Consider the following 131,962-nt stretch of genomic DNA (forward strand, 5'->3'; position numbering starts at 1 on the left):
AATTATTTTGATCAGTAGCTACAGTATTGCTTATCGGGAGGCTAAGATACCTTTAAATGACTATCACTTCCATACGTTTTGTTGTAGAAGTCTGCTACTCTCACAGCATCCTCATGTTCCAAGCTGAAAGTGGTTTTTATGATCCATAATAGACTATTCTTGTCAGCACTTCCTTGGAGATCTCAGCTACCTCATCTGGTATGTTGCTTAGCTTGTACAAGCTGATAGGATTGTGAAAGACATAATTAATTTCATATTCTAACACTATCACTACATTCTAATACAGACCAGACAACGCAGTACTTGTTAGCATACGGCACCGTCACCACTTACACACAAACTACCTTCTAGCATTCACAAGTTTCAACATAAAAGTGATTTCCCCCATGATCCACCCTTACATAACTTACTGGAACTGGAACTGAAGAAATGCAAGACTATATTGGGCTTTTTTTTCCCCTCCCCACCTGAGTTTTAGTTCTAGTCCAGAATGAATGCTAAAAGCAGGGTTGTAACTGTCTTAGCTATAAAAGTTTTTCCAAAATGGAAATGCGTTCCCCAGAAGACTTAATTTCTTAGCCTTTATCACCTGTAATGGACCAGACCTGGTGGAACATCTGAATAACATATTATGCATGCATTCACTTATGCTATGATCTCCACCTGGATGCTTAAAAAGCAGCATGTCTTCTTAGGAAAAAATGATAGTAGGATCATTCACCTGTTGAAAGGGCAATGCTGCTATTCTGCCCTCTATCAACTTGTATCTCATGAACTGAATCTACTTCAGGTTCCACTGAAAATGCACAGCAAGTCTCTTCAGTGAACTGCTATATATTTGGGTGGCCCCAGTTCAGACACATGTGCTCTCACACTGTTTTCCTTATAAGTTTATAAACCTAAAATGCTAACAGGTCTTTTTTCCTAGAACTCCTTGGAAAGCACTATAAGCTTATGGCAAGTGCATAGGTGCCCTGATGTCAAATGCATAGGTATGCTCACATCTTTGATGGACTTGAGCCTGCAAAGCTTTTATTTACCTTCATTAGGTATGCTGGTGGCTGGGTCCTAAATCAGGCCCTACTTATTGCACAATGACATCTGCCTGACTGATGTCATTGGAAGGATTTGGAGGTTTAACTGCCTACTTTTTGCTCATCTGGCATAGGCCTTTGGAAATGTCACACTTGTGCATCTGCTGGATTCATCAATTGCCCCTGGTTTTGGGGTGTTTGGGAGCATTTTTGGCTTCAGTCTGCCAGTGCAAACATTATTCACCTGCTCCAGAACCAACCAATCACAGACCTCAGCAAATGGAAATGAACAGAGGCAGTGAAGCCATCTGCACAAGAACACCTCGTATCTGACACTGTAACAGTTCAAAACCAGAGTATTTCAGCTTCCAGCCAATTTTTATTTTCTAATTTTATTTTACAGTAGTCAATTCTTCAGTGATAAGAATGGAAACACTGTGGAAAGCTGTAAGTTTTCAATGAAAAGCTAAGTTTAAATGAAACACCACATCTTCAGTGTTCAGCTTCAGCCCTGCTAACTTCTGGGATGAAGCTGAGCCAGCCTAAAAGCTTGCCATCATCCAAAGGGAATATTTACTCCCTTTCCTTCCCCTCTCTAGGTACTCAGCTGACTGTTAACCGGGCAATTAATCCAGCATAGGAAAAGTGAAATATTCCTTTAATAACTAATCTGCTCCAGATAAATTTGTTAGGTGTTGGTATCACAGTACTCAATGTATAGGCAGGGAATAATATTTAACACTTACAGTTCCCACCCTTCCATTGTTTCTTTGATCTTAAAAGTTAAGGCAGTTGGTATCACTGCCTTACATCTCTCTGAATTGACCAGATACAGAGCAGAAAAACAGGATGTACCTTACAGGACAGTGTCTGTTACACAGCCAGCTTCAGATCAATTCTGCAATTCAACAGTAGCATTAGCAGAATGAACACTTAAGTACAGACCGTACAGAAAGGCTTTTACTCCTTATTTCTTTTACTAAAGAAATTTGCACACATGGAAATCTGTACCAATTCCTAGAACACTGTGTACAAGTAAGGAATAACATGTGAACAATCACGGTAGTATTTTTTTTTTTAACACTTCTAAAACTCCAGGCTTAGATCTACAGTTTGTAAACCTTCTGACAGCTCTGATTTATAGCTCTATGCTTTGCCTTGACCACATGAACTAGATGTTTTTAACAGTACGGTATCCAGGCAGGAGGAGGGTGTGCAAGAAAGCTGTAAGACAACAGCGGTAAAATACAAAGATTCATTCCCCCACCTTGTGGGTAACTACTGAAACAACAATTTATAGTAGCATCTCATCATTTGCAACTTCAGAGACAGATTCATCTATCAAATTTCATACACAGATTTCTGCTATAACACAGGGAATCAAACTTAAAAAAAAAATCTTTGCAATTAACTCAGATTTCTGTATTATGCTCCATTTTATTTTTTAAATTCCACAAAAACTTAAGAGGATGTTCACTCTTTCCATACTTACCAGACCACCAATCGAGTGCTCAAGGCGGGTGCACTCTGTTAAAGTGTGAAGATTGTCTTAACAGCGTGCAGAAAAGTGCTAGCTAACCAGGGTTTATGTTTAAAAGAAAAGCTTCTCCAGCACTGTCCCTGGGACAAGACTACTGATACTGTTCTCATTTCAAAATAATTGTGCAATTGCTCCCCAATATGTTTGTCAGAATTACACTAAATTACAAAGAATTTACACTAAACTCCCATTTTCTCGTTATTTGATTATATACATGTGAAGCCAGGATGAGAGATGATGCTGGATTACTTAAGTTACTGACTTTGAGATACTTTCTGTGCTGCTTTTACTGATAATTAATCTGCAAAAACCCTATGGGATCAGCTGCAGAAGTCCTTTTACACTCCTTAAGAACATCTTAGTCCAAGCTCTTTAAAAGTCAATGGCAAATTTCTTTCCAACTGGGAAATGAAAATACAGCCAGAGGCGAAGACAACAATAAACAGCAAAATACAGTCCTCATACATCAACTAAGTCAAGGGCAGATTCAGGGCCAGACTCATCAGAGCAGAGACTAGTACCTGCACAGCTCAGTGATTTACCTATAAAGCTTTGACTATCTATGACGGAATTTATGTCTTACGTGACGGGGAAAGGTTTTAAACCCCTAGAAGTAACTGCACTGTACAGCATACAAACAGCTTCCCTATTTTTCAAGTTTTCATCTTGGACAAGCACTTTTGAGAATTATGCATCTTTGCTGTGCTTACCTTTGAGAAACAGCAGAGCCTGGAAACAATGTGGACATACACACAAGATGAACACTGGAATTTGGGTATTGTCAATACAAAGAACTGTTAGAATTGGACAAACTGATTGTTTTCACGTAGCGCAGTCTGTCTTCATAACTAGATAAGGTGTTTTTCCAGTTACTAGTATAAAAGGAATCTGTAGCAGGATTTCAATGTATCAAATTAGCTTTTTAGCAACTTTTAACTTCTGAAGAGTTTGCCATTTTACAGATTTCTCACCATCCTCCTTCCACTTGCCTTCACCCCCAAACCCACCAATCTTCTGGGGTTCCTCCTACCTCCCTCACCCCCCCGTGCCAATCTAATCTGAAGACTAGATCAGGAGAGACAATGCACATTCTCATTCTAAAATAAATAATATAAAATAATTTCAAAGTAAAAGTTTACTTGTTGACCTGTAGGAAAGGCACGGATACAATGAACTCAACCAAGTTTTAAATTCGTACCTTCCCTTTTAATAGGTCAACTCTTTCCTTTCTAGAGTTATTTCTCCTTTCATGCTTGAACTTTTCTCCTTCAGACAAGTCAGGCGACTAGATTTAGCTACACCATCTTAGCTGCTGATAAACACCTTGAAAACTCCAAACCAGGAGCAAAATACAGCAGAGAGATAATAATACTAAAGTCTGATGATCTGTGTGTTTGCATCACTGTTATTCAGTGATTATGCAAATGAGATCCATAATCCCAGGAAGGGAGTCACATCAGGATCAGTAAACTGAACAATATGCATATGCTTGGAACAAATTTTATTTTACAGCTAGATGTCTAATAACCCTTTTTTCCCTTCAATCTGCCCTTCATGTGCTCTGTAGCATTATACATTTAACTGGTAACTGCCCTCTCCCTCAAACGCATACCTCTGTCCAGGAACTTTTAATGAAGACACTAAAACTTTGATTTCTCCAGTGGAACCTGAAGTTGTTGACGCTCAAAATCCCTCCACTTGTTTCTTATATTAAGATTTCTCCTGAAGTGCTCAGTCCACTGATGTCTATTCCAAACTAAGTCTTCACACTCAGGCTTGACTAAATGTGACTTTATAAGCTGTTGAAAGAATTATGTTGTCAAACAGAGGCTAGCTGGTTTCAAAAGGTTTCACAAGTCAGTTTTCACATTTGAAATTAAATCCTTTTTAATGTATTTTTCAATACTCTGAGTGACCCAAGATCCCATTATATAAATACCAAAGACTAAGATTAGGATATACCAAGTGTAACGAGTATGTTACTCTACTACAACAGACGCATATTTACTGCAATGAAATAAAAATATTAGTACCTTAATTGTTAAGCTCTATTACTTAATTCGACGCAGCCTTCAACTTCATAATTAATTCCCTCTAACACGAACCTCTCACTACTAAAACATTATTACGGTAATAAACCAAACATTCTTTCAGATTCTGCACGTGGTGAGGAAATAGTTAAACATGATGGTGAAAGGTGTCAAGTTTTTTTGATGATTGACTTTGTTTCTTTTTAAAGTCCACTTCAATAGTTTTAAGTGGCTGCCTTACTGTAATTCTGTAGAGAATGACTGGTAGTAGTAACCTTAATGAATATAGGGTCCCTGTAAGAGGCAAAAGTGAACACAAAATTCCCATTGAAAGAGATCCTACAAGTCCCTCTGAGGAGTTAACAGCAAAATGGACCAAGATCATGTAATAAATTAAAGAGGCTGATGGTGTTTTCAAAATACAATGTTTCAGCATGTGAAGATTTACCAGTCTCCAGATTGGACAGAAATTCCATGAAAAATATCCAAGCCAGATACCCCATAAAGTAAGTCCACAGACAAGTGCAATCAATAGCACCACCCTTTGAGAACCACAAATAATATCAGTTATCTAGTCCATGTCTTTCTCTTCTATTTTTCTTTCTTAAGCACTATATGGTTATAAAAATATAAGCAAAAGCATACTAAAATATTTTTACATTGAACAGTTTGATTATACCATCATTTTCTGCTACTATCCTTTAAATTGGTTACTAGGTTAAGGAAGATCTACACCAAGGAAGGACACACTGTTCTCTACCTAGCAACCAACTGAGCTTGCTGTCAAGAAAGTGCATGGAAAAGGGCTGAGAAGGTTTCAGAAAGGGGGCCACAGCTCAAGCAGGACACTGAGAAAACAGCTGCAAGGACCAAACACCCATCCAGGCCTTGGAAAAGAAAACAAAAAGTAATTCTTAAAAGCTGGAGGAACATACGATGAGGCAGAAAGCAATGGCATAACTGAAGCCAGTTAAGGACGAGACCCAACCTAACTGCTTGAAGTTCTAATTAACAAGTATTCCATGTCTTAGATTCAGTAAAATCTGGCTTTTGAGACAGCAAAATCTTACAGGAGCTCATTGTAAGGAAAGGTCTAGGAAGATCTCAACAGTCTGGCCAACTTGTGCTCTGAATTAATATTACTAATACTGAAACCATGGAGCTTCATTGAAACATATAATATAAAAGGTATAGGAAATGACTTTATTGCCAGATAGTAAAAAGAAACAAAACTAAACAAATCCAAAACACAAAAAAAGCCCCAAACTTGAAAAAAATCTCTTTCACTTCATGTTGCAGCACCTAGCTGAAATTCATCACTACAGGTCATCTGAAAGCACGCTCTACACCAACACCTCATTCCTACAGATCATCTGAACAAGATCTAATTCTGCAGTTGTTCTTATGCTGGTTATATACTTAGGGACTAGACAAGAGACCCTCCTTGTCCCTGAACAGCCTGATCATTTCAAGAGAAGATGCACCTGGTTAAGGAAAGGAGCAGAAAGGGAAGAGGAAAAGAATGTTACCAAATTCAAGAGAGCAAAGCCCAGGAATAGCCAGCAGCATGGGCAGCTGGAGAGAAAACAGCAATAAAAAAGCCTGGATGAAAAACAAGAGGAAAGACAGAAGGATGCATGGTAAAATGGAATGGAACACTTGAGGAAAGCACAGGAAAAGCAGTGGAAACTTCTTGGTCTCGACATCCGTCTTCATTTAAGCAAGAATGGGAATTCCTTATCAAACCATCTCTCTTTTGTCCTCTTCAGTGCTTGATCCAAGTGGTAAAGAAAGTTGTTCATATCTCAGCTGGAATTTGTAGTGCCATCCATGAGTTCAAATTCAGCTAGCAACCCAAACTGCAAAGACATGCATTTCCAAACACAAAATCGTTCTATAGAATCCTACTGCTTCTTCAGACTATTTTAAATAGCAATCAACTTCGTTGCACCTAATCACATATAAAGTGAGAAAGTAAAGTAGCTACTGTTCACAGTTCAAGCTGGAAGTTTATAAATAACAATGAGGAAGTACAGAACCGAATCAAGCAGAAGACTGGAGCCAGAAACATGTCATCAGAACTAGCTCCAATTCTCCATCTCCAAATAGGCACATGGTACCATCTAAACACGCATTGAGAGTAGACTAACAGGAAATCTCATTTTAACTATGACTTCAGAGGCAAGACACATACAACTATCCCTAACATGCCAGAAACCAAGCTGAAGAAACATTCTTCTGCAGTACTCCAATACTCCAATAGCTTTTTTCACACAGTGCCAGTGACACGTGGCAAACCAACAACATATGAAGTATTTTAGAAGCAACAACATTTAAAATCAGAGCACAAATAACTGCATATAAAAATTTATTTTCTTTTTTAAAAAAACATGGGCTTGAAATACATACATCCCAGACAGCTAATTTAGTTCATGTTCGAGCAGAGCTTTCTAGAAAATAGGTAATATCACAGAGTTAAAGCTTGTACCACATTTGTTCCACCACAGCGAACCAGATTAATAGCCATTTGCATACAACAGCAATAAAAACATATTGCAGATGTTCTCTGAAGATTCTCTGTTCTGCAGCCAACTTTGAAACATCTTAAGCTTTCTAGTTTTGACGAGATCATAGGTACATGTTAAGGGTATATTTATAGAATTCACCAGCCCTTCAGTATAAAGTGAGTTTCAAAATCAAGGCCTGGTTCTCCTGATTGCTCCACTTACTGAATAGATCTATGCAAGAATATTGCCACTTTTAGTCTTTGAGTTTGTATCTATAGCTCTTCTCTAGTACGAAACCCAAAACCCCAGAACAGAAACCATTCTTTCCAAGTAAAATTAGAATGAGCAAGTTTTCATGAGTATTTTTAAAGACACTTCATCTCTTACTCGAGAGCCACAGAATGTCAGCAAGAGCTCTCAGTTCACTCATCACTGAGCTCAAATGTGTTTGCTCATAAAATCCTTGAGCTAGACAGTTACTGATGTATGTGCCTACTGTTAAGAATGGAACTTTTCTCAATGAAGTTCATGGCATTATTCCTACCATTAAGAACTAGGCACGTACTTTAAGTGTGCTTAAATATCTTGCTAAACTGAATACTAATAGTCTTCAGGAAGAGAAACTGCAGCAAAAGTATTATACCAGAAGTGACTTTGAGCTTAATGAGATGGCACTCTTCCAGCAGAGTAACTATGCACTGAAATATGGAAAGTTAATTACTTTGATTTAAGCTTTTGATACACAATTCTGTCTAAAACCAGTGTGCTGCTCCTCCTGAAGAAGTCTTTAAGCTACACTGATACAACCAAAACCATATAGATGCACGTGACAGGTGAATAATATTTTCCATTTTTAAAGTGCAGATGTTCATTTATAGTCTAAGTGACAACATTCTAAATTCCAAGCATTTCCTGACAACAAATAGCCTATTCTTTCCTACGTATTCATTCTTATGTTGCTCTAGTGCAATATTTTACAATAGTAAATGGACACGGAAGAAATTATAGTACCTAAATTATGTACATGTGTGTCTCAATTTTAAGAGAAAGCTGTCTAAAACAAAGGGGTTTTTAATTAGTTTCAATCAGTAACCTAAGTATTTTATTTTGCAAAATACTAGAACCATAACTACTACAACCTCTCTGTACACCATAGAGTGCAAATCAGATAGCCACTTTATTTTAGAACCCATGTACAAGAATGCCTGACATGAAAAAAGGCAGAAAAGAAAATTCAGAGTGTGATTTTTAAATTTAAAGTGTATTTTAGGATAACAAAATCCATATTTTAGAAAGAGGCATAGCTTCTTAAAATAAAGTGTTTATGGCTATTACCTTCAAAGGACGACCCCAAATATTTTATCTTTACTTTCTACACTATGTTTCCATGTTCCTTCTAATTAACTTTAGGGATAAAATTGCATACCAAAGGTCAAACCCGACAAATCCTGTCATTATCAAGATAGCATTTGTGGTTTCTTCAACCGCAATGATGCCTGCTTCACCAACTTCTGTTGCTTTCTTCTTGCCTGGGCTTCCTGAATGGCACAACAAATCCTCTGTAAAGCAACGTATTGACAGAAAGGAAATTAAACCACAGTTTTCTTCCATAGGATATGACTAAGAGAAGCTATTTCAACAAACTTTAAAACCTACATACTCACTGGCTAGTTTAAGTTAGATACACAGCTTCTGATTCACATGCATAATATTCAACCCAGAAAAAGCTTCAGTGATACTGTCAATACTTCAGGTATGTGAATTGTTTGCCTTTAATAAGTTTTAATATACAAAACTTAAGACACTGCAATTTCAACCTTAAATTATTATTGTATATAGTCTCTGGAATGCTTTAGACTATGTTATCTCATTTTTTTCCTTGGTAACTCGTTCTTCAACATGAAAGCACAGTGAACGGTCCTCAGGCAGAGCAGCCTATTCTATAACAGGTCTCTGAACATTACCATCTCTTTCACATGCTGAGTTGCAAGAACTGTTAACAATATCAAAAAGAAAGAAGATAAAAAAAATAAAGATACCCTTGCTGTAGTTTCATCCTGAAGCTGAACTGTCTTTACACATTCCTGACCTGTACCGTCCTTCCTCTGGAACATCTTTTGATCCTGTTGCAGAGGGGAACAAAAATGTACTTCAGGTGACTCACAAAACAGGAATGCAGAATATGATACTTAAATGGCTTGAATGTCAACTTCAGGTTACATTTCCATGTGGCCTCTGTCCAACCCAACATACGCTTTCAAGAAAACTTAGTAAATCCTGTCTCATAGTGCCATAGTTAGCAGTTAGAACCATAAAATAAGTTAAGAGCATGTTTGGACCTTGTCCTGGTTTTGGCTGGGATAGAGTTAATTTTCTTCCTAGCAGTTAGTGCAGAGCTGTGTTTTGGCTTTAGTCTGAGAACAACGCTGATAACACACCCATGTTATAGCTGTTCCTCAGTAGCACTTACTCTGATCAAAGACTTATCAGCCTCTCATGCTCTGCCACTGAGGAGGGGCACGTGAAGCTGGCAGCAGGCAGAGACAGGACACCTGACCCACACTAGCCAAAGAGGTATTCCATACCACAGCACATCATGCCCAGTATATAAACTGGGGGGAGTCACCCAGAAGGGACCAATCACTGCCCAGGGCTGGGTATGGGGTGGCAGGTGGTGAGCAGCTGTATTGTGCATCACCTGTGTTTTCTGAATTTGAATTTCTCTTTTCGTTGTTGATCCCTATTATTAGCAGTAGTATTGTTGGTATTATTTCTATTATCACTATATTTTACTTTATTTCAGTTATTAAACTGTTCTTATCTCAATATGTGGAGTTTATATTCTTACCATTCTCCTCCCCATCCCACCTGGGGGATCCATGACAGACCTCTAAATAATGTTAAATTAGAAATGTTTACATGTTTTTCTTACCAAAACAGTTATTTTTAAAACATTTGCTTCATAACAGGGACAGCGTGTAAAGTCTTCAAATAAGTAATCCCACTCTGTTGTTAAATGGCCCAAGATTTCCATTTCTTTTACATGTATCAGTCTCCTGTTCAGAAGAAAACAGTTAATACTCGATTTCTGCCTGGGATTAGAACTTGCCAGAAAAAATAAAACAAAATGAAGACATTTCTTTGAGAAGGTATTTTCTATCTGGACTCAAAGTACCCACTCAGTCACAGCAGAACTATATTTCTTTAATATATGTTCTGAGATAATAACTTTGTCCTTAAGACTCACAGATGATCTATGGTATCGCATAGTATGTGCAGCCAACTTCATCAAAATGCACCCAGCCCTCCAAATCCAAACATTTTGCTAAAATTGAATACTACACATTCATCAGTTAATTCAAACCAGTACCTCAAAGTCAGCCTCTACCAGATGAAAGCAGTCAAACAGCTACAAGCTAGCTCCACAGTGACACAACTACTACTAGACTGACAGAAGATCAGTTGCCACTGCATACAGTTGCTAGCTCTCTGCCTTTCAATTACTCCAAAGCTCCAAGGTCAGTCTGCACACTAAGACAAAAACAGGTGGCAGTTTTGATGAGTTTATTATCAGTTTTCAGACCTGTACAAAAACTTAAGTCTCCATTTACAGTATCCTTTAATTAATAAGATTGTAAACATACATTATAAAAATGTTGGTTTGACTGTAAAAACTGCCTACAAGCTAATGTGAAAAGTCAGAAACAATGATATCCATGGTATGATAAAGGGTCACTGACAGAGTAAACCATCTTCCTGAATTAGTACCTAGTACTGACAACATTACCATATTACATTTTCCATACAGGAAACAAAATAAACTTTAAAAAAGAAAAAAATGAGAAGAAAATGGATAAGGAAAGTAAATATGCGGAGAATAGCAATCGGTTTAAACCTAGCAGATGTCTAATCCCCAAGCTGAAACGCAGACAAGCCCTTAGAAAAAGCCTTCAAGACTTAATACCTATTGGTAACAATAAGGCTTGCTCTTCTGCCTCTTGGAAGTGCACAGTGGTATTGATAGCTCTCTTTTTCCAGCTTTCTGATGTGCAATTTCTGAAACAGAAATAGAAATTAATTTTTGGCCTGTAAAAAGGAAACTCTAAGCAGGGGTTTCAATTCAAAAACCTTTTTAAAAAGTTACCTCATTGAACTGCTTCTTTGAATGCAGTCTCAAAGTGTTCTCACTCGTGACGCTGAGTCACTGAAAGGTCTGATCAGTCCCACTCAAAAGGTGGAACATTGACACTGCAGGATCAGACCTTTTTTCAGCTTTAATCTCCTTTCTGTGCTAATAATTGTTTAGTAACCTTCACTCTGTTACACCCCATGCTGCAGACTTGCCTCAAGAGTGAAAATCCTGCAACAGTACCTTTAAAAGGTGGCAGCACATGACCCAGATCCTTAGAAATAATCTATCAAGTTACCAATACTCGATTTACCTCCAGATCAGGCTTCTGAAGCACTGCATGGACAAGTCTACTCAACATCCAAAATAAGAAGGTATATGAAAGTACAGAACAAATTACCCAGCATGTTTCTGCTGGACAATGATAACTCAAGTGACAAACTATGAATACAGACTGCTGGAAAGAAGATCTGCACACCAGGACTTTGCCTCATTCAGCCAGTGAAAGCATCTGGATTCCATGTATGCTCAAGCAGTTTTGAACAAACACAGGGCTCCAGCACAGGAGTCACAAAAGCCGAGTCAGGGTCACTAATGTAAGTTATATTCTTTGACCACCATGAGCAAAATATAACTTACCATCTATTTCTAAAATAAAGAGCTTTCAGCTTTCATCACAGAGCAATCAACTGAGATGCTGAACTTTAACCTATGGTTCATGCATCTCAAACATATACTCCACCATCTACCAATAAATTTCCCAAGTTGTTTCTGATAAACGAGTGAGAACCAATTGAGGAGGAAGGGCTGAAAATTCAGTATCTTTTTAGTTATTCCTTGTAAAGATGCATTTCCTTCTGTATTTCAGAGCTAGATCAATAAAACTGGCAAGATGAAAACAGAAGCACAACTTGACTCCACATTTATCTATGATCAACCTACCATATAGAGTGTAAGAACTATACACAGTTTAAGTAACCAAAATTATGAGATCTTTTATCAACTCAGCTTGCAACAGAATTAAAAGATGCTCCAACATCTATTTATGTTTGCATTTTATTTTCACATATTTAAAAGTTCAACAACTGTCTCAAAGCATCACCATACATTGCAACCAACCCCAAAAATCCTTTAAGCTCAAAAGTGGATTCATATTCACGAGTTTTAATCAACAGCATAGTGTTTTCCTGGGTTTATTCCCTAGTGATGCAGTGACTGAAAAACATTTTAATTCAGCATTTTACAGCAACCAAAAATAGAGGGTCCACATCTTCTATAAAAAAATATCGCTTTGACCATCTTAAAAATTCCTGAAACTGCTAAATGTACGTGAAAGGGAAAAAACCCCAAACACCAGAAAGACTGCTTATGTTAAATTCTCTTTAAACATCAGAAGAAAGATGGCAGCATATGACTAAAATCAAAGTGTTAACTTATGCTTTATACCTGAACATTAGCTGGTTTAAAATCAAGCACAAATTAAAGAAATACAAAACCCACCAACATGTAAGACTGGAATTCAAAGGCGGCAATCCATATTCTGAATCCTTTTGTTGGCTATGCAGTAACGAGATCACCTCATATTAAAACAGATTTATTCATAAGCATGATCCTCTATTTAAACTCAAAGCTTGGTTAGAAAGCCTGTTTCTCATAACTCAGTAACAATCCTGATCGTATTTTTAGACTTTATATGCAATATGTTGCTGGAGTAAGAGTTCCCACAGAGCCCTGTGCCTAAGAGATGCAATATTTCTCAGCGCTATTCTCAGCACACCTCACAGACATCAGCACAATAACACTATGTAAAAAGGGGATTGCTCTTGATGCAAATTACTCCATGATCTGCACCCTCTTAAAATTCAAGCATCTTTATCAGAAGCTTTTACTTTTATATGAATACTAGAGCACTTGAGAGAAGTTCAGCTCACTCTTATTTTACGTGGAAGTGAAAGAACCAGTGCTAATTTACACAGCAGAAAGCTACTCAACCAGAAACAGAATCTGCAGTTTCTAGCATAGTATTCTCTTCTGCCACATCACACTGTCTCACCACCAGGTCTCAATTATTCATGAAGTGTTCTGCATTCTTTATAAAGCTCCATGCTTTAACTGGGAAATGAAGCAAAGCAATGCCACAGACATTGAATAATGTATGAACTGCATCATGTCAGACTCTAAGTGCTGGGCTTAGGAGACAGTCTCCTCACCAGAGCAGGCATCAATACCTGCGTATTAAAAGGCAAAGACTAACAAAGCCAAAGGCATTCATTACAGTTCTAGCAAATCTCATCACTCCTCATACAAAGATTAAGACTCATGAGAACTTATTCCCTGCAAAACTGTTCTCCTCAAGGTGCCCTGTATGTTCTTTATTTCACCAGCTATATTTACTATGCATTTATGTATCATAAAATACATTCTGTACTACAAAGCCTAACTGCATGAGCTAGAGACAGGGCCTGAAAGACCTGACTTTCCAGATGTTGAATTGACTGAACAGACCCCTATGTATAAGCCCATATATATTAGATCCAGCACTTCTGGGAAAATGCGCTGCATAAACAAGCTTACGCAAGTGCATTGACCTACTCCATCTGGCTACTGTCCTCATCCTGCACACAAAACACCTGAGTGGAAATAAGCAACTTGGGTTTGAAAACCTGTGCATATGCTCCTCCTAAGATGAGCTGCAATGTCTGTCAATGTCTGTATTGCACATCCAAGCAAGTATTTAAGTGAAACTTTCTTTTGTTCAACCACCTGATAGTATTGAGCCATCCATTCCTTAAGGGAACCTTACAAGGTTTCACCCTTGTAAGCATATATTTTCAAGGGACATATGCATTGAAGTCGGTTAAGAAAGAGATGAGATGGTGGAGATTCTGGTTAAGCTACTCCTAACACTGGGCCAAAACTGGATCCAAAAAATCAACACCACTAGTACCTGTAAGTTGAGTTATTTGAGAATAACTTTGTAAATCTATATAAAACTGAATTCTGATTTGTCTTCCTTGTTAACTATCCTATTTCCTGTAAAGACACTGTCCCTCTCTGACTTGTAATTTATTTCAGAAAACAAAACCTTCCCAACACTAACCTCTTGCATAATAATCAAAATTAGTTGGTTTAAAAAAAAAAAACAACAAACACCACCAAACAAACCTGTATTCAGTTAACTGACTTTTGAAAAGATGAAACCGTATGTAGTGAAATATAAAGAGGATTCATTATTGGTTAGCATACAATTCCAATCTACACCATTCAGATCTAAGAAAAATACAAGTATTAAACATGCAGGAATGACATAATATCTATTTCTCAGTGTTACTTGTGATAACTGTTCCTTTTTGACAGATGCAAAAAATACAGTGCACAGAACAGAAGTATCTCATTACATGAAGAATTTCGGTCAGCTCAGTATGTCACAATGACTTCATTTCATCTAGTCAACTGAAATCAAAATTCACTAAATGATTTATTTTCTTAAGCAATTTTAAATTATATAAGCCAAGTATTCACATTAGGCTTTAGCAGAGAGATGTCTCTGCTCAACTACTTTTCTGTGTATCAGAGGCAACCAATTTGCTGAGAACAGCTTGTGAATTTATAAGATGGGGCATTAGAAATCATATTTATGCCAGCACTTAATTTAGAAACAGATATTTATATATCTGTTATATATATATATGTAAATTCATGTTAACAGCTGAAAATTTACATTTCAGTATGTTGAACAAGAAGGCCTCAGAAGACTCGGTGAATGAAACCAGAGTCAACTGAGCTGGCTGTGTCTTTTAATTGACAAAATTTCATAACAAAGTAGTAACAGCAGCTTGAAGTCTTGAAGTGATAGTGGATCATCACATGTATAAATGGCAGGCCTATGGCATAATTCAGAAAATACAAATCCAAGTTTTCTTAGCATTTAGATGGAAACAGTATTTCTATATCATGAAATTATAAGCATTTTCACAGAATATAATGTCATTCAATTTCACTATTTAAAGTTTTACCCAAGTATCAAAATGTTGCTTTCTCCCTTCTTCCACAGCCCTAGCTCTAGGAGAACACTTATAAATGAAGGAACAGCATCTGCCCTACCATGGTTTGGTTTTTTCCCCAAGTACCTTTTGCTGCTGCCATTCATAAGGAGCTACAAGTCCTTAGAAAAACAAATATCTAGTTTTAACTGAAGATGGTTAGTTCAAGTTTATTTGTTTTTCTTAGGCAGGAGAACATGAAACTGTTTTATTCAATTGCTACACAAAAAAGATAGGAATGAAGTAGCAAGGACATGTGAAATGCAATCATGCCCTTAATCTAAATACTTAAGGCAGAGAAAAGACTGTGACAAAAATAAGGAAGAAATATGGAAAAGGTTTACTCCATTATTCCAGTTCTTGCTGCGTATGCCAGGGGAGAAAGAGAAAGAAGAGTAACATTAGAAACAGAATAGGAGACAAGGACTAAAAGAACATCTAGAAAGAAGTAGCAAATATGCACGTTTTGGTCTTAAATTGTTGGTGCAGACAGTTCTTTCACTTTTTAGCAACAAAACAAGCATTGTAAGATAAGTTTTGAGAACATGATAGCTGAAATATAAATTAACTGGATTACCATTAAGACTTGGAAAGAACTATTATTCATCCTCTATATTTTAGCCAGATCCAGATGTAAACACAAGTGCAACATCCACACAATGCATGTAGCTATGACACGTTGCTACTAAGAACAACATAAGGCAACACAAAAGGTGGTAGTTTGAGAATTCATGTAGTTTTTTCAACTGCTGCTACCACCAAAAAAAAACAACCGAAAGCCAAATCCAAAACCAACCAAACCAAATTTCAGTAGTTGTATTTAAGCTCTTCCTGTCTCATTTAAAAGTTTAGTTTATAAATCAATCTGAGATTTGTTATAAAGCAAAACATTAGAACTGAGTACCGAAGTGGTTTTGTTGCCACATACTCAAATCATAATCTTAGTAATTCTTAATAGCACTACGTCCTTCCAGAGAGTGAGATATGCTATTACAGAACATAATGGGCAGAAGATCATTTAACAGCAAAACTGTAGGTTTTGTTGTAGGGGCAAATTTTCACTACAGGTAATGACTGCCACAGGTTCCTGGCAGCTTTATTTTTTTCCTAACATAATCCTTATGGAACCCTATGGTTAGAGAATTTTAACTGTATTTACAATGCAAGTCATACCTCAAATAAATCATAACCCTCAGCTTCCACCCTATCGTATGGTCGGATGATGCCATCTTCACGAATGAAACGTGGAGGACGGAGGTTGGATACTTCTTCAGTTGATTCTGCCACCCTGCAACAGACAATAATTCTGAGTTTCAACAATACATCTTTAAAAATCCCCCTTTCACTTGCCACATAACCCTCTTGAACTTCCTAGGTACTCTACAAGGTGTAGATAGTAAAAACACACTGCTAGTAATAAATCCAAAGTAACATTGGTCAACTAGATAGCTACAGAATAATTTGTAGAAGTCTACTCCCAACCACAGATAATTTACTAAGGGTTCTCATGTTTATTAACACATGCGTAAGTTCCCTTTAAAACACAAGAAGCCCATGATGTGCGCTGCTAACCAAATTTCAAACTGGCAAACAATTGCAGTGGTTGATTTTGTTGGAGCAAGTGTAAGTGCCATCTAGCTATCTGCATTCAGCACTACACAAACCTAACCTCAAAAGTGAAGTTTACACAAGATCTTTTGGTTACTTTCTGATCAGGGGAGGGAATGACAAGAGAAAATTGAGTAGTTATTGATTACCTCCACTCCAGCGCTGCAAGATGTATTTTGAAGCAGCAATTTCCAGATCATCATAAAATACATTCATTAGAGGCTACTTCACATCTCTCAACCCCATCTATCCTAGTGCATATTGTACTTACTACAAACAGTTGTGTGTTACTACTGGACCACTTTACCACCTGGTACCCAGTATATGGAGATTAAGTACTTCAGAAGTTCCTCCTGACATTTTACCTTTGAATTCCCTGGAAAGTACTGCTTGCCATATCTACAATGCCTCCTGTTGGGCGGGCTACTACCCCTACAAGCCCCTTTCCAATGCCTTTAAAGAATCCAGCTGCACCTTCTTTTTTAGCTCCTTTAAAAAAAAAGAAAAAAAAGAACATAAATAGTTTTGAAAACATAAAACACGGAATAAAACCATTACTGCTACAGGCTGCACTAGAACTGGTCTGTATGGGAAACAACCCACAGCAATTCATCATGTACAATCCACTCACAAAAAAGCCCTTCTCCATGGGAAGTCACACATAGCTTCCCTGTCTGTTCAAACACATGGCTATTCACTTAACACCTTACCAGCCTCTGAAACCAGCATAACTAAGATGTTAACTCTTTCCCAAACTTCCACTCTGGACTGAAGGCCAAAATACTAATTTTTATAGGTGGATAGGTGGAAAATAACAACAAAATAATCTAAAGACTCTTAAGAATGCACAGGTACAATGGAAGTCAACTATTTCTATCTCAAAATTACATCTTTCTGCTAATACGCAACTATGGAAAAGCCAAGACAACGTTTAGAAAGCATGTGTTCATCCACCAGTGAGAGAAGGACTACACCTCAAAGTATCTGCCAAAAAAGTATAAAATACAATACAGTTACAAATAACTTCTAACATTTAAATCACTTTGACATGAGTTTTAATAAGAAGTATTTAATCTTGTATTTCTTCATCATCTGTCATACTGATAAAGTGACTGTGTTCACAAAAACATACTGATCTCAGACATAAAATCAAATATGCTTTTATAGATTGCTCCAACCTTTGGAGTCTCCAAAAACCTTCTCACTTGTTGCTTTTTAATCTATTATTTTTAGTGGCTTTTTCTGTCTTCAAACAGTAAATTGGGTACTACAGCAGGCCTAACAAAATATATCATGAAGATACATTCACCTTTCCTTAATTCATATGAAGGCTGAAAAGGTGGTAAGCCAATAACAGCTAGGAATAGATTCGAGTAAATCATCACATAGGGTCACATTTGAATTAGAAATATAAAGATGATCTTGCTATGCCTTATCCACACTTGGTTTAATATTTCTTAAAATTACAAAGTAAATTATAATGTATTGGGAAACCATTCAAGCAGCGCTGTGCAGCCTTAGTGCTTACCTTCTACAGGCTTCGTGATTATGCCAGTCACACCTCCAACAACACCCTAAAATGAAGGAGATAATTATGCTCCTACATAGAAACAGGAATGTTGTAAATCCAACTAGGCAACCAGTTGTCTCTCATCCTTCATTTTAGAACTTTATGATGAAGTTCAACATCAGAAACACTGTTTGGCCGGGGTTTTGGGTTTTGTTCTTTTTCACTTTAACATTTTAAGAAAATTATAAACAAGGGACAGAAAAGAGGGAGAAAACCTAAAATGGGTGAATCAATATTTATGCTAGCAAGAAAGACCAACAGGTGTTTTGTACAGCAAATCAGTCTTGCAATAATTAAGAAAGTCACTGTTTCACTTTCAGAATTAACAGGAAACTGCAAGAATTCGGTCACGAATGAGTGATACCACATATTCAAGATAAATTAACATCAAATAACTTCTTTAAGTGAAGTTATTTAAAGGTCAAGTATTTTAATGACACTAAGGCAGAAGACTAAAACTCCACTTCGGTAACTTCCAAATTTGCAGCAAACAGTATCAGAAACAACTCCACAATGTCTATTACTTATAATTATTTAGAAATAAGTTGACTGCTTTGATTTTAAATGGAAAGTAATAGAACTTATTAGAAGACTCAAATGGCATTCAGGTAATACAGATCTCTCAGTAATGGTTTACATGATTAGATACTAAGTAGCTCTTCCCTGTGAGGGTGCTGAGACACTGGCACAGGGCGCCCAGAGAAGCTGTGGCTGCCCCGTCCTTGGCAGTGTTCAAGGCCAGGTTGGACAGGGTTTGGAGCACTGCGCTAGTGGAAGGTGTCCATGGGTTGGAACTGGATGAGCTTTAAGGTCCCTTCCAACCCAAACCATTCTATGATTCGTGATCCTACTTAACACTTTAACTAGGAACAGATGTGACCTTACAGCAACCTGAACAGGTTCCTGATTTTAGATTTAAAAAAAAAAAAAATACAGGAGTTGAACAGCTTCTATTTCAGAAAAATCTCTCCAACCAAACACAGTACTTACCTTTATACACATTCCACTTGCTTTATGTTTACTTCAAGTCAAGAAAACCTAGCAGTTTTTATAAGACCTCAGCATAGAGAAAGCCATTCCCAGTATGCAGCACATGCCCAGAGCTCCTAATTCCAATTGATTTTAATAACAGAACTGACTGCAAAGTAAAGTAAGTGCCCAGTTACTTAAATTAGATAAAACATTCATTGAACATGGAAAACTACTTGTTTATTTATATGTCACTGGAAAAATTAGTAATACTTCCTACACTTTTCCTTTCTGAGATCCTACCTTCAATTCCCTCAGGTTTGCTAAAAACACAACCTTAAACACTGAAGCTGACAGACTATTCTCAGTCTCCTATAAATCAATTGCCTGTTTGCCTCCTGTATTTAGTTCATGAACTAATACAGAAAACTTTTTTGCTTGTAATTTTCAAGCATTAGTTAAGGGTCGGCACATCAACTCCAAATTCCTACCCGTAACAAGCCTTTTCCTCCTTTTGCCAGGCTGTCACCAAAGTCTTTCGGCTGCCGACCCATTTCCTCTCTTCGTTTCTGCTGAAACTCTTTATCCATAGTAATAGCAGCCAAACCTTTTCCAACAGAACCCGTGATCCTAGACACCACTCCTGCTGCACCACCTGATGGAACAAGTCAGAAAGCAAAAGTCACTGTTTTTCGCAATTTAACAGCAAGCAACACACAAGAAACCACAGAGATCAGTGATTTCCTTCCATACTCAGTTTAGATATTCCAAATTATGCTGTGTAACTACCACATGCTGTCCCTGTAAAAACTCCAGAATCTAGCCTGAAATCCATAAATGCAGCAAAAGGTAACTCTTTAAATGACTTCAGTACATGTTATACAGCATACTGGATGGAATAATACTTCCCATCATTACCACAAACACATAGCTAAATAAAAATCTAAGGCAACTGCAACAGTAGCTGCTCTTAAGAACAGTTCTTGGGCTTCTCCAGATATTTTAGGACCATTAGAATCATTTTCCTTATTCATCCACAGCATATTACAAATGCCTCCCAGTTTGCTTGCTTAGTCTGCAAGACAGACATTTAGACAGTCTCAAGTAAGATAGGTATGAATGATATATCATGACTACTGGCAACAGTAACTGACATACACTCATCAAAAAATATCACATAGATATGTTAAAAATATAGCTTTGCTTCAAAATAAGAAAAACAAAAGCAATCCATGAGTTAACCTATGAGATACATACCCACTGTGTGCCCAAGAAGACTTCTAACACCAATTACAAAGCCTTCAGCAAATTCTTCAGGTCCTTGAACTGCACCCTAAAAATAAAGTTTATTAGTAATAACAGAAAACTATACATTTATGAGTCTGTTTCAAGAAATACTAGCAATTCCTTTACATTGATAAAAATAAGGCCATTTGAATAAGTTATTCAAGTTAGCATACAGAATTATTGTTTTCTTAGCTGTTGAAGGGGCAGAGTACAGTGGCAACAAAACCACAACCCTACCAGTATATTCAATCAGCCTACTATTCATCCACAGTTGAAGAATCAGGAAGTTATACCTGGAATGGCTCATAGAAGAAAGCTTCAACTCCCTCAGACAAGCCTCTGATTAAGCCGAATGGATTTCCAAGAACATCTAACCCAAGTACAAGAACGTACATCTGTTTCAGGAACTAAAGAAAGAAAAAAAGAAGGGAAAAACAAAAGCAGTGTTATTATTTATTGTTACACACAGTTCCATGCTAGAGCCCACGGTAAATTTTTTACTTTACTATCCAAGTAAGGTGTTAGAGTACTCAACTAAGTATTCCTACTAGAATGAAGACAGGCTTGGGCAAAAGATGCAATATATGTGTGGATAACTACTAGAATACTTTGGTGAACAGAGATACACATAAAAAGAACAGAAGCAATCACTTAGAATTCTTAACACACATTGTCAGGACACTTCTGTATTTACATTTTCATAATGTGCCACCAGATTCCTACTTCAGCACCACGAAATACAAAATTAGTAGCTTTTAGAGGTATTCACCTTTTCTTACTTATTTTCTGCATTCTGTAAGACACGTAAAATCTTACACAAAAGCTTGATAAAATAAGCTTACTTGTTCACTATAATGTCTAACAACCCTCTTCATCAGCTGGTCTCTCTTGTAGAACTGATATTTAATTTCAAAGAAAGCAAGTCTGAAAGACAAGTAATCACGTTAGTTATAGATACCCTTCCTCCTTCTAAATAGTTCTCTTTTCCTTCAGATAATCCTGAAGCCCTCTTCTCTTAAAAATGAGCCCAAGCCCTACCTTCCCTCCACTCCTCCTTTTTCCCAATGGCTGCATACATTTAAACTAGAGTCAGTTTAGCATTGACCCAATTATTAAATGCATAGTAGCTTTTCTAAAACCAAACTTCCTTAGCTTACTTGAAAATAAGATCATCCACATCTGTTAGAGTAGCTCCAATACTTTTCAACAGCAAATTCAGAGAATGGATGGCTATCATCTCTTCCCCTTTATCTGAATCTTCTCCACCAGAAGACAGAGAGAGACTCAAATGCAGCTGTCATGACAGAATTAGTAAAACAAGACAAGTGAAGACAAAACGATAAACGCCAGAGAGGCTGTGTGGTGCATATGCAGTGGTGCAACAGTGATAAGGTGGTTTTAGTTGCTCTGAGGAAACGTACAGTTTCAAACACGTTTGAACTGACAGTGGTATAACTTCCGTAACATATGTACTTATTACTATTGCCATAGAGAAGAGTCAGATTGCCCTAGCTTTTCTCATGTTTGCATCTGTAAACTTTGTGTAAACACTTAGAGAAATGACATGTTAAATAGGTGGAGCCTAATTTCCAATACAAGTTAAATTTTGAGTTCTGATTTCTTTAACTAGCTTGTGTGTATTTTTGCAAATAGTCATGCTTTTGGGGAAATACATGAACTTTAACACTGCAAAATGAGATTGCTTAGTGTGGATAAGACACTCACTTTTCTTAGGGGTGGAGAGGGCATTATCCAGTAGTTTAAAATATTAAGATAAGTCACTGAAGTAAGGTGAAAAAAAACAGGAGAAAAAGAAGCCCAAGCCCCTTGCTGTACTTAACAGTCAGTAAGTACATCTACACATTTCACATAAAAATACAAGAGAAACTTAAAATTATAACCATTTCTTCAACAACTTCAACCAGACTAGCTAGAGGTAATATTAAAATGCCACAATAGTGTCTTGTTCTTATAGCATTTTCCCTGGTTTCACATTCCTAAGTTTATAAGCACAATCATATAGGAAAAAAAACAGTAATAGGGAAATCTAAGGGTATCCTAACAGATACCAAGTGAAATAACTAAAAAGTTGAAAAAAGTGCTGGAATTTCATCATCTGTATTGAGGTCTATGCCTGTCTTGTATATCTTCAATGAAAAGAAAAGTAAGTGATTTTTTTTTTCTTTCAAATTCTTATTCAAGCTGATAGGGGAGCATCATGTTGATTCAGAACAATGAATAGTTACTGATGATCAACCTTTCTTGCTCCAAAAAATTGAACTGGTTCAAGACAGACATGAAGACAAGCCCAGGAGAGTATATTTTATTACAATTTATCACATATCACCTTCAGGTCAGCATTTTATCTAGCTTTCCTCATTATTATACCCATTGACTCTTCCCACTTGGTGGTGGTTAAAGGTGCATTGGCATTCATAGGCAACTAAAAGTTTTCCAGCAAAGTATTAAGTTCAAGAGAATGTAAATGTAGCCAGCCTGAAGACCTTGATTATTCAAAGTCTGCTCTGAGGATGTATTTAAGAAATTGAGAGATCATTGCTATAAAGTATTTTATTAATCAAAAGTACCTCTATTACATACCTTTACTGGAGAAATGTGGAAATGCTCAAAGAAGCTGAGCATTGACAGGTCTGTTAGGGAAGACTCCATTAGTTCAGTGTTAAGAGCATCCACATCTTGCTGAATTAACTTAGACTTTTATTAAAAAAGGAAGAAAAACAGAAGTTTATCTCATCAAAATACATGTAATATAATTAATAAAATTCTATGTAAATTTATATGAAATATACAAATGTAAGTAAACAGCAAAAATAATAATCATAGTCAAATCTAATAAAAAACTTACCTAACTAGTTAAATAGCCAACATCTCCAAAACTAGAAATAGACTAACTACTTCTGTATACTTGATTATAACTGCACTAATACATTTCTTTAATCCAGGGGAAAAACAAACCAACCAACAACCCCACAAAACAAAGCCCCACAGGAACCACACACAACAATTTCTGCATGACTTTCCATTTTATGCTTTATGACTTGATATTCCTTAAATTGCTCAATCACGCCAGGTCTCTCTTCTAAATTAATTTAGAAATATTAGTGAAGTAACTCACTTCCTGAGGGTCTTTGCATTTTTGTATTTCTTACAAAATCAGAGTTTTTATATTGTACATCCAAAGATATAACTTCAACAAAAAAGAAACTTGTATGAATAACTCTCCTACACACACTAGAAACAAATGTGATCTTTCTGAATACTATCCACCTATATAAGAACTAATTTAGAGTCACAAAAATCTGTTCCTTCTGCTCTCTCAAGACAAAAGATACTGTACACTGACATTTAAAAGTACATTCTATAAACCCTAAGGTTGTTTCATGTCACCTGTAACACATTGTAGCCACAGCTAAAACAACTGTGTCAATCAATGAAACATTAAAACACCCAGAAAACAGTCACACACACCCAAGTAGAACAGTTACTCAAACTTGCCACTTGGTAATGTTCACAGCCAATTTAACAGAAATAATCAAAGCTTCACTGACAATTACCTCACCACGTCCCTTTAAGTTCCTGTTGTCAAATACAACGTTCACTCATTTAAACCGAATTTTCAGAAAATTACAATACTGCTACTATAAAGGCCCTGTTCTGCAAGAATGAGTTTCTCTCATACGTTACCCGTTGTTTCTCAGCTTCTGGGTCTGTAGATGGGGTGAGAAATTCACTCAGCGCTCCTAAAAATCCTTGATCGATTTTAAGTGCCATTTCCTGGATGAGAACCATGAAGTACCTAAAATGGGAAAAAACAAAACAGTATATAAACATAGAAGTTTAATTTAAATATCACGTTTACCCTATGTAACTCAAGTTTTGTTATGCAGTGTTGCATATTAAGACATACAATCTACAATATCAACTATTTACAGTTAGACGAGCTTACCAGCCTCACAAAGCTGTATATTACTGTAGATTATTCATAGCCTAACACTATCAAAATAATCCAAAAAATACTAACCATCACCATATACTTATGTTCATACATTATGATTTCATATGCTCCATGAATAATATTATCTAAACAACATATTACTTCTTATCCTACTGCCTCTCCCCAAAAATCGTATTATAGAACCTTTCTTTTATTAAAATTCACCATCCTCAAATCTCCTATCCCTAACAGCTGGATACAGATACTTGCATTAGAAACAATCAGCGTAATGTTTTTAATTCATTTTTGGTACAAAAACTCCAGATGCAACTATATTAACTAAAGAATTGTTGTGGTTTAAACCCAGTCAGGTAATTCGTTCACTCACCCCCCCCTTCTTTCCCTCCCCCTACTCCTGGAGGGACGGAGAGGGGAATCGAAAAGAATGCAACTCCCACGGGTTGAGATAAGAACAGTTTAGTAACTAAGGTATAACACAAATCACTACTGTTACCACCGATGATAATAATGATAAAGGAAATAACAAGGGAAGAGAATACAACACCTCAGCACCAGCTGACTGATAACTCGCCCCCCAGGCCCGACCAAGCTCCGACCGATACCTCCTCCAACCCTGCAGTCTCCCAGCCCTTCTGGCTAACTCCCAGTTACATCCTGGGCATGACGTGCTGTGGTATGGAATACCTCTTTGGCTAGCTTGGGTCAGGTGTCCTGTCTCTGCTTCCTCCTGGCTTCCCCTCCTCCCTGGCAGAGCATGAGGCTCACAAAGTCCTTGGCCAAACCAAAACATCCTTGTTATCAGCTCTTTTCCCGAGCTGAAAGTCAAAACACTGCACTACACTAGCTACCAAGAAGGAGAAAAAATGACTGCTACTGCTGAACCCAGGACATTATCCACCCCTTATTCCATACCATTCACGTCATGCTCAGATCCCACATTTTCAATATACCATCACTCTTATCTTAGTGCATGGACCAGTCCCTATAAAGCTGCTGAGTGCATCTGGTCCATGATGTCAGGCTCCATCTCTTGTACCAGTCAGAGCAGGAGAGACTGTGTGCAGTGTTCACACTCATGAATAATCTGGGCAATAGTGTCCATTGCTAAGTCCACCCCTCGATCATGAGTCCATCTCTATGTTGCATCTCTGCTCTGATGGCCTGAAGTGCCATGGGCCCACCAGGCTCAAAATAATTCACTGTCCCCTTCAGCAGTTTCTGCAGCTTGTTGCTGGGGACTCCACACAGCTGCCTTCCATCTCCGATGCTTCCAAAGCACTGGAGGGGCCCAGTGGACTAGATATTTGCCCATACTGTCCCACACACCCTGCCACTCATGACTGTCCAGCCTTGGGGAAAATCTCTTGGTCTCCCTGCATTGTTGTCTAACCCCAGACAAGACCCAAACCTGACTCTGCTTAACTTTTGAGATCAGACAAAATGGTTGCGGGTAGAACACAGCCTGTGTGTGTGCCAACATGCTGATCCCCATCACAATCAGCAGGCAGGTCCCAAGGATACCCAAAAGCCATTCAGAGCCTTCAGAACTCTCACACGATGCTGCTGTACTTGTCACTGGGGCTGGTGTAGCTGCTGTGCTTGCCGGCTCTCCCACCACCAGCTTCTCTTTTCCTGAGCCCAGCTCTTCCTCCTCTGCCTTGCTGGGAAATGCTGCGTGGTCTCCTGCATCCTCCTGGGGCTCGGCGGGTGGCTGCCGGGGAATGCTCTCGGCCGTCGCGGAGCTGGGCTCCTCCGCGGGGCTCGGCTCCTCCGCGGGGCTCGGCTCGGCCGCGGGGCTCGGCTCCTCTGCCGCCTTATCCCGCTGCTCGGCAGCCGCTTCCTTCTGCTCCTCGACCTCCCCGACCTCTTCCACCGGCAGCCGTCCCCTCGCGGCCTCCGGCCCCGCTCCCGCCGCCGCTCGGTCCCCGGGGCCGCTCTCCCGGGCCGGTTCGGCTGCCGCCGGCTCCCGGGGCCGCTCCCCCTCAGTTTCCCGCAGCCTCACGAAGACGGAGGCGAGGGCGAGGGCCAGGACGGTGAAGAGCAGCCGGACGGCCAGGTACAAGTCCACGGCCACGTCCGTCCCGCCCTGCTGCTGGAGCCCGCCCGTATTACAAGCCATTGCCATAAAGCACAGTGAGACAAGAACCTTAGCCCAGGCCCCACACTTGATAAACACTATCACAGCAAATACCGGCTCTACGTAAGTTACAACGGTCTGAAGCTGTGAGATCAAGAAGAACAACTCTGATACCCAATAAATCAGCATTGTGACGAATGACTATTAATCCAGTCAAATCTGTCGTTATCTCAACCCTTCGGGCCCCACGTTGGGCGCCAAAAAGAACTGTTGTGGTTTAAACCCAGTCAGGTAATTCGTTCACTCACCCCCCCCTTCTTTCCCTCCCCCTGCTCCCGGAGGGACGGAGAGGGGAATCGAAAAGAATGCAACTCCCACGGGTTGAGATAAGAACAGTTTAGTAACTAAGGTATAACACAAATCACTACTGCTACCACCAATGATAATAATGATAAAGGAAATAACAAGGGAAGAGAATATAACACCTCAGCACCAGCTGACCGATAACTCGCCCCCCAAGCCCGACCAAGCTCCGACCGATACCTCCTCCAACCCTGCAGTCTCCCAGCCCTTCTGGCTAACTCCCAGTTACATCCTGGGCATGACGTGCTGTGGTATGGAATACCTCTTTGGTCAGTTTGGGTCAGGTGTTCTGTCTCTGCTTCCTCCTGGCTTCCCCTCCCCCCTGGCAGAGCATGAGGCTCACAAAGTCCTTGGCCAAACCAAAACATCCTTGTTATCAGCTCTGTTCCCGAGCTGAAAGTCAAAACACTGCACTACACTAGCTACCAAGAAGGAGAAAAAATGACTGCTACTGCTGAACCCAGGACAAGAACATACATTTCACAATAGAACACGCTGTACTAATGTAATGGGCTTCATTAGAGACTGTATGAGCTGTCTGTTGTTAGAGCACCTGTCCTGGGTTCAGCAGTAGCAGTCATGTTTTGTTTTTTTTTTTCCTTTGTGCTAGCTGGTGCAGTGCTGTGTTTTGACTTCCAGCCTGGGAACAGTGTTGGTGAAGCCGATGTTTTCAGTTGTTTCTAAGTGATGTTTACCCTGACCAAGGACTTTGTGAGGCTCATGCTCTGCCAGGGAGGAGGGGAAGCCGGGAGGAAGCAGAGATTGGGCGCCTGACTCAGGCTAGCCAGGGAGGTATTCCATACCACAGCACATCATGCCCGGGGTGGAGGGTGACTGGGAGTTACCCGGAAGGACAGGGGCTTCCGGGTGGGACTCGCTTTCTTGGCCGGTGGTATCGTATTCTCTTCTCTTGTTATTTTCCCTTATCATTGTTGTAGTTGATAGTAGCGGTGGTGATTTGTGTACATTGGTTGCTGGACTGTTCTTGTCTCAACCCGTGGGAGTTGCACTCTTTCGATCCTCCTCCCCGTTCCTCCGGGAGTGGGGGAGAACCCCGGGGGGGGGGGGGACACGGACCTCGATTGTTGTCAGCTCGGCACCACTCACTGGGAGTGAGTGAACAAGTTACCTGACTGGGTTTAAACCACGACAGCACCCAATAAACCCAGCACTGTATGGCAAACAGGCAGACACGCATCTTGTAGCACAAGAGGGAAATCGCCCTGATTACTATGTAATTTGCATAACAGCTCCCTTCATGTGGTCGGTCCTGACTTTCTACAAGTAAGTTTCTTCTAGAATGATGTTTTTATTCACTGGAGCTGTTTAAAAATTCAATCCAGAGACAAGAATTGTTTGGCTATGAGAATGAGAACTTTAGAACAAGGTTCACTTCAAAAATGCATTGTCTCTCAAACTGTACTACAACACACTATTCAACTCACTTGAACTGTAGCACTTTGCTGTATTCATTGAATCTAGTGATGACACTGATGTCAATGAAGGGTTTTGGTTCTAAAGAGGAAAAAAAATGACTTAATTATATACAAAAATTATATTGCCATGTTACTACTTTCAACGCTGAATAAATCTCATTCTCTTACCTGAATCCAAAGCAATCGACTTTGGAGGGGCTACAGGGTGAAATACAACAGGAAACATCGATCCTGGTAATTGGTTATCAACCTAAAAAATTATTCCATAATTACAGTAATATTTTAATGACATCATAATCAAAGACCATTTCCATCTTAGAAGGCTTGAGGCTATATAGATTGTATTGAAGAGCCACCTCATTCTTATTTAGTGGGAAAGAAACAAGAGGAAGAGGATTACTCTCATTATTTTGGAATGTTACCTATTCAATTATAAAAGGTCAGATGGTTCAAAGTGCTGCAGAAGGGATGCTTTTGTAAGTTCACACTCACAAAGATTCATTTAGAGGGTCTGCAGCTGATGGCATACATGGGCTAGAAGAGTGAAAATTACCTTAAGGCAAAAATTAAAGTACAAAAGATAGAAGGAAAGAGGAAGCCCTTCCCCACCAGCAAATCAGAAAAAGGCTCAATGACTGCCCTCCCTTAGGAGACTCTGAAATGCAGCAAATGGAGCTGACAATGAGAATAATGATGATTTCTCATCATCATTTTCTTCTGGTACCAAAAACTTCTCACTAGTACCTCCTCAAGCACTTTACTGGTTAATTTAACAACACCATTAGTCCTGACTGGAGTATGCTAATCACTGCAAGTGTTGCACATTAAGTCACGGGTAATATTACATGCAGATATATTATTACATGCTACTTTTGAGTATTTAAATCTCTATTTTCCATCAGACAGGTAGTTTTTTTTTTTCCTGAACCTCTATATACACTCTCTAGAATAACAGTACACGACTATGTACAAGATAGAGCTTTTTGTTTGGTTTAAAACGCTAAACACTCTCTTTTGAAATAAACTTTCATCATAGCACCCTGCTTTATATCTACCCAGTTTTGTGTATTTGTCTTTCCCATAGCACTCACAAAATCCTGGGATGGCAGTTCTGCAGTACTTCATAAATTTCTAGCTCCTCTGCTACTCTGATGCAGTGAGGAGAGCACCATATAGGTACAATTTAGAGATACTTCTTTATAGAAACCAAAAGCCTTAAAAGTGTCTGTTTAGTTTAGAGAACATGATAGAAGATGCGGTACCTGCAGCCAATACAATTGCGCCCGTAAGCTTCTTTGGTGAGGCGACTGCTTGAATTCAACCTTAATTCCTGGCAAGAAGTTGCGTCGGATGCTGCATCTGACTGGGAGACGCATTTCCATTGGAACCTTGCTAAAATTCACCTAAAATATAAGAAGGGAGAGCTTACGCAGCTTAATAAAAGACATAAAAATATGTCATGCTACTAATGAGCAGACTAGCAAATAAAAGCTGTGTTTTTCCTTATTTCATGATCACACAGCTACGGAATTACTCAATCCAATTATCTTCATGGAAAGGAACAAAAACCACAAGTTACTCCAATAAGCACATTACACTACAACTTCACATGCCCCTAGCAGGAACCTCTGTGTCATCTTAGTGACTATTTCTTTATGAGCTACACATTACACTGGCGTAATAATTAGATATTTACATGCAGCTGAGTACTTTCCCAACTGATGCTTTTACCCTGATCCTGAGAAGCAAAAGGAAAAGCCTCTCATTTATTCCGAGTCAAATGTAATGACTTATATATACAAAGTTTTGATATGACATAGTTCAAATGCACTACTGCAATATACAAAACTTCAGTATTCATATAACTGGGGCACCCATGTTTTTCAAATGAAAGGATGATATTGAAAACAAGGCTGATTATGGTACTGTGAAATGCCTGTATTTTACTTAGCCATTTGACCATGTTACATTTATGCATGGAATACAGGCAGGTATAATTAATATCTGAAAAATTTCAGCTAAGTGAATTAATTTCCAGAGTCTTTGAGCACTATAGGCCCCTTCATATACCAAGTCATGAGAACTGCAGCTTACTAAGAAGCTAAAGCCAAGATTCTGCAAGAATTTAAGTTACATCCCTGAGAACACAGGTTCATTACTAATGTGCACACATCAAGAAATCTTTTCTACCACACAAAAGCAAAACTCCTTGAGATTCTTTCTTCACAATACAATTCTTCTAAACAACTCAATACTGCCTCTGCACTGCCTCCATGCCAAAATATTCTCCTGTGTACAATGTGAAACTATTCCAAAAAAGAGCTTGCTCTTTTTCACGTTTCTTTTAAAGCAGCATCTATCCTTACTTAGCAGCACAGAAGTCTGTTTTAACAGTTACACATATTCTGCAATCATTCTAACTCTGAAACCTCAGAACATACCTCAACATTGCCGTCTAGTTTATGCCAACCTGGAGCTTGGGAAGCAGTCTTACAAAGATACTTCTGATAGGCTTGTTCCAACAGATTTATTTGCTTTTGATTAAATGGTTTCCACTTTTGCTTCTGTTTCTGTTCCCAAACGACACCAGAACTGCAAGACAAATAATGTTAATAGTTTAAAAGTAGTGAAACCTTTCCTATGCAAAACTATTGTTCACCATTTTTTTAATAGACTCTAAGAAAGAAGGCAGTTAAATCCTGTATATTCAAACTGCACAACAGGAATAAACGCAGAACTTTATTTTACATAGAAAGGATCCATTTATATTAATTTAATTTGAAAGATATCGCCTTCAACTCAAATGTACTGCTAACATTACAATATGCTGTCAAATTTTGATTACTCAAAGGAATAGTTAGGCCCCCATGTGCAGTACCTAGTAATTCCTATATAGGAGATTTCTTTTTTATTTTCATTGTTAACAAGAGAAAGTCCAAGACTATGGATTGACAAGTTTATTTCTTGATCAGGTTGCTCCAGCTCCTCTGCTTGTCGTGCTTTAGAAACTAATGCAACATCATCTGTGAAAAGTAGCACTCGTTGACGTCCATCCAGGAAGGACACCCAGTGTACTTGAGTATTTGCATTGTAAGGGAATTGGCCACATTCATCCTGTATTGGGAGGGGAAAAAAAAAAAAAAAAAAAGAAGTAGGTATATAAGTATATCACAGGAGTAAATTCATGAAGTATTGAACTCCAAGAAGTTCAGCTGTGAGAAACCAAACCCATTCCCAGTCTAACTAAAATACAAACTTGCTTTCCTGTCCCTACTTTTAACCACCAATATTCTCAGTTTTCTTAACTCTGTGCCTAGTCAACAGAAAAAGCAAGCCACCTCTGAATTCAGAGTTTGGTAAAAGGGGCCAGAGGGCAGCTATTTAGAGACAGACACACAGGACTTTATTTAGCCTACTGGCCAGTTAAGTGAGAAAAAGAAAAATATCTTTCTCCATCAATGCTTGCTTCTCCATTCTTTAACCAAATACTTGTGCCCAGTCTTACCCTAGATTTACTTCTGCTCCTAGGTATAGTTTCCCTCTTTCCCCCACTCATTTTCTTTCTAGATCACTGTTCTTTTACCCCCACTTCATTAACTTTTCATTTTAATATTGCACAAGTCAGAAACGCCAAAATAGCTCTTAGTGAGCAACTCCATGCAAGCATTCCCCATAAGAACAGAGAGTCACAAACAGCAGGGTTTTTCTCCGTCTTCAGGGAAATTCTTTAGCCAAATGTAGCACTGCTAGGCAACTGGTGAATTACTCATCCTCTTTACTACTTAGATACATCCACAGCTCATACACTTTATCCTTCTTCTTTCATATACAAGAACACCATGGAGAAAATGCAGTTTGCAGTTTGTCCTGTCCTCCAATTACATTAATCTAAACATCTAAAATCTAGCTAATTGAGAATAGGTTCAGAAGTCTCTCACAGGACAAGTGAGACTCAAAGTTACTCAAGAAGCTTTCTCCCAGCTAATTTTAACCTTGTTGTAGTCCTAGATTGGTTCAGCATTTACTTCTCCCCTTCTGAAAATTACCTTAAGCAGGTCATGTTCACCAAAATTTTGGGAGTAACCCCAAATCAGTTTTCTTGTTTTAGTCGGATCTGTCCATGCAAACAGGCATACTTGCTTTGGTTTCAATTCCATTTCCTCTTGTAATCCACTGCAAGTTCAAAGAAAATGAGTAAAATGACAGCATTCCTTGGTTAAGACCACTGATTGAAGTGGTGCAAGGAGATCACAGCACTCTACCCCTCCCCAGCCTTATGGGGTGAGGCATGAAGAGCCGAGGGCATCCACTCCAAGCAAGTGAACTATGATCTCTACTCCCCCTTTATTCTCTGCAAAACTATGAGACTTCTTAAAAGTAGATAAAACTATTCTCTAAAATAATACAATAAAGAAAAGGGCTTTCTCTATTTTTCGAGGTACCATAATGGTAGAGAACTACTTGCTTCACAAAGGATGCCCCCCCGGTTAGACAACCAAAGGTGAATTGTTTCTTTCACATACCTCTGTTTGTATCTGAGAGAGTCCCATGAAGTATGGTTAACAATAAGAGCTGGAGCAGCTCCCTCATGGTAATCTGAGAAGCTTATGAGAGTAGAATGCTCAGAAACATTCACATCTACCAGCAAGCCCCCATTCTGGAGAGAAAGTTAGAAAGAAAGTTCAGTATTTGTTCTAGACATAAACTGAAGATGGAACAGACTAAACTTATTTTTAAATCAGTCTTACAGTGCCCTTTTACAAATCAAACAAGGAAATGTACTCTACATTATCCAGTAACAGTAAGCTCAAATACATTGGGCACTGTCTTAAGACAGACATCGGGAACATCCACATAATACTTACTGATTTAGCCTCATTGAAAAGTTATATTCAGATTGTATCATTTTTACTTATTTTATTTGCCTAAATTCAGTACCAAGTAGAGGCAAATACCCCTTTCAGTTTCTGTTACAAAACTTGACATTCTATTTAAAACCTGCAGTTTCCTGCATGCTCCTTAAAAATCTGAAGGACTACTCTAGACAAACATGTTAAAGTCTTTAAAGGTACGATAGACATAACAATAACTGATCACTGAGCAGAAAAGTTCTGTTGATTAAAACCCTCAACAAATCATTCTTGAGTATCTTCTAATGGCTTTCAAGATTCTGCTTTCTTCCAATATATTTGCAAGATATTTCCAAGATACATATAGCACAATTTTTCTCATTTGCTTATACAAAGGAGGCACCTCATGCTTTTGCTTTTGAATACTCTCTTCAGATGTCTCTATCAAATGCTTGTATAAGCAAGATAAATTGACATTTTTGTTGGTAAGATCTGGAGAAGAGATGGAAGGGGACACACCTACTTTTGAACAAGATGATTTTACAGATTGTCCAGCTCACATCAGAGGGATTTGAGAAATTATGTTTAGCACTCTACACAGTAGTAGTAAAACCTCACTACATACAGGACTAGAAAGGATTCTACTGCAAAGCTGAGCTATTTGCTATTACAGTCACAGAATGGTTTGGGTTGGAAGGGACCTTTAAAAAGCTCATCTAGCTCCATGAGATCAGGCTGCTCATGGCCCCATCCAGCCTGGCCTTGAACACTAAACACTTGAACACTATCGTAAAACAGTGAAGAACACCCCCCCTCTCCCCCCTGTTCTAATGAAGTGCAGCAAGCAACAGAACAGCAAATCACTGATGACATCTTGTTCCAAAAACATTTTTCTTAATTGTTTCAGCAAATGTGGAGAGCTCAACTATCCTCACAGTCACCTGTATTTCAGCTAGTTATGATAAACACCATCTCCAAACACTTGTCTGATCATTCTACATTTATATACATGCTTCTTAATGTTAGGCTAGGGTAAGTTTTGAAATTATTAAAATTGAATCATAAACTATTTTAGCCATGAACTGTGTCTCCATGTATTAACTTATCAAGAAATCAAAAAATACATTCTATTTTAGGATCTTTACACCAACTGAAGGCATCTAAGAAATGCCCTAAGCAAAAGAACACATTAGAGGTGGAGTATTCCATTTTTAGTTCAATAGCAATAGAGCTGTTCGGCTTCCTATAAGCTTGTCAAAACAAAATGAGTACTTCCCACAGCTATGAAAACATTAACAACATTGATTCCAACATTTTTTATGCAACAGAACTGAAGTGCACTGCACCAACAGCTTAAGGAACAAGGCTGCAATCTTGATCACCCTGGTGAGTCAAGCTTTCCTAAGTTCAATATCACAGAGCTAAAATGAAGTATTAAAACCAGACCCCAGAAAGCCAGTCTCACCAATTCTTCCAGCCTCAGCAGAGTACCATTATCCTGGGCTTTAAACAAGAATGGTCTGGATGTGCTTTCATAGCCAACTACTCGTACACAAAGTTCACCAGATGAGTTTTCAGGCCAAAATGGAAGACACTGTAAAATAAGAAACATGCACAACTTCATAGTTCATATATGTTCAATATAATAAGCCAGCAGTAAACCAAAGTCTTGTGGGACTAAACCTATTTCAAATGCATTAGTTCTTACCCCAGTACCTACTGATTAACAGCTAATCTACCTTTAGTAAATTATCTAAAATGAAAGACTTGATGAATTTACTAACAAATGCAACCTGTGCTATTTAATTTATTCTGAGATGTGATGTATCCATATCCTGCCATCAGAAGTGATAGAGCTTCTGTAAAAGAGCTGCTTTTTCCTTAAGTGACAGCTAGAGACCAGTCATTTGTCTACAATAACTTCCAAAGGAAAAAAAACCAGAAACATTACCTCTGAAGCTGAGATATAATTCCATTTATTAGTTGGAAAAGAGCCATTAGGACCAATTTCTCCAACTTCTAGTTCCAGTGAAGATTTGTTTGCTATTGTGTAGAAGGGAGTGAAGGTAACTATCCTGGTAAGGTTAAAAGTACTCATCTTGATGCTAACCCCCACCTGTTGAACAAGGACAAACTGAGCAATCAACAAGCTTAAGAGAAAAGCCAGGATGAAAAACAAGAAAAGCCAACATTTCCTGTAAGTACCGACTAACATACAACACTTCTGTTCTGAACGCCTGCAACAGAAGAGCCAAACAACATGCAGTAAAATGAGCAAACCATGCAACACAGTTAACGCAGTGTCAGAGCTTTAGCTGTAGCATTTTCTAGCGGTAGCATTTTTAGGGAGAATCCAACAGGAATGCCTCTACAGTAAATCAAGACATCCTCAAATGATCATATCATGAGAGATCAGTTATAGAGTATACAGAAACACAACACCCCACATATCTGCATAATATTATAAAGTAGATCCTTTATTGTGCTTAACTGTGGAAATGCGGTCTTAAACAAGGCTGCTGAGTGAAGACCTAAACACTTGCAAATAACCTGGAATTTTGGATATGAACTCTCACATCCACTACCTGAGTTCTCCTATGTCTAATACTATACATTTAGGGTATAAACCACATGCTTAGGAATTACACTGGAACATCTGTTGGAGAAACTACTTGTCACATCATGCAGACCTGACTGGCTGGGGCATAAAACTTATTACCGTAGATGTTAAATACCATCATGATTTAAAAGCACTGCAAGTAGTGAAACAGAGGCCTTAAGGAAAAAAAGAAGACAAGCCAAAAGAACCCCACGAGAGCCCCACAAAACAGAAAAGTATCTTACCAGATAGTCCATGTTATTAGCTGGACACCTGACACATCCATAGCTTCCTACGGTATCAAGGGAAAAGCTACTGGACCACGTGCTAGTTGAAATACATAACTGGATCTACACACAAAAAAGAACAACATGGAAAGTACTTCAATAAATTAATTTTAATTGACAAAGAAGAAGAAAGCAGCAGCCAAATAAAAGTCTACAGATTTAGATACTACCTTAAAACCCCCTTAAACCAAATGTGTGTTTCCCCCCTCAGAGCAGGATTTTATACCACCACCACCACAACCAACACCTAAAATAAGCAAACCTTATTTTTACTGAAAATATTTTTCTTTTTAAAGGAGAACAAAACAATATCTCTGTAGTCTGCTGGATGCTTCACGTGAGTGTCCTCAGCTCGATACTGGAGAACACGGGAAGTCTTGTTGATTATCCAGTAAGGACTGAACACAGACAAGATCACACGGCTTCCAATTCTCCTTGTGTGTATGTAAATATCTACAGTCATCACTGTTGCAGAATGGGATGTGAAACACACAGAAAAAAATTCAGGCATCCCACTGCGGATTTTTAGATGCCCATTCCAGTCTTGTCCTTGATATTTCATCAACACAAGCTCCATTATTTCTCCATCAATTCTGGAATGAAAAACATCTGCAGCACTCCCTTCCATCAATTCACGAGCTTCTGCTGTCCCCTGTAGCCAAATTAAAAGAGGCAGATGAAGTTTTTAATCTATGAAATTCAGGTATTCAAAAAACAGCATTTTATTCTTTTCTTGCAGGATGCATGTTTTGGATACCTTAGTAACACATGTCCCAGTTTCCAGTCACTTTCATTAAGCCTGATCCTAAGAAAAATTAGAGATCAATTGCACTTTTTCTGCAGGACAGTAAAGACTGCTTAATTCTGGATTTCAGGAAGGCAAACTAGTTCCACTCCCTTGTCTCTGTTCTTCCCATTCTCCTCCATGATTTCCAGTGGATTTTGGCAATGAGTTCTTATTTATATACTTACAATACTGGCTACAACACTGAATTGGACAGTTCTGCAGATGTACAGCCAAGACTTTTCACATTAAGTAACACCCAAGGCAGAAAGCTGGCAGCTGTGCCATATTGTTTGATAGCCCAGCTTTCATCAGGCAGTAGCATCTAACAACAACAGCTTTCCTAATTTTTACTGAGAAACAATGTATTTTACTGTTTTGAATGGTAAGGGACGTGAAGACAATAAGCACATACTCATCTATGGGTACAGTGACTTCACAGAGATTTTACTCTATTTCTGGCTCCTCAGTCAAGGCACTGGCACTCTGTTATCCATTCTGTGACTCTGAGTGCTCCAGTACACAGTGAAGGTACGAAAACTGGAAACAGTGCCATTGGGATTTTGAAGAGAAGTGAAAGAAAGATATAAATAAATGCCACAGCCAGCTACAGGAGTAGGACACCACAGGAAAAAACAGGATGATAGTTCTAAATCCTCACACCTTTTCTGTTTGCTAAAATCACTCAGCTGTCTTAAAAAAAATACTAGATACTGGAAATACTGGAAGAGAAGGAAAAATAGTCTGTGTAGCACACCACAAAGAAATGTTCCCATTTGTGCAAGGGAGACCTTACAATAGTCTTTAGTAAAGAACCAGTACCAGAACAGAGAAAAGTTGTGTTTTGTAAAGAGAAGAAAAGCATAAGGTTTTTCTTATGCCTCAACCTGTGAAACCAAAGATATCTTGCAAACCACAAACACGATCTCAGGAAAACGTAAAGGAGAAAGACCAATCCAGTACAGAAGTCACATTTAAGAAGCAAAACAGTACTGGCCAGGTACACACAAACTGAAAAGAACTAATCCCCAAAACTCCCAGAATCAATCCACCAGCTGACTCATTTACAATAGAAAATACAAAACCCAACGTTCAGTATCTTCCACACTACATTCACCTCCACTTGTAAGTAGATATAGCCTTACTTAAAATCAAATAAAGGATTTACAAATAAAACCATGAAATAACTTACCTCAAGTAAATATCTCAAGGAGTAAGGTAATAGATTCCTCACAGTCAGTGTAGGGTGAAGGTGGATAATGTAGGCAGGATCCCACTCCTCTCCGTAAGTTGAAATGAAGTTTAGTTCATCAGGTACAGCAGTTGAGCTGATGATTAGAGGCAAGAAGTTTGTCTCAGTGGCTGGGCACTGTAACAAGCACTTTACTTCATTGCTCCTATGCAGCTCTTCCCTCCAGGCAATGTAAGTCGTGGACTCTTTAAACTGACCCTCTAACATTCCTGCTGGTCGAATGTATAAATGACACCTATGGAAAGAATCAAAGAATGAGTAATAGTACACAATAGCTTTGCATTGACAACTAACTTCATTCATTTTAAGACCCTTTCAGAAAGGCTTTTGCAGCACACTCATTGCCTAGTAAAGGTAGCATTTTGGTTTTTTTTAGCCTAGGCCAGAAGAGTTCCAAGTGCAAATGTAAGCTTCCATACGCTGTATTTGTGCAGTCTCACAAAGCTTAGCCCTCCAGAACAGAAAAAATATACCTGTATGAATGTAAAGGAACATGAAATTCCTCTTCTGGCTTGGATATGCCAATTGGCTCCAGTGACTTGGAGTCTCTAGCCAATTTATAGATCATAAATGGGATGGAGAAATGGTTCTTAATCTAGGATCAAAAAGCATAATTCTCATTACATTTCTATGGTGCAAATTTCTAAAGGCAAAAGTATGAGTAACAACAAGGAAGAAAAAACATCGGTAGATTTAAACAAACTCCGTTGGAAACAGACTTCTGTGCATCTCAGTAAGAAATACAATTCTGAAGAATGATATGCAAGTACATGAGAAAACTGCTACTTTAAAGTTAAATGAACTGAACTTAATTGTAATTGAAGACATGCTTAAAATGTCAAGTCACATAAGTACCACATATTCCAACCTCAATGTTGAGGATATTGCAAAGCCAAAAGTTTAAAGTAAAAACCAAATTTTTCATTTATCAGGAAGACACACAACAAACAGAATATAGATAAAAAATCTTGTAATAAACAGAATCAATCTCTTCTTAATAATTTGCCTTTAGGTAACTTTTTGTTCTCAAAAAAGAAAACGCATTAAGGAGGAAAAGCAAAGTTGCTCTGAGAGAGAAGCATTGATTTCAGCTTTTTGGTTTCTTTGGTTGTTTTTTTTTACCTGAAGAGGAGATCGTACAGTAATAACCTTATTTCCTTCCGTAGCATCTATCTGTACAATGATTGAGTCTGAATGATTAACAAGGTTTCTGACGTTGTACAGTCGTCGACCTGGTTTGGCTATGGGAATGTTTACCCCTTCTTTATATCCGTGAAGTCCTAATCCATAAAAATATACAAAAGTCTTGTGAATTAGGCAAAACACATCACATCACCATTTTCCAGTTGAACAAACTTCATCTTCTCTAAACTCGGCAACAACCCAGATCAAAGCACTTTCTGGCAAAAGTATCTTGAAATGGGATTTGAGCACTACTTCTGCACATCTGCAGTACTTCTGAATTCTGATCACATGGAATTTAAGCATATTGACTCCCCCATCCTCCCATTCTTAACATGTCAAAACACATGGTGTTCCCTAGCATAATACCTAAAGTCAAGGAGAAGACGGAGCTTTCTTGTCGGTGCAATGCAGACAACTTTCCTTGTTGGGGCACTTCAAAACCAGAGTATTCCAGTTCCATGTTCTGACCAATTTCGATATCATTCATAGTTTCTTTTTCAGCTGAACCAATTATCCGTATACTTGAGCTAGGAAGCACTTTGAGAGCAACACCGAGGGCATTTTTCACTACAAAAGGTGCTGTGTCTTTAAAGGAATAGTCAAACGTGGATGCCGTCCCTTCTGAAAATGCCTGTAATTAACAACATATATAAGGTGTCGTACACAAATAGCCGCATCAACGTATATATAAAGGCTTTTAACGACCATTCCCAGGAACCACCATTTTAAAGAAAAAAAAAATAACACATATATTAATACCTATGCTTTGTATAGCAGTATTTCAGGGAAGTAAACTTTACTATCATGGGAGTAAACTATTACTACTATCAGGGAAGTAAACTTTAATATCATTACTATTCTGTGATTAGCAACACATGTTGATGCTACGATGAGCATTCACACTCCTCATACGGAATTTGCTTTAAGTTGTTGAGTACTAAGAGAAAAATCAGATCTGGAACACATAAGTCCCAAGTACCTTCAACACATACATACTTCATATTCAACCACAACTTATGCTTACAAACATCTGTTTGATTACACAGAAGCCATGGAAACTGACTGCCAATAGAGACTTACAGTGTAAGCAAGTACCAACTTAGAGAACCGTTACTCATTTAGAATGAAGAACTGAATAGCGATTACTCACATTCAGTAAAAATATCCTGCTTTAGTAACCAAAACTTTTCCCCTCCCCCTAAAAAAAGGGGGAAGAAGAGGAGCATAGGACATTCATAAGCACACACATATTACAAGAAAAAATAGGAAAAAAGTGTATTTAACACACTAAACATTCTATTTCTATGATTTGAAGGCAAATACCGAAATGAATACTTTTCTTAGTATTCTATTAAGGACAAAAGATGGAAGGGAAGTAAACTTCTAACACAGAAACGTCTTTCAAAAGCTAGCATCACCTTTTTGTTAACCATAAAGGACTAATTAGAGTGAAAAAAAGCTTCCTACAGAACCACGTAATTTGACACCTTCTGCCTGCTGGGACTACCTTGGCTAAATTACTGAACACAGCAAGACAACATTTGGATATTGTTATATTCATTGTATCCTTCGAAGCTATGTTAACTGCAGTTTGTGGCTCAGGAAGAACAATGAAGTCATCTCCAGGCATCAAACTCCTCTCTTGGACAGGGTTAGTCTTCATCTACAACAAAAATTGCATTAGGCAATTATGAACACATACGTTACTTTTCCTCTGTTAAAACAAAACAAAAAAAAAAAAAAATGGACCTACACTTGACAATTTCACCAAACAAAAGAAAAGCTACTTTCCCATGAGCATCCCGACCACCTTACACAAACAAATCGTACACCACTTGCTTTCCTCTCTGTACATGTGGTAACACACTACATTTTGCCCATGCATTAACTTCCTTCAGAAAAACCTTAAGATGTCTAAAGACTGATATTTTATAATGTAAAACAGCCTGGCTCTCAAAGCAACAGCAATCAAGAGGTTCATGTTGCGTCACAAAGTTTTTTAAGAAGAGCTGTCTGTTACAGCTTCTTCACAAAGTTTCAAGTCCGTTTACATACTTCCAGCTTTAAACTCCATTGCTTCTTTCCCCCTTCAATTTGTTCAATCAGCGGCTCCCACACTGCATAGGTTTCATTGTAATAATGTATCTAAAGAAAGAAACAAAATTAAATAAGACAAACAAAAATAAAGAATGGAGTTCTTTCCACTAACAGTATAAAAAAATATAGTGCTGAGAAAACAATCCATGCTCATTTCACATTTTGGAGGTCTAGTATTAACTTTTAATAGCTTCAAAAATTAATACACAAATATGTAATGTATGATACATATTGCATAAGTGACATCATTTTTGAAGAACTGACAACCTGGCTTGCTTAAAGCAACCAGACAGCATGGTAACACCTCCAATTAATATAATCAAGTCTCTAACCTTTCCTACACTGTTTGAGAGAATGACTTTGCGATCAGAAATCTCAGCACTGCAAGTAGTTTATTGTACTATGAAACAACCATTAGTCTGAGAAACCTTTAGCCAGAACCTGGTCCACTGGAATAATTCATCTCACTCATAGCCTATACCTGCTTCTGGAAGCAGTGACTTCCCCAGTTGTATGTGATTAGGCATACACTTTTCCACAGTTTGTTATGACAGGCACATCTAGCAGCGAAAGAAGGCTACTGGTATATCCAGTATAAAATGGAGTATGAGGCACATTCCATAAACTGACAAAATACAAGATCTAGTTACTCTATCACACAGAGCAGCTGCAAATCTGGATGTATGAAATTTTAACATGCTGCCTCTGTAAAAGACTTATATCATCTTTAAATTACCATATCTTAGGGAAAAGAGTTTCAACAGCTGGCAAAACAAGTAAGGTGTGATTACAATTGAAGCTGCGATTTTGAGAATAGAGTGTAAATTCTATCTTACCGATACACACAATGCTACAGAAACAAAAGAGTGGTCAATAAGAGATAAATGGGAATAGTCAACTAAGCCAAGTTCATTGTTCTTACAGCAAGAAGTGAACATGCAAATACAATAGATAAAAAGGGAAGACTAGGCTATCCCACAGTAGCAACTGCCATTAAAATCTGCCACTGATTGCAAAGATTCTCTAAAACGGCATTATGCATAGTCACTCTTGCCTGACTACTAAGAAACTCCAAAGAGCATTCCAATTTAAACTTGCTACCAATTTAGCACATAGAAAGTGCACTGAACAGTTAGTTGAATGCTATGAAACATGCAGAAGTGTTTTAAACTGCTAACAAGTTGATTCTACATACCTCCAGTGACATATCGGCAGTGACTGCCATCATTGAGGACCAGTTTTTAATGACACCTGAAAACACAGATTCGACTAACAATAAAGGGACAGTACGATGACCCAGACCACATTCCAAGGTAATCTGAACAGATTTCACTACAATGTCAAATTTCTCCTGTTTCAAAATATGTTCACGGTCTGTAAAAGTTTCTGTTGCTTCCGTGGCTATATCAACACCAAGAAACCAAGCATTGCACTCGTCTATAGGCTTCACTTGCCACAGGTTCTCAGGAACTTCAGTCACTCCTCTAGAATCCTCCTCTGTTGGTTTGGGCTTTATGGCAGCCATAATGGTCATTACAGTGTTCAGAATTATTGGTGAGATCTTGAACAAAGAAAAAAAAAATCCCTTACAGCTTAAAACATTTTAAAACTGATACAAAAGATACCATCAATGGACACTGCAAATATCTCTCAGGTTCTTTATACAGGTAAGATAGGCAGCATTAAAGGCCCTTATAAAAGATGCAACTTAATCATGCAAATCATGTTAACAGCCTTAACAGTATATGTGCTTTTGTGCATACTTCTGCTTACAAGTCTCTCTGAAGAGAAAAGCAGTGGTGGAGGCAGCAGTGGGAAAGGACTGTTTCATAAATTTGAAAGAAACTGGTAGCAGGAAGCCCAGTATCTGAAGATTTTAGATTAGTCCTTTTTTTGACAAGAACTTGTCAAAACAAGGAATATGTAATGATTGTTTTCTAACCCAGAGCAGCATTAAAAAGGATAAATGGCTATTTCTGGCATTCAACTCATAGGGAAAATGGAAATTTTAAATAGCAATATATAAAAAGTTAAAAAAAAACAAACCAACAACCAAGCTACAGCTTGAGAAACACCCATTCCTCCAAAGACAGCTTCAATCATCTTACCTTTACAGTAAGTTCTTCTATTGTTACTACCACAGTTTGCATCCCTGAGGCATGCATCATATTTTCCATGACCAAAGAACATGGTCGTAACACCTGAGTGAAAAATTAATTTGATTATTAATATAACTCCTGGAATCTAAGCTTTCCTAATGTTCTTGTACTTTTTATTCCCATAATAGAACAAAGGGATGCTGCTTCCATAAGATATCCCATTTCAGAAAAACAACATTATTTCTTACCGTAGTAACACTATTGTCTTGTTTTGGTTTGAGAAAAGCACAGGCCAACACTTTGAAGCCCTTCACTTGAGCAGTCATCCTTTGTGCAAGCTTTCCAGATGTCAGAGAAAAATCACATTGGAAGGAAACTTTTAAGGCAGGGGCATCAGCATTGGTCAAATTAGCAACAAATACAATTTCTGGATCTAGGATCACAGCTTTTACTGTCATATTTGGCCGTGTAGACATTTCTGTGAAGTAAAAAAATCCATTGAATATAAGATGTTTGAAAGCATTATCATGCACATAATACCTGAACCATGAACAAAAAATTGCTACATAATTTAGAGGTACAGATTTAACAAATAGTGTCTCAATTTTTACAGGAATACATTGCTGAAACGGAATAGGACACGGTGTTCAGAAATGAGCAGCAAACTGGTCACAAGTTTTGTTTTGAAGAAGCTCCTTAAAAAAACAGTATTAGCTCTATACACTGTAGTCAACCTAAGCACTGGCACTACAAATCCAAGTTAGAAATAGTTATCTTGTGGCTCAATTCCTAAAGTAACTAACTTCTTCAGAGTGAAGATTTACTAATTGAAACCAAATCAGCAATATACAATTTCTTGTCTGAACACTCAGTCTCCAAACAGAAGGGGAGAATCTTAACATATTTATCTAAGTTAAAAGCAAGACACTCTAACCTAGTGATGGATTCAAGTCACTTTGGTTCTCAGTGTCCTGGGTTCAGCAGTAGCAGTCATTTTTTCTCCTTCTTAGTAGCTGATTCAGTGCTGTGTTTTTCACTTTAGCCTGGGAACAGCACTGATAACACCGATGTTTTTAGTTACTGCTCAAATGTTTACTCTGACCAAGGACCTTCTCAGTCTCATGCTCTGCCAGGGAGGAGGGGAAGCCGGGAGGAAGCAGAGACAGGGCACCTGACCCAAACTAGCCAAAGAGATATTCCATACCACAGCACGTCATGCCCAGGATGTAACTGAGAGTTACCCAGAAGGGCTAGTTCACTGCTCGGTCGGGCTGGGTATCAACAGGTGGTATTGTATTCTCTCCCCTTGTTATTTCCCTTATCATCATTATTATTGGTGGCAGCAGTAGGGGGTTTGTGTTATACCTTAATTACTGGACTGTTCTTATCTCAACCCGTGGGAGTTACATTCTTTTGATTCTCCTCCCCGTCCCTCCGGGAGCAGAGATGGGGGGAGAAAGGGTGGGGAGTGAGTGAATGGGCTGTGTGGGTTACTGACTGCACTTAAACCACAACAGTTCTTTTTGGCACCCAGCATGGGGCACGAAGGGTTGAGATAAGGACAGGAAGCTGCAGAGGCATCACTGTTTGTAATTAGAGAAAGACGAAGTGCAGGACCACTACTCACACCAGGTTTTTTTACCCCATCCATCTTTTCCACCACCACATTATGGTAGTGTGTGACCTTCCTGCACACTAGGACCCACTGTAAGGGTTACTCACATCTAACACTTGTTGGCAATATCAGTTTATCACATCTATTCAATGGAACAGGTGCCAATTTGAAGCTTGGTGCACTAAAGGAAAAGCAAAGGCAGTAACACAGTTGGCTAGTTCCAAGAGTAAGTTGCTCTTTTTAAATCCTTAACTACTCTGTGCATGGCACTTTTTATCCTAAAGATGCTTCCTTTGCAATACTACATTGCAAAGGAATGAAATAAATCCTATCTAGCGTGAGTAATTTTTATATATTTAGCTCGGCTGAAGAGCACAACTCTACTAAACAGTCTTACAACTACTACTGCTTAAAACAATGGTATAAGTGGCCAATTTTCACATTGTGAAGAATAAAATTCTTAAGTCTGACAGCAAGATTGCATCTTAAATACTTAAGGATGATTTATTTTCAAGGATGGAGTTTGTAAAGGAAGGCAGTTGCAGTGGGAGGTGAAAGTAAGTTTTACAGACCTGTTTCTGGCTTGGATTTCCCAGGAGCAACATGCTTTAATTGCAACTGTGCAGATCTTTCAGTTGAGGATGCTGGCATTGAGTTAATGAAAAAATCTGCTACTGTCAACAAAAACTCCATACTGGCACATATGTACAGCTTGTCAAGGACAGCAACGACTTCAGTTCCATTTTTATCCTGCTTGTAGTTTATATCTACCATAGATGTGTCACTTATGTCATCTTTCTTGTCTATCATTCTAGAAAACAAGTTTAATAAGAAATATTTCAAACACCAGAACACAGATCTAGAAAAACAAGGATGTGTAAGTAGTACAACTTTTTTTCTCCCCATGCCATTTGTAAATAAGAAGTACAATAAGCAATCTATGTTTCCTCCAGAAATAAGATGGTATACAGTTCCACAGTAATTTCAATTTAAAATCTGTGTGCTACAACTTTTAACCTACATATGTGGCATGTACCAATCAGACTGAAGTTTCAGTGCATAGATATCTCTAGCTGAGGCTGGTTGCTCTCTACTCAGCTGTTCTACACAGTTTACTGCAGTATTTCCACCCAGGGGGTCAGAACTAGATCATCTTTAAGGTCCCTATCCAACCAAACCCATCCTGTGATTCAATCCTCCCAGACATTTCTTTATTCTGGATAATCTGATTTCAATGTATAAAAGAAGAAACTTCCTCAATGTTATTAAAATGACAACATTCATATATTCATTTTATCCCCAATGTTTTTCTTCATTGCTACATTCACTGCTTTAGTGCACAGTATGACATTCAACAACTGACAGCCCTATTCCACTAAACAGTCTAAACTGAAGTTTCATCCATCCCATGTGAAGCAAATGACAGAACAAGGAAAGTCTTCCTAACAAACCGCATGAAGCATTTTCATTTTGTGTGCACTCAAACTTACCTTGCAGTCACATTCTGAATTCCTTCTCTGAGATCATCCAGGGTACATGCCTTGAGTTTAACATTAATATCCATTGACCCATCTGAAAACATCTTTCCTGATGATGCCATGAGATGCAGTCGAAGTTCACCAAGGCGTAATTTGTCACTATGCAGTGAAAGCAGAGACTTCTACATAATGAGAAACAGTAGGACTAGTTATTAAAGTACAAAGTAAAAACTATGCTTCCCTTGCTACTAGCCACATGAATTTAAGGATCTGATTAAATTTGTTGGTGTCTTCAGCCCTCCATTCTTATAAATTAAAGTACCTCAGTAAGAAACCAGAAAATACAAGTTGGCCTGTAGTACCAAGACTCAAAAAGCAAGCACCTTCCCACCAGGACAAAGGATATGAAGTCATAAAAATAAGACAACATTGCATATCTTTCTCTACTCTTTTCAGCACAGGAAAGATTCTCACTACTGCTCACAGTCAGAGATATGCAGAAGAGAAGCCTGGGCCATGTATACCTTGGATCTTTTTTTTTTTTTGATAGGTGGAATGACCAAATCAAATGCTGACTGGTTTTTCTAGGTTGGTTTAGGTTGGTTTCTTGCCTTTATTCAGTGGGATTTTTAGAAATGCACTTACATCCTTCAAATTAAGGACATCTTCTTCCCATAAAACCTCAAAATTCCAGGATAAACTGCATAAGCTCCATAAAGCAGGCATTCCAAAGCCAACACAACCAACAAAACTCTGGTTTACTATCCTGAGTTCCATCCACGGAAGAAGCCAAACTTCCCCACCCCACTTATATGATAGAAGCTTTGTCACAAACCTGATTCGTATCACTGTTGTAGAGAGTTACTGAAAGTGACTCAAAATTAAAGTCAAATGTAAGTGTTGTGTAACATTCCACAGAAGACTGAACTGCAGAAACACTTTTTTCTCCAGATGCAAGAAGAGGACCTGTCAGTGAAAAGAAAAGAGTTTTACATTTCATTAGAACAGCAAGTCTGAGGTGGTTTTTTGGTGGTTTTCCTTGTTTGTGAATTTTTCTTCATTTGGGCTTTGTTGTTGTTGTTGTTTTGTTTCTTTTTCAATTAAGATCAGAAAGTCACAAAAGGAGGAAAAGCCCCAAATCTGTGAGACTACTCAGAACATGCCACACTTTCATTTACTCAACATCACTTTGTTCTATTCAATGCATGTAAAGTTACTCAACACAGAGTGGCTTAAGAACCTTGAAAGAAAACTGTCATTAATTTACTGCAGTTCTTGATTTACTTTAATGAACAAGGAGTTTGCACTGCTCTTCCAGTTTTTTCTCATACTATAGTAAAACAATTGTTGGTTGAACAGTAGTTTTTTTACAATGAGAATGTTAAGTTTTGGACACAGATTTTTACAAAGTGTTAACAGTATTTCATCAAGAGATATACAGTGCTTACATTAACACACTATTTGAATACTAATAACATCCTCAATTGTTATAACTGTGCATAAACGTAATTGGTTTGGCTTTCTTTTTCAAACCACATGCAACTTACAAGAGTCATTGCTATACTGAAGAATTATCATATTAAAAAAGATGAATCACAAAAAGCACACTACAAAAGGTACGAACATACCTTCATAGAAATCTGATTCATTTGGAACTTTCCCTTTCTTAAGTATCTGTGTATCTTCGATGTTTTCTTGCACAGTATTTGGCTGGGAGGAAGCTCCTCCAAGGTTTTCAAGTAAAATTTTCATGACAACAGTTAGATCTTCTTCACTAAGCGCAATCTGTAAAGTGATTAACCCACAATTTCATTTTTAGTGACATTATTTCTTTCCAACACAGTACACAAATGTTGAGAAGAAGCAACATGCTGCTTCCACCATACACAAGCTGTCTAGTCAAAACGATCCTGGCCAAAAAACCCTAAATGATTTGCCCATTTTTCCTAAAATACCATTTGTTACTTGTTATGAACAGGAGTTACAACAAGCACTAACACTCCACATGAGAAACACTTACCAGTCTTGCAAAAGCTTTTTGCCTGCTAAAAAGACGAGTAATTGAGGATCATAAGCACTTCTTAACAATTAAGCAATCCAGAAACATTGCCAGATAACATTAATGTCAAGATTTACATTGTATATGCTAAAGAAACTGTCATTCAGTAGGCTTTTAAAGAGTTAATGGATCTGAATCCAATTATAACGAGTGTGAAAAAAAATAAGCAGTATCAAGTCACAAGACGCAGTCACTAAACCCATATTACAGTGTTCAAATATTTTTTCTACATTTTCACAGTGCCACATTTGGCCACAACACAAATACAGCAATGAATTAGGACTCATGAACAAGTAAAAGCCCCCCCCAGTCCACTTTTACCCACTTATTTCATATGGTTAATGTAGAGAAAAAGTAAAACCCTCCCTCTGCAAACATATCAACCCTAATTTTTACCTGTTGTATATCAAAGTTCCACACCTACCCTTCACATTTCTAATAAATCTAAACACTCAAATAACTTGAACATTACAGATTAAACAATTTAAAATTTGAAATCTGGATTTTAAATGCTGACTCAACAGATAGCCACAAGGAATTTACTGACTGTTGAGTCAAAGGATAGCTCCAACAGACCCTCAGAAAAATTACAATAGGTTTTACTCCGTTTGTATGAAATACTTGCTGCTACACCAAAACTATTCATCATACAGTATCAAAACTCTAACAGAGCTAGAAATTAGACAGTCAAGCTGGAAGTCTTTTAACACTGTAATAATTACAAATTGCAACTAGTTCACAAGCTCCTTCACTAGGCTAAATACTATTCTGAGAAAACATGTAACTTTTGATGCACCTCTGCTTTGCCACGGCATTACCTGCATTGGCTTCAAGTCTCCTTTAATACCAATTGTTGGTGCTTCATGATACCAAGTTGCTGCTAAATTTCTCTGGACCAGTAAAGTCAAACTCACAGGACGCAGAATTTCAGAATCTGGTTGAGACTCTGTGGATATGATGCACCTACAAAAGACAGTGGAAGCAGCAGAGGAAACGTTTAGTAGCTACAGAATCCCAAATATACTGATCTAGGAGGATTATGGGTATACTTAATTTCATAATAATAATGTGCACTTACATGCACTTACGTGCAGGTATGCACTTAAGATGAACTCAATTATTGCCCTATTATTCCTTTCTTCCCATGAAACTTCAGACACTGCGGACATATGCCCCTGTCTAAAAGCACTCCTAAACTTAGCTGTGGGGTGAGCAAGATAGGTGTTTGGGTTTAATATGTTTTTATCACCCATCATCTTTAAATAATAGAACAATTCTGCACATCAAACATGAGCCTGTTTTCCATATGAACACTTTTCTACTCAGAAGAAAAGCCTGTGTATACCTTGATAATTTCAAATGAGTTAGCTGCACGTCCATGTTGTCAATGACTGGAGGAAGCGAAGATTCATCTGAAGACACCAGCTTGAATTCATTCTGAACTCTGATTAAGCCAAGATCAGCTACCAAAGCATTAGATGAAGTTGAGGATTCGGGAACAACTATAACTGGCGCTTTCAGGTTGACATCCATTAAGAGGCGGAAGCTCTTTTTAGCAAAGTCTTTCATGCTGGAAGCAGCCATTTCTGCCGCCTGGACAGTGACTGCCGTCAGGGCTTCTTGTGCCGTTTGGAAATTGTTTAGGAAGTCCTGTTGGAAGGTAGTGAAAAAAGTAAGAGTTCTATGAGAGCAAATAAGCCCTGCAAAAAAGGCAAGACCCAGGGAAAACATAAACTTAAGAGAAGCAATATAGCTCTGGCAGAAATATGAACTTCCCATTCAACCAGATGAGTTTCAAACCAGAAAAAAGTTAAAATCATGCACAAGCTAAGACACTGCTTGCTTATTTAGGTTTTAAGATATTATTAAAGCTATCAACTTTAGTTCTGTATTTGTTCTGTCATCCTTTTCCTTATTTGTCATTCTTGCATAAAGCAGTGCAACTTAAGTGACACCTCTTCAGCAAAATAATTCTTATAAGCTTGTATAGAGCTCAGGTTACAAAGAGTTGACTGCATTTTATTTTCTTAATAAACTTCTAATGTCAAGAAAAGAACTGAAACTAATGACTTACCAAGAGAGACATAAAGAATTTATGTAGGTAAATTACTTGGATGCAGCCCACTTTCAGAGACATTTTACCATCCACCCTTGACATATCACTGTAGGCTTCCCCAGCAGTAGCATCTGGATAAAGTGATATGTGAAATCTAAACACTTCATCTCCCATTATGGAGACAGCCTAGAAGATTAAGTGTGTGTAGTTAATACTAGCAGACAGTAATCTGTGATAGAATTACTACTTAGGTTATCAAACAAGAAATATTCCTACATAAAGATTAATTGCAACTTATCAGCAATACTTGGACATACATAGGTTAGGCACAAAAGGTTTGTCTCTTTGCACTTAGTTATCTGTAGCCCATTTTATATTTAACCCATGCTACACAATTAAACACATGAATGCAAACATGATTAGAAAGAAGAATGGAAACATGTTTTGCTACCCTGAGATAAAGGAAATTACCAGTGAAACTTTGCTTAACATTTTGTACATTACATTGCACTTAATATTATACAACACCACAAACCAACTACAGAGCTGTCATTAAACAAAGAACCAGCTAATTTTGTTTAAAGTCCGCACATCACATCACCTTTTTATGGACTGTTTTTGGATCAACGTTTGTAATTATAATGTCCTCAAGTCTGGAAAACACCTTAATCTTCTTAGGTTTCATTACTACAGATGCATCCATTCCTGATTTGAGACAAAAGGAAGAAGATAATAATTTGTTGAAGTGCATTTTTAAAGTCACCAGCTTTTTAAAATAGAAGCATTATTTATTACTGACTATGAAGAACAAGAACAGCTTAGAAATCAGCATTCTACCATGTAACAACCAACGCTAACCTTACTACACATGATAAATTTGCCAGCATAAATTGACTCTAAGAGTGGAGTAAAAATTCCCAACAGTATCTAGTATCTAGCTAGTGAAAAATGGAAGCTTGTTTTATTTATTACATAGTGCCTTCATTTCTTTTGAGTTTACTCCACTTAGAAATTGTCGTCTTTTTGCATGTCAAATATTTTCTTCCCTTGTAGGATTTTTGTTTATTAAAATATTTAATTGCAATCATATCATACAATGAAAACACATTCAAACATATACTAAACACATCTATGATGCACTCATGCTAACCTTTCAGAAGTGAAAGGATGGAGGGGAACAATATAACTTTTGCTACAGCCAAATAAACTGATACCCTTACCTTGTATTCTAATGTCTGCAAGGCTACAGGTCTGATCACACACTGTAATACTGAATGCATTTAGCTTTGCAGTGAGTTTTAGTTCACAGATATCATGGGCTGCATTACCAGACACTGGACAGGAAACACAAGAGTCATGTAAGAACTTCAGAAGAATGTCAGATTATTTGTTTTGTACATACATCAACTATTCCAAAAGCAACCTGGAGTTATTCCTTAAAAATTACTCTAATTTTTAGTTAAGACATGAAACAATTCTTCTATTAACACAGTTTTCTTCTGGCACAACAACAGTCAACAACTAACCCAGGCAAAGAGCAATCAAGATGATGTTTTTTGCTCCTTTTTTATATCTAGTTTTCATGCAACAGTATGCAGAATACAGTGGGCATTTCATTATTACAAACACTACTGCACATGAGGAATGCTCCCTGAATTTCCCAAACAATGCTACAAACACAAGAATCAATCACACAGAACCTGAGAAAACATTCTGAAGTAGATTCCATGCAAAAACCTCACACTATTTCAAGGTTACAGTACCAATCGTTAAAAGAAGCACAACAGCCTTGAGTTCAGAACTTCTCTTTTCTTCCTCTAGGCTTAAGAATGTTTATTTTCAGCTATAGAAGCACCCTTTTGAGCCTTTTTCAATTGGAAAGCAACATGGTTGTGACACTGAGGCTTTGGAAAGGCTCTAGTACTGGTCATTGTAATATCATTTATTCAACTTCTTTAATAAAGTCACACCGCTACCTAGGGAAGTTATATTGAGTAAGGAGAATCTGTAAAATTAAGCAGTGGAAAAAAATATCTGGTGCCTTTTTTTTTTTTTTTTTTTACAAGATTATTTTCTCACCGAAATGTACTGCAACCACCCAAACCAGTATTCTGAAACCAAAGGTGAGATGCTGTTAAGCAACAAAAGCATGGCCTTTCTAATGCCACATTACCTGGTTTAACTGTACTTCCTTTTTCTTGTTCTTTTATTTGAGGCTTGTGGTATGATACTTTATCAGTACTGGGAAGACCACCTGATGGAATACTGAACGTGAGAAAACTCATGATGGAAAGCAAAGCCTCTGTGTGGAGTACTATATCCAAACATGAAAAGATGACCTAAAATGAGGGCAAGACAGAGTGACACTGTTATTTAGTAGCAGTCTATTGCATAAAAACTCAGCTTTATTGTCACAGAATTAAGCTTCTATTTCCTCTAAGTTAACACGACACAAGCTCCAGAACAGATGAGGGAGCTATGGAACAGGAGCTTAATACAACTATAGAGGAACTGTGTCAATCTGAAAATGGATGCTTTGTGTGGTTATGCTTTTTCGGTAAGCTTAGTTCTGCTGCATTTCATTGTGGACTATTGAGCACTTTGGTTGACACCTCCAGAACCAACCACAGGTAGGGATATTTTAGTATGTATGACAGAATAAAACAAGACGACTCAAACTCTGCAATCAGAATAGAAATTATGTGAGTAGCAACTACTCCATCCAGTACTACTTCATGAAACCAAATATCCGCTACCTGACTTCTGGCTCAAAGCAATTCTTGGTAAATGCTGGTTTTACTGGTTACATTAAGGATGTCATTCTCTCAACTCTGAAGTTGCTCAGGCACTTCAAACTCCACATACAGCTGTTAAGAAGCGAACTTCATCCACCACTACTACTTTAAAGGAAACGGTTTAAAAGCAAAAGGACCTGAAAATGCTTGTTTGACCTGTCACTGCACATCTAAATTTCACTGTTACAAACTTTTAAACTCTGAACACAAAGCCTTCGTTCCACACAGTACCAAGTGTATCACCCTAGAAATAAAATTTATCCTACAGGTCTCAGTTAGAAATATGTGCTTATAAATTATAACTAGCTAAAAATGTAAATCTTCTAGTTTAAAAAATTAATACAACTAAATACTTCTGTAAAATAATAATAATAATCCTTTTTCCCTCCTGGATTCCTCTTTGAAGTAGTTAAATATAAAGCAGTAAGCTCTCATAATGACAGAGTTAGGAGATTGGGTTTTGGGTTGAGTTTTTGTTTGTTTCCTGGGGCTTTTTTTTCCCTTAAATGAGAAAACAAGTGAGTAACTAACTATTTCACACAACTGTTGCTATTTGAGAAGCTTAAAGCAAATTACACACATCCAGTACTCACATTGATGTTTTGCTTGGTGCTTCCGTAAGCAGTAACAAAATCTGGTCCATCAGCATCTGCCTAAGGGAAGAAATAAGAGAGCCCAAGCACACAGTCAGTCTCTATTGAATTAACTGAATTTATTAACTGAATTAATTGAATTTGCCACACACACACAGGTATAAGGATTATTCCCACTGCAAAGAAAACAAAGGAAAGTGATGCATAAACAAGTTCTCTAAATATAGCACATGATCAGTGCAACCAGAACAGGGTACTAGCAAATGCTCAGTGACATTTTATAACATACATGTTGTAAAAGTTCAACTGGCCAGTTACAAGATTTTCTCTTACCTAGGATGTTTTTAAACTGGATCAATTGATACTTAGTACTCTGTCAGAACGAATTCACTTGTTTATGCTATTATAGATAGGAAAACTAATAGCCCACTGGTTCTACAACCTATCAGCTTCCCAAGTTTTTGTGCAGTTTTTGGAGGTTGCTTGCTACCTGTAGAGAGCCACCTATCACTTACATAGGCAAAGACTCTCTCAATCTGCTAAATTTCACAAAGGCTCTAATCTGTGTTGTTCACAGAGAACGCATACAAACATTTGGCTTCACCAGTGATTTCAGTAATTGTGTTGACTTATGAAGCAAGCACTATATGGAAGCAGTGGAGTGTGGACGTTAAACAACAGGCATTTGGAAGAAGACATACATAAGCTTGAGATATAAATCCTACAGGTTTTAAAACCAGCAAAAAAAAAACCAACAAACCCAAACACAGCCCAAGTATGGAAGCCTTATTTTAATTCCCATATAATCTTAGTTAAAAGGTATTGAAACCTTAATGTATTCCATCTTCAGAAGATGTTCATCTGTCTCACTTGAAGAATTAATAATGCAAAGGGGATTTCCTTTTGAGTCTGAAAATTAAGAAATAAAACCATAAATTATTTCCACTGATGAGCTTTATTTCACCTATGGAATACCGCCATGCTAATTCTCAGTAATATATTATTGTTGCTTAAACAGTTAAGGTAAGCATCTCTTTTCATTGAGAAGTTGCAGATTAAGCATTACCTTGTGAAATGCTGTACTGATTTGATTTTATTTTTAATTAAGATAGAAAAACTAACTTTCTTGGTCCTGGAAGAATATTCAAAACTGGAAAGTTATTTGCATTCCTTTAATTAGTTTTTCATTCCTGTATTTACATTTTTCTATTTCTAGAAATAGACATTATATATTATAAACTTTATATATTTTTATACGCTATACTTTTCTACTTTGAATACTGGCTATTTCTGTCATTACTTCAATATTACTTTGAATTGCTACCTGACCCATCAAGGAAGCAGGCTGGATCTCCAGTGTTGTCAGAACTGGCCATAAAGCGCAGCTTCAGAAGTTCATCAAAACCCTCCGAACAGATGGAATACTTCTCGGGAATGACCCTTCCTACTCAAAGCAGGCAACTAACTCAGATTAACTCAAGCTAACTCTAGCAACAGGAGTAAAACAGATTAACTCAATCTAAATGACACATGACATTTCATTAAGTTAAATCAGAACATAGCTTTTCGCCCTTTCCTTCTCCCCGAGTTATTATTTATGACTGTGCTACCCTCTTACTACACAAGCTGCCTGCACACACTGTACTGTAGACTGCGTTTCAGCTTTCGAGATGACTTACCATTGATTTCAATACATCTCATCATAATTTTTTTCAGATATGCTGCTGCTGTCAACTCATGATTTCTAATTTTGGTTTCAGTTCCAAGCTGCAGCACAGTCAGAATATGTAACGGATGTCTCTCTTTCTGAACCTGCTTCATCAAGGTTATTGCAACCTGGAATACGGAAAGGGAAACAAGTCTGCTATCTCAGTAAAGCTGTCCAGATATTATGGCATGCAGTTGTAACTAGGCTTCAAAAGCAGTATTAATCTAGACTAAATCTGGCTAGAATTTACTTTTGTTGTGGCAGTACATCTTTATCTTATCAAGCTATGCTTCAGTGCTACAGTGCTACACAGAAAGTTTGATTATGGAAATAAGGATTACTACAAATCATACTGGTCTGGAGGGAAGGACAGCATAAAACAGCAACATGAATCTATCTCTGAATATCTGTTACTATGAAAATAACAATTAAAGCCACAAATGTTGCAACATTACAATTCCTAATTTATAGGAGGTTTTAAGCATTACATGATCAGAACTTTGGAAATGAGAAAAAACTTGTGTTTCTAAATGTAGCTGAAAATTAAAGTAGAAGTAGCTATAGTTATTTAGGAATTATGTTCATTTCAATGCATTTATTTCATAAGGCAATCATCTTCCATTGCTGCAAACTAAGAATTGCCTCGCCTAACAGTTTACCACATGAGGAATTTAAAGAATTCAGGTTTGTCGATACTTCGTCTGCATCACCAAGTGGCATACACTTTGTATATTAACAAATTAGCATTTTAACAGTAATAACCCAACATACAGAGTACACAGACAAAGTGGACGCTGGTAAAAAATTCCATGCGAAGCCTGTGTAAAACCATATTAAAGAAGACAAAATTGTTCATAAGATAAAATGATTAAATGAGACAACACAAAGCACCACAGGTTAGCCTGTAATAATGCCTCAGTCCTACCATTAAAATAAAATTCTTCACAGCCAAAACAGCTATTCTGAAAGCTAGAAGCTCCCACATGTACTAGTGATACCCACTGGATAACTACCTGCTCTTTGTTGACTGGTACCTCACCAGCCAATTGCAAGTGTAATTCTGCAAAATCAGAAAAACCCAAAACCTGGGATGCTAGCAACTTGCTACCTGTTTACACTCCAGCTATGGAACAAGTTTTTCTAATGCCCTTAAAACTAAGGCTTTTTACATGATCTCCTACCACGCACATAGAATACATTTCCCTGCTGGCCCTGCCTGCCTGGATGATTCCTTAGGCACAGGTATCTTTGTTAACTGATTGATTGCATTAGCCAATACTTCATCTACAACCTAACCTTCAGACTTAGTATCCCTAAGGGAAAAACACTAGTTCTAGCTTATTTCAGCTGGTTTGTTAATAAGAGAATCATATACAGCTTAATAAAGGATTAAGGCTAGGAGAGTGCAGAACATCTAAAATAAGTCTGGTTTTCCCCATTAGATGTATTGCCTATGTTAAATATTCCATAAATACAATCTCACATAATACAGACAAAGAAGACAGATCAAGAAACAGCTGAAGAATCTGGGTTCTGGGTTTTTATTCTCTTCTGGTTGCTGTGTATCATCTTAAAGCAGCTAAAATGGACTTGGGTAGCCCACTGCTTATGAGAAATAGACTTAATTCACTTACTGGAATCGTAACAGTACAGTTTACAGATGGATACATACCTCTTTGATTTCAAAATTAAGTAGCATATTGACTACATCTTCATTTAATGTTCTTTTTGTCTTTTCAGGCAGCATTTCTTCTAGAACACTCTTATCCTGTGTCAAAACAGATTTCTCCACTTCTTTGGTTTTACCTGTAACATTCACTGAATCGGTTAACTTTTGAAATTGCCACCACTTGCTTAGCTCAAGAAACACATCCGATTCTTTTATTCGTTTAGATGGCTTATGCTCACTTAAATAAGCTAGCAACATTTCCACAAGCACAGCCTTTAACTTCAGAGCAAGCAAATGAAACAGAAACATGTTCTGCAACAAGAAAGTTCCGACATCTCAATACCTTGCTAGTTCTGAGACAATTTAGCTAACGTAATTACCAACTTTTATCTTGTAATGCTTTCACTTTTTTCAAGTATTAAACACTGTCCTTGCAAAATTATGACACATTTATCCGTCACACATGATGCTCTCAGATCTAAGCTTGCTTTCCAGATAATAAACACTTCCCCTTATTCCTGAAAGCTAACATACTTAACATTCATGACAACAAAATCCCATTTCTGACCTTCCTTTTGCAGTACTGATTTTGCAGGAGTTAGTTTTTCTTCTGCTTCACCAAGGTTTTCGGTCAACACTTTGAGAAAGACATTCAAATCCTCTTGACTCAATACAACCTACAAAATTGCGGATTACAGTTCGCAAGACAAACATACTGTTCTTTAATATATCACTAACTAGCAAAGCAGAGCAATGTTTCCTGGCAAGCAGAGTGCTTATTTACAGATCTATTGTCAGCTGCTTCCTCCCTTAAATAACACAATGAAATTCATTTAACCCTTTATTGTTGAAGGATTAGGACATTAAAGAGGTTCTGAAGTTACATCAATATATATCACAGCCTTTATTTAGTGTTTCTGTGCTTTTAGTATTTTTGTATAAATGACATGTTACTTCATGTTAATTAAATTCCAGTTTCACTCAAAATGTATCTGGTATTTTCTTTCATAGTATATAAATTGCCAGGAAAAAAAAACTATCTGGAGGTCATTCAAGGGAGACAGGAAGTAACGACGCTGGAGTCACTAAGGCAAATATTTGCATTAATTTCAACTCCTCTCAAGAAGATTCCATTTAAAACGAAAAAAAATGAAAAAGAGATTTGCTCAGAGAACTGGACACAAAAACATTTGATTTAAGTTGGTCCTGCCTCCTGGCAGGGGATAACACAGACTCCTTGACACCCCTTTCAGTTTTCTTATTAGAGTTTTTCCTTTTCTTTCTCTCAGTTCCACAAATGCACACAGAAGTCTGAGTAGTTTATATAACACTTTCAAACCTCCACATTCACACAGGTAGGTTAAACCTTATCAACATCCCTAAAATGCAACTTAAACCTTATTAACATCCCTAAAATGCAACTTTTGCATCTTTGTGTCCAGAAATAACATAAAGCTTAGTCTTGTGTTAAGAATTATCATGAGCTTCTCACCACCTTTTTTTCACAAGACTTACATTCATTGTATCCAGATACCCCGTGACCTCCAATACTGGTAATTCATGAAACCAAGCTGCAGATAGATTTCGTTTCACAGACAGGCTTAAATTAATAGGGTGAAGTATCTCAATGTCTGGATGCAATAAACCTGTCTCCATAGTAGTCCTTAAAACAAAGTGGGGGGAACAAAAACAAAACACATGGTGGACAAATTAGAAGTTGAGTCATATGCTACATTTTCAAAGCAACATCTTAAAATCTCAAATGCAGTATCTCTATAGGCTTCCACGGCTTACTAAGCAGAACAGTATCTTATTCTACTACTGATATATTTGCCTGAAGATAATAGGTTAGCATTTAAATTTGCCAATTTTTTGATACTGCCACCAACCATGGTTTCTAAGCAAGCAGATTAATATCCTACAGAGTATTAATATTACCAGTTAGCTACTGTGTTACTTAGTAAAGTGCACTTTACCTAGACAGCTTCAGCTGTGTCAGCTGCACATCCATTTTGTCAATGACTGGAGGGAGTGAACTGCCTGCTGGAGACACCAAGCTAAACTGATTCTGAACTTTAATCAAGCCAAGATCTACTACTATAGCATTGGGGGAAACTGAGGACTGAGGAATTACTATAACTGGTGCTTTCAAGTGAATGTCCATTGCAAGTCGAAAACTCCTTTGAGCCAAGTCTTTTACACTTGTAGCAGCCTTCTCTGCAGCTTGGACTGTAGCAGCACTCAGTGCCTCCTTAGCTGTCTGAAAGTTGTTCAAGAAGGTCTAGAATAAGCAGTTGAAAAGAAAGGAAAAATATCTGTAAGTGTTTTTTTAACCTAGATTACTTCATTTTACATGATCAACATAACCAATATCAACATCCAATTACACTGCCTAGTGTGTTAAATTCCATCCCGGGTAAAGACAACCTAGTGCCTTCTGTCATGACCTCCAACAGAGGGTCAAAAACATACTAACCAATACAATCACTAATTTTAAACCCATCCCTACATATTACTTTTAGATCCCCTCTTTGCCCCCAGTGAATACTAATTCCTTTCAAAGCCAGTACTGAATGACAGAAAGCTCACTAGTGCTGTAAAAAGCTAACATTAGGATATTAGAGGAAGGTACAAACCAAATGTTTACAGTGATTAGTTTGTAGTCCTCACGGCATCTAACCTTGCAGACAGTTTTGTCCCTAATGTTAGTTCAGATATGTCTGCAATCAACTCAGACTTTTGCCAAGGCAGAAAGGGTAGCAAACACAAAACCTCCAAATTACTTTAGTAGCACCAAGCTTTTCTCTGTTTCCAAAGCAGAATGTGGCAAGTGGCCTACCTGCACTGTGTTAGTTTTTGAATTTCAAACCAGTTAGAGCTTCAAGTTTTTTCACAGTACACACAAAAATCAGGCCCATCCTTTTCTTTCAGAAACTTCAGTTATCACTTGCACTGAGACAAACAAGGAAGACTAATGTCTTGGGTCTGCACCAGCTACTAAGGAGAAAAATGACTGCTACTGCTGAACCCAGGACAACTAATTTGAGCAAGAACATACAAAGGAAGAAAAAAAACTTACCAAAAGAGACATGAGAAATTTGTGAAGGAACACTATCTGAATACAGCCCACTTTCAAAGATACGGTACCATCCACTTTTGACATGTCAGTGTAAGCTTCTCCCTCTGTGGCATATGGATCTAATGTCAGATTGAAACTGAAAACTTCATCTCCTACTATCGACACAGCCTAGAAAGAGATAAACAGTACCTAGTAGCCATCAGCAGCTTCTAAAATGGGACTCAAGAGCTAAACATATCATCAGCCTAACAGATGCATACTAGCTTCATTTTTTTTTAATCTTTTGGGGCACCCATTCTTGTAATATGAAAACCTATGCTTTACCATCTATCTGATTTGAAAAGAGGTATTCATAACAAATCAATGTTTCAGAAAGAGTGGAATAAGAATATGCATTACATTTCACTTTTATACACACAAAACTAACCAAGAATCAAGTAAAACTTAATATCTTGTAGTTGAGTACTTTTTTATGAAGAGTCCTTGAATCAACATCTGTGACAATTATGTCCTTTAGTCGGGCAAAGAATACAGTGTGACTTGACTGAAGGAGAAGAGACGAATCAAGACCTGTAAAGCATCAAGAGAGAAACGGTAGTATCCCATAACAGAAGTAATCCTCATTTTCAGACTGGGGACACACACCACACCAGTAGTGGAAGTGAAAAAACTTACAAAAATTAGACATTGCAATAAACTAATAAACTTTTTTTAATAGTTTGCTAAATTCAACAATTTTTTTTTTAAAACCCACAACAAATACCTAAACACACTTGATTCTTTTGTCAGTTATCAAATTAATTAAGCCAGTTACCACATGCCTTGCTGAAGGGACTGTAAATAAAAGAGCTCTATCTGATCCAAGGCACTTTAGTTTCTCTGTATTCAGGTCAGAATAATTAGAGGTAATTCTCCAACTATCAAAATAAAGTATTCTAAGTTAAATTCTGGAAATAAAGACTTTCTGCATTTTATCACTCAGACACAGAAGACAAGTATATTGTCTAGAGTTCAAACCCAAGTGCATCCACTATGGTGTCATTAAGCTTTGAAAATGCAGCCACACCATAGCTGGCAACAAAACAAAATAGAAATATTTCAAGTACAGATACTGGCTCAGTATCAATCATGTCTGGACAGAAATGAGCTGCTATTCACAGAAAAAAATTCAAACAATAGTTCATCTCTTAATAACCAAGCTACTGAGTTAATTACAGAGATTAGTTTGTTTAATAAGAAAAGATGTTACTGTAATGTATTTGAATACAACCCTTCTCCATACAAAATCTGGTGTGAATACATCAAATGAATTAGAGATGGGCACAAGCAGAAAACTTTTAATGAACTGGATTATATATTCTTGTATATCACACATTCTTTAATATTTATATCCCGTTGAGGGGTAAAATAAAAGAAACAAAACCAGAACAAGAAACCCAAACAAGCCCTAGGAGTACAGAACCAAAGTAAGCAGTTTTAACGGGTTTCTTACTCTAAATAATTCAGGCATAGTAGAAAAATACCCAAAGCTCAATACAACATGAAAAGTCACTCATAATCCAACTCCTTCAAAACATGAAGGAGATTACCTGAAGGATAATTTATCATGCTTTTCTAGCTGGAGGCCAAACCATTATGACACACATTTTGAAAACAATACCATAAGCCATGTTTGTACAACAACTAAATGTTAAATATACAGTTATATACTGAAAATTTATACCTTAAATATTTTCAGTCTAATTATTATCAGTTGCTTTGAAACTGAACTACCAAATCAGTTATTACTAACTAAGAATTCAATACCTTGTATCTTGATTTCTGCAATGTTCTTTTTTTCATCACAAATATTTAAACAGAATGCATCTAGCTTGGCAAAAAGCTTGAAATCGAAGACATCTTTATCCTTGGAAGGTCTAGCCACTGGAAATGAGAGAGGGGGGATTTTCAGTGTACATAGAATGAATATTTTCACTTAAAATTTAAATACCTAAGGGTATGTGAGGGATGTCTTGGTTTAGGGTTGGGGGGGGGTCATCCAGATGACTTAATTTTGTGTCCTATAGTTTCTTTCATCACCATTACCATGACTAACTCTGTAAGATCCCATCTTAGAACAACAACTCTCCCTCTGAAGGCAACTCTATTCATAAAAGTACAATATGTCAGCACTTGCTTGTAATTCTATGTCTGGTATGACTCCCATTCTAGCTCTCTACTGAAAAAATTCTACTCTTTTTAAATTCAGGGTAATTGCTGGGTTAAGAGGAATTAAATAGCACAGTATAATTATTTTAAACATTAGATTAATAACTCATCTATATCTACCCAGCAGCCAGCTATACTCCAGCCTAGTAAGCCACATTAACATGAGCTTTGATCTTCAACCTACACTACAAAGCTAATCAGGTTTCTCTAGATTTGATCATTTTGACAGCATACAACAGATATATATCCTTTCAGAACCACCATTTTGACAAACATAACTACCTTTCTTCAATATTGTGTCATCTTCTTGCTTTTTGTCTTTAGTTGGTGTGTCTCCAGTGCTTCCACTGCCTGATGGACTAACAGCTGTTAGAAAACTGACAGCAGACATAAGGGCTTCTGTATGCAGTAGAAGGTTCAATGATGAAAAAGCTACCTGTTGAAAACATGAGACAAAAAAATATAACGTAAAAGAGTTCAAGTTAGTCAATAGAGTGCTGATTATGTGGAACTCACAATACAAACAGATCCAACAGTATAGGGAAAGACTTCTGGACCCGTTAATTTTCTTATACTCAGCACTTGAACTTCATCTCATATGCATGAGAAGATGCATTCCTACATTAGTTTGAATTTTAACTACATGAACTAGCTAAACAGCTCTTATAGTTAAGAAACCAACTAACATACTGCTTTAATATTAAGTTGTATAAAAACGCTCAAGGATTTTTTAACTCTTTAAATATCCCTGCTGCAAAGCCGGGGGAACACGAAAGCCAAAAAAAACCATTCTTGATCCCTCCTTTGCAAGCAAGCAAACAGAAAGAAAACAGGCAGTAAAATCTGAAGGCACTCACTCGAATCATCTGTTCAGTGTTGTCAAAAGTAGTCTGAAAGTGTGGCCCATTTCTGTCAGCCTGTGAAAATAATAATTTGCATGAAGGTTAGCATTAATTCCAACCAGTCACTGTGCTCTTCAGAAGATTCAAAACAAACCACTAGCTCTGAATTGTAGGTTTAACACTTGATAATACATGCGAGTGCTTTACAAATAAATGTAAGAAGCTGTAAGTATACCTTGATATATTCAACCTTCAGGAGGTCTAAGCCAGCTTTATCTGAGGAGCTAATTAGATGAATGGGTGCTTTTTTACCTGTAACATACCACACAAAATACACAAGAATTAGGGTAATTCCTGCTCTTTCAGAGAACCAAAGAATTTGTGCCTTAAATATTGGGATTAATTTTCAATATAATTTCTTAAAATGCACTGCACCAACACATAAGAACACCTGTTTCTCTTTGTTAAGTCCAAAATGGCAAGTCTGTACCCCTTCTCCATCTAAAGACTGAGCAATTTGGATGAAGTGCTATTTATTTAAAATTAAGCTACTTATTTATCTAATAAGTATCATGGCAGGATTCCAGAGCTCATCATGAGCTGTGTATCAATGGGACAAGCGCTGCCAATGGACAGTACTGTCACTGGAAAACTAGAACCACATTTAGATTTCAGTGAGCACAAGAGACAGAAGAGCCAGTTTCAGACTGATACACACACACACACACACACACACACACGTACACTTCTCTCCCATTGCTTAGTACCTCCAATTTCATAGTAATCCAAGCTTATTTTCTTTAAATATGATACAGCTGCTAAATTATAGGTTCTGACAGTAGCTTCTGTCCCAAGGTGCATTACATCAAATACAAGTACTGTTTCCTCAGTTTTCTTCTGCCTAGTGAGTTCTACTAAAACCTGATGAGCAAGAAACACAGAGTTAATACCATCTTTTCACATGTAGTTCAACAATAAAAAAAGGAAAAAAATATTGCCTTGCCTGCTTTACTGGAAGCTCTTATTTTTATTGCAGAGTTAAAGGGTAAAAATAGGAAAAAGTGATTGATGGTGAAAGACAGAAACAACGTAGAAATATCTGGGGATTTGCTCTTTGCAAGTGGTCTGCCTGGGTATCTACTTTGTTCTTCCAGTGCAAATTTCCCAGCACCCACCCCCAAATTATGACTCGGTACTATTGTTTTCCACCAAGAATTCTCCAGTAAAGGGGTTTGGGGCTTTTTTTTATACATACACCCAGATGAACTAGATATATGTTTATTTATATACGTGCCGTATATAAAAAATAAGTCGTATGCATACCACATACAAATAACCCACAGAAGTACATCTGTACAAACATGTGGGGTTTTTTCCTGTTGTGGCTACGTTTTTGCATTCACTACATCTGAAGAACACTGGCAACAGAATGCTGGGTTGGGGATTTTTTTAAGTATTCTTATGGAGAAGGTAAAAATAGAATTCAAGACACATACCTCTTTAATTTCAAACTTCAGCTGAAGATCTATCAGTTCCTCTTTAGCAGTCTCCTCATTTTTTATCTCTTCTCCTTTACTTAGTGACTTGTCAGTTGGTTCAGAACTTTCCTCAAAATCAAAATATTCTTCTTCAGAGTCTATAGAAAAGAAGTGATTTCATCCTTAGTAAACTTTATGTCCATAAACAGGGGTAAATATCCCACCTCTCTTTCCCATTCTAAGGGGATTTTAAACTGTATGAGCGTCGTAAACCTAACACAGGTAGATCTATACCACTTTCTTACCCACTGGATGAAAAGTGAAGAAAATTAAAGGCCTATTAAGAAAAGGAAGGAGTATAGCTGTATCATTAGACATGCAAGAACACAGATACGGAAAACCAATTATAAAGCCAGAGGAAACAGGTTTCCCCAGACTCCACTATAGGAAAGTTCTTCCCTCGAACAGGCACAGAAGTAAATGCTCAGATCCATAGCGTCAACACATTTTCAGAAAAAAAGAAAGACTTGCTATTGCAAAACACTCAGGACAGGACACATAATATTTGTAACAGACTATTTTTGCCACATCTTAGCTGCTTAATGCAAGTGCACACATCCCTTTAGACATGTTATTCACCTTTTTTATGTGCCCAACCCAAACTATGTGCCCTGGAGTGGCAGCAGCAGATTAGTATTTGATTAAGTTCATCTTTGGATTTAAATCAATTTTGAAAAAACAGGTTTCTCAATACGCTCCGCTAAAAAGATGCCTCATGATAACTGAATAATTAAATTGGTTTGCTAATGACATCCTAATACAGTTATTAATAGCTCACATTTGCAGAGGTTGCTTATGCATAATACTAATTAATCCCCAAAAGGGGTTGGTTCTTTTGCTTTTTAAAAAGCAACTTCATCATTCTGAGGTAGCATCAGCATCTTAATCGAATCTTCTTACGCACTTGAAATGAGAGATGATGAATCATGCTCATCTCTCCTGTCCTTATAATATGCTCCAAGATCAATAGCTGCCTGAGAATGTTAGCTACTCCATAAGTTATGGCCTTCTACAAAGACATAGCGGTAGCTTCTTACCTGACACCATTTCTGCTAACAACTGGGGTGTATGAAGTAAGCCTTTACCAACAGAAATTGTGGGAATAGCCGGTACCTAGAGAGAGAGGAAAAAAGAAGAAGAAAAAAAAATCACTATTTTACACTCTGAATAACTTGGTATGCGCAGTCATATTTTTTGCTGCTGATGTATCTTTAATCTTGCCTCCTCATATTACATAGAAAGGTCAGTTTTGCCAATATTTTCATTGAAACCAGCATGACAATGACAAAGGCTAAGCTACACTTGTCTGAATAAGCCCAGCACCTACAGATTGTAAGTCATAATGAAGACACTTCGCCTAATTCAGCTGGGCAACAGATCTCTTACTTCAAGTGAAGAAGACCACAGCCATTAGCAGGAATTCACATTTACAATGACCACTTTAGTGATGTCATTTTTGTATTTCAGTTTTCTTAATTACAGCCAGCTTACTTTTGTGCTTGGAATTGACACAGATGATTTCTGAGGCAATGGAATGCTATCAATCAGATCAAAAACTGCCTTGATTTTCTGGTCAGAGAGTCTGACATGCACCAAAGGAAGTCCTCCTGATACTTTAAACCTATAGAAACAAAATAAAAACAAAAAAAAAACAAACAACTGATTCAACACCAAGACAAATATGAATTCTTGATGCAAATCTTAACAATATCTATACTCATCATATAGAATCCTAGAATGGTTTGGGTTGGAAGGTACCTTAAAGTCCATCCAGTTCCAACCCCCTGCCATGGGCAGAAACATCTTCCACTAGACCAGGTTGCTCAGAGCCCCATCCAACCCATCCTTGAACACTACCAGGGATGCGGCAGCTACAGCTTCTCTGGGCACCCTGTGCCAGGGGCTCACCACTCTGACCGGGAAGAAATTCTTCCATAGATCTCATCTAAATCTCTCTTCTGTCAGGTTAAAGCCATTCCCCCTTGCCCTGTCCCTACAAGCCTTTGTAAAAAGCCCCTCTCCAGTACACAGTAATTAAAAAGAAAACCTTTCAACATTAACATATTACCTTGCCATCCTGGTATCTCTTTCCACCATTGATTTTGCCAACTGTACATGGATATCCATAGGCTGTAATATGTGCAAAGTTGATGGATGTTGAAAACGAGCCTTCTTCCAGTCTTCACCTGCAAATGTTCAGTAAATTTAGACAAATAAAACAGTGCTTTGTAATTGCTGTAATTAAGGTGTAATTAATGTAATCAAATGGCATCACTAAGAAAGGATAAAGAACCCACTCACCAACTAGAGAAACCTAGAACAATTGGGGTAAAGTATTATAACACCTTCTGAATCCCACTTTCAGTAGTTCTCAATGCTAGATTGCCTTCGAACCCTTAAGGCCAATTCTACACTAAAAGACGTATTTTAACATAGAACCCTAAAAAAAAGTTGATATACATATATCTAAATACAAATCAGTAACCTAGCATTTTGTTGAGTGCACAAATTGAAGTCCAAATGAAGTGTTAAGGACAATTTTAGCTGTATTGTGCTTAGGACTGAAAATATAGCAGCCCAATCCATTTATGCTGCTTGCTGGTGTCAAAGTAAAGAAGTGATATTCAAGTCCAAGCAAAATGCAAGCTGCTGTCTGAAGATAAATCAATGATCTTTCACAGCTGAACGCCAGGCATGTGTATTACAATCTATCTTTTAGTTAAGTACTAGCTCTGGTTTGCCCTTTTCTTTAAAAAACATACTTATTACAAGCAGCTTGGCTTACCCCACCTCTTCACTAAACAGCAACGTTATTTGTTACCTGTTCTTCCAAAAAGAAGTTGCACATTTTTGATTTCCACATCAAACTTGTCATAAGCTTTGTCCATAATCTCCTCTAAAGATGAAAAGGTAGAAGCTTGGCTACTGCCTTGATTTATGCTGTTTAGCTAAACACACAAAAGACAAGGTAATGTTAAGTCTAAAAATATGCTATTAATTCTAGTGAAGATGAAAAGGGTGATTCATAGGAGTTCATGACAGATACTTGGAGAAGCAATATCTTGGTTCATCTCACACTTCACTTATCAAGAATAAGATTCTTTTTTGTTACTTTATCAATCAACTTAATTCAAGTTACGCAAAAGTACTTTTTTCTGTTCACAAGCTTACTGCTGGAGTACAACTAAAAGAAATATTTAATCAGTCACCTAAAATCAAGCTAAATTATTGACATTTTTCAACTTTCAAACTCCAAGGGAAAAAATCTGTTCTCTTTTCTTTATATAAGGCTTGCATTTTACAATAAAGAAAACAAATGCTCATGTGTTTAGCTGAATAATTAGAAGATATTCAATGATAAGCTATTACAATCATGATTATGAAATGAAAATGTTTCCTGAGGAGATTTACTAGTACAAGTATGTCAAAGACAAGCATTTGATCAATACTCTGAACACTGATCGAATTGCTGACCCAAATTTATTTGGTAAGAAATATATAGTAAGTTAAAACCACATTCACACAGTTTATCATCTTTGCCTTCTGAGAACAAGATAGCTTCAGGTGACAGCTATGTTAAGAGAAAATACTATATACTTCCTGTAAACTTTGAAGAGATGTCATTCAGATACCTGAAATGTACCAAAGTCCAAAATCAGCAAATCTGATTTTTCATAGTAGAAACCCGTCTGTGGAACCACAAGGTAGGAAGGTTTCAGATTAATCTTCAATTCAAGGACTTTCCGCATTTCAATAATATGAACTAATCCTTAAATAAAAAGGAAAGCACATTAAAATTGAAATGCTCTTCTCAAGTGAAGCATTTGTGTCAGTCAACATATAAAGGGATGCTATCTATCTGAAAGATAACACATCTTGAGAAGACTTATTCCTGTAAGTCTACTGATTTCTCACTAAACTCAAGAACATCCACTAACACTCTAATTGAAACATTTTAAGACATTCAAGCATTCACCTCAGGTGAGGTTTGTTATTATCTTACCTGTAGCAGTTCTCTCCTTTATTTCTTCCAGTTTCATTAATGTGGCTGATGTTAATCTTTCAAGATCCATTCCCTTACTTGTCTGAAAGAATTCTACCATTGCATTTATTGTTTTCTTTCAACAAAAAGAGGGAAAAAAATAAAGAGAAGAATTATCAATATACACAGATGTCACATGGTCAACGTTCAAAACCAGATTGTAACAGAGTAAGAATAACAGCAGAGAAATGAAAATGATTAAAAGAGGTAAGAGTCTTGGTTACTACTCACTGCATCATATTTTATTTCCACAGCTTGTGATTCAATAGTAAGCCTCTGGTCAGCAGTACTATCTTCAGGGTTAACATCAAACTCTATCTTAAGCAAAGAAGACTTGCTATCCCCTATGGAAGCCACAAGAGATGGTACAATGTTTTCTTGTCTCAGGCCTGTAACATACCAGTTTTCCAGCTTTGCTTCAACCCTACAGAAGATGAATAGTTAAATATACTTTATGAGAATACAGAACAGTTCCATCTAGGAAAGACGAGCAAGATGAGAAAACCTTTGATAAAGCCAAACATGAGCAGCTTCACAGGACTAATCACACAGTTCAGAAATTGGATAAATAAACAGAAGGCAAGAATATTTCAAGAGTCAGCAGCTGAGCTTTTTATGCAAAAAGCCAGAAGATGAAGGAACTGTAAATAAAAGCAGGAAAACTGCACAAGCTCATTTTCCAGACACTGAAAAATCTTGATCATTGACTGAATAATCCAGTAATTTGTGTTCAATATTTCTGGTGTGCCTGCTCTCAGAAAACAGGAAGACTCCTACATGCTGGTTTATCTCCTACTCACAACACAAAGACATAGCTTTTCACTTCAGCAGGAAGTAAGCAACGCATTCAGTAGCTTGGCTGGAGTTCATTAGCCAGACCATTTCACACTGCATAGGTATCAGTTCCCAAAAGTAATATGCAGCACTTCAACATCAGGATTCAAGAAACAGCTTATTATTGTTTATGAAGTCTAACAAGTAGTATTCCTTTCTTCATTCCATTCTATGTTACTCACCAAATTATGTGACTGTAACTTTTCAGAGTGCAATTGCTAAATACCCATAAATTTAAAAAATCAATACAGAACAAAAAGCACTACCCAAGAAAAGATTTTAGAAGTCAGGAGTGGAGGAAGGAGATGTTTCTGCAAGAAAGAAGATTTCAATCCAATTACTTAATGGCTTGTGCTCCTGGGCGCTGTGATATTTTGGTACTCAGATCAATTATCTGGACTTTCAGAGTTTCTGCCACATTCTTGTCTTCTTTAATTGTAAGAGAAGTGCTTAGCAGCTTCAGTGTCACAACATGGGCAACATACTAGTGAGGACAGAGAAAACTGACATTAGACATCCTGATATGAACAACTTGCTGAACTTCTAATTTCAACAAATCTAACAAAATGTAGTATTTAAAGCTATTCCAGTTGACAATGCTAAGAAACGGATCTTTATGTAGGAAACGAAGTATAGAGTCTTTACTTTCTTTCAAACCTTACCAATCATTTCTTTAACATAAAACAGAGTATTTCAACAAATGCAGATCAGATCTAGTCTGTATCTCTTCAGGATTCAGGGAAATTTCTTTTCTAAACCACCAAAGCAAGCACAGCTAAACTACACTCAGTGAAGAGTTTGCAAGATCAACAAAGTCATCATAATCCCATCAAATAACTACACTTGAGAAGACACTGCATATACGTCTTTGCTGTTCTTGCTCCTGAATATCGTATCTTGACCTCTTCAAGAAAGGATTTTGGCTTCCTGACACATGTAGCATTTTGTAACTGCCAATTAGTACCTTCCTATCTGCCTTTGAAGCCTGTATCTTTCTTCAGGGTACTCAGAGAGATGAAGGCACTTTTACACTTAATTTACCCAAATTAAAAACTGAAGTTTTTCCTACACAGGAATGCAAGGCAAGTGTGAAATAGAATTTAAAAAGAAAGGCATCAGTACTGAGCACTGTTCAGGGTGCCTCTCTTCTTTGCTAGCAAGAGATGCTGCTGCTGCTCTGCTCTTTTCTAAGTGACAGGAATATATGATAGCACATAGGCCTCCTTGTTGCCACACAAACAATTCTGAACTTCCCTGTTTAAGGCACACGTAAGCCCTCAACAATTAAATTTCACAAAAATATGTAAGACTGGAAAGTTGGAGGGTTGGGCTGGGGGTAGGGAGGCCTGTGGGGAGAAAACACCCTCCTTGAAGGAAATGGTCTTAATGTATAAAGTGCTTCTGTAAGTGGTGACCAACTTGAAGCAGAACCACCAGTTGTGTTAAGATTTAAGATGTGTAATAGTGCCCACAGAAAATAAGTCTACTGAGAGAAACCTTACCATTTCACATTTTCTTAGTCGTCCTACAAGCCCTCTTAAGAACACTATACTTGTAAAGCTTTATCTTTTATCCCTTTGCTTAACAAGCCAAAAAACTATTTGTCTCAAATATGCTTTTTTCATTCTATGCTTTCCTTTGTGTAGTAGAAAAAAGTACTATTGAAATCTCCTCATACTTCTCATTAGGAAAAAAATTTAGAGAGAAGCATAACATGATCCTTCTAAAAAAAGCAACCCTTAAAATACAAACATTGGGTCAAATACAAGCTAATCACATGCTGGTGTTCACCTTCATATGAGCAGTGACTATTCAATTATCAAAATCAAAATACAGACTAATTTAGTTTTCACCACAACATGTAGCAAGAAAAAGATATAATGAAAAAGATAATATGGAACCTTTATTTTATTTACAGATATCTTTTCTGATTTTCTTCCAAGTTGCAAATAGATATCTCATTCAGTTTGTTACTTCTAAAGCACTCTAGATCAGGGTTGTGCACCAGGCAGAACACAGAACACCACAAAGAAAATGTTTGCTATTCTTTGTGTTTTCTGAATAACTGTTTTTTATCTTCTTTGTGCATTCACCAGATGTGACTTGCACTGACACACATTCTACTGCTTATCTTAAGGCTAACATGCAGTAGAAGGTGTTTATGTTTTCATTTTTTTAGTTTGGAAGCATATGAAGCATGGGGTTAGTTTTTTAGTTTGGGGGGGGGGGGTGGGGAGGGGTGTTAAACCATTCCTATAAGAAGTTGCTTACCTGCTTTGGTAAGGAAAGGTGATAGGAGCTGTCACTATATCCAATGGCAGTGAAAAGCTTTGCTTTCTCTTCTGGTGTCATTAGTTCATCAATAGCTAAAACAAAGAAAAAAAAAACAAAAATTTGCCCTTTAATGCATAATGGTATGGATTTTTCTTTCCATTTGTTTTCTACTGCTGACACATTTCTTTGATTCTTCACATTGCACTAAGATCCATATTGTGAAAGAATTTACACAGAAGTCTTTGTATATGGCATTACATACATAGCACAGACATCAACATAATTTAGATTACAAAAGGTACCCATAACTGCTAGTGATGAAAATAGCTTTGAGGAGTACTATTAGAACAGATCTCTTGTCCAGACAGCAAATCAGCAGAATACAGTATTCCAGCCATTGCCTGTGACACTACAGCCATACTCTTCTCCTTACCGAGGTTCTGAAAAGCGAATGGCTGTTTCAGAAGTATGTCTTATTTGCCAGCTCAATATTCATTAACAGTAAGTAAAACTATAAAATGGATCATTATTGCATTGCCATACTCTCTCCTTCTGCACAGTAGGAACCAAGACATACTATAACTTTCTTCGTTTTATATATATATATGTATACATAAAAACTTCATATCTCTATAGAATGCATTATAGTCTACACCTACTTTCAGGAACAGGTGATTCTTCATCTTCCTTTTTCCTAGATTCTTTTTTACTCCAGAAACCACTAAACCATCCTCCACCTTTTTTTTCTGCTTCAGTGGTTTTCTTCTTCAGCAGTTTTTGTCCTGATCTTATTGTCTACAAACCAGATATTAGGTTAGATAATTAAGTACTCTCTATTTTGTTTTGCTTTAAATAATGCATGTATTCACACACATTGAACAGCCATTTAACTGATGGACAGCACCATCACCCTGTAAGAGATGAAGATCAGGGATGGAGGCATGTGCATGCATACATGTGTGGAAACAAACGTGTTACTTTAACTTTGGATGGCCTTTTTTCCTACAAATTTCACTAGCACTTAGACTACAAAAAAAGGCAGTAACCACATGAAAAGACAGCATTTAAGAAGCAATTAAGTAAAATCTTGTAGTAACAAACCTGAAGACTGATCCTGTACCACTGCATGTGTTTAGAACTTCTAATTAGTAGGCAGGCATTTGCTTTGCATTTTAAAAATCAAGGTATGACCAAAAACATCATAAAAATAAAAATCATTATTATTTTTTCATTTCACATACCTTCCAGATGTGTAGACAAATACAGAGGCTACACTGGTGTGAACGGTAATTATATGATGCGACTACAGAGGTTAATTTTCATGTTAGGAAAATAGCTAGCAGTAGCATGCTTCTCACAAGCTGGCTATTCTGAGCTTGCCTTCAGTATGCTACATGGTTTTAACCTCAACTGCAGATAGAACACTTTTCGTGATGTTATAACATGCAACCCCCTGTTAAGTACCACAAATTATTTCCAGAATAGAATGCAGCTAGAGATTTGATCTGCCCTTTAAGAGTTCTGACAGAGTTGTCTTTTAATTAGATTGGCTGCCCCCTGGAAAGGGTATCTAAAGGTGTAGGTAGGATGGGAACAGCTCTAAACGCTTGATCTTGAACAGCTGTAGAACCAGTACTGAAATAACAGAAGTTAAAGAAAGAAGATAATCCTTAAATCATCACTCTTCGACAATTACCTGACACTACAAAGTACGTAGCAGTAACACTGTGCACACGCACTGGTAGGTTTTTAGAACTGGTTTTCAGTTTGACAAATTATTTCTACTCCTGAAAGGACAGGAAACTTGCCTTCCCCCCTCTCCATCTTATCATACTCATCAGCACAAATTTTTTCATGACAAAACCATCCTATTTGAAGTGTTATAGTATTATTAACCAAAAATTATTTCTTACCTCAACTTGTGCTTGTTGTCTTCCTAAGATTATATTGAAAACATCAAGCTTCCTTTCTAAGTCCTGTAAAAATGATGAAATCATTTGCCTCAAACACATTTAAGAAAGGCTCACCATTACAAATTCTCTAGTAGCTCCTTTGTATTTACACTCGTTTCTTTCTAGACCTGCTCCTTTCTTTCAAGAGTATAGTCCCCTCCCAGCAGTTCACTAGAAGATGAAACCTGATGTTAGGCAGTCTAATCTACCTTTTTTTAAAACAGTTTAACCGTGCACTTCATTAAATGTGTTTGTATTCATTAATCCACAAAGAGCATTTAAATGATATTTTATCAGTGTTTTCATTCTTTCCACAATAAGCTACACTCAGCTTCAGATTAAAATGGTAATTGCTCAGAATTCTTGCTGTTGTAAAACCACCAACCTTGATTACTGTCGTGCATATTTAAATAATTATTTTATAGAGGGACCACAACATATTTCTTCAAATGGCCTGGTTTCAGCAGTAACAGTTAGTTTTCTCCTAGTAGCTGCTGAAGTGACACCAATGGGAAAAAAACCACATACCTGAATTTGCCTCTGTGTTTCTTCTGACAGTTTACTCTGTGTCAGCTTGTTCTTGTACATATTTTTGTAACTCTTCAGAAGCTGCCTATGCTGTTTTATGTTACTCCATGACCACATTCTAGTATGTCTTCTGATGTGAACTTCAAGAACACTGTTGCCTGCGTATTTCCACCTACAACAATTCCACACTTGTAAGTAACTTACCATTTCACTGTGCATTACAACTTGAAACACGGCAGACAGCTTTTTAATATGCCAACACTTTATCACTTGTCATTTGAGGAAGACAAATGGTTTAATGATTTCAGCATCACTTTTGAACAGCGGACTGAGTGCCTATACTGAACTCATGAAGCACTATAAATCTGCATTCTCTTTTGACTTCTGCATGTTTACAAATTTGGCTGTAACAACATTAAGAACACTCAGGGACTTCAATAACCAGCATCAGTTAAGACTTAGGGGAAAAAAAATCCATGACAATGTCTATCAGCCCCAAACTTTAAAAATTACAGTTGACATACATATTCCAAGTCAGATTTTCATCACTTGGTTCTTTAACATGTTTTCTTCCACAAGTCTTTTGTGGAAGAGAACATTTTTGGCTAAGCAAAGCTCTGTGAAAGTTATAATGCTACACAGAATCTCATCTTAAAACTACATTTAACCACAAAGGAGAATGAAGAGACTGCAGAGGACTCCATCATCTCTCAAAGAATGCATGAACATACACAGCTTACCATTCTCTGGCATTTTTATGTAGACATACATTCGGTCTAAATCTTCTGTAGGGTGCATTGCGAACCATGTAATCTATGGACTCCAGAAGGTCTATCATGCTGAGATACTGAGCATAGAAAAACAAGTTTCTTAGCAGAGGTTCGGATTTTGTTGTATGCAGTGCTTAAAGCACATGTATATCATGGTCTTCAGTAGCCCCCAAGCTACACAGAAATTCAAGCCTATGCATTTTCATTGGTATGCAAAGGTGGACCAGTTATACTCATTGCTCTCAAAGGACACCACTGCCAGAACTTCTGGCTTCCCTGAATAACAAAACCAGTTTGTATTTCTGTTAGGCTGCCGAGTGCAAATTCTCAGGCTTTCTCAAACCAATCCTATTCTCTTTATTTGTCAATACACAGTTTCCCCAGTTTCAGAATTGCCTTTGCGTTAGGTAAATTTACTGGTACTGTTCTGAACTCAGATTCCACTCCAACATCAATAAAGGCTAAAAAGCTATCTCGCAAATTAACTGTAAATTATTACTAAATAAATGAAATCACTAACACTGTTGGGGAGCTATCTAAATAAGTACCTTCATACTTTAGCAGCCTTTATCAGCAAAGCCAATATACTCCATTCATTCCACCCTTGCTTGTATCTTGACATCTCTGCAGTTACAATGGTGTAGTTCTACAAGCTAAGGGCTAGTCAGAGGATTGATCCTGTTCTCTATGTGAAAGAAATGGTATTGGAAGAGCTGAATACGGACCAGGTGGTCCCCAGAGGGTCTACATACAACAGGGTCAGAGCAACACGATCTAGCACCATAAAGTGACTGTTACACAAAGGGAAAAGGAACCTACACTTTTCCCCATAGTTGTTGCTAAATAGTTTAGACACTCTACCTCCACATAAGCAGAAAATTCTCAAAGAAGGTGGCTTTCCAACAAAAAAAAAGTCCTATACTTTATCACAGACTCTGATACAAAGATACAAAGTAAGCTGGATACAAAGACAACTTACCTGTGGCTTTGTGAATTCAATGACAATTCTCTGTACTTCTACATTACAATCAAGCTTTGGAGTTTTCAGTTCTACTTCTGCATAGGGGTTGATATACAGTCTAGCAGAGGCTGATATTGGTCTAAAAACTTGAAGATAAAAAAAATGAGATTCATTTTCTGCTTACAATAAAGCAGGGAAGCAATCTTCAAGTACTTATTTCCACTGATGTATCAACCACTTTGTACTGATAATGTGCATGCCCAAGACCCACAGAATCAGGATGCAACTTTTACTAGAACTTAAGATAGCTCAGCAGCAGTCAGAAGGCAGACAAGCTCTAATGCATCCTGTTATGCTTAGGCTTTTGTAAAATAAAGTTAGTTTGGGCATGCTGCATGATCAGGTCAGGCTGTTAGTACACTATGTGTTAGTACAACATGCTCAGAACAGTTTATACTCATATTCACAGCTTACTTACTATACTGGTAGTCTTGAGGCTGGTTACCACTACATGGAATTCCTCTTTTCAGCTGATCCTGTAAAAGAATGTGAAACTGTCTAGCAATTGCTAAAAAAGCATTACTCATTTACAGTTCTCTAAGCTTCGAGCAGACCAGCTTAATTTCACATGTATTTTGCAAGGGCCTATTGCCTGTAAATGTGAAAACTTTTATAGAACAAGCACTTAAGAGTCAAGGGTTTAAATATACCTGATTAAAAAGAACTCTAACTTTCTTCTATTAAGCAGACAGTCCATATTCAACTTCTAAATTTTGCAGTAACAACAAATATGTGTTCATTTAGGCAAGTAGCTCACATGTACATACTAGAGCAAACGTTTGTTTTTCAGCTCCTTGAAGGTACCAGAACTATCTAATCACATTCTGCCCTTCCTCATTTAAACACATAAGGAGGCCACTTGAGCCTTCTGGTAGCTGCAGGTACAAGAGAAAACATTGACAAAAAGTAGTTAGGAAAATATCAGAACAGCCTAAGAGACCTGACAAATGTCACGCTAAACCTGAGTCTTAATTCAGAATAAGGGCTCTCTGAAATTATAACTCTTCAGAGTTTATTGGGAATGCTGCATTCATGCCCAAACATTTTATCTAGTTTCAGAATTGCAATGGCACAATCACTTAGAACAGGATGCCTGCTTTTAAGAAAACATAGAATCATAAAATAGTTAGGGTTGGAAAGGAGATTAAGATCATCCAGTTCCAACCTGCCTGCCATGGGCAGGGACACCTCACACTAAACCATGCCATTCAAGGCTTTGTCCAACCTGGCCTTAGCCATATTATCTATTACATAAAGGCAGATGAAGTGCTTGTTCCCATTACATTTTATAAAGACTATCAATATTAAGAGTTGCTTTTACAAGAAAAATATTTTCTAAGTTCAAATTTCTTTGATCTAATCCTTTCCCCACTTCCTTATTTAAAATCTGGCTTGTCTTTTATAGAAAGGTACACTTTCTCATTCAAAACACCTGTTTTTCAACCTATTTCCCGTCTGCTGGTCTATATTAATGAAACCTAAATTCCAATGAGATTAATATAAAACAGCTACTCTCAAAACCAGCCATATACTCATGTTATTTAAATATGAAGACTGTTGCATGAAAGTAACAGATGCTACAGATTCCACAGTTTATTCTTACTATAACATAGTCCGGTTAGCTACTACAATAAATCCGATTTCCTGATAATGCTGCTTAAAATTACCATATGTATTCAGGTATTTATAAGACGTAACTAAATGAGACATGTTGTCATCTGTTCAGTTCCTGTATTGGTTTTAAAGTTCTGAAGCAGCAAAGACTTAACAAGTGGCAAAGAAGATGTACGCAAGTAATCTTATGCTTATGACAAACTCCATTCTTTCCCTGTGCTTCTTCAAATCTTCTCAGATGTTTTCTGAGCTTACTCCTGCTCTCCCTCTCTTCCTCTTTTAGGCACAAGGGCACAAAGATGACTAATCACAACTGAAAAAAATTTATTTAACTGTCATGAAACAGTCAAAAGATGTAAAAAACCCCCAAACCAAACAATGGAGATGGTGCCAGTATGCAAAGTGATACTAGTATACAGCACCAAAATTGCTAAGCATTTCAAGAACTAGAAAATCTGTAAGTGGTGAGACGCTTCAAGTCAATAAATGGTCTGAATACTGCTCGCTACACTGGAAATGCTCTGCCTCAGCACTCAAAGAAAAGTTTACATGCAGGACAAGCCACAGGCTTTGGAAACAGGCAATTGCATTTTACAGTCCTGGAGGGCAAAATCCCCAATTCTTTCAGGAAGAACTTGTTAAAAACCTGCTCGATGATGGAAAAGGAAGTGGTACTTCCTGACACATAAAACAAGTTCAACAAAACTCCACCAGCATTCTTCACTTGCAGCTTATTCAATAGTAAATTGAAGTGTCTATGAGAAGTGCTGAGATCTAACATGTCAGACAACTCCAGGGAAGCCCACAAAGCCATCTGTACACAAGCACATCAAGGACTGATTCACAAAGGATCTTTCTGAAGTGCTGGAAAGACATTTGAAGGACTAAGATTTTTACTGCTGTCAGTTCAAAATGCGTATTGGTTTGTGTTTACACTTCAGACTGAAAAGCAATAGAGAAAACATCCACAGACAGGTAACTCTGAAGGCTCCTGTAGCTGAAGTAGCTTGGCTACTACTAAAAACATGTAAGCATTTCTGCTAAAATAAAAAGACAGAAGTGGAAGTCCTCTGAAGATTTAAAGAACAAACCAAGAGACTGTAGACAGGAAGAAGAAACAACATATTCATAGTTATCTTCTACATACAGTGAATAAAAAGCCCCAATTTTGAGACAGTAAATAGTGCCCTAAAAGGGGAACCAGAACAAAAATAAAAGGACTTTAGTTTCAAGTTCCACTTAACAGATAAGATTCTGGCTGATTTTAAACACTTCACAGTTTTGATTCAACCCTCCCTAGTACCAAGCTCACCAGGTTACATGTATATTTTTTAAGCAGGGAATAAAACAAAAATGAAAGATATCTGTAAAAATGAGCACAACAGAATAAAGGAAACAAGCAGTGTTGTACAAGAATACACAGAACACCTATATAACCTTTACAAACATAAAGGGTCAAAAATGTAGCATTTTGGCAGAGAGCACTTATTCACACCAAAAATAGAATGCAGATAATATATTCAGACAAACTAACAGCAGTAATCAGATGTCTGCTATCCCAAGCAAATGATTTGTTCTCTAATTCATTCTAAGGTTTTCTTTCAGAACCTAAGATACTCGGTAGTGCTCTACCCAAAAGCTCACTAGAGTGACCACATTTCCCATTACCTAAAAATGTCTTCTCTAACCAAATGAATCAAGTAGCCATCTGAAATAAAGTTTTTAACAGTAATGGTGCTCTTGTAACTCACAAGTCCTCAGCTGTTGTACAGAATGTGTGCTCTCAGCCACAATTTATGTCTATATAATTGTCCTATTCATACTGCCCAAGTTCACAGTTTCTTTTCTGGGAAAGTAAGACTTCACAAATGATACACCAATGAAACGAAAGCATGAATGAAAGAACATGAACAAAAAACCATGAAGAAACATGAAAATATGAACAGAACTTTTGTTTTAAAGTAGACATAGCCCCTAGAAAGCCCCCACCCACAAACCTGATTTTATTCTTTCCCTGTAATTCCCATTTTAAGATATTCACCTCTCATTCTGTCTTATTTACCCCTCACTGCCCTTATGCTGCCTCATCTTCATCGTAAGTATGGTGCAGTTGTGATACTACAACAACTACAGAATATAGTACTGTTTAGTGCATTTTCTTCTACATTACCAGTATTTCTTCACGGGAGCCATGATAATAAATTCTGCTGTGTATGTTCCAGTAAGCACTGAGGCTGTCCAGGCACAAAAGCTGTGCAGGAAAGAAAACATGCAACAGATTCCACACTCAGTATTCAACCCATTCTAAGAAATCAGGTTTCCATTTGTGAAAACAGAAATCAAATGAAAGCGGACTAGACAACAAATCCACCATTAGCAGTGAGATGTATTTAATCTTATAACACTATTTTTAAAGTGAAAATTGAATTGCTAAAAATCAAGTTCTTAATGCACATAAGTTCATGTGCATCTCTTAAATACAACTTGGGATTACAGAGGCAAGGGTCCACAAAACCAACATTAGCCTAGTAAAGAAAAGCAAAAAACCAAGACTATTAAACCTTTCTTATGTCATTCCAATAATTTCTTAGGTCTTTGTATACTCCTTTGGATTTGGGGGGGCAGCGAGAAGAGAGAGACTGCTCAGAAACAAGAATCCCAATTACATCAGGCATACAAACTAGAGGAGAAAATGGCAACTTGCCAACCTATTTGAAATCACAGTTACCATGCAAACTTGCTGTATAAGACATTTAATGAGGGGATCAATGTTTGCATTTAAGAGAAATTATTTAAAACATGGACTTCAAAGTTATGCCTTACAAAAAGCCAGTTATTTGTGCTCTACTTCTGTTTGAACACACAGCAAAATTAGGAAAAACAGGAAAAATCAAAAAGCAAACTACTTTTCCAACTGTTATGTAGAACCCCAGATTACTGCTCTCCAAGACCAGCTGCACTTGTGTAGGAAAAGAAAAGAATATCAAACAACATTACCTTGTATATTATTTTTGCAGCTTCATTCAGAATAGAAGGTGTCCAGTTCTCATTTGTTGTCTAAAAGTTCAAAGTGATAAAAGTCATGCTTTGCATCTTATTTAATGTATGTGTGGTTTTATTCTCTGCTTTCAGGCACAGAATGCATTACTTTGGTTTCCCTAGACTGTACACACTTAAGTGAAAAATCCAATATAAAATCTGACCATTTACTTTGATTTTCAACTCTTTATCCTACCCATAGCATCCCTATCATCTAAGGAAAAGATGGGTTAGCTGAAATTTTATTCCCCCATTTCTCAAGAGACGTGGCAAAATACCTTATTATTTATCATCATGATGTAATTTTTGCTCCAACATATTTATTAGGCCTGGATATACCCTGCCCTATGAAATAAACATACTGAATTTTACAGAGAATTTTACGGATAATAAGAACAAATCACTAGTCTCAGGAAGGTGATGTTCTCCAATCATCATCTCTTCTGCTAGCACAAACTTCCAAGTACTAATGGCATCTTTTACAAATACTAATGGCATCTTTTCTTCCAGATGTATGCATACTTTCTTTATATCATCATCTTGATATGTTACTTTTTTTTTCCTGCTACTCCAAAGTAAATCCAAACCAGCAGACCATGCATGCACACACACATTACCAGTAAACTAAGCTCGCTCAATGTCATTCCCAAGGAAATTGGACACTGTGGATCCGTGATCTACAAAAATAGAAAAATAACAGCTATGTATTTCTTCTGCTGCAAACAGAGATATATCACTTGATTCAAGTTGACTGAAATCCTGACCTGTTCTGAGAATCTTCCTTTGCTTAATTATTCTAGATGAAGCATTCTTGGAATATCTAAGTTGGGCCAAAACTAATATGGCTGCAGTTTCAAGAGTTAGGACTTCAACTGAAGCTGACAATTTCCTTTTGGCTTATAAAATCTTCATTAGGAAAGAATTAAGAACTATAGAGTACCACATCTCAGTCAGCTATATCATTTTGACTTCCACCCTTATAAACCTAGTGTCTCTGGAAATAGTCTCAAAATAGGTTTGAGAAATATTCTTTATCTAATGCTTTTCTTTCACATTGAATTATCTCATCACAAACTGCTGCAGCATTTTCCTAAAGGAAGCTCGAAGGAGGCTAGAATAATACCAGTTTGGTTCACATAACCATTCATATTTATGAGCTAAGTGGTTCCAACAATTCACTTCCTTTCTAACCTGTAAACCCATCAGTATCTGTCTTCCAAACCTTACCCAGGACACTGAAAAATTCTGCACATCATCTGCACACAGTAACATAAGAAGAACAGCCATTATCTACAGATAACGAGCAAGGCAATACTGGACAAGGCAAAAAAAGAGAATATATATTTCAAAGATCCAAAATATTTGATTGTCAGTCATATCTGAAGTACTTTATCTGAAGAGGTGCAGAAGAAACCACAGCAACTTTCTCATGATGGCAGAAAACAGTTTCTCTCTATGGACTAAACAATCATGACTGCACTAGAGCCCAATATAAAATGAAAAGAGTGTGTTCCAGATACTTACATCATCTTCGTATTTCACATGAATGCCTGTGATTTTGACTTGCACGTTTTTGATAACTTGAGTTGCAAGCTTTTCTAAGAAAGTATCTTTCTTCTCCACCTTCGGCTTGTCTAAAACAGTAAGTTTTAAACAGTCAGATTTCAATGCAGTTGTTGCATCCGGAGTTTAACCACACCAACCAGCTACACTCATGTACATTTAAAGTTTATTTTAAGGTGAATTCTTGACTTTAAGGTATTTTTATTTAGATTACATATTTTCATTTTTTTCCTTTCCTGTACATCCATATCCTGAAGACATGATGGTAGCTCTGAGTACACAACACAACCATAAGAAAATTTATCTCTAAGTTTCAGTCAAAGCAGTTTAGCTTACAGCAAGTTCTAGTTTAATATACTTCTCCCCACTCCTTCCAAGGTAAAATGTTCTCTCAAGAGTCCCTCAGCAATTAACTGTGAGTTTCAACAAGCAAATCAGTAAAATAGCGTGCTTTAGCACAACATACTCTTGAATAACCAGGGGAAGGTAATACTTGCACAAAAGACCAGTCCATTACAGGCTTTTAAACAACATTCTCTAAGAAAGTTAAAAAGCTGGAATAACAGAAGTGAAAAGAAATACTCCATTTCTTATACTCTGAAATATTCCATTTCTTCCATGCACTTATACTGTAACCATCTAAGCTAGGTCCATATCAGACTTTGTTATTCCATGTAGTGATACTTGAACTTATGCTGAACAAGAGAAGGTAGCAGAAGTTAAATATTCAGGGAAGTTCAGCATTCCACCCACAACAAACGTGCACATGCCAAGACAGTGACGATATTTACAATCCCTCATTACTTAATGACATAACTCTAAAAATATTATCTAAGGCTGAGCATCTTGACATTTTACTAAAATATGTCTAGATGAGCTGTTTGTTCTCTATCTTCACAGCTCCCTTGTCTTGTTCAATATTCACCTTCCAAAGTGGCTATCCCAGAGAATGCCACTAATCAGCCTGGCAAGCTTGTACATCTTTGTTGGAAATGCTACACACAGCTTAAGTTGAAGAAACATCTTGCTACAAATATTGGGATTGTTTTTTTCCCTAAGCTCTAAGGGAGGTTCAGGAGATTCCTTTAAGAATGAAAAGACTTGACTACTGAACACTGATAGAATACTATTTTAGTCAAGAGAGTATTTGATATCTGGCCGTGGCAGGGGGGTTGGAACTAGATGATCTTAAGGTCCTTTCCAAACCTAATGATTCTATGATTCTATATCTAGTAAAAAAAGTAGTCAGAAGCTCAAAAGAAACCAAAACATTACACCACTTTTACATGCAGCTCACATTTCCTCCTGTTTATCTTTATTTCACAACTCCCACTCTCTAGCAAAAGAAGCAAACACAATAATGGGGGGGGGGAGAAGGTAGAAGTGCGTATCGAAGCTTTGTAACTTTCAACTGCAAGCAGGAAACCCATCAATATTTTTCCAGCCAAGTGCAGCTACCAACACCAGAAGTCTGATACCTTAGAAAGTTTATGTAAGGACCCCACAAAGCTCTTACCCCAATTATAAGCCTACGCTGCAGCTTCTTCAAGACCAAATACTTAACGATACAACCACATGGGATAAAGCAACCCAGTATTAGTATGTGACTAGGAATGAAGACCTGCACAGTTTGGTACTTATAGACAATGATGATCCTCTTGGGAAAAAAAACATTAATTTCATTGTGCTTGAAGTATCAGTCACCACACTATGTTAGCTATTTAGAAGAGAAGCTAAAAGGTGCTGAAAAAACTCTACTGCTGTACCATCAGATGGTACATCAGTACTGCTGTACCATCAGATGGTACATCAGTACTGCTGTACCATCAGATGGTACATCAGTACTGCTGTACATCAGATTTACTTTACATAGGTGTTACTGGAACGTTTACATAGGTGTTACTGGAATAGTTACATAGGTGTTACTGGAATAGTTACATAGGTGTTACCAGAATATTACAAAGAATTAAACAAAGAGATCTTTCCACACGCAGTTTTTCCAGCAGTCACAGCAAAGTGCCACTAATCAGCCTACCAAATGCATACACTTCTGTTGGAAATGCTAGAGATAGCTCAAGTTGGAGAAACAAGCACAGCTAGCTAAGCAGAGAGAAACAAGGATCCAGAGAACAGATAAACAGCAGAAGAGCTCTCTCCAATTTACATCCTCTTTCAAACAGGAGGAAAACAAAAGGTATCACTGGATGTACATCCAAGCCTAAGAAAAACTAATCCAAACAGAAAGAGAAAAGAAAAAAGTCTTTAAAAAAGTTAAACACCATAATTTTTACCCACCTTTTGAGTGATCACGACCTTTAAAGGGTCTCTTAAAATGCTTTTTATACTTTTTACGCTTACGTCCTTTTTCAGTGCAAGCAATTTTTTGGGAAAAGGATAAAACTCAAGTTAGTAAAGCAGAAGTGTAAGAAAGCATAAGAAAAGATGGAAGAAAGTTTAGCTTGTTTTAAAGCAGAATGCCTTAGTGAGGTCTCATTAAAAGCTTTAAAAGACTTTCAGATCTGTTAAGGAAGTAATCAGCTACTTCTCATAGCACAGAGCTTAATTTTTCCTAATTTTTCCTAATTCATATATACCTACCTTTCAGGCAAGCAATTGGAGCCTTGCTTCCTCCTCCCGCCCCCCCCTCGTTGTTTTTTTTTCCAAGTCACCACAGTTCAAAGCCCAGGTAAACTAAGTGACCAGTAAAAACTAGACTAAGGATACACATTTCTACTGGATCAATCATCCTGTCTATTATAAGGTCAAGCCATTTAAACGTAATGTCTGAAGAGTTCAATGAATTACAGATAATCACCAGGCTTCTCAGCAAATACATACCCAGACTTCTTCAGGAGTGCATTGCTTAACACAATTCCAGATCACATATGGTCAAAAGAGAGATAAAAACAGAGCCATGACTGCTTATTAGAAAGCCTGGGGAAGAAGCCTTTCAGTAATTTGTTTGGTTTTTATTTAAGGCCCTCAGGCAGGTAATTGTCATAACTGAACAGTTAATAATATAAAAAAAGAAAAAAACATGGAAGTTTACATCCAAAAGAGGCCGCTACCATACAAGGGCACAACCTCCAAGTTAAAATATTTGAGATGTACATGGAAACCCAACAAGCACTCTTCAATATGACTCTCATGTAAATCACCAGTATGGTATCAAAGCAATGGGAAAGAACAACAGAGTAACTGCAGAAAAGGCATACAAAAATTATGGCTCTTTAAAAGCTTTATATGAAACCAAATATATTATTTACACACAAATTACAACCAGTCACAACCATTTCATGGATTATTGTTCATATATTTGCACATTTCTAACTTTGGTGAGTTGCATTGTTTCTTTTCCCTCTCTGGCCATGTACGGGTAAAAGAACTGGGCAATAGGGCTGCTGGTGCTTAAGAGGTTGCGGCATGATAAGGGTGTATCCCACTAAAACAAGAAGGAAGCAAGTGCAGTAGTCTATGTCTGGGCAACAGCTTTATCTTTATGTAATTTGCATGCCTGTTCAAACAAAGAACAAAGTGCCTGCCAAGACCTCAACCTGTCTTGCAAGTAAGGTGATCACCCTATAAAGAGAAACTATGCCAAAGAGAAGCAACATTTTCTTCTGCATAGTTCCTTTTAACACTACACGTAATCCTCTATAAATGATATTTGTGAAAGACGGCATCCTGCCCTTACTGTTGATTTTGTATTTCTAAGACCTTCATTCCCATGTATGAGAAAACCAAGGCACCACAATTTTCCTCTTGACTACCCTAAGCCATTACTATAGAGAAACTAACTGCATGGGTTTATGTGTGTTCTAAACCTGCACTCAGATAAAAGCCTACTAAGTAATATGGGCTAAGAATAAATTTCTGAAAACTTGTCTCAAGACAGAAGTATAGCAGACACAACATAGTAACAGTTCCTCTAAATTTCAATGGAAAATCTTTACTTGTCTAACTTCAGAGCAGTCCAAATAAACAGAACCAGGGGAAAAAAGCATGCTAAATGCCCTCAATTTGCTACGGTTCATTTTGCCTGTCCGTGGCTTTAAGTCAGACTGAACTTCCAATGTCTCAAGCCCAGACACCCTGACAGTAATTACCCTCTATTCTCAAAACACCTAAAGATAGTGTTCTAAAACTACAGTAGAATGTTATTAGCATTTTATAACATTCTTGACCTCAATGTGGCTAATGGAAATCTTTCTAAATGGCACCGAAGTCTTTTTCAACAGCCATTCAATTAAGACAGGACTTGTCATTGCAAGTTTCCTCTTGAATCCACTGTCATTAAAATCTTATTACTAGAACCACCAATATGTGGATGATGACCAAATAAGTATCATTTCCTCGTTTCAATGTCTGGGTATTTTGGGAGGGGTTGTTTTTATGTGCAAAATATAACTAACCATGCATACCCACCAGGCTTGGTGTCCTTGTAAATCAGACTCTCCAACCCATACAAGGAATCTTGTGAATGAGTGCCTTGGTCCACATGGCAGCAAATAACCAAAAAAATCATTTTGTTTAAAAGAAGGAAAGCAGTTCCCAATTTAATATTAAGTTTTTAAAACTGCTATGACACGTTAGTATTTCCAGTACAGTACCTGACAGCCAGTCACTTCAGAATATCAAGTCTCACACATTATCTACATAGACAAATTATGCAATTTTCATTTTACTCATAACCAGCCAAAGAAAACTGCTGCAAGCTTTGGTCTCCATATATGACTTTTCATACTGACAGATTTTAATAACTTAGAAAACAAAAAATGTTTTGCCAGCTCAGGTCAGCAGAGCTTGTTATCCTTTCCCCATCACACTACACTAAACACACAGTGACATGACTATTTTACTCAATATTTGAACAGCATGTCTAAAGAAAATATCCCCAGGACTGTTTATGCAAGGAAACTCAAATAAATGCAGGTGCTGATACAAGGTTCTAAACACACTAAGGTAAGCTGAGTACTAACCAGAAAAGCAAATATTGCTGAGAATTCATGGACACTGGCAACTTTCTATTCAATGTATTTCCTAGGTTTTCACCAACTATTGTGTTCTTAAAAGTGTACAGGAAGAGCTGAATTTCTTAGTTTATGGTGCAGCAGAGCAACTTGGGTCCTAAGACTTCTGCAAAAGCAAGGGATTTGCTCATACAACTATACAAGCACCCCTCAGTACAATATTCTAGTACACCAGAAACACAAATATCTATCACTGAGATACCAAAGAATATCTCAAGTTGGGAAGGACCCATAAGGATCTTGCTTGCAGCGTGATTGAGAGGATAACTAGAGTTCAGAAGAACTCAATGTGAATGTTCCTCTAGCTTTCCCTTCACAAGGCTGAAAGTTTAAAACTGCAAAACATGACTGAATCTGATTCTAGTTCTTTATACAAGGAGTTGCGCTCCTGAGGTATCATTTTACATGATTCCCCACCCCCCCCAAAAAAAAAAAAAATTTTAAATCCTCACAAATGCTGAATGCATTAAGTTTCTTTCAAAAACTATGACAGTCACAGGCACACAGACTCACTCTTAACTTTATGAAATTCCAGAACTGGAATTCCTCAAGCAGTACTCATTAGGCTAAACTTTTCTCATTATATTATCTCTTCATCCCATTGCTACTACTGCAAAGAATAATGGCTGAAGCATTGGTACTTTACAGTATCCATGTCCTACATAACCAAGGTTAAACTTCTATGAACATTCCTTTGCCCCAGTATAAAGTATGGCTGCAAAATTCATCGACTTAAGTTGTCTTAGCTCTCATACAGTTTCTGGCACATTAAAGACAAGAAATAAAGCAAGGATTCTCTAAACAGATTGCCACATTGCTATTTGAAGTAAACTGCAAATGTAAATCAACTAGCAAAGCAGAAACAAGGCAGCAAATAAATGAAGAGATTACAATCAAACTATCTTTTTCAAGTGTTCCGTGCTTCATTTCATCTTCAGTAACTTTTCCAAGGCAAGTAATTTGCAGCATTACATGAATCGTAAAGATGCATCTTAAGAACCATTATACCACCCAACAAACAGGTCTCACTTCAGACAAAAACTTCAGTAATAACGTTTTCCTCTATCATAGGCAGTTACCTGTCATTGGTTTAGAGCTTGGCTTCTGTTCAAAGAAGCCAGTCGTATACTGTAATTGCCATAGATATTTGTTACAACAAAGAATAACCCCACCACAAATCAGGTTAACTGGAGTGAAATTATCAATTATTTTATCTTATAATTGAAAGTTGAAATTTTTTTAATGACCTAGGTCAAAATTTTCTTATGTTAAATTGTGTTCTTGTGTCATGAATTATTTCCTGCTCAAGACAGTCTCATTTCTCAAACCAGTCAAAATGCAGTGTATCATAAAAGGACAGCAGAAACTGATATGAAAGTAGTATTCTTGCAAACTTTACCACTATCCTTAGATAAACATCTATTACCAAATCTCTAAAGCAATATAACAACATCAGCCTCATGTAATGCAATTTCCATCTTTGGTCCTGTTTCCCTATAGCTTTAAGAAAAAAAGGAAAAGAAAAAAACAAAGACATACCATACTATCAAATTCCCATTTCCAATGGAAGCTGACTGGATAAATGAGTGGTAAAAGTAAATAAATAACATTTCTTTCAAGCCTTACAGGAAAAAGGTTTTTCAAAGCACTGCAGTAAGATTAGCCAGACGCTTGAAAAAACAAAATTCATTATGTCAGTCACAAAAAAGAACAAAAAGAATAGCACATTAAGTCCTCAAATTCCAGTGGATATTTGTATTAGTAACTCAGTACCTTTCTCTGCTGCTTTCAGCAAGGCTTCCTCAATCCTTGCCAGTTCCTTTTGTTTATTATCCTGTAAGTATTTTTCTTCCTTCTCTGCATCATATTTAATGCCTGTAAGCCAAGTTGTGACAGCTTTAATCCTAAATTTCAAGTTACATAAATGTATAATCAAGAAATGCATGCCACATATTCAACATGATGTTGCAAAAAACCTTGATAAAGGCTATTCTAGGTTTAATTGCTGAAAGCTGCATCCAGCCTCTAAAATAGTTAATTTTTACACAGCAAAATACAGAATGATCACACCAACAGTCCAATATTAATTCATAACAGAATCTTTCCTTGGAAATTCAGGGCCTCCAGTGTGATCTGTGCAATATCCCGCAGGTTTGTAAGTTCTACTACATGTATATTTAACACCCTAGAAACTTGCAAGTTTTCTTAACACAACAGAGGTTCTGATTTCAGAGAAAACTAATCTAGCTCTTTGATCCTCTTCCCTCTCCCTAAAAACAGTTCTAATGGAATTACTACTTTCAACTGCTCTCAGTTAGAAGCAGAAGAACAGTACCATGCAACAGCTAAAAGACCCAAGCCATGCCAGAAAAGTGGATTCAGAATAAGCACACTTCAGAGGAAACCTGGCTGTTGTCTTAAACTTGGAATGGATACAACCAAGGATTTACATAAAAGCAACAGGGGCTGTTTTCTCCCACCCCTCTTCCACTAACTTTTGCATAGAAAAAGCATTTGTATATAAATTTCCCTGAGGGAACAGAACATATAAATGGCATCTTACATGAACTACTTGCTATTATGTATATGCATCTACAGGGTACCCTTTGATATTTTTCTTTTCCATTAAATTGTGCTGTTGAAGAATTGACGTACTTGCTCCAGGAACTATTAGAAGATACAAGCCTTCCAGAGTTGCAACAACCGCCTCACCATAGAGATTTTTCCAAGGAATCTTCAGAGTAAGTTTATCTAAACAAAGCAGATACAGTTAATCAAAACCAAAATCTACACTGTTGTCCATGCAACACCTCGGACATCAAAGAGCATTAGCCCTGTATCTTGACGTCCTAAACAGGAGGCAAGCAGAAACCATATGGGCCTAAACATTTTATAAAGTCCTTGAAGTGATAAAAAGCATGCAGAGAAAATACAAACAGCTATAAGCAAGAAAATACAGTTTGAGTCAGAAGACTTCAGCTCAAAACTTGAGATCATGACTAGAGTTCAGTTCACTGGGATGAATGCGATTTTCCCACGGAAGTAGAAATACAACACACATCTCCAACAAATATTTCATGTGAAAAAGCAATGCAGGGAATTTTTTTTTTTTAAAAAGCATACATCTGAGAGTCCCTAAACCCTTGACATGTTTGCCAGTCTCAGAAATCTTACTTAAATTCTTCGTATTTCTTATCTGTCCTTTAAAGAGCCATGTGCATTCTGCCCATGCTGAACAGCTCTCTTGATCAACCATGTACCTGGAAAAAACCTCTCAGACAGGTTTTTCATAGCAGCTGGTAAAGTTACACAAACAGGGTTTGCCAGATAACATTTTATGATTTATCCAGGGCAGTTACATTGGACTTCAGCATGTTTCAACAGCACATAAGAGATCATTTAAGAAAGCTTAATGAAAGAAGCAGGACTCAGGTCAGAGGCAGGACTGACCTTTAGGCCTATACTAACGTTTCCATTTCAACAATTCCATTGAAGCAAAAACTTACCTATCTGACCAACTTTTATTCTAAAAGGTATATCCAGTTCACTCTGTACAGAAAAAAGAGAAAAAAAAAAAGAAAAAAAAAGAAGAAACATTGAAGAGATCCATGTATTTTAAAGATAAGCTGGTTTATACAGCAAAATTACTATCTTCTGTTACGACGATTTACCCAGAACTGAAGATGCAAAACAGAAACAGTTCTACAAACAACAGACTTAACTATTCAGCAATACTCACATGAACTCAGGAATTCATAAATGCAGTTAAGGCTTGTAGAAAGCCTCAAAACAAAGAATTTACACATTTCTGGCAATTCTCTCCAAGTATGATAATATTTTCATTCCAAAGGTTACTAAAGAGTAAAATTTTATCCATATACAAGAATTTGCATTTTATATTTTTTATTAATTTGCCACATAGGTCTTTTGTTTTTAATAACAGCATTTAGTATTTACAAACATATAAAAAGTCTTGCTAACAGTACTGAGAAAGCCTCTGCAAAATGCCTACCAAACATCAAGATACGCTCACAAATGAGAAACATGTTATTATTACCATCAATTACCATCAATTTAAATCTCACAAAGTATCTCTACTTTCAGCAAAAGCAAGCATGTAACCATAGGAATATCAAGAACATAAAAGGAGAGGCAAAGTAAAGAGGGAGCACGAGAAAATAAGTGGAAATATTACGAAGTGAATACATTAAGCTTCCAGAAATGTCTACCACGTCAGTATTCTTTTCAAACAAGTTAACCACAGTTCAAAGACCTGAGGATAAATCTTAACCTCAAAGATTATAAAAAGCAAACCCATTTTCCCAAAAGAGATGGATGCTAACCACTTCTCTCTTCCCTTGTACTAGAAAACAACCTTGACCACTTTTCCAACAACTTAAAATAATTTAAAAGGGCTGCTCCAAACAAGAAATTAACATTTCTGCCAGATTTGCAAAGTTTTTAAGTAGCATTCTGAGCTGCACTTAGGAGCCTCTCATCAACCTTTTTAATTAAAAGTGATTAAATGTGTGACACTTCCACAGATTATTCTTTTTTGGTACCTTGAAGAAAGAACTGAAAAGCAAGAGCTATGGAATATTTTAACCATGTTCTGCTTGTAACTGCATAGTCCTAGAAACTTTTCATAAAGCTTCAGATTTCTCATGGTCACAACTATTCTTCAATACTTCCCAAATATTCCTTCCTGCAGGCTGCTACATGTTAAAAATCTGGTCAATAAACTTAACCGGAAGCTTTCTGCTCAGTTTGATTGTTTTTGGTTGCTTTTTTTTTTTAATATATCAGAAGTGAGAGAGCAAATAGACTCACTTAAAATAGTTTGATCTCCAAACTTTCTTTTTAGTGGTAAGAACAGACATTAAGAAGAAGCTGAAACAAACTGTGACAGCAAAGAAAGATCTCTGCTTTTAATAAAGTCAGAAGGAGAAGACTGCTCCACCAACTAAATCTACTTCATTTAATACTGTATTAATGGCCCATAAATTAAAACCATGGGAGCACAGTGGGCTGATGTTAACACAACAAAAAGATGATTTACTGAAAATAGTTCAAGACTATAACTAAGAAGAAACATGCAATATTAGCTTTGAAGACTTTAAAAGCTGGATACTGGATACAAACTGACAAATACAGAAGCTCAGATTTTAAGCTTTTTGAAGCTTATAAGCTCAGAAATAGGTAAAAATTTCTAAGGAGCCTAGATCAGTCTGTCATCAGCCATTTTTCATTATAATTGAAAAAAAAAAAAAGAAGGATAAAGCTGAAGAAATCCATTGGAAAGAATTCATTACTATCATAAGTTTTTAACAAAGTAAAAAAGGAACATTAATAGCAACTACCCCATTATACTTCTGCACTTTTATAAGTGAAGTCACACAAAACAGAACAAAAGCCTCGAAAGAGAGAAGTACATTATTTCACAGAATGACACTTCAGCAATGTCAGCAAACTCTTTTTCTAACATGTTTTGCGGAAAATAATAGTTATATGGTTACTTTTTCAAGATTAATAAGAATTCATTTGTAAAACAATTTTGCACAATTTTACTTCAGAAATCTTACACTAATCTTGTTCAGTTGACTTTGCATGAGCTGAAGGCTAAATTCTGAGAAAGGTCTGACAAACCTCCATTTTAATTAAATGCTCTTTTATTATGACCAAGGAAAAAAAAGCCACTTTCAGCGAGCATAACACTAAAACTAACAGTTTGCTCATCTCCCTTTTCCTTAGGAATTCCTTCTGTCACATTTGTAAAGTCCAGTATCTACATACAAAAATCAAAAGTTAGTAATTTTCTAGTGGAAAACCTCAAAAGGAAAACAAAACCAGTCCAGACAGCAGCAGACAGGCAAACTAGGACAGAAAAAGTTGCACCATATCATATTCCTTTAATCTCTTCTTTTTCAGGAAGGTATAGGTACTTCTGTAAAAATGGTGTTCAACATCAACCTTCCATTAATTACTTTTGCATAGAAATCTAATAAATTGCAATTGGAAAGCAGTCAGAAACATCCCTTAGTTTTAGTTCTTGAATTTGCCTCAGCTCGCTCTCAGCTCTGGTCAGTCACACAAAAGACTCTGCATTTTTGTAAGTCAGAACTCCTAGAAGCATAATCAACTATTATAAGAAAGAAAGACAAAGCAGATAACACGTTCTTCCTTCCTTTTTTTTAACTACCAGATTATGAAGATACTTGTGTCAAAACTTTTCAAATACAACAACGTTATCTGGAATTGATGAAAAGGGCAGGTAAAATATGAAACTTCAGAACAATGAAGAGAAAACAATAGTTAGGCCATACAAAGATCCAACAGGTTTTCAGTTCACAGAAGAGTAATACTTCTCTTTATTGAAATCTGAAGCACACTAAAATCTGCAGTGAGATTCTCTTAGTTGCACAGGTGTTTATCAGCTCAATTAAAGAACATTAAAATCAGTCAAGTTCTTTCTTCAGGCAAGAACATGAGTACTAATGCAATTTATTTCTTGTTTTTCCTTCACTCCATCACTCCGATTTTGAATGGAGCATTTGAATAACCATATTTACTTTCACAGAGTACACATCTTACTGCCTGCCAGTTTTAATATGCATCAATTTACACAGAACATCATAAAAATAAAGTTTCAATCCCATCAACTGATGTAGAAGGATTTATTCTCCCTTCATTCCCACACCAATAACTGAGAAAGGAACCACTGTGTTTCAGAAGACTGCAATTCTCAGAAGATCAACCAATTTGCACAAGTTGTACCTTGAAAAATCTATTTATTCAAGCAAAGCTGGGGAAAAAGAAAAAAAAAAAGTGCATATATAGGCCTATGCCAGCCCATTAGATCTAGTAAATCGTTCAGAAACATAAAAACATCTATTGCATGGACATAAAAGTGCAGAAAAAAGATCTCCCCAGGAGCCTTCTCCAGGCTGAACCAGCCCAGCTCTTCCAGCCTGACTCCAGAGCAGAGTTGCTCCAGCCCTTGCAGCATCTTAGTGGCCTCCTCTGGACTCCCTCCAACAGCTCTCTTGTGGTGTTGCCCCAGAGCTAGATGCAGGGCTGCAGGGGAGTCCTCATGAGAGCCAAGGAGGAGAACCCCTCTTCAACCTGCTGGTCATGTTCCTTTTGATGCATGCTTTTAAATATCTTACCATTTCAAGCCTCAAATAGTAGAACAGGTTCTATCTGCATGCATGGATAACATGGAAAAACTTCAAAATCCTATTGCTAAGTTCTCTTCTAGAGGAGTACACATCGTTTTAACCACAGCTTCTTTTCTTTTGTTGTTCAAGTAATGAGCAAAATTAGAAGCAGTTAAGTAAGGACTTACTTCCAATGACCAGTAAAGAATTCATACTGCGTAACATGAGACTACAGTAATATTTTACCCTATAGACCCATAAAAGCAATTTTTAAATTATTAGAATACTTACTAGTGCATTCTCCTTTATCTGTAAATTGTCAAGTGCCACATTACCTGTTCAGGAGAAAAAGTACAGAACAAGTGACTACAACTATTACGTAAATCAGAACAAGAAACACAACTACAACCCTTGCAAGTACACGTTATTAAAATCTGAAAAACTTTGTCCAGATACAGAATAGCACAGTAAATGTCTAATTTGTTAGTTATTAAACACTGATTATTCAGACAAAATTTCATGGATGAAGAGATTACAGATGCCTTAGATGTCTGCATGTTTCTATTCCATTAAATATATGTACAATAATAGGAAATCCTTCTTAGTATTCATTGTGAATGTCCTACCAAGGTAGCGTAGACTAGGAACACTGCACCTTGTTTTTTATTTTAGATAAAAAAATCATGAATCATAGAGCCACAAAAATATACTCCTATTTTCACAAACACATTAACTGTCATTGGCAGCATAACAGGATTTCCAAAGGGAATGCTTTCACATAGAATTATACTTGAGAAAAGGACATACACCTCTTAGGACTTTAATGCCAGATTCCTCAGAGCTATGTTCCACAATAGAGACACTAGTATTTTATAAATGTTAAATTATTTACTACCATGGCAAAGTCAAAACTAAGATGACACGAAAAGTCTTTGTGTATGGAAGGCATCTAAAATACCCAGACTTCTCTAGACAGTATAGAATCACAGAATCGGCTGGGTTGGAAATACCTTTAAGATTAAGTCCAATCTTTACCCCAGGACTGCTAAATCCGTCACTAAACCATGTCAAACTCCATCAGTACTTCAACTGTTTCTTTGCATGCCTGCAGGGCATCAAACTGACGTGCGGGTGCGCTCACTGAGCACTGCTACTCCACGCTATTGCACCGTCACATCTGTTTAATGCACATTGTTTTAGCAGGTGAGAGACACAGCTCGGCAGGCACCACAACCAAGACCTGCCCTCCTCCGGGGGCCGCCATGTAGAGTCCACCTGACGCTCCACCACGCCACAGGCAGACCTCAGAGCACGCTTGGGCTTCTACCCAGTGTATTCTCAAGAAAGAGAAGACAAAAAATGGCTTTTTTTTTTTTTTCCCTTGCCGACAGATTCCTCCCTCAGAGCACTCGGAGGGCAGCGGCGTGCACCCACACCTCGCCTCAGCGACTGCCACAGCTGGGACCCCAACTTCGTTCTTTCTCCCCCTACAAACTGGAGCCCTGTCACTGTGCTTGGATCTCTCCTGCAGCTTTCCTCGAAGCAACAGCAGGACCGTCCGGCCGCCTCCGGGCAGAGGTCGCCGCTGGGGGAATGGGGGAGCCGCCACAGATCGACCTCAGCTGCCGACCCTCACGAGGAGGGAGGGAGGGAAAGAGACAAGGTGCAGAGGCCACGGGCACAGAGGGGCAGACTGTCTACCACAGTGAGGCGAGCCTGCGGCCACACGCGAACCTTCCGCCGCTCACGACGGGCCGCGGCTCCGCAGCTCGCCCCCTCCTCACTGGGGGAGGCAAAGTACAGACCGACCGCCCCTCAGAGGGGCCGCCGGTGCCTCAGCCCGCCAACCCCTCACGGGGGAACCGCAGCCAACGAAATCCGTTTCCCTCCCACCACCCTCCTCAGTGACAGCAGCGGCCCCGCAGCACCACGGAAGCTACGGGCGGGAGAGCGAAGGGGCTCCTTACCCCCCCATATGCCCAGCTTGAGCTGAGACTTGTTCAGGTTCTCCACATAGTCGCCCAGGAAGCGGTTCAGCAGATCCGCCACCACCGACTCCAGCACCATGTTGGAGGCAGGCTCCGCTGCGTGCGCACCGCGGCCCACCGGTACCGGAGAGCGGCGAGAGGAGGGGGCGGTGTGAACAGCGCCGGGTGCAGCCCCGGCAGTCAGCTGACGGGGCGGGGGCAGCCCGGCGCCTCACGGGGGGCGGAGCCGCGCGCAAGGGGCGAGTGGAGAGAGCGGAGCGGCTGCGCAGCGGTGCTCGGCCGCGGGCTGATCCTCGGGTGACTGCCGAGGCGAAGGGCCGGAGCGTGGCGGGCAGCCCCGCGCTGGCAGAGCCGCGGTGCCGAAGGAGCGCCCTGCGGCGGGCAGCGCTCCCGCGCGGTGAGGTGCGGTGTCGCCGCCGGAGCGTGGCCGCAGTCCCCGGTTCCCCTGGTCCTCTTGGAGCGGAAAGGCACCGTGCGCTGAGCGCGGCCACGGAAACCTTCGTTTGTCACCGGCACCCTCTCCCCGCCTCCTCCGCAGCCCGCGCGGTGACTGGAGGCTGACGGGCCTGGCGCCCCTGAGGCGATTCCCGCCCAAAGCTGTGTACACCTGAGGGGCAGCGAGCGCCCCCTGGTGCAAGTGAGGTAAATCCACAGTGCTCTGCTTGGATCTTGGAAATAGCGGGCGGATACATGATCATTCTCATTCCAGTAACAATGTCAAATGCATCTTCAGTTTGTTGAATATGGAATACGCCATAGGATCCAGTCCAGAGCATGCAAGCAGCACAAGATTATTTAGCACCTTTATTCACATTTTAAGGGACAATTGCCACACCTGTACCCCATTACAGTGTATGTATATGCCTACCTTTCCAGCAAGCATTTTTAAAACGAAGGATTCAGTGGATAAGTCAGATTTATGCCACAAAGACCAGTGTTCAGGCCTGCACTGCCTGTTAAACACAATGGCCCAGATGCAGGTTTGACTGGGGAAGTCATACTGCTGAATGCTAGAGATGTATGGAAATGCTAGGGAGGTCCACCAGGCTCTCTCCTTGTGCCCTCTGTAAGCCATGTATCAACATAAAAGTGCAAAAAGATGTTACAAAACCACACATAGTTTAAGGAAAAGAAGCTTTTCTCCCCCCACCTATTATGGCAGTTCTTGCCCAAGCATGGAAAGATGCTTTATTAATGCTCAAAATCATCTCAGCATGTTTAATTCTAGCCCTTTTGCAAAACTGGGCTGTGCCTGAAAGGAGGTAAATCAGTTTATGTTGACTTGTTAGTGCTGCCTTTGTTCTTTATGAGAAATGCAGCTGTGGTGGCAACCCCAGAGGTGATTTCAGGGACCCTAAGTCTGTCTCTGTACCTTCAAACTGAGCACGTGGTGATTCTGACAGGATTACTTTAACAGTGTAATCTCAACACTACAGGTTTTTTATATGTGGATGGCATTAAAATTGTCTAAAACTGTGGAAGAATAAGGCATGCTGTGAATTATTTTAAATAAAGCTATCTTTAAAAACACCCAGCATTGACTACAGCCTCTCTAGTAAGTTACAAAGTTATGGAGGGAAGGTGTACAAGGGAGTTGTGAATGCCAGGCACCAGCCCACACCACTTGCATGTGACCACAGGCTGCAGTATACTAAGGAGTAATGCTAGTCTGTTCTCTGGAAGACAAGAGTTGTTTATGGACAATTGAGCACACTTTTGCCCCAGTAAATGGGAGTAATGTAACAAGAAGAGGCCAGCTATTAGGGAAAGGGTTTACAGTTTTAATTCAGAGCTGAGACCCAAAATAATCAACCCCAAACTCTTTTTTTTCTCATCTCGCAATACAAACTGTCAGCCTCCAAAGACCACGACAGTTATGTGTATCTCTACAGCTAAGGGCTGGACATACATAAAGCTGATTCTATATATGTATATATATATATAAAACTGTTTATATTCTAGTGAGTGACTTAGCAGTAATGTTTGTCACAGAGACAAACTGCATTTGGAAGGTTTATTTCTTTCCATCGTAAGAAGAGGTTGCACTGATTTCTAAAATAAAGCTTCTCTTACAGAAGTATTCCCTGAAATTCCTGAGCAACATGACATTAATTTTATTGAACAAGTGCTCTCATGCCAGTTTCTCTGGTTTTCCAAAGTCAAACTCATTCCTGACAATTTTTTTAATCTTAAGTAACATGTTAATACAACTTATCTTCTATAATGCCTTAAAAGTTCTTCACCACTTAATTGATTTCTGCATATCCTAGTGTTGAAGTAGAGTTTTAGTCAAAAATTCCTGAATTCTCATTTTATGGTCTATTTAGTTTCAGAGAGGAAGACAAATTGCTAATTAGGGAAAACTATAGAAACTGGCAATTTATGTTTTATTTGTTTCATTCTTTTGTGCAGTGTTGTCTGTTCAAAGTCCTTCCTACCGCAGGAAAGTGGCAATGCAAGCAAACACAACAAGGAGTTGTGAATAGAGCTTCTGCTGCTCTTCTGATAAGTAACAAACTTTCATTTGTGCTTTTTGTTTTATGAAACTTTCAAAGACTTTATCTTATTTTGCTTTTGTATATACAAGCCACAGGTGAATAACTAAGGTCTGAGCAAAAGTACTGGCTAAACAGTGGCAGCTCATGCTCTTAATGTATGTAAATATAAGAACAGTTGTGCAAATTAACGGCATTGCATGTTCTGTATAACAATTATACAATACAGCCAGCATGATATATCCATTTTCTACTTCATGTTTCATAACAGTCATAATTTTTGCACAGCAAAACAGAAAGTTAATCACAACTAAAAAGGGTGTTGAAAAACATAATAAAATAGCTTCTATGTGGTTAAATACTGTTAGTTAAAAACTGACTAAAATGTCTGCCTAAAGAACTCCATGAATTTTTAAAATCTTGTTATAGTATATATTTGAGTAAATTAAATTTCTACTGCTCTTTACAAACGTATTTTCCTACTGAACATGAATATATGACCAAGTGGATCAAAGAATTGCTCCTGAAGTAACATGATTGCTAAGGCACATGAAAAACAACAAGGTGCTTGGTGACAGCCAGCATGGCTTCACTAAGGGGAAATCCTGCCTGACCAATTTGGTGGCCTTCTATGATGGGGCTACGGAACTGATGGACAGGGGTAGTACAGTTGATGTCTTCTACCTGGACTTGTGCAAAGCGTGCGACACTGTCCCACACAACATCCTTGACTCTAAATTGGAGAGACATCAGTTTGATGGATGGACCACTCGGTGAATAAAGAACTGGCTGGATGGCTGCACACAAAGAGTGTGGTCAACGGCTCAATGTCCGGCTGGAGACCAGTAACGAGTGGTGTCCCTCAGGGATCAGTGTTGGGACCGGTCTTGTTCAGCATCTATGTCGCTGCCATGGACAGTGGGATTGAGTGCGCCCTCAGCAAGTTTGCCGATGACACCAAGCTGTGTGGTTCAGTTGTTACGCTGGAGGGAAGGAATGCCATCCAGAGGGACCTCGACACACTTGTGAGGTGGGCTGATGCCAACCTCGTGAAGTTTAACCATGACAAGTGCAAGGTCCTACACCTGGGTTGGAGCAATCCCAGGCACAGCTACAGGTTGGGCAGAGAAGAGATTCAGAGCAGCCCTGCAGAGAAGGACTTGGGGGTGTTCATTGATGAGAACATGAACATGAGCCGGCTTCAGTGTGCGCTTGCAGTCCAGAAAGCCAACCGTATCCTGGGCTGCATCAAAAGGAGCGTGACCAGCAGGTCGAAGGAGGTGATCCTGCCCCTTTACTCTGCTCTTGTGAGACCTCACCTGGAGTATTGTGTGCAGTTCTGGTGTCCTCAGCATAAAAAGGACATGGAACTGTTGGAACAAGTCCAGAGAAGGGCCACGAGGATGATCAGGGGACTGGAGCACCTCCCATATGAGGATAGGCTGAGAAAGTTGGGGCTGTTCAGCCTGGAGAAGAGAAGGCTGAGTGGAGACCTCATAGCAGCCTTCCAGTATCTGAAGGGGGCCTATAGGGTTGCTGGAGAGGGACTCATCATTAGAGACTGTAGTGATAGGACAAGGGGTAATGGGTTAAAACTTAAACAGGGGAAGTTTAGATTGGATATAAGGAGGAAATTCTTTCCTGTTAGGGTGGTGAGGCACTGGAATGGGTTGCCTAGGGTAGTTGTGAATGCTCCATCCCTGGTGTTCAAGGCCAGGTTGGACAAAGCCTTGGGTGAGACGGTTTAGTGTGAGGTGTCCCTGCCCATGGGGGGGGGGGGGGGGAACAAAGAAAAACAACCCCCCAAAAGCCTCATACACAGTTACATGACATAGGAGTTCTGCATTTAGAAGAACAGATACAGGACAAACAGAAATTTTGGTATTTGCTTACCACTGTCTGAATACACAGTGTTCATTTGCCCGTGCAAAAAAACTATGCACTCTGCCCTTTTTTTTCTAAATACCAGTATTGAATAGACATGACTGGTTTGATAAATATCAATGGAATCAGTAGTTTCACTCAAAGTCACCAAAACCAACATGTCCTGGTTGATTTGTAGACACTCGTCATGTATTATTGCAGCAGTTCATTAAATGAGAGCATTTTGTGACTCCATCACTGCATAATAATTTACTAAAAAGAAGACGTAAATACAACACTAACACTTAACTTTGTGCTTTTGCTATTTATGTGGCCTTTTAGGGAAGCCTTTACAAAAAATAAAGCCTAAAAAAAAAACAGAAAAGCTGTACTGAAAGTATCAGTTAAAGCTTCAGTTTTATGAATAGAAATACACATTGCAACAACAAATACTTGTTTACTGTTGCCTGTTACACAATCTTGCATGCATAAATAAATAATAGCAATTCTCATGCTAATCTGAGGTGGCTTGATAGCTCAATAACCAAGCTATCTTCTATTTTACTGCATTAATATTACAAAATCTCCAGCTCCTACCATCTGACTGTTGGCCAGTGAACAGATGGCAAATTTTATCCACTGTACCTCACTAAACAAGTGCATGCCTATTAGCAGTTGGGAAATCAGCCAGCTAATGGGGCATCAACTCTCATCACAAAGCCTACAGAGAGGAGAGGACTTTGTGATGAGTTAGATCAGGTTGCCAAGAGCTGTGTGTGGACAAGTTTTGAAAATCTCCAAAAGATGGTTATGCCACAGCCTCTCTGAGCAACCTGTTCCTTATCCACCCTGATTATGAGGGGTGTTTCATTCCTTTTAGCTAACGAGAATTTCCCTTGCTGACATTTTTGATTGTTACAGTCCCAGAAGTAACTAAGTAATTAAGACACATTTTGGACTTAACAGATGGAAGAGATCAGTATTGATGATTTTGCCATATTGCCTTTTCTGAAGAAAAGTTCAGTATTCCATGGAAATAATAGTATTTGATAGTGGTTTTCATTTTATTTACATTTTTATTTAAAATTTTTACAGTAACTCTATTTTTCACTGGTTTTAAGCTTGTTTCTAAGTAGTGCACAGGGGATTTCATTAATGCTGAATGCATTTGCAGAAAATAAGGGGGAAAAAAGGTGTCTCGGCAATTATATCAAATACTAAACACACAAATAACATTACAAGAACTAGAATAGCAGACTAGAATAACCTCTATTACTTAGCAAAATTGGAGTATTTTGCAACACTTAGTTACGTTAGCAGTAAGTAAAACCAACGGATCAAGATAGGCTGAGATATCTGAAGTGCTAGCAAGATGCTGACACACAGCTATCTGCTTTCCCTTTTCCCCTGTGACAGCTGAAGACTCAGTTCTCAGTGGAGAGCCTTGAAGAATTCACATCTGCAAAAAGCTATGATGTTTTTCAGTGCGCCCTCTCTCTGCAATGGAACAATAAAATATGAAACGTTTGCCAGGCGTTAATACGCAAGACCTAAGTGATACACAAACGGAAGCATGTCAGTATATGAAGCCAATGTTAACTTCTTCAGCTGCTAACATCAGGGCACAGCCATTTTACAAATGGACAAAGTTGATCTTTATTCGTAAAAATATCCTCAGTCATCTGGAGAAAACCTGGGTTTGTTTCTCAGGATAACTTAAAGCTAGATATTTTGCCTAAATTCTGACACAGTGATTACATTTTTCCCCTATTAAAAATGCCACATCTTTTTCTACATAAATAAATGTGCACCCTTTCCCACTATCCCCCCAAGACAAACCTTGCATTAAACTCTCCTCACTGGCTACTGTGAACAAGTTTTCAGAGAAATCTAGATTTAAAAAATGGCATTCCCACTGCCTGTTGTTAAAAGTCTAGACTCAAGGCTTTTCATAGCTTTCATGTGATGATGAACAAGGACAGCATAGTGTAGATACCTCATAGTAAGAGATAATTCTGTATCCACAAATAAGGATAGCTCCATAGACAGTCTATGACAGGTCATTTTCAAGGAAGTTTGAAGAATCATTTCCTTTATCTACTGCACCTTATCTGCATCTAAGAGATTTATTAATTAGACTCCGCATTTCTGCATGCAATTTCTAAGCCAAGAGGCTTAGACTGTCTTACCAATATTGATGACATGCATGTCATACTAAGATTTGAAATACAAATTACATTGCTATCTTTTATCCTGTGCCAGGGATTCTTCAAAAAACAGCTAAGTTCTATCATAAGAAGGATCTAACTTCATTTTTCAGGAGGGCTTTATTCAATGGTATTTCTAAGAATCGGCTGTTTTCAGTGATGTGCTGTGAAGATGAAAAAGCCAGTAGCTATGTAAGAAAATTGATTGAAAAAAAATCCACTTGTTTTGATTAATATGTTGCCTTTGAATGGGAAGGAAGTAATAACAGTATAGTCTGGACCAAACATATTTGCTTTTAAATTATAAGTGTAATTCCATTCACTTGATAAGTACTTGCACTTTTAATTGTGAAAGCACACGCAAATATCTATTAATCCAAAGACAAGCCATTTCACTTGCTAAAAATTTCAGTCCTTTGCACATTTGGACATTGGAACAGTCCTCCAGCAAAACCCACTAAGTCATAAATGAGAGATTTGTTCCAGCTAAATTTTCTGAGTGGCTTTTCTGGAAAAGTGCTGACTGATACTGAATGAGATGCTGAGAGGTAGCACAATCACTTATTTATTATCAGCCAAAGTTTGATTTGGAAATAGGAGCAGTAGGATGTTGCGCAGTTCCTGTTTAGTAACAGAGTTCATGAATTCCCAGATGTGGAGGTAAGTCTTTAGATAATACAGTAAAGAAAAATTCCAGATATCCCACTTACTATGAACTACAAAGAGTTTCTTTCTTCTCACAGAAGTCCCTCTTACTCCAGGAATTGCTGAACTACATAGTGTTGCTTTTAGTTAAAACACCATTATCTAAGGAACAGGAAATACAAAATGCTTGCTGTCACCTACTTTTTACAATCTCTATTTATAAGGTGCCCTACAATTTTCAAGATCTTAGTGGAGGCTGAAAACATGAACATGCATTACCTTATTTGCTAAAGCATTACTCCAACTGCACAGTCAGCCAGGAGGTCACCAAGCAGAGCCACTTCTTGAGTCACAGGAAAAAGCTTAAATTAAAAAAACCCTCTCTGAATAAAGCTTGCCTGCTTCCAAAATAAACCTTAAACAGCAGGAATTAGTCCAAACAGCCATTGTCTTCAGATGTTTCTTCTTGGCAGTATTTATCTTTCATGGCAATGCGTGTACATTACATAACAACAGAAACACCATGTGTGATTCTTTTGTCTCTTCTGTAAATCTAAACCTGTATTAACACTTAGAACCAATATAGGTACAATATACAAAGTCAACATGTGTTGAGTTACTCCCAGCATTTTGTGTGTCAATCTATTCCTCTCAGCAATTTGTGGCTCAGACCTCTTCATGTTACCTTCATTCAAGAACTAGATGACAACGTAGTTTAGGCAGATAGGTGTCCTGTCTGTACAGAATCTAATTGACAAATTCACCGGTGTTGACCTCAGTGCTTATCACTGATCCCAGTGGCTGTTATAAGAGCATACCAAATGACATCATGTCCCTAAGCTCTGCCTCAGTGGTCCCAAAAAGACCATGTACACAGCAGCCTCCCCTTCGTTAACTGCTGCAGTCAGGCCCCTGGTGTGGGGCAAAGCCAGCTGTCACACTCCCTTGTCTTATGTGTATTTAGCATCAAACTATATCTACCTGGCCAGAGAAAACCCAGGAAAGCAATCCTTACTGCTCTGTTCCCCACCTTCCTCCTTCTCAGCAGAGAGGCTCCTTATTTGTTACAGCTTTCCTACAAATAAGTGGTGCTTCCTTTTCCTTATCCTTTGTTACAATATGAATAAAATGCTTTCCAGTAAAAATGAAACAAAAAAGCACCCTGCTTAGGAAGCAGTAAAGGCAACCTGGCATGGACCACAGATTTATTAACTATTTGTAGAAAATATTGGGAAATAAAAATCCTTCATTTTTAGCATATTCCACAGTCCGAAACACCAACATTCAATAATAAATGTTCATTTCATAAAGCCTCATTGCATAAGCTTGCCTTTCTCATGAAACAGTCAGCACATGTGATTTAGAAAGGCTGAAGCTTATGAATAGAAATTGTATTTTAAATTGTTGTACATATTGTAAGCTGTCCCTTATCAAAAAGAAGTAAAAGCTATTTAATAGTGTCTAATAAAAATAACAGCATAGCAACTACCTTTTACAGTTGATGAGGGGTTTTGTAGGTGAAAGGTTTTAGCTGGCAGATGAGAAAGAAATTAAGAGTCTGCTTAGAGTGCTTCTACGTCTTTATTTTTGACAGCAGTGAACCATACGTACCTTTTTTCCTGTTGTTACTATAACAAAGCAGCACTCTGTTAAATATTAAACATGAGCATGAATTAAGCACTCACATGCTGTGCTGCAAGAGTCTGTGTAAATCACACTATTTTAATGAGAAATCTCTTGGTTTATGCATTTTAAGAAATCAAAGTAGCAGTCCTGAATTACAGACACACATCAAGAGACTGGTACCTTACATATACCAAATCCTATTCACATAAATGGGATAACTGCATGGGCACAGGGGTCCATCTGAATTCAACTGCTAGATCAAAAATATCTCACTGTAAAACATTTCTCTATCTTAATCTCAGTTTAAAAATCAATTAAAACACTAAACTAAATGCTTCTGTTCCAGCTGAAACCCCTAAATGTTAATCTCCAGAACATCTTGTAGCCAGCCTGCTCATGCTGCCCTTATTCAACTCAGTCACCTTTATGTAATACTGAATTCTGTCCTAGTTAGGTAGTACCTAGGAGTTTTCTCCCAGCATTAAATATTTATCCTGCAACTCTGAGAAGCAAAGAGTCCTTGTCATTTCAATTTATTTCTTTTTCCTCTTCTCTAAAATGCACAGGATGAAATCTACACTGGGTTTAAGTTTGTTTCAAGAGCGTATTTCCCATTATATGGGAAGCAGTTAGTAAGAATAGGTCAGTCCTCACTTTAAAAATCAAGGACTGACAAATATGGAGGATATCTCCTGACCCTCTGAAGAAAAATCTTTTGTGTTCTCTCATAGAGAAGCTGGAGTCACCATGGAAATGCACAGCCTCAAAACACAATACAACTTGTGAGCTGGCAAACTTCCTGATGAGATAGTGCTCTCCAAGGATCAAGGCAGCTGAGCACATGTAAGTAGGGTACAACTGCCCACATAACAAACATTCTCTGTAGTTTGTCCATTTTAAGAGAAGAGATATGATACAAGCACAACAAAGTCTTGCCATTACGGCAACTAGCAGACCAGGTGCTGTATTCAGCATTTTAGTATGACAGCACAGAGTAACATTCAAACCACAATGGTGAAATTGTCTGACCTGCAATGAGATTTCTACCCAGTAGAGGCTGTGGGGCCTGTGAAACTGACAGCTACTATCAGGAAATTCCATGGGGTAAAATGGGAAGCTTGAGATATTTTACAAAGTACAGAACCACTGAGTATGTGTAGGTTTGAAGAGCTGAATTTCACTAGCATCCTACTTCTGAAACTAGCCAGCAGCGTGAAAGGAAAGCAACTCAAAAAAAATTGTTCCACTATCCTAAACTTCATAGGAACATTCTCTATACCTCTGCCATTGAAATGAACCTGAAGATGACACTACTGTTGAGACCAAGAAAAGTATTTGAAAGCCGTGGAGTCACAATGATTTCCATGACAGCCCTTTGGCCCATAACCACATCTCGTTTTATCTACTCTGAGAATACACAATTTTGAGAAAAGCTGTTTTAAATTGAAACATTCTCCAAAGTAGAAGCTATCCAGAAAAGAACAAAACTGTTCCCTGGCACTTAGGTACTTAAGGCAGTAGGCCCTGAAGCTTCCTGTCACACACATCCTCACACTCTAGCTGGCATTTGTCAGCATAGGTATTGTCTGATAGCACTGACATCACCTGATTTCCAATTTCATTATAACAAGACAATCTGCAGGAACAGTTATATCTCTTGCCTGATGCCCTCAGTCAGCTGCTTTTACCACTGAGGTAAAAATTATGCAGGAAGGAAAACACTGAGCAGATGGGTATGTTTACTGGGGAGTTAAATTGTGTGCAGAAGCACCACTTACAGTATTTCTGGGAATAGATGTGGTCACAAAAGGATGAAAGCACAGTATAATTAATAACGGCATCAGACAGTGCACTGAGAAATGAGATTGTCAGGAAAAACCTTTTCAATATTTTTCTTTCATAGTAAATGCTAATAAGCTACATAAAAATACATAGTTTTCACTTAGTAAATATTGTGAAAAACACTTCTCTTTACTGAATATTTAAGAAGCACTAAGAAAGTATAACCATACAATGTTAGAACAGGATACAAAATAGATCAAATTCCAAAATAAAACCCATTCACCTACTGTAAAGACAATAGATGGCAGCTTAGAAAGATACACTTCCAACATTTTAGATTTTTTATTTTTAATGAAAGAATGTAAGTGTTCAGGTTACCCAGAAATTGGAAAACTTCAGTGGATGTAGAAGAATCACCTTGTAAAATCCATTTGGCACATCTGTTCTTATGCTTATTTGGGTAAAGGCAAGTGATAACTAAGGAGGATAAACCATAGCTCTGCAACTTGCAATGAAATTTCCAGAAGAAAGCATTGAAGCAGAAAACTGCAAAGGGCCTGCTTAGATCTCTGTAGTTCCTTAAGATTAGGAAGATTGGCTTTATCCTCTCCTCCAGGCAATGCCCTTCTGTGAACCCTGGCACCAGCAATCCCCAGGATGCTAAAGTCCTCTGTTATAGATCGGCATTTACCAAAAGGAAGCAGCTCCTCTTTGAAACACCTGATGCAAAATTAACAACTAGCAATTCTTCTTTGTTGGGCATGCACTGATTACACACTGTACTAACTTTATGACTTCATAAACTGGTGATCCAAGGCACATAATTGGTAACACATGATCTAATCTCAACTGTCATTTTGGTTTGATTATAATATTGTCCATTTTAAGTTTACAGTAATTGAGCCTCTGTGATGTGCATCTATGATGTTAATATTTACTTTTCTTTTAAAATAATAAAATAAAGAAGAGCACACAGGATGAGATTATACCTTCGTGTTTAATAGAGCCTGTGGGCCACTCATGTAAAACAAGTTAGGACTTTTAAGATGAAAATGTCCATGTTTACTACAGTATATTCACTGAAATGAAAGCTCACAGACTTTATCTAAATGGAAATAAGGTTGTCCTATTTATTCTTGTTGTGTAAATTCTGTTAAAACTAGTCAAAAACTTGTCTCACAACAAGTTGTGAGGAAGAGCTGTGAGGCAGTATGTCAGCTAAAGCCAGACGAAATAAGACAGATAAAACTCACAGGCAAGACTGTCGAAATGGGAAAGGTCACTTCCTGGAAAGGCATAAAATCCTAAAAAAAAAAAAAAACAGGGAAACAAGGATGGCAACTCAGCAACTCTGAGGGTGAGCCTGTCCTAGGGAACAAAGGAGGCACACAATTGTACCCCATTTACTGCCAGGTCCCTGCCAGCTCTCTTAGCCTGGGAACTTGCGAGTCTCACCTATTAACTGTGTGCATAAGGCAACAATCAATTGCTTTGTACCTTGAAGGTGTGTATATCCTGCTTGCAGTGTCTCTTTCGTGCACGTAAGAGTTGCCTAAGCCAAATGACAGAAAAAACAGGCACCTCCAGTATGCCAAAACTGCCAGCATGGAGAGGCTGCCTGATGAAATACCTTTTTCTGAATGATGGTTCATACTTTGCACACAAGCAAGGGAAAAATAACCTGTTGGTGCTTGGTTACATGCAGACATGGTGACATTAGATGGAAAAAGCAAAATTGATTCATTCATAGCAAATTGTTGAGGGTAACAAAAAACCGGAATCAAACAAAACAAACATCTGATCACCATTAACATCTACTTCTACCCGAGTATCAAGATTTATGGTCTACCAGTTTATTAGTGCCACTGCCAGGGAGACACACCATCTTGACAGCTGGCAGCACAGGACATGGAAGCACAGCCCAGGAATCTTACAGATGCTCAGCAGTCACAAAGTTAGACTGATAGCTGCTGTTTTGAAGCATGATAGAATTTTTTAAGAGAGAAGCACTCTTATTTCTTTGCTTTATCTGTAGGGTTCCTTAATGTACATGTGTAGCTGTGCAAGGTCTGTCACATTTATCCACAAACCAAAAGGAAGTAGAGATTGATATTTAATGTCAGACAGAATCTGAATCACTGCCTAAGCTAACATAAACCAACTTCTCTGTAATCTCTGGGTAAATTAGTTTTACCTTTGCATAGCATGAGAAAATGCCAATAAGCTTAGAAACACAAAGCTGAAAATAAGGCAGTAGCAAAATTACGTCATTTGTTTGACATGGTAGGGGATAAAATTGAAGAAATACTGGCAGCTATAATGTACTCATTTTTCATTCACTTTCTTACATAATTTGGATTTGAAAAATTCTTAAATGAGTGCATGTTACCTGCAGGCTTCTATGGCTACAAGCAGCACTCATCAGATAATCTCTGACTTTAAGTCAGAGATAATCTTTACCTGGGCTGCCTCAACCTACTCACGTGTGACCAATCATTTCCCTCTCCAGTATCCTTCAGAAATAACTCAGGAAAATTCTGTTCCAGGAAAGACCTGGATGCTTCCTGCTAAGGTACCAATCACACAATGGTTAATATTAACTTTCTGAAATAGCTTGGTTTAGAACTTAGCTTTCAGAAAGCAAGGTTAGAAAACAAACAAACAAAAGCATCTATTGACCTGGGATATCTTATCCTCAAACCCAATAAACTGGTTTTGCTGCTTGAGACACTGCTGCTATTGTTTGTTTCCTTACTTTGACCTGTGCAGCTATGGTAACTCCCACATCTCCATAGTTTGCCTCTTCTCCTAGTTTGACTTCCCTGCTCCTCTTTTCTGTTGACTTCTCAGAGAACCAGTTCTTTCAGCTCTTTCCTGCTGACTCCTTTGCTAGCTAGGCTGGTCCCCCCCAGCCACTACCACTACCCATTGCTGCAGAGGGCTGCCATCTCCCTTGGCCTTCACTCATCCTTCTTATATATTCATCAAGTTAGCTGGAGGATCAGTGTAAGCATAAAGACAAGCTCTGTGGTGAGGCCAGAGCACTTTTGGTAAGGAAAGTCTGAATCTACTTACATGCATGGGCTGAATCAGGTTTAATGATTCTTTAGAGTTCATGCACACACAGCTTGAGCAGAAACAAGACAAAATCATTTTATTAGGCATGCACAAAACAGGTAAGATAGACCAAGATTTTAGCAACTAACATCTAAGTCTACATGGAGCATGTGCAAATTACCACTCATCCAAACTTTCTAGCTTGCATGAGAACATCAAGAGGTCTCTCCCTGCTGCGAGAACCATGCCAATGCTGTATTTGAATCATTTTTCCAAGCCTTTGGAGACAAGAACTAAAAGCCAAGATTTTATTCCTAAACATGATCTTTAGAGAAGGCTGTGCCTTTTGACCAATGTTTCCCACTAAAATGCAGCTTGAGGTTAACACTCAGGCTAGAAAACATGAGAACAAACACAATTAGACAAGGTTACAAATGACTGAAATCCAGCTCCAATGACAACAAGTGTCATACACCCTGAATAACCAGCATTATGAGCTACAACTGTAATCAGCTTCCTCATGTTCCTGGTACCTGTGCATTACCTATGCTGCTCTGGAGCCATTTATCAAGGAAAACTATAAAAAGAATGTGTTTTCAGAGGTTATTTTTATACAGCTGTTTACAGCTTTATACATTCACTTGGTAAAAGGATGTTAAATCTGCTTCACAAATATTTAACCAAGCTGCAGCACGACTTAATTTTACTTCTCTTTCTGTAGAGAGCTGATAGCCATGCCTGGTGGTTGCCAGGTGGTTTACCCCTCACTGGAAAAGCATCCAGGCTGTTCATCCCTTTGGGTCCAAGACTTCCTTACTGGACCTCCATGTCAACCAAAATGTTAACCACAGCTTTTTAGAGAGTAGACCTGCTATAGCCAGGCTATTTCACTGGCTCTCTGAAAGGGTGGGTTTGGGTTTTTGAGGGGTTGAGGTGGGGTTCTGTGTTTGGGTTAGGGTTTGGGGGCAGCTTGGTTGGTTGGTTTGGTTTTGAAGGGGATGTTTGGGTTTTTGTTGTTGTTTGGGCTTTAGGTTGGTGGAGGGTTTTTTTGGTGATGCATTGTTTTGTTTTTTACATAGTACAAATTGCTGGAATAATAACTCTGTAAATTTTATGTTTACCACAGCTTATTCACTGAAATGAAAGCTCACAGACTTCATGTAATAGGAGACGGTGTTGTCCCATTTATTCTTCTTGTGTAGATTCTGTTAAAACTGGTCCAAAACAAATCAAAAGAAAGCTAAGCACTGTATGTTGTTCCCGAAAGAGATTTCCTAAGGCTTTCCCAGAAATGCCGTGGGCTTATTTTATTCCAGCAATTACTCAAAGAGGAATAATCAGCTGTTTTTTAAGTTGTAGGTATCAAGTTTCTGCTCTTGTTCAGGCTTAATTAGATTGTGGAATATGGTTGTCTGGGTAGGTGCATTAGTGTGACTGAAAATGAGCTCTCTTCTCCAACAGGTATTTCAGCATGGAGGCAGTGTTTCATGCCATGCAGTGCCAGCCCTGTAATGCTGAAGATGTGCCAGACTTAGAAATAAAAAGGACCTTGTTCTGTTTCAACTTCAGCCTTGCCCAGCATCACACGCTGACACTGGGAGGTCTTCCAAGAATGTGTGCCACAGGCCCTGCTAAAGCAGATACCAAAAGCACGTAACTACTGCACAGCTTTGTGCTGTAACAACGCTACTCCCATGCATGCATATTTATAAAGTCACTACTGAATAATGAAAGGACATTTGAAAACCTCTCTATCCAAAGATATATGAAATGCATGTTGTTGTGGGTTTTTTTTCACACTGAATTTAAGTGAAGAATATAGTAGAAGTAGCAGCAGAAGATAAAATTTGCTTTAGGAGAGTTCCAAGGAAGGAGGAAAAGGTAAGCAGCATCTAACAGACACGAGGTGCTTGTTCAGACATTTTAAACAGCTACTCTACTAAGCCTAGCTATACCATACCATACTGTCACCCTAGAAGCTACAACCAACAACTCCTAAATGGATCACAGGAGGCTGAAGATCCTCTTTGCTGAAATGCAGCCACGAGACTCTCACTTTGGGACTGACGCATTACCTGCTGCAGAAGCTTATCTGGAAATGACTAAGATAGGTAAGTAAAATACTATGAAGTAATAGAGGAAAAAGTGATAAAGCACAAAATCTCCTTCCATATCACAAACAGCACAGAACTCCTCAGGGTATAAAACACATCAGATGATAGAACAGACTTACAAAATCATGGGTGACAGAGTTAATAGGGAACAATTGTTCACTGTTTCTTGCAATACAAGACCTACAGATAATCAAGTGAAGCTATTAGCAAGTTCAGAAGGGAGACACTTTTTCACATAACACATAACTAAGGTATGAAACACTTTACTGGAGGAATGAATGTTTGCATCAATTCCAGAAGCTCTGCAACAAATTCTTCAAGGAGAAACCTGTCAGGCACTATTAAACACAACAAAATGAGCTGCAGGTCAGGAAGCCCCAAAGCAGCCTCAGTTCTGCAGCCTGGGCTGTGCCATCTGAGCTGCTCTCACACTCCTTTACCAGTCACTATTGCAATATCATGCATCAACACAACACCATACTAGAGGAGCTTTAGGTTTCACCAGGCATATGGCCATTCCTATTTTCTGGAACAGCTGCCTTACCTGTAGGACCGTACACTGACAGCAGTGCTTGTGGGCCATGCAGGTGCTTCAGTGAGCAGAGCACAGCACCACCATGGATTTGAGTTCCCTGCATGGTGGAAGTCAGCTTGCCTGTGCTATAAGCCCATCCCATCTAGAGAGACAAAGAGGCAAGTTTCAGCCTACTGCTATGTTTTTTAGAGTAATTTACTCAAACATGGACTTTCAGCAATAAAACATTACAGCATGAATATGCAAATAGTAAATCCCAGTCAAAAAGTAAATTAGCAAGGTGCCAGGTACCTTATCTCTTCAGTTCTATCGTGACTTATCACAGTTGACATTTCAGTGAAGCTGTAGTAGCAGATCTGAGTTTGAACATTCATAAGAAGATGCAATACACCAGCGGTGATGTCAGTAGAATGTCAATCTCTGCCTACTTCGTTCAGACTGAACTTAATCACAGGAACTGCATTAATAGTCAACATAAGCCATCTGTTTAAACGTGTGTTTTGAAAAGAACTGCCACGTACAATAAACATACTGTAATCACTTGCCTATCTGCCTATGTGAAACAGGGATTCTGCCATTTGCCACACAAAAACATTAAATTACAGGTTAAAAGCAGTTTTATATCAAGTTCATTGGTTTACATGTCAGGTCCAATGATCCAACAGTTTTGATGCAGTCTGGGAAGTATGTTAACTGCAGAGCTGCTGAACCAAATTGTTTTGCCAGGTGATGTCTAACTACCACGGGCTCACGAATGAGATTTATCCCGATTGTACATTATACTTATCTTTCACCCCTGATCCTGCATGGGGGGAAGAATTTACCCTCTCCTTTGCAGGCCAAAGCCATTTCAAGCAGCTGACACAACACAGTTAACAGCTATGTACCAATGTGGGAAAAGTCAGAAATAAGAAACCTCCCATTTTATCTGTCAGACTGGCTCAGAAAAACAGGCTTTCATTCCTTTGTTCTTCCTTGGAAGTAACATCTAATATGCACTTACAAGAATGAAACAACATTCACTATCACTTGTGGTGTCATTTCTAAGTAAGCTTTGTTAAATTAATCATGATAATGCACTGGTGCCTGGGCTTATTGAGAAGCAGCATAAATTATGAATCTGCTTCCATATGCACTGAGCAGGGATGCAGAGCCGGCTGCGTCCTTCCTGCTCACGGGTACACAGTGGAACTGTTACATTGATCAGCCATTAGTACACAAAGCATTTATGGGTGCAGTATAGAGAGGCTCAGAAACCGGAGGGGTGGGAGCTTTCTGCTGGGGCCACCTCCAACATTGATTTAATGATCAATGACAGCATTTATCTACCTCATACAAAGATAGAAAGAAATAAGTCTAATTTGACTCAGGCTATCTCCCTCTGTCTCTCAGAAAGAATTGAGGGACAAATGCCTGCAGCCTGTAGAACTAGAGCTAAAAAATCCCACACATAAGTGTCTTCGAGAGACACTTTATTGGGTTATTATAAGCAACACAAGTTATTTTCTCAAGTGACTCCCTTTGGTTTAAATTGCCTCTATTCCAGCTAGACCTCTTTGCTATGTAGCCCTTACAGGCACAACAAGCAGCAGTCTGTATGGTTTGGGCTCCCTTTCCCCAGCATCAGGGTGAGCTGTTGCTTATTGAGAGCTGTGTGGCTCCTCTGCCATACACAAACACACCTCTGGAGCAGCTCCCTCCTGAAACTGCAGGCAGTTGGGGCTTCCCTAGCTGGGCACTAAGGTTAGATACAGACAGGACAATGTACCCTCTGTTAAGATTCTTGTGGGAAACCTTACAAACGAGAGCAAAGCGTGGCTTCTTGGGCTATTGCCATCTTTAGCTTCCTGCTCTGTTTCCCCTAGAAGCACCATTTGCAATTCAAGAAAAGGGGAAGCCATAGATAACTATTTATCAGATCAAGCAATATGTAGGCAAGATTTCCATTAAGCAAAGTATCAGTCTATTTATTTTTCACTATTAGGAAAGATACCAAGTAATTTGACTGGTACAGGTAAGAAACAACAGAGAGCTGGGGGTTTTGTATCTACTACCCTAAACTGAATGTTGCTTACATCTGAGGCAGGGAACATACCCTCCTACAGCTTGTCAAAAGGGTTATACTCCTAATACCGGTGCTGTACCTGTCCCAGCCATGTTGTCTGCCCAAGGGGGAATACAGCATGCAGTGAAGCCACACAAAATGTTTACAAAAGCTTGCCAAGAATGTGCACATTTGCTGTGGTGACATTTGCAGTTACAGCTGCCTGAAGCTCTCCACATGAGCAGTAATGAAGGGGAGGCTTTAATATTGCAATAATTTCTTACCAGTAAATGTGTAAGGCTTTCACCTCATCAGGTTTTAAGTCTTAGTTTTCCACCACTTGCATTTTGTACTAATGACATCTTGCATGAGTATTAAAAACATTTAACTTGGCACTTAAAGCATTCTTCTGAGATTCCCTTTGCATATAATGTAAGCAGGACCAGACCACAGCTATCTGTAATACTTTAGAAAAGCCAGGATGGGCAAGACATCTTACATTACATTGCTGCTATTAGCCAAACCTAAAAGCGAAACACAGCCAGGAAAGTCATCTCCTGTATTCAGGAAGTGAAAGTGAATAAAACGAACAAGGGAAGTGTGATTTGAGGAAGAAAAAAAGATGGAGCCAAACTCTTGTCAGTGCTGTCAGAATGGACTGATAGAGGAAATGGGCACAGACTGAAACACAGGAAACTCCATTTGAATATTAAGAGGTGCAAAAGGAGAAAAAGCCCATAACTTTTTTTCCTCTGAGGCTGGTCAAGCACTGGGACATCAGAACAGGCTGCCCATGAAGTGCTGTGATCACCAGCCCTGGAAGTGCTCAAAATCCACATAGATCAGGCCCTCAGTGACATGGTTCAGTGCTGGGGAACAGTTGATCTTAAAAGGTCTTTTCCAGCCTTTTGTTATCCATTAAAAATCAAGGAGTCTTCACTCTTTTCCTTCCCCACAGACAAACTGATGCAAGACTGCACAGCTGAAATGCTGGCTTGGATCAGCTTTGACAGCACTCAGCTCCCAACTCCTGCTGCTAAACTTAATGGTTGGTATCAGCAGAAAGCAGTTCTGGCAGGTACAGCTCTGCCACGGGCACAGGGCTGCCAGAAGGGGTCAAGTAACACAGGCTGACAACCAGGGTATCTTACAGAATCACAGTTATGTAAATTAAATAATCTGATGAAAGCAGAGAAACCTCAGACAAGCTGAAGTTGGTTCCAGCATTTCAAGACAGCATCTGTTACTGTATTGTAATTTACTGGGCTGGTAAATGCAGGCTTACTGCCCACTGCGAACAGCTAATGGTTAGCACAGGAAGCTTTGACAAATGAAACAGCAGTGTAATGGAGACCCAGAACTCTGGCTAGTCCTCCCACTACAAAGAAGCAGGTTTTTCACTCACCTTGTGCTTCTTCAAACATTTCCCAATTTTACATTGAAGAGGCTGAGAAACACAAGCAGAAGAATCATCGAGATTCACCAGAAAGGAAGTAGGCTGGAAAATCTTGTTCAGTACTTTCCTGTCTAGTACATGCAATGCTTGACAAGGTCAGGCTCTCACTGTACCTCTCAGGATAGCTAATTTTGCAACGTTAGAACATTTATAGCCAGAAATAGAAAAGTAATAGCGGAGGGGATAACGAAACCAGAAGACAGAGCTGTCTGGTCACCTGTGGTGGTGTCTGGGCCAAACAGGCTGTTCATTCTTTTCACTCCTGCTTGTTGCACCCCTCCTCTCATCTCTGGAACCGTGCTCAATTGCCCCTGCCTCACCCCAGTTGCCAAATACCACCAGCAACCTGGGCTGTAGCCATTTCTGTTCCTGACAAGAGCAAAACACTGCTGGAAGCTCATTTCCTGTCATGAGGATCCCCTAAATGCAAAGGGCCAGCACCATAACACACACGATTGCTTAGCAATGCTGATGGGGGCACAACAGGCCGATACACAAAGAAGAATGTAGCCCTCTGCCCCACTCTTCAGGCAGCATGGCGCTGTGCACAGCCCAGGACAAGGGCTGGTTTGGAGCATCCACAGGTCTGTCCCCTGTGTTTGCTGTCAATCACCTTGATGCCAAGTAGATGAGTTCACAGACACTCTGCAACGTTCAACTTTGTTTTACCTCTGCTACCAGGACAGATTGTTCACCATAACTTTAGTCCTTTCTTCTAAGACACTATAAATAATGATATCGGAGTACATTTCAGTGACAGTCATCAGCATTAAGTCTACTGAAATGCCACCTCATTTAAATATGCAGATTAATCTTACATGGTGGGGTTTTTTTTGTTCAGAGAACACAGCAATGGAAAACAGACAGTATTTAATTAAGCCATTCGTTTTGTGAGTGTGAGGATGCTGTTTGTTTTAATCAAACATCCTGCTGCAAAAAGCTATCAATAGATGTGACTCACTACCTTTTCCACCTTAGCCAAATGTCATACCCAACAATACAGACACTCATACAAGCTAAAAGATCTATCACCTAGATACAGGACAACTGCCCAACTCTGATGCAGGCAGCAGTTGCTGGAGAGCACAGGGACAGCCCAGTGAGCACACAGCCTGTGGCCTGTCCTCCCCAGCAGTCTGCAGAGACAGGCTTTCCACAGAATTACACATTCATCTAGCTGTTCCTTCCTCAGTTCTCTGAGCACACACGAAGTTACCAACAGGCATTAAGAGTTAGAGTAAGACTAGAAAGATTTTTGCCCATTAGGCCCCACCATATACTCAATCCTTCATCACAGTCACTATGGCTGACTGAAAAGCCAAGCCGCAGGAATCAGCTTCCTCAGAGGGGGCATGAGGAGGTGGCATGAGGAGGTGGCATAGATGCTGTTCCCAGCAGTGCCTCTCCAGAGCCAGTCCGAGAAATGGGAGCAGCTTAGAGCAAGTGGTGCAATAAATGGAATGTGATACTGCAGACTCTGTGCTGCCCAATCCCCAGCCTACACGTCTGCTCTGTTTGGCTTTTTAGGTCATAGATATTTGTTTCCCTTGGTATTATTTCCGAACGTTACCTGAAAAGCAGCATAGTTACAAGAACTGTGTTTTACCCTCCTCTACATGGCACCACAGGCTGTATTTAACTATAAGCTGCATGGATTTCTGGAAGGAAAAACATAGATTTGCTTCACAGTAACATTTGTCCAGCACTGAAGAAGCACGCTTAAAATAACTGGGTTTGAAAAGGCCAGCACAAATAGTACCTCCAGTGCAGCTGAAACAAATGATATTTGCTTAGCAAAACCTGAGTCCAGGATCTTGGCAGGAAGAGCTTCTTTTCCTCAAACAATTGTGAAGGGTCGTTTTAGGAATGAAATTAAGAGGTGATGTTCAAGCCAGTGAGCACTACTGAGCACGGCTGATCAGACCACTGCTGTAGAGTCGTTCACGCAACTGCAGTTTCATGCTATTTCAGAAGTTCAGACAACTTCTGAAGAGTCTTTTTTAACTCTGTTTGCTAATGCCAAGAGATGGATTTGCTTCTTGCTGTTGACTCTCATATAAGCATTGATGCATTAGGAGCTTTTCCAGGCTGAAGTATCCAGTTGCCTTCCTGTTTGCTTATGCAGGTGCTTTACGTACTAGCCCAAATAATGCTGACGCTTCTGGAAAGCAGCTGCAGCACAGACAGCGCTGTAGGTGTTCGCCACTCAACAGCTTATTTGACGTCTAAGAGCACAAGAAAACAAGTCCTGTGCCCTCTAACATTCAAGCAAGTTAAAGTATTTGAACTGTATTATGGCTCTGCACTGCTGATAAGTACAACACCCTGAAAAGCAACACCCCGAAGCTCAAAAGGGATCAAATACTCCCAAATGTAAAAAGACACACTAAAATGGAAGGGATGGGACCAAAACTGTTCTCCATCTAATGTTACAGTCATACTTAGTCCTGAGTGTGACTAATGTAGCTGAATAGGTACTTAATTCAAAGTTCTTACATTAAAAGAGAAAATTAGCAAGGAAAATCCAAAGTTAGATTATTTACCAGAAAAACACAGGCAAAATCCAGCTGTCCTTTCCAGGCCTGACCTCTGCCTTTGAATCTGGTATGGATGTCTCCTGCTGCTTTCAGCTGAAGGATCAAGCACCCTCTAGCCTGCAGGCCGACCATCAAACTTCTGTAAAGAGGCTTTCTCAGAAATAAGTCATTACCTAAGGAGCCTTAAACCCAGCTGTTTTCTTTCAAACAACCAGGGCTGCAGACTTCACCTCTTTAAATACCCGAGTAGATGAGCCCAGCTGGAACCTTATTTTCCTATGACAGGAAGGGAGGACTTTCTCAATGGACTTAACTCCTTCCCTACCTGATGAAGGATGAGACTTCACAAGCACATCTCTTGCATGCCCATTAGCCTGCAGAAAAGAAGGTTCACAGAAGATCTCATTGGTGTGTATGAATATCTGATGGGAGGGAGTGAAGAGGATGGAGTCAGGTTCTTCTCAGTGATAGCCAGTGACAGGACACGAAACAATGAGCACAAACTGAAATACAGGAAATTCCACTTCCACTGAAAGAAAAACTTGTTTACTGTCAGGGTGGTGAAACACTGCACTAGGGCTTCCAAGCAGATTGTGGAATCTCTGTCCTTGGAGACGCTCCATTCTTGGGTCCTAGGCAATCCTTTGGAGCTGGCAATACAGTCTCTAAAGGCCCCTTCCTGCCCCAACCATTCCATCATTCCGTGTCCCTGCAGTAGAGCCCTGGCATGGCACATATCACAGAGCAGACACCCACTGCAGTGTGACTATATGCGATCCTCTGACACATGTAACTGTTCTCTTCTCTATTAACCTCGGCCTCCTTCTCCTTGTGGGTATACCTGTGAAAAGTCCCAAGAACTGAAAATGAGTGTTGAGCCTGCAGAGAGAGCCTCTACCTTCCTTCAGCAGACCCCATACAATAACCAGTTAAATAGGGTTGTTTTGCAGCATTACTGATTTCTCCTGGAAGTCACCTTTTTGTAATTTCACTTCTCCCCACTTCCTTCAGGGTTTCCCTTACAGTCACTTTGCCCAGGCTGAAGGATACAAGTGTCAGTGCATCACCTCCAGCTGCGTGGGTGCCAGTGCATTTAATTCTTTCCTTTAGCACAAAGGCTTTATTATTTCATTTGATTTTAATCAGTTTCTGAGAATATACCCAGCCATTCCCCTGTGCAAGTTGCTCTTTGTGTGAGGATTCTGTTTTTAGAAGCACCTCACGTGAGCTGGGTCGAGGATTAGCAGTGAGCATTTCTGAGCACTTGTGGTCACAGTGAACATCCTTTGGGCTTTAATCGGAAGGGAAAAAATCCTTCCTGGGGAACTGAAGTCTGAAACAGAATCAAATGATTGAGTGGCCAAGCAATACCAGCACCTCCCATGAACAGTCCCATGATGTGCAGGCAGTTATGCTCTCTCCAGAGTAGGGCAGGGAGAGGATCTGCTAGAAATCTTTCTGAAAGAGCTTTTAAGCAGTATATTTGGCACAAGCAAGGCTCTGTTTCTACAGCCTCACAGGGAACACCGAAGAAAACGTTCCCTTTTTGTGCCCCACACCCGTGTGGGCTGCTCCTCCATAAAGCCTTCATCTACCTTCACATAATGAAGCCTGCAACTTAATCAAGGGAGGCAGCAAGAGGCCTGGACTTCCAGGACAGCGTTTCTGCCTCTCCCCCCTCGCACAGCTGGGGTTTCTGTGAGTTTGTCTGGTTTACCCAGGCCCCTCAGCAGGAAAGAATTAGCAAAAATGAAAGGGAAGGTGGCCTCAAACATGCAGGAGCTGTGCACCTTTGTATTTCTCATGGTGTTAAAGTGCCTCAGCCACTCACCATTTGCTGATACAGGACAGGGAGATATTATCCTAATTTTATCTACTTGAACAATGTATGCAGCAAGTCATCAGTTCAAGCAGGAATTCAACAGAGAGATCACAAACTATCCTTTCCTCTTTTATATTGCTATCCTATCTGCTTCAGTTTCAGGAAGGATTCAATAGCTGAGTTACTGAGGGTTATAGCTTCAGGGTACATTCCTGGCTGAAGCACAATTACCTAGCAACTTCACCCTGAGAGCTGTGAAGCAGCCATGGAAAGCAAAGGTAAATAAAGATGCTAACTCAATCACCTGCTCCATAGGGACCCCAGGGAAGAGCCAACTCACTGTTCAGTGTTAACAGTGCAGGTCTGTCAAGAGAAAGAGAGCCTTGCCTGCAAGGGCTTTAGCTCAGAAGCTGAGCTTGTTATCTTCAACACAAACTTAGTCCAAATCCCCCACCCCTGCTGTAGGAGAAAGGCTGATTCCCAAACAAACTGTACCCCTCTCCTTCCGCCTTCCCACACAGAGGGCATTCATTTCTGTAAATATGAGTGCTGTCAAAAATGGCCTGTTTAACTGATGTACTACCCAGGAGCTGCGGCAGGGTTCAGAGCCTGCTGTGTACACATTCTGTGTGCCTGCTTAGGGACCAGAGTGAAAAAACAACCCTTCCTCACCTGGAAAGCCATAAACAAGAACACCTTTGTCTTGGTAACTGCCTAATCCTTCAGGAGAAATGTAAACCAGCCATTCTGCCCGCCTCTCCTCTACAGGTTTGCTCCATAGCCACCGTTTTATTTAGCAGCAACTACCTCGATCTGAAGCAGCAGAATATGGTACAACAGCATGAGAGCAACACCAAGCAATGCAGTGCTTTAAGGTATTCTTTAAGAAATAAGAAAATTAAAAGGTAAGAAAATCAACCCAAAACTTTTATTTAGTACAAAACTTTCAGAAGACAAGATTAGTCTGTTGGAATGTTTGAAGTATTACACTGACAACATACTTATTAAAGACAATTCCTGCTTCCCTAAGGTGTAATCCCGTTTCATATTGCACCCTTTATTCACTGCTTTCATTCTTACAGAGCGGCTGTAAAGCTGCTCTTCTGCAATACCATCAAAAAAGAAGTCCTCATTGAAGATGGGATTTCTGCTTCTCTTTATAACAGTGCTTCTCTGCTTCTGTGTTTTCCCCGGCACCAGGGAGAAGGTGATATAGCAGTTGATGGTTTTGGGCTCTACAGAGTCCTCATATAAACCCTCTGCGCTGATCAGGCGGATCCGCAGCCTTTCATTCTCCGAGCAGTATTCAGCCAATAGCCTCAACGTGCCCCCCTTGGCCATCACCACCATACTCTCTCCCACTCGTCTCTCCTGGCTGCTGCCCAGGTCCAGGGGAAAGATGGGAGAACAGGACATGCTGCAGGTCCGTGTGGTGAGCAGCCCCCCTGAGGCCCGCCTGATGGCACTGGGGCTGTTATCAGTGGAGCTGCTCTCCTCTGTGGAGAGGGAATTGTTCCTGGGCATGCTGGATTTGTTCTTGGCTTTCAGTGCTCGGCACAGCAAACCCTCCTGACATTGTATTTTGATTCGGGAGCAGGATCTGGGAGGTGACCTGCTGAGAAGGGGAGAGCTGAAAGGAGAGGAGTCACTGGAAGAGGCTGTGTCACTGTCACAGGCACCTTGCCTGTGCAGAGAGGGATGCTTGGGAGGGAGCCTCACAGAGGCAAAGCTGATAGCAATGGGATTTGACATACTCCCTTTGCCAGAGAGCGTGTTAGCTCTGGATCGAGGCAGCATCAGGCCGGGCAGAGCAGTACGTGGGTCACCATGGAAGATGGACTCCTTCCTCCTGGTGTGGGGACTCTCCAGCAAAGTACAGAAGCCGTAGGAAGTGGGGGCTCTGGGAAAGTGAGGCAGGGAGAGTGCTGCTTGGGACTGGGGGTCGGAGTTGGTGCTTTCCTCCTCCAGGTCTGGGATCTCTTCAGCACTTTCCACCTGAATGAGATGTGGTAAAGAGCTGGAGCTGTAGCCAGAAGAATGAGTATCTGCATCCTCTGAACTGTGGTCCTGGCGGAAGCCAGTGCCCTTCACAGGGCCAGAGCTGGTCAGCCTGGGGGGAATGCAGAACTCAGGGATTCTGTCAGGAGTGAGCACATTGGGAAAAGCAGCAGCCCCCAGATGGGATTTCTCTGGCAGATTCTGGCCAGATGGCAGTCCCAGGAAGGAGGAGCTAGGGATGCTTCCATTTTCATGTGATGCTCTGATCTTCTCCAACAGCCACATCACTGCAGCTGGACAGGAGAGCCTCAAATGGAAAGAGTTTGAAGTACAGATCCACCTGCAGACACACAGAGATGCAGAAGTACATGAACACACTACAGCCAAAGCATCACAGGATCAACCAGGTTGGAAAAGACTTCTAGGATCATCAATTAACAGCTTGAGGCCGTTTCCTCCTGTCCTGTCACTTGTTACTTGGGACAAGAGACCAGCCCCCTCCTGGCTCCATCCTCCTGTCAGGTAAGCTGTAGAGAGCAATAAGGCTCCCTATCCCCCATCCTGAGGCTTCTATTTCCCAGACTATAAACAACCCCTAATGAATACTATTCGAGACAGGACTAGTACCAGCCCAGCCAACCCATGGCTTCAAAACAGTCTCTGCCCCGCACACTGTCTTTAGCAAAGTCAAACAGATTTCAGCACAACAGAACTAAACCACTAAAGAGACAAACCAGCATCAGGACACCCCCAGGAGGAACAGACCCGCTCTGGTAAACGCCGCCGTGCTTCTCCGTTAGCAAAAGACGCACCTTATCAAATCAAAGCCGCTTGTTTCCAGCCGAGCTCGCTCGCTCCGAACAAGCTCCACGCACCCCGGCGGCTGCCCAGCACAGCATAGCGCAGCCTGCCCGGAGCCGGCTCTTTTATAGCGGCGCCGGGCACCTCCCACCCCGCCGCCGGCAGAGGGAGGGGTTCGCAGCACCCGCGGACGGGCGGAGGTGGGGTGATGCTGCCGGCGCCGATCCCGCGCTGAGCCCGTGGACATGTGCAGAGCAAAGGGCAGGGATCGTGTAAAGGGGCCTTTCCAGAGAAGGGCACCGGAGCTGGTGCAGGGCCTGGAACACAAGTGTGATGCGCACCGGCTGAGGGACTTGGGGGGGGGGGGGGGAGTCTGGAGAAGAGAAGGCTCAGCGGGGACCCTATCGCTCCCTACAACTGCCTGACAGGAGGATGGAGGCAGCCACCAAAAAGAGAAGCGTTTACTTTTGCTTCATATCCATCCACAGGGGTGGCCGAAGGTGTTTCAAGGTGAACTATCAAAGCCAGAACAAAAGCAGACTTCTCTTGGTGCTGCTTTTCTTCTCGCGGTTCTAGCAGCTTTCCTGCGTCAGAGCCAGTGGGAAACAGGGCTTGCTTGCAGCTTTTCAAGCTCCTGTGAAAAGAACTTTGCTGCTTTCCTGCATGTAAATGTGGGCACGCCTATTTTCCATTATCCACAGAGAACATGAGACAGCCTAGCCCTAGCCCAGCGTCCTACCGCTGATACCGAGCAACAGCAATAATGCAAACGTAGAGGGGATAAAAGATAAGGCAGAAAATGCTTTGGCCAGTCACCTTGAAACAGAGCATGTCAAATCACTGGCATATGTGACGCTTACCAGGCACTGCACAGAACCAGGGGGATTCATGGACTTGCTCAGCACAGCTCTGCAGCGCGGCAGAGCTTGAACAGACCTCTGCAAACTGTGTAATTATTCTGCAGGCTGCAGATTGGAATCTTTGCTGCAAGGCCAGGGAGCCTGCAAACAGGGCGGCTGAACACGCGGGTGAAGTTGCATGCCTGCAGCAGACAAATCATCTTCCGTCTTTCCCGCTGAAAAGCTAAAGTTCATGTTTACGGAGTGCTTGAACTAGAGAGGATGTGCTCAGGGAAAACAAACCAAGTGGGCAGGGGCAGGGAACACTTTGAACCTACTGAAAGATTGAGCTGGGAACATGAATGTTCTGTGGCTGAGCCTTGCCTCCCCTGTTTGTTTCATACCAGTTAAGCTTCACTTTCATACTAATCCTCTTGCAATTCAGATTGGAGGAATTCCTTCTGCCCTTTGTGAAAAGGTTCAGGACACTCCCACTGCTCTAGGACTATTTCAGCTGTCAGTGCTTTTTCAGTTTAGTTAAATGGACTTAACTTGCTGTGCGTGTGGTTCAAATAGCCTCCAATCTAATGTGGAGGCTTTCCCCAGCTGTTGAGAATTTCCAGCAGCATAGTAAGAGGAGCTATTGCAAACACAGAGATGGTCTCCTTTGGGAAGCAGAACATGCACTGCATAGCTGTTCTCTATTCAGACCAGGCAGTACAGTACTATACATCATGCATTACATACCATCTAGCTTCTGAAGAGTGAGCTTCATTCCAATATATTCACCTCCACTTTTAATGCCAATGAAAGATTTGACTTTTAAAATGGTGAAAAAAAAAAAACAACCCAAAAACCAAAACCAAATGAGGGAAATAGAGCATTTTAGTGGAAACTTTATTACCTCCAGTAAGAGTTCACAGAAGTAAATCAGAAATGGCAATCATGGCAATCAGCATCAGGTATACTAAGTCCACCGCTGGCATCAAGCACTGGTGAAATAAAGTAACTACCTTGATAGATAGAATCCAAGACTTGTTTGGGTTGGAAGGGACCTTAAAGCTCATCCAGTTCCAGCCCCTGCCATGGCAGGGACACCTTCCACTAGAGCAAGTTGCTCCAAGCTCCTGTGTCTAACCGGGCTTTGAACACTGCCAGGGATGGGGCAGCCACAGCTTCTCTGGGCACCCTGTGCCAGCGCCTCAGCACCCTCACAGGGAAGAGCTTCTGCCTAAGAGCTCATCTCAATCTCCCCTATGTCACGTTAAAGCCACGCCCCTTGGCCTGTCCCTACAGGCCCATGTCAAAAGCCTTCTCCAGATTTCTTGTTACTGCTTTAAGCATAGGAAGCTGCTCTATGGTCTCCCCAAAGCCTTGTCCTTCAGTCTCCTGCTCTCAGTGACCTCTCCTCAGGTGACTGCAAAGGGAGACCAGGTGCCTAACATTGGGTGGTGTGTGTCATAGAACAGTTAGAGTTGGAAAGGACCTGAAGATCATCCTGTTCCAACCCCCCTGGCACGGGCAGGGACACCTCACACTAAACCATGTCACCCAAGGCTCTGTCCAGCCTGGCCTTGAACACCGCCAAGGATGGAGCATTCACAGCTTCCCTGGGCAACCCATTCCAGTGCCTCACCACCCTTACAGTAAAGAATTTCTTCCTTATATCCAGTCTAAACTTCCCCTGTTTAAGTTTTAACCCGTTACCCCTTGTCCTTTCACTACAGTCCCTAATGAAGAGTCCCTCCCCATCATCCCTACAGGCCCCCTTCAGATACTGGAAGGCTGCTGTGAGGTCTCCACACAGCCTATCCTGCCCTTCCTAATAAAGCCTGCACTTTGCAGCCATTTAACAGATTGCTGGTGTGCTGGAGTTCAGCCACACTTAAGCACTTGTACATCCCCTGTGGAAACAGGCACTCAATTACACGATTAGCTGTTCAGCTTCCTGTGTTCAAAACATTTCTCTTGCCTTGATTAGCTTCAGAGCATAATTAAAATATACTGCCAACAAGGCTTCCTGGAAACAAAACCCCCAACACATCAATGTGTCTTCAATAAACCACTTTTAAAGCAGAAGGGATATAATCTTGCAGCGAGGCTTTATTTCAATTCCTGCACCAAATAGCAGGTGTAACCCTGGAATCTGGCGAGGAGCTGGAAAAGCTGCAACAAAAGGCAGTCTTCAGCCTGAGCAACACAGGAGGCAGTTGGGGTTTTTCCTTCACGTGTTGCACTGATTGTGTGCTCTGTGTCACATCTTGGACTTCCCTCAGCTCAGCAACCGGGCTCTGGAAGTAGCCAGCAGGGGCTGAAACACGGGTGAATCCCAGCCTGCCAGATCCCCAGGTGTGACAGCTTTCCTCTTGTTTTGAACTGGGCTGATTTCAGTTTTGTATTCAGTGGTTAGCCTACAGTTATTTAATTCTCCTGCAAACCAAAGCAATGTCATCCTTATTGATAAAAACAAACCACAAAGTGGTAGTTCTACAAGCTCCTGGGCATGGGTGAGACAGCAGATAACAGCTTGCCGTTCTTAATGCAACACAAACAGCTCAGTGCATTACTCTACCTAAAATATGCAAAATTTTCATAGGCATCCATAAGAATAAATTACCTGGTCAGGTATATTTTCTTAAAGAAAGCAGCAGGAATTGCACTGAGGTTTCTTGAGAAAACCCTCAATCAACTGAGAGGTACTTAGATACTACTCGATTTTTTTCACTACAGATTGATGTAATGAGCAAGTTTATAGCACCTTGATTCAATCCTGTAGTTTTGTCTAAGATAAGAGGTACCTACTAGCTGTCTGCCCACTACTTCTTGCCTAAATCAAGTCACTCTGCATTGCTTGTAGGTTAATACAAAAAGCCAATGAAAGAACCGAGTGCTGCTCGGCAGTAAGAGCACAGGAGTGATAGGGCCCTTCAGGGCATTGTGCCATAACAGTATGAAATGCAGAAATCCAGCAGGTATGAACTAAAGAATTCATTCTTTCTAGCATATTACATGGTCCTGTGATGAGAAGCTGACGTTTGCCATGCAAAATCCTAGAAGGTTATACTGTCCCTAATTCCACTGCCACCGAGGTCAGAAAAAAGACCCCTCTGTCTGAAGTATAAAACTATACAGGGATCTAACCACATTCAGCTTTAAATGCCTTTCCATGTTTACAAAGCAGATACCCCCAATCCAGCCAATACCTACTTCAGGTCTGTTTCAAATCTGAAAACATACTTTCATTGTTCTGTCTAAGTGATGTTTCATTTTTTCTGTGCATACTTTCAGGTTTAAAACCGCATAATGCAAGCCCCAGCTTCCAGCATGAAATGTACTTCAGGTAAAACAAGGTGTCCAAGGCCAGAAAGTTACATGCTGCTATTTATGGAAAAGCCAGTCTAGCATTTTAGTTTGGTTAAAGAAGCATTTTCCCCTACAATAATTTGGAGCCCAGGAGTAGGTGAGCTGCTCCAGTCCATCCTGTCATACCTTGTAACATGAAGGTAGAGCCTAACTTGCACCAATAGATATTCCCATGCTCAGCTGTGTGAATGAACCTTCTAAGCAGACATGAATATGCATAAAGCTGTGAGATAGGAGTTAATAACACTAATGAAAAGGGGAATTAAGTCTTCCTTGCATTTTCTGTGTTCAAGAAACCTACCAGTAATGACTAACATCCTGAAACTGCTCATCTCCTGTAAAGCTTAAACCTCACCATATGGCAAACATCTTGTTCCATTCTCTCAAACACAAGTAAGAGTTTATCTATAAACACTTGCTAGTAAATAATACTAATTTCTGATTAGCCTCATTCCTTAGTTCCTACCCAATCAGCTTGATTACATTACTGCTGGTGTATGAGAGATTTACTCAACACCTTCCCCTAAATACACCTACTTCACTTACCAACAGTTAGTAATTCTAAACATCTATCAGAAATGGCTTGTCTAGTTTTTATTCCAATACTTAATGGTGGAAGTTCAGTTTCTATAGCCATCACTATTCCTGGCATAGAGCAAGTTCTACTATTATAAACAAAAGAGCTTGTCACAAAGAAAAGCAGATCACTATCTTTGGGTTGACTGAATACCTGAAGGTCACTTCCATGGATGGATAAAATTAATTCTTGCTTAGTACTGCCCCTCCCCTTGGGAAAGATTTGAAAGTTTTGCCTTAACTGAACATCAGTGCTTGAAGTCACCAAAGCCTGGGGAGCAGGCTGATTTCTGAGGGTGGACGGGTTTTTCAGTATTCCTTTTGTGTCTACAAAGTCACTACAGATACAGATCAACAGGATATACAGGTTCTGGATACGCATATTCTCTTCTGTTGCTCAGCTGTATCCTCTTGCAACAGTTGGATGAGCTGTGACACCTGAATCCAGGTAGAACACAGAGAAATAGAATGGTTGGGGGTTATAGAGAGCACACACATCACAGAAAGCATTACATATGTCTATCAGCTTCATGGATTTTACTCAGGAACAAAGCAAAACTTAATGCCAACTATTCCATGAACTGCAGCGAGATGCCTGTGCATCACATCATTTATCAGGCTTGTCTGTCAAGTGAAAGGAAAAATGATGTATCATGGGGAAAATCTTTATGAAATGCTTCTGGTGAGAGCTGGAAATACTGAATAGTCTTGTAAAACGCCAATCGACTGAAACTCAGCTTGAAATGTACCAGTATTGCTGAGAAACAGCCTCAACATTTTATTCTAGAGTATAATGCTGTGACTGTCTTACCTCAGGATCTACAGAATAACCTAGATGCAAATGGGTATTTGTTGGTCAAGTCTTATTTGCAGTGTTAAAATGTTCTGTTGTTTAATGACAGTGTTTCTAATTGGATTGATAAGGTTTTTTCTCTGCTCACTGTTCAGCCAGTTACAACACCATGGTCAGCCCGGTACTGAGCAGCAGTACAGTGGACTGGAGAGCTGCCTCATACAAAGATCACTTCAGACACTAATGGAAGAGCAGGCGCACATTTCACAGCAGTGGCACATAAAGAACTCAAGACTGCCAATAACTGTCAAGCAGACAAGCTTTGTCAAGCTGTGTTGCATCGCTCCAACTTGGAAGAGGAATGTGTGATTCTGAGTCAAGAGTTGGCAAATTGCTGTCCCATCAGTAACTTTATGTTAAAGGCTGAAGATGACAGGGAAGTGTCTGATATTCCTCCAGTGAATTGGTATTATCAGTATGGTTAAAGGATGTCTGATCAGGAAGATAATGTTACCATTCTGTTGCTATGGATGTACACTCACTCTGACAGGCCAGTCATAAGACCACAGCCAGGTTATGCAGGCACAGACACAAAGAACAGAATCTGAATTTCCTCTAACCAAAGATTTGCATCCCATAGATTACTTTACAAGTGTCCTTCATCTATATTCTTGAAGCCAAGGGAGTAGCTGAGGTGTGTGGCTTGCGCATGCATTCAGGACACCAGACCATGGACCACCGAAGCATGAACAGTGAGAAGGAAACTGTGTGTTGTCAGGAGAGACAGAGTATTAGCTTAAACTAATGAGCACAAGTAAGCCACACTGCTGCAATGGTTTAGGATGTAGCAGCTTGCTGCAGCCAGAGCTGTAGTTCACCTTTGGGTTGGTTGTTCTCTCAGTACAGATACCTGGTCTGCTTTCAGGGCAGGCTTCTCTCTGCAAGGCTGGGGAAACGATTCTAAGGATTTCCTGAAAAATCAAGTCCATCAAACTGTTTCCGTCAGCTGTTTTCACAGGGATGTGCTGTGCCACAGCAGGAATGACCCCATTCACCTCATGGCTGTGCAGAATTCCTGTACCGTGTATAGATATGCCCCACGTAATGAAATTTGAGAATTATCATTTACATTTTCCTCAGGGTAAAAATAAAAATTAAACCAGGCAGTGCAACTTTATCATTTCTGTTATTTGCAGAGTGTTATGAAGGGCCTTGGCCAAATGCCTCTTAAGCACCGAGAGGCTTGGGGCATTGATCTCCTCCTAGTCCAGTATTTGACCACTCTCTCAGTAAAGAAATGCTTCCTAATCTCAAGTCTGAACCTCCCCTGACACAGCTTTGAACCATGCCCATGCTTCCTGTTAGTGGCTACCAGGGAGAAGAGGTCAGCGCCTCCCTCTCCCCTTCTCCTCCTCAGGAAGCTGCAGAGAGCAATGAGGTCACCCCTCAGCCTCCTTTTCTCCACACTACACAAGCCCCAACTCCTCCACTGCTCCTCATCTACAAAGAAGTGTTCATTTCTTGCAACTATCTCTGTTCTAATAGCTTTGATAGAACTTCAGAGAAGAATATTTTCTGCTCTTTGGTCCCAAGCTCAAGGTAGTCTCATCTGTGGTAATTTGCACATATCCTACATGAATTTGTTGCATATAAAGATTATATTGACTCCTGTAATGTGAATAACACACATACCGAGAAAAACTATTCTGTGTCCTCTTGGTTCTCTAAGTAGATATAAATATGAAAGCTTAAATATAACATCGTTATTATTTTCAAGTAAATCTGAGGCTTTGTAAAGCCAACAAGTTCACAGAAAACTTCAGCTCAGTAAGGGTCACTTCTGTCAGGTTAAAGAGAAAGAGAGATATAAACAGAGGAGAAAACCAATTTAGTTCCCAGCACACAGTCCTAGCACTGGGCTTGTCCACAGGTGGAGCTTATTTCAACTGTTCAGCTGTTAAATACAAGACATCCACATCCATCCCAAAAAGTCAAGTTTCAGAAAAACTGTGGATCTGTATGCTGTTTTTTTGTCATTTTATACATTGTTTGACACCTCAAATAAAAAAGTCTTTTAATCAGCAAATGTGTAATGAACTACTACTACCACCTTAAGCAGGCATTGCAATGTTACTACTTACTCTTTGGAAGAATAACTCTTGGGATTTATCTGCTCGTGTCCTTCATTCAAGACACAAGGCTAAAATTGTCCAGTTCAACACCATATCCCACAGC

General features: G+C 39.0%; 2 protein-coding genes and 1 long non-coding RNA gene across 6 annotated transcripts; 1 reads left to right on the top strand and 2 right to left on the bottom strand.

Annotated features, from left to right (window-relative positions):
• Nucleotides 1-8,269: 8,269 nt before the first annotated feature.
• VPS13C (vacuolar protein sorting 13 homolog C) lies at nt 8,270-97,337 on the bottom strand. 4 transcript variants are annotated; one of them, XM_057399351.1, is made up of 85 exons: nt 97,154-97,337; nt 95,478-95,521; nt 91,536-91,578; nt 90,685-90,780; nt 89,803-89,904; nt 87,425-87,487; nt 85,295-85,360; nt 82,961-83,070; nt 82,054-82,113; nt 81,395-81,454; nt 80,568-80,648; nt 77,202-77,259; nt 76,742-76,869; nt 75,733-75,839; nt 74,993-75,164; nt 74,426-74,488; nt 73,172-73,307; nt 72,510-72,604; nt 70,580-70,722; nt 69,636-69,828; nt 69,366-69,480; nt 68,995-69,131; nt 68,184-68,310; nt 67,431-67,548; nt 66,854-66,983; nt 66,400-66,475; nt 65,321-65,460; nt 64,592-64,745; nt 64,060-64,136; nt 63,840-63,899; nt 63,265-63,418; nt 62,581-62,697; nt 61,241-61,344; nt 60,775-60,942; nt 59,672-59,976; nt 59,211-59,358; nt 58,264-58,372; nt 57,699-57,832; nt 55,998-56,154; nt 55,148-55,227; nt 54,319-54,378; nt 53,104-53,269; nt 52,151-52,264; nt 51,532-51,635; nt 50,949-51,116; nt 50,220-50,524; nt 49,693-49,837; nt 48,444-48,600; nt 47,651-47,781; nt 46,828-46,997; nt 45,910-46,148; nt 43,971-44,200; nt 43,732-43,824; nt 42,819-43,184; nt 41,582-41,671; nt 41,034-41,189; nt 39,893-40,157; nt 39,464-39,621; nt 38,815-38,936; nt 38,282-38,576; nt 36,568-36,957; nt 36,264-36,368; nt 35,371-35,535; nt 34,885-35,013; nt 33,093-33,226; nt 32,616-32,742; nt 31,448-31,683; nt 31,011-31,161; nt 29,832-29,972; nt 28,738-28,819; nt 28,579-28,648; nt 24,423-24,534; nt 23,319-23,432; nt 21,875-22,011; nt 21,560-21,641; nt 21,011-21,124; nt 20,688-20,763; nt 19,922-20,085; nt 18,420-18,465; nt 17,257-17,380; nt 16,457-16,571; nt 11,076-11,167; nt 10,044-10,167; nt 9,151-9,234; nt 8,270-8,670 (listed from the first exon to the last, which is right to left on the bottom strand). In XM_057399351.1, exons 1-85 carry the CDS (start codon nt 97,251-97,253, stop codon nt 8,569-8,571), a joined length of 11,280 nt encoding a protein of 3,759 aa, XP_057255334.1. In that variant the 5' UTR covers nt 97,254-97,337; the 3' UTR covers nt 8,270-8,568. The 4 variants fall into 4 exon arrangements, 3 of the variants coding, with proteins under 3 accessions (XP_057255334.1, XP_057255343.1, XP_057255350.1); XM_057399360.1 differs by lacking the exons at nt 85,295-85,360; nt 87,425-87,487; XM_057399367.1 differs by lacking the exons at nt 8,270-8,670; nt 9,151-9,234; nt 10,044-10,167; nt 11,076-11,167 and adding an exon at nt 14,387-15,646.
• A 15,295-nt stretch (nt 97,338-112,632) lies between these two features.
• On the top strand, nt 112,633-114,223 carry LOC130601349 (uncharacterized). The gene is made up of 3 exons (XR_008972652.1): nt 112,633-112,730; nt 112,826-112,960; nt 114,147-114,223. It is a non-coding gene; the product is annotated as an uncharacterized LOC130601349 (long non-coding RNA).
• Nucleotides 114,224-122,218: 7,995 nt separating this feature from the next.
• LOC130593897 (C2 calcium-dependent domain-containing protein 4C-like) lies at nt 122,219-124,230 on the bottom strand. Its single transcript, XM_057399384.1, has 2 exons — nt 124,168-124,230; nt 122,219-123,695 (listed from the first exon to the last, which is right to left on the bottom strand). Exon 2 carries the CDS (start codon nt 123,638-123,640, stop codon nt 122,342-122,344), a length of 1,299 nt encoding a protein of 432 aa, XP_057255367.1. The 5' UTR covers nt 123,641-123,695; nt 124,168-124,230; the 3' UTR covers nt 122,219-122,341.
• Between the last annotated feature and the right edge of the window lie 7,732 nt (nt 124,231-131,962).

This window comes from Pezoporus wallicus, unplaced genomic scaffold (assembly GCF_028554395.1).
Source record: "Pezoporus wallicus isolate ANWC-B61680 ecotype Strahan unplaced genomic scaffold, APGP_CSIRO_Pwel_v1 contig_3952, whole genome shotgun sequence".
NCBI classification, from domain to species: domain Eukaryota; kingdom Metazoa; phylum Chordata; class Aves; order Psittaciformes; family Psittacidae; genus Pezoporus; species Pezoporus wallicus.

Excerpts from the sequence above, each read along its gene's own strand:
- VPS13C (XM_057399351.1), bottom strand. The coding sequence starts at position 97,253 with ATGGTGCTGGAGTCGGTGGTGGCGGATCTGCTGAACCGCTTCCTGGGC. Across the intron at positions 89,905-90,684 it reads TCTAATAGTTCCTGGAGCAA|GCATTAAATATGATGCAGAG; the intron begins GTACGTCAATTC and ends CTTGGCTTACAG. Across the intron at positions 75,840-76,741 it reads TTGAATTCACAAAGCCACAG|TATCTCAGCATGATAGACCT; the intron begins GTAAGTTGTCTT and ends TTCTATGCTCAG.
- LOC130593897 (XM_057399384.1), bottom strand. The coding sequence starts at position 123,640 with ATGTGGCTGTTGGAGAAGATCAGAGCATCACATGAAAATGGAAGCATC.